The sequence below is a fragment of the Halichoerus grypus genome, chromosome 10 (genome assembly GCF_964656455.1).
Source record: "Halichoerus grypus chromosome 10, mHalGry1.hap1.1, whole genome shotgun sequence".
Lineage (NCBI taxonomy): Eukaryota > Metazoa > Chordata > Mammalia > Carnivora > Phocidae > Halichoerus > Halichoerus grypus.
In genome coordinates, this window is record NC_135721.1 from 83,741,877 (window position 1) to 83,885,015 (window position 143,139).

Genomic DNA, 143,139 nt, shown 5'->3' on the forward strand with positions numbered 1-143,139 from the left:
CCAATAGTAGCAGAACCAGCTTCACAGAAAGATCAAGCCTGTCCAACGTGAAGCAAGGAGCATTGGTGACAATGACTGTGGGCAGCAACAAGAAATGGCATCTACAGTGACCAGGAGGGAAAGATGCTCCAGATTCAAGGTGAGGGATTTAGGCTCACACGATGTGTGAATACTACACATGATAGACTGTAAGCTCCTCGAGGTGAGGCTCTTCTATTTTGTTCAGAGCTGAGGCTCTAGGATCTAGCCACGGGGCTTGGAACATGGAAGAACCTCAGTGAATATTTATTTTAAAAAAAGAGAGAGAGAGAGAATGAATAGTACTGATGGATGAATGAGATTTCATGACCCCAGGGGCAAAAACCCTGTGAGCATGGGCCGGGGAACTGAGATGCTGGCACCGGTGGGGGGCCCTCAACCAGGCTGGGGGCCAGGGACAAGTTCCTAGAATGCTCAGGCCATCTGGGGGTCTCCATCTTCTTGCTATCCTGTGCCTACCAGTTTCTGATTCCTGAGGGGTCGACTCAATGCCTATTTGCTGAATTGAATCAAAATGTTTGTTCCAGACCCATATGTCCTTTGGTTTGGGTCTCTGAGTTTTTGGCAACAGGACCAAGAAGAGAAGAAAGTGCCACATCCACGACAATTCTCCCGGTCACACCTAGTCCTGGCCACAGCCCAGATCCTGGGCCACAGCCCCCAAAGGCAGATGCTGCTCCCACCTACACATGTCTGCTCCTGGGGTGACTCTCAGCAGGCATGGTGCATCATGTCCCACCCCACCCCAAGACTGTGTGCATGCAGTAGGCCCCTCTGAAGGGGTGGGGGTGAGTCAGCATGGAGGAGGGAGAATGTCACACCGGGATGCTTCCAACAGCTCTTCCTGGAGGTCAAGGGAGAACCCCACAGTTGGATGGGCCCATACACCAGCCTTGACAGGCCGCCAGTTATGAGGGCCTCAGTGCCTTGCCTCAGGCCTGGCTTTGTCCAAGAGGAGCCCCTTCAAGCCTCCCCTGCACTGACCTCTTCCCTTGTGTAGGGAGACTATATGCCCCCGCACAGGGGCTGACCTGAGGCCAGAGTCACCCTTCTCACCAGATGTCTGCAGGGCTCAGGCCTGTGAGTAAGCCAGCTGAAATCCGAGGAAGGTGGTTAGAGCTAACACAGACGGGGCTTTAGGGGGATCATCCAGGAAAAGCTCTGGCACCCCAAGTTCCAAAGAACAGTCCAGAGGGTTGCTCAGCCTCTGACTCCAGGCTCTGTCCCTGGGTGGTATCTGATATAAGAGCCTATTCCTGGAACAGCAACTCAACACAAAAGCTATCGACCAGGTCCTAGTCATAGAGGGGACTCCCCTCTAGTGTTTGCATGCAGAAGGGTAGTCATTAGACCATTAGGGTCCTTCTCTACCTCTAACCCTGGGAGCCCAGTGGGAGGGGAACCCCTCTTCCAATTACACGTATCAGTGGTATGTGCTCCCCTATCGCACGCTCAGGGTTAGAGGTCATTTTTTAAGTCAAATATAATCAAAAAGCAAGGCATCTTCAGGATGTACATATTCTTCAAATACACATAGAGCCTTTGTTATGTCCTGGCCAGACCATAAACTGGGACATGTTAGGTCAGATAAAGGTGATCTGGGTGTATGGGTATTTTCTGTCACCTCTATTACTTAAACTTTCTTATTTTCAGACTCCTCTTTCTCTTTGTGCTTTTTTTTCTTTTTTCTTTCTCCTTTTTTTTTTTTTTCCCTCTCTTCTTGACTTACCTTTCTTGATAGGGGCACTCAGGGACTCTATCAGCATTCTACATCATACTGTTGATATTGGCATGAGAAAAAAAAAGTTGCTGACCCCAACATGGGTCTTTCCAAAGCCTGGGGAGACCCCAAGGAATTCTGTAATCCTAAAATAAATTTGGGTTCATTAATGCAGAAACACAGAAAGTTCTCTTCTGATTTTCAGAAACTTGGTTTTTAAATGAAATTAATGTTCTTGTTATAAAAGCAATGCAAGATCATTGCAAACAATTTAGAGATGACATATAAGCCAAAGAAGAAAATAACATCAGCCATAATCCTATCATCCAGGCAGAAGCACATTTCCACACTGAACGCTTATCCTTTCAGAGTGTATGTGTGAGGGAACTGTGTGTACGTCAAGTTTCCCCTAAAGTTGACCTGCCTTTTTACTACCAATATGTCATAACATGGTCTCTGTTATTAAATATCCTTCTATGGCATTTCCAAAGATTGCAGTGTTTCCTTTATGGCAATACTATTCTTCATTTTACCAGTCTCTGTTGTTAGTCATTTTGGTTGTTTTCAACTTTCCCCAATTATTGAAAGAGCTGCAGGAGATGTCCCTGGAGCTGTATCTCTGCCCACACCCCCGATTCTTTCTCAGGATAAATTCCCAGACACGGAACGTCTGTCAGTAACACAGAGAGCAGTTGCCAAACAGCCGACCCTGCTTGGCCTTCCCCCACCTCCAGCCACAGATGCAATGCCTTCCAGAAATAAGAAATTTAAGGGTGAATCAGGTATGGTTGCCCCCCAAAATTAGTCTTCTCTCTCCTAGCATATGGTTTTAAAAAGTTCCATAAGAGTTCTGTGATTTGTAGCCCAAGAATATCCCTGTCATGCGTGAGTGGGGAGGATGGGGAGAGAGAGCTTCTCTAAGTGCACTCCACTCCCAGCTTCCCCAATGTCCAGCATGAAGCCGATCCCTTAGAATCTTCCCTGGAATCTTTTTCACCCAAACAAATGCCCCAAAGCCAGAGTAGAGGGTTGGTGTGCTCCTTCCACGAGGCAGCACTGAAAATCCACACCATGTCACAGAGACACTGTGGTGTGGCCAGTGGGGGTGGGGGAAGTCTCCTCCCCCTTCTGTGCCTCAGTGCCAGCCCCCTAATCTGAGGAAGCCACGGGCAGCCCGCCCAGAGGCTCTGCCATTCGTCTGATCAAGTGAGATACCTTCCCAGCACTGCGGCTTTCTCCTTGCACTGCTCTTTGGGATTGCTGGAGTATGTGCGGGGCCTGGGATGTCCTTGAAGCGGGCAGGCCAAATGGGGAGCTGGCAGCCCCTGCCCATCTGGGGGCCGAGGCTCCTTTAATTTGGATACCTTAAAAGGCTCTCGGGAGCAAGGGGCTGGGTTCTTATCTCCTGAGCTCTGGACAGTGCCTTATTTATAGCCCTGCTGACAAGAGGCGGCAGCCGGCCAGCAGCTGCATACGCAGTTGGGGCCATCCCACAGAGCGCTTGGCCCTGCGCTGCCGCTGTCCCTTTTGGTCAGGCTGGAGGACAGAAGGACAGGACAGGTAAGCTTCCTCTTCTCCCCGGCCACCCTTCCTTCCCTGTGTCTGCACAGGCTTTGCTGCCAGAGGTGCAGCCTTCATGCCCTGGGAGGGAGCTCTCTGGCACTGTGGACCCGCAGACCCCAAGCGCAGACCCAGACAGCCCTGGCAGGGGGCTCCCACCCCGTGGCTGCAGGAAAGAACAGAACCCGCCCTCTCCAATTCTATAGCAGGTGCCTCCGGGAATATAAAGAACATGGAGAGAACCCTTTGCTCATGTGAGTGGGAATCAGGAATTACACTGAGTTTTGAATACCAGAAAGCGCTTTTTTTTTTTTTAAGAGGAAAAAGAAAAAGAAAAAAAATTATAAAATAAACATTGGAATGGGGGGAACCACAGTGTTCGGGAGCTTTTGCTGCCTGACAAAATTTCCGGATGGCCTGGGGGTGAGGAGGCAAATTACTGACGAGTCTGATTACGCTGGGGAAGTATGTTTATACAAGATGACTTGTTAATGGCTGATGGTGCAAAAGGACAGATAGCTGTTGTGTGCTTAAAGGAAATGCACTAATATTTTACTAATTTCTAGAGCAGGATATGAGCAAATGCACAGTACCGAGTAACGCTGGGGCCAATTGCATAATGTTAATACCGATAGGATGACATATTATGATAAGTGTCATACATATAAATGTCCTCTAGTGCTACTCTATGCAAGGCACCTTATCAGGTCCAATCTAATAAAAAACATATATATTATCGGATCAGGTTTTTTAAAATAATTCTGAGGTCAAAAGATAGTATCAACACCTGTGTTATCGGCTGATGTTACTTTATCACATACTTGCTCTATATTGGTTTGTTCTTGTTTTATTTGTTTCTTGAGGAATGTTGTTTGAATTTTGTTTTATTGCTAGGTTTATAACAAGATGTACTGTAATCAAATCTATTCCATTTTGAGATCCATCCAATCTTACGAGAGTTTTTGTTTTTAACGAAGTAGCCAACTACTCAACTCACATGATGACATTTTGGAGGCCTTTTCTAATACTAAGAAAATATTTCAATGTACAGCCTCCATGAAGTGTTGCATAGTCTCCCCTGACTGCTCACTCAGTCTCGCCTGTCCTTGAACACGTTTTGCACATACTAGAATTCATCATCCCATTTAGTGCTTCCAGAGTTCTCCATTGGTTCCAGATCCCTGAGGCTAGGCCACGTCATACTTCTCTCTGTAATCTCATAGCTCTTAACACAGGGACCTACACACTGTCTACTGGTGTCTAAAATATTTCATATTTAAAATAGGTGGCCAAAAAACTGAATTTAAATCATCCTCTCCCCACCATCAAAAAAAACAAAATTCAACTGAGTAAATTGGAAAGATCTTACTGGTTTTATTCAATGATTCATGAATCGGGCAGCATCCCATCCAGCAGAGAGAAAGGAGCTCTGAGGCTCTGTACAAAATGGAAGACTTGTATAGACAGAAGGGAGCAGGAACAAGGAAGTTACACCAGACAAACAGGTGGACTCGTTACTGCAAGGTCATTTTCCTTTAGAGAATGGCAGGGGTCTATCAGGCAGATGACCTAACTAACGCTGATCAGGTGATTCCTGGTTGACTGGTTTAAAATTCCATTTCTGGAAGAGGCCAAAATTGTAATTAAGTTAAGTCTGTTTGGTGACATGGAGTTTAGTATAAGTGACTCCATTTGGGGCCTGTTCTCTTGTTTTTAACACCACGCAAGAAAGAGGTGAAATTTTTCATAATGTTTATATTTTCTTTTGTTTTTTCTTACTGTACAAATACATGTTCACCATAGAAAATACAGACCAGCAGAGAGAAGATGAAAAATTATGTGTAGTCTTACTACATTTATTGTTTATCTTAACTAATTCTTGATCCTAAGAGGTCCTTGATTTTAAGACCAACCATTAATTTAATACTAGCTTTACAAGAGAGGAAAAAAAATTCTCGCTATGTTGTCCAGATTGATGTATTTTAAGATGCATCCGAAAACAGAAAATTACATGGGGGAACTCTAAATTACAATTAAGAAAGAAAAAAATATGTATATAATCAGGTTATTTGGTAATCTACTTTTTGTTCAATTTATGATCAATGTCCTTTTACCATGTATTCAAACTTTAATTCTTTGAAAATTAGTCATCCTTATATGACACTGCAACTTCTTTCATTTAGCCAGAATATTAAAATACCCATAATAGTTGGGAATAATACTAATGGGAAGTTAAAAAACATAAATTGCGCTTTAGATAAGCAATTTTTATCAGAATATAACTAGTTTCAAAGTACAATCTGCTAACTTTTACACTATTAATGCAACCTACTGAATAGTAAAAATGCACAACCATCTCGTGCCTTGATCTACATGACCCCTAAAAACTTATTTTACTGATTTTTTTCATTATCACTGATTCATCACCCTTTTATCATTTAGTCTCCAATGTACCAAAATAAGGTTGAAAAATAGAAAGGAACTAACATAAATTCTGAGCAATTTGATATTTGACAAGATGTATTTCATAAATATCATTAATTATCTTAAGTGTGCTTTAAAAAATTAATTTTAACCTTGAGTACATTTTTATAATTTGGGGCTTTGTTGAATTTAAAGGATAAATTTTAGATAGAAGAGGAATAAAAATTCATTTTAACAGAAGACTTTTGTTACAGTTAAAAAGTAATACTGAAAAGTTACACTGAAGTGAAACCATACCAAGCCAACGACTCATAGAATATAGTCCATGTGTTTTACTAAGAAGGCATGTCTAATTAAATTTTAAGGGGAAAGTGCAAGAATTTCTTTTCGGTTTTTAGGAAGTGAGCCTTCTTTCCCTGTCTGGGACCCATCTAATGAGCATGAAGTGTGTAGAGGAATCTGAAGAGGCAGGAGGAACTGACTATTTTAACGTTAAGCAAAAGGCAACAGAGTGCTTTCTGCCTGGGCTCAGTTTTGTCTGATAAATCTAGACTAATTTCAAAATGTCAGTCATGGTTTAGCATGAACACGAAAAAGAAAAATCCATGATGTAGATTATTCTATTTCTCTTTAATTTATATCCCTTGTATTTTCTCTACATTTTAAATAGCTTACTAAATTCGTACCCAGAGACTAATCATGGAAGTTTTTTTTTTTTTATAGAAGTTTTTTTTAAATTGCAAAATTCCATGCAAAAATAAAGCACTTTAATTATTGCCGACGAGTATAAAAACTATAAATAACCAACCAGAAGGGTCAGCCTTTCAAAAAACAATAGCTACAATTTATTGAATGAGCACTCTCTCTGGGAACTAGTATTAACTCATTTAACATTCCCAGCCACTCTACAGGCATTATTATTATTATTATTATTATTATTATTATTCCTATTTTCAGATAAGGAAACTGGCTTAGAACAGTGTTGTCCACCGCAGAAGGTGCAACCAAGTTTAAGCGAGTCTGGCTTCAAGGACCCTCTAGTTGGCATTAAAATAACAAAAGAGCAATCTTCAGGCCATATGCAATGAACCGTGTTTGAATGGCAGACATGCGCACTGTAGGAATGGTGGCCGATATTCCTATAGGGAAGATATATATGGGTAAAGATTACACCAACAAAGGTATGGAGCCGAAAGGAAGTAAGGAATTATGAAAGCAGAAACAGGTGGGGAAGAATGTGAACAATATGGAGACAGGAATAAATGGGATTTGCCCGCAGACTGAAGGGCGTGTCCTACGGGAACAAGATGAGCTCAGTGAGTGTGTGTTGGGCAGGGAGGGGTAGCAGTAATGATTTAGGGACGATGCTGCTCTTTGTTCTCTTTGAACATTTCTATAAACCCACATTTTGTAAGAGGAAATGAAGAGGTGTCCTGCAGCGCTTGGGTGGCTCAGTTGGTTAAACGTCTGCCTTCAGCTCAGGTCATGATCCCAGAGTCCTGGGATCGAGTCCCGCATCGGGCTCCCTGCTCAGCGGGGAGCCTGCTTCTCCCTCTCCCTCTGCCTGCCGCTCCCCCTGCTTGTGCTCTCTCTGTGTGTCAAATAAATAAATAAAATCTTGAAGAAAAAATAATGAAGAGGTGTACTGGCTCCCCAAAGTAAAAAAAAGAAAAACTTCTCTGCCAAGAACCTGAATTGGGACTAATTTCAATTCCAGACTTAAAACAGAATGAAGCTCTGAGCTAGAGAGGTACTAGTAGCTGACCTTTGAGTGCTTGCCGTGTGCTGGGTGGTTGTGAGGAGAACACGCCTGTGCACACACTCGTGTGATCCGCAGAACCGCTCTGTGAGGAGCGCTTCCGGTCTCCTGGCTTACAGGTGAGGACAGCCCGGCGCTGAGAAGTGAAGGCTCAGAACCAGTAGGTGGGGATGCTGGGATTGGAACCCAGGCGGTACAGCCCCAGGACTGACAGCAGTCCGACCGGAGATTGCTGGGAAAGTCTCCACTATGGAGAAAGAAACTCACCTTAAAAAGGAGTGAGGGAAGCGTGCCCGGGTGGCTCAGTCGGTTAAGCATCTGCCTTCAGCTCAGGTCATGATCCCAGGGTCCCTACATCAGGCTCCCTGCTCGCTGGAGAGTCTGCTTCTTCTTCTGCCCCCCTTCCCCTCCCCCACTCATGCTTCCGTGTTCTCTCTCACAAAAATAAATCAATAAAATCTTTTAAATAAATGAGTGAGGGCTTTCCACTTACCCTTTATTTTTCTTTTTTAAAATTCTTCCTTGAGGCGCGTGGGTGGCTCAGTTGGTTAGGCGTCTGCCTTCGGCTCAGGTCATGATCCCAGGGTCCTGGGATCGAGCCCCGCATCGGGCTTTCTGCTTCTCCCTCTCCTACTCCCCCTGCTTGTGCTCCCTCCCTCGCTGTGTCTCTCTCTGTCAAATGAATAAATAAAATCTTTAAAAAAAATAAAATAAAATAAAATAAAATTCTTCCTTTATTCCCAGCACCTTCTCAAGAGCACGGGAAAGGTGTTAATCTTCTTAGTCAGACCCCTGAAAGTTAGCACGGTGCCTTACACACAGCAGCTGCCCAATAAATATTTGCCGGACTAAATTGTTGTGTTTAATTCAGGCATAAGAAGTGTTAAGATGCATAGGAAGGAGCCAGAAGTTTTCCTTGTTAGCTAGTATTCTTCCCTTCTGTGATACTGGCTTGGAAACAGGTTTGATATTCCTTTTCCATTCTTGATACACAAGGACATAATTAATGATTGCAATAATTCCTCTTTAAATGGGATTTTCATTGGGCAATAAACACTAATATTTGATGATAATATATCCTTAAGGAGTAAATTCTTTGACTTGGGAGTTCTTATTCACCTCAGTCAGTGTGGTATGTGTGTGTGTGTGTGCACGAGAGCACTTGGGAGTTCTTATTCACCTCAGTCAGTGTGGTGTGTGTGTGTGTGTGCACGAGAGCACATGGGTGTGTGTGTTGAGGGAAGGGAAAGAGGATTGGAGATGCTGAATAAATTCTAGACATGAGGTTCCTTCTTCAAAATCTCTCCAACTTTGTTCAGAATCTCTTGATTAATTTATTAGGAAACAACAACATTTCTGCTCTCTTTAAATATAATTCAGTGAACAAAGAAGCCGGTGAGAGAGAACCGTCTCCTTATTTCACAACCCCAACTTTAATGACCCTGAATAAACCAGATATTATGCCCTTCCAATCCCTAAATCAAGACAGAGGTCAACAAGACTTTCCAGTTAGGTACTGTGAAAAAAAAGAGTAATGTGCGCTCAATGTCAAGAAAGCCAAGAGATTTTTGAAAGTGCCTAAGACAAACTCCTTTGAGGCACCCCTCTCTCTATTCCTGCAAATTGAAAATGCAAAAATCTAATGAACAGTTGCAAATGTGTTGTCACTCAAATTAGCCAGCATGGGCAATCATCCAAGTGAGGGGAGAAGTATTCACGACCACAATGCCATGTCTAAAATACTCTCAGGTGGAGAAACTCTGAGGGCAGCAAAGAGGTCCGACTGAGGATCTTCTCAATAAAACAGAATTCTCAGTAAGTCAGAAGGTTTGGAAATTCACAGTGGCATGTTCAACATCAGCTAAAGAATCAAATTTGGATAGAAGTATCGATAAACCCTTCAGACACTATTATTAAGAAGCCGCAGTAGCGAATCCTCCAGTCTGGCTGTGAATTAGCTCTGGCAGGATCCTGGTGCCCCGTCCCAGGGCTGTTTCTACTTTCTCACAGGGCACTTCACTGTTTTCTGGGAAGTGTCTGCAAACCTCTGCCAGCCTCGGGCAGGAGCAGCTAACGCAGCTCCAGAGGCCTACATGAGCTTACTTGAACCACAGGTCTCTTTTTAAAATGTATCGTTTTTGTAACTTAAATTAGACCGCGTCTCTTGCCTGCTCAGAACCCTCCAATGGCTTCCCAAATCACAGTAAAATCCTATTGCTACGTAACCTACAGACTGATAAGATCCAGGCCCTGAAATCTGACCTCATCTCCTCCCTTTCTCGCCTCCTTTCCCCACCTGTGCCAAGCAGCTGCCCCACCCCAGGGCCTTTGCACTTGCTGGTGCCACCAATCTGATCAGGCTCTCGTCCAAGAAAATCACACACCTCCTTCCCACCAATTTTAGCACCACCCTTGAACATCCCATCTAAAATTACACTCTCTAGCTCGTTGCCCTGATTTATTCCTTACCCGGATTTACTTTTTTTCTTTTTCTAAAAAGATTTTATTTATTTGAGAGAAAGAAGGAGTGGGGGAGGGGCAAAGGGAGAGGGAGAAGCAGACTCCCTGCTGAGTGAAGAGCCTGACCCGGGGCTCAATGTGGGGCTCCAGGTGGGGCTCCTTGCGGGCTCAATCCCAGGACCCTGAGATCATGACCTGAGCCAAAGTCAGACGCTTAACCGACTGAGCCACCCAGGCGCCCCTGATTTACTTTCTTTTCAAAGCACTTATCATCTCACACATATACACACCCATAAAGTGCCATGTATATTGGTGTCTGTCTCTCCCCTAATAACATGTGAGCTCCAATGAAAGCTGAGGTTCTCTGTTTTGTTCACTGACGTATCCCCAGCATCTGCAATAGTAGGTGGTGTGTAGTAGGTGCTACGTAAGCATGTGTTGAAGGCTGGAGACTCCATAACCCAATTTTATGTATTTCATTTGAATTCTCTGAAACTCTTCCACTGTAATTCATGCCATCAGCCATCGCAAAGTGTTCATGTTAGGGTCTAAGTCTAGTTCTCCGGGTCCACAGCTTGTATGTCCTTGTGAAAACTCCCAGTATACCTGCAGTTTGTTAAGGGAGGACAGCGGGTTCTGGGGAGTCAGGCTGCCTTTGCTTGGCTTTTAGTCCTGCCCCTTACAAGGAGCTCAGGCAAGATTGCAACTTCCCAGAACCCCATCTGTAAAATGGGGCTAATAACAGTAACTTCTTAAAGTACTTGTAAGGACTGAACAGGGCAATAATAATAGTAACAGCGATCATTAATTGAGCACACACCATGTGCCAGAGAGCCCACTGTGCATTTGACTCGCTTCACATTGTCCTGTCTTCGCAACAACCACGTGGTGTGGGCAGTATTATCAGCCCAGGTTACAGATGAGAAAACAAACTGAAATCCAGAAAAGTGCCTTAGCTGAGGATATAAGAGTTGATGTATGAGTTTCTTCTCGCTGCTGTAACAAATTACCTTAAGTGTATTGTCTGAAAGCAACGCAAATTTAGGATCTCACGGTGCTGGAGGTCAGGAGCCTGACGTGGGTCTCACAGGGCTAAAATCGGGGTTTCTGCAGGGCTCTGCTCCTTCTGGAGGCCCGAGGGGAAGAATCTTTTCCTTTGCCTCTTCCAGCTTCTGGAGGCCGCCTGTATTCATCGGCTCATGGCCCTTTACTCCACCTTCAAAGCCAACAATGTAACATCTTCAATCTCTCTTTGATTCTGACTCTCCTGCTTCCTTATAAGGACCCTTATGATTACACTGGGCCTGCTTGGATAAGCCGGGATAATCTCCCCATCTCAAAACCCTTAACTTAATCACATCTGCAAAATCCCTTCATAAATTCTGGACGTCAGGACGTGAAGAGCTTCAGGAAGCCATTATTCCACCTACGGGTTCCGAAGAGGCAGACCTGGGAGGTGAATCCCAGCGGACTCTTTGACCACTACGCTTCTGTAGTACCCAGCAAGGCCTCTGGTTTGCAGCAAATCTTTGTCCCTTGCTGTAATGAAGGGAAAATGGGAAGCTTGGGGCCCAGGTTCGGGTTTTGGATAGGACATGAAACAGGAAGGTTCACCCCTTCTGCCCTGCTCCCCTGTAATATAGGATGCCAAAGATTCACAGCTCACTCTAAAGGTGACTTTCTCTTAAAAATAATCAGTCTCACCTCGTCCTCAAGCATATTATTGACTTTCAAGAAACTACAGACATATGGTAAAAGTAGGTTGCAAAGTGGAAATGAAAGCCTTGCTTGGAGACAGGCTGCACCTCCCATGGGGGTGAAGGGCCCAGGCAGTCCAGAGTAGACCTGGAGCCAGGACGCCCCACGGTAAGAGAGCAGGTGAGGAAGAGCCTATTGACGCCCCACAGGTGCTGTTCCAGCCTGGGGGGACCTAGCTCAGGGTGCTCCAGTGAGGCACACACAGCCCAGTGACACAGATGACCTGGGACAGGAAGGGAGGTGGCCCGGGTCTTAGCAACAAGGACTGTGGAAATGTCAGCAAGCAGCAGAACACCAGGAGGCAAAGGGACGGGGCCAGTGAGCCACGTGTCAGCCACACGAGGGAATGATGCTCAGGCCCCCAAGTCGGGCTGGCGGCCTCTGATGGTTTCAACCTCTCAGGGTCTGGAAGGAGCTGGGAGGCAGTTCCACGGCCCAGCAAATGAAACAGTTCGGGACAGAACCCTACTCCACCTGGGCGGCAAGGACACAAGGCAGAAGCCTTACGTGGGTACAGAAGAAGAGGGAGGAGACCAGAAGTTGGGAACGGATGGCAGTTTGGGGAAGATGAGGTATCCACAGCTCAGCAAGACTCCCAAATCTGTGGCAGTTGAACTCTGTCCAGACCTCACCTCAAGGGGCACAGGGCTGTCCCTAAATAGACACATATTCCCTCCTTCCACTTGAGGCCGGGTCATGAGCTGCCATGGTAGAAAGGACTCAGTGCCTCCAGGTGAGCAGGGCTGAGGACAAGGCCACAAGCACACTTCCACATGACAGCTCATGACCACCATGACCTTGAATTTTAGAAGGAGGTACCCATTTGCATTATTCTGACACTCACCTTAAAGTATACACCTCTAAAGAAATTAGAGGTAAATAAACATGTGGGCTCTATGTTTTTGTGACCAAGCAATAATAATAATAATAATATAGATAGTGTGCTATAGATGTACTTTCCTTACTTATCCATCTTAGGTGACCATAGAATTTGTGGTCCAAACTGCGGCACTCTGAAGGGGAAAGAGAGTGTTTTTGCTAATATGCCAGGTCAACGGGTATAACAAACAGATATAACCTCTGAGCCCCAAGCTTCAGTCACATGCACCAAGGTCCCTGGGGGAGCTGCCTTTTCTGGAAACACAATAATGTAGAGGGATTATTCAATGTGGATAAGCTTCCTGAAACCTCAGCCATTCTTACTCCTTTTGCCAGGAAGATAAGAAACCTCAAAGTAAGATTCCTTATAAGGATGTGATGCCTACACTCTGGCCACGGAGTTAAATTCACATGTGTTTCTTTCTCCGAGAGATGATTAGCATTTGAGAGCTGCAGGCCCCACCTCGTAGCCTGATTTCCCTTTGTGACGTTTTCCTAAAATGGGTGCCTGTCTTCTCTGTTGTCACTCCCCAAGTTCATATGGGAACCATGAGTTCACAAGAAAATCTCCCTTGCCTGGGTCTGCTCTAAATGCAAGTTGTTCAAACGAGAGTCCATTTCATAATTATAGTGAACCATGATACCTATGTAATGGATTGAGACCTACATATTCCTAACAATAACATAACATTGACTAGATTAAAAAAAAAGAAAAAGAATCGCCTTACATCATAAGGATAAGAATTATTTTATGGCATATTTTGTCAACACTACGTGTGGGGCTATGTGATGTGGTTAGGACTTAAAAATGCACTTCCTAGTGTGGGTTGCTATCAAAGTGTTAGATATTTGCAGATTTCCTTTCTCCTAAACCCTCACAGTGCCCAGGGCACCTCACTTCCTCCTACCAGCCCCTTAGATGTCTTTCTCTCTCTGCAGAAGGCTACTTGATCCCTTAGGCTAGAACCAATGAAACAGTTAACCTACTAGATCAGTTGTACATATGTGAGTCTTTGTGAAAAAAAAAAAAAGAAAAACGAGGGGCACCTGGGTGGCTCAGTAGGTTAAGCATCTTATTCTTGATTTCGGCTCAGGTCATGATCTCAAGGTCAGGAGATTGAGCCCCGCATTGGGCTCCATGCTGAGCGTGGAGCTTGCTTAAGATTCTCTCTCTACCTCTCCCTCTGCCCCTGCCCAAAAGGAAGGAAGGAAGGAAGGAAGGAAGGAAGGAAGGAAGGAAGGAAGGAAGGAAGGAAGGAAGGAAGGAAGGAAGGAAGGAAGGAAGAAAGAGAAAAATGAAAACAGAACCCTGTGCCTTCACCAAAGGGTGAAAGGGACATATGAGTAGAAATCTCTGAGAAGCTAACAAAACAACTTGGCTAATTATCCAGAGCTCCACGCCCTCTCCTGCAGCATCTGCCACCCCAGTCCTATGTGGGTCTAAGTGAGGAAGTGTAGATGGTTCACGTAGTGTGGTCTAATCCACCTCCCTTCTCTGCCACCGACTATGTAAGACAAATCACAGCCTGAGGACCTGGCCCCTTTCTGCCTTCTGGTGTTTTGCTGGCAATCTTTGGTGTTCTGTGATTTGTAGACACATTGCCTTAATCTCTGTCTTCGTGCTCATATGGCATTCTGTGTGTATGTGTTTGTGTGTCTAAATATGCCTTTTTTTTATAAGGACACCAGTCCTATTGGATTAGGGCCCACCCCTCTGCAGCAGGCAGTGGGCTTCCAGCTAGTCTTGTAATTTGGCAGAAGGGCTGGGGAGTGGTTAAGCGGTTAGCCCCACATCAAAGGCTGCTTTTCGTGACTGCTGTCTAAGGAAAGGGGGAAGGGGGGATGTTGGTACAGAGCAGGAGGAAACCACTCTAGGCAGGATGTCTGGAAGGAGAGATAAAGCAAATTGCAAAGGTATTTTAATAGACATGCTGTTTCCATTCTTTACCATGTGTTTTCCATTCTGTTTTCAGTTACTTTTGACTTGAATTATGGGGCTCTGTCTCTTGGTTAAGGTAACTTAGATGCGGTTGCTTTTATACATCAAAATGAATACTGACTTTTTTGGGCGGGGCTAGGGATGATGGTAAGAGGCCAAGACAGAAAACATGTTGCTTTTCAGAAAGCTGGAAATGTTTTCTGTTCCCTCTTCCTTATGGGAGTGGAGAATGTCTGTTTCCAAGAGCCCAGAGCACCTTGCATCTGCTATGAAAAGGCAGCCCCAAGGATAAATGGTGTGGCCATTATACTTCCAAGGAGGGAGGGGACAGAGGGACAGGACGTCAGATAACCAGTCTGCCTGCTACAGAAATGGGGTGGATTCATCTGAGGTCTACAGCAAGGACTTCCTTTCTTTGTACTGCAATCTCTTCTCCTCTAAGATGCAGATAATTATATTGGAAAAAGGCTATTGTTAGAAGTTATGAAAATTGCTTTGGAAATCTTCAGGTGGCTTCTAAATAACTGAAAGTTAGGCTATTTCCAATCATTCAAAAGCTGCCCCCTGTCTTTGCTGGAGCCATGTTGCTCCGTTGACCCTTCTCAACATCTGGGACCACCGGCTACCTCCATGCTGTGGTAAAATACAGAAGAATCCTCCCTCTTCTGTGGGCAGAGATCAGAGTGAGAAGGGGAAGGGAGGTCCCGGGGCCACCTGACACCGCTGCCTGAGTCCGGCCCAGTGCCAAACCTCATCTTGTCCCCAACTTGTGTCAGCCTACAGGGGGGACTCTGTGGGTTTCCCATGTCATCCAAGCTGCAGGAAAAGGCAAAAAGAGAGAGAAAAAGAGAGAGAGAAGGATCAGTGCCCTGACACTGTTGACTGAAATCTTTAATCTTGTTTCCTAGTTGTCTGGGAAGCATGGCATTTATTGAGTGAGAAAAATCAGAATGAAAAAGAGTCCTTTTGCAATTGTTTTCGTATCTTGGCCCTGACAACTGATCTAGACAATTGTTTTCTCAACCTATCAATCAGTCAATCAAGCAAAGAGGACACAAACACCAACCTAAAGATGTAATTTGGTGGAAATATCACACTGCAGTCCATATTTCATTTCATTGAGATTTCTTTCATCTGGGCCATTAGGTTGTCAAAGATAAGTCACATCTGTCAGGACAAAAAAAAAAATTGGCAGAAAAACTTATTTTACTAGTCCTGATGTTTTTAAGTGGCTTGTGGTTCAGTTCGTAGATTCATGTCTAATCTAGAGTTACAATCCTATAATAAAAAAAAGTAAATCAAGCCATGAGGAAACTACAAATCAAAAAAAAAACAAAAAACAAAATCATGCTTGTCCTTGTATGTGACCCATTGTTCCCATAACAATTTTACTTTCTCGGTAGCTTTATCTTATCTGAGAAGCACCAACTCTCCATCTACACTGGGCCCCAGCAATCCCCGACTACATGGCCATATATAACATTCATCTCCACACCTCTCTGGCTACCAACTTGGGGAAGCCAGGAATTAGTTAAGGTTCAGAGGACTCTTTGTTATTCTCACCAGTGACATGGGTGTCTAAAAAACCCAAAGCAAAAAAGCAAACAAGTCACACATGAGCATACCAACACGACTTTAAGCCAAAACAGCCATTTCTTGCTATCGCCCCTCCTTCTTGATCCTCTTCACAGGCCCGGCTCACTGCTGGGCCGGCATGGGGCTGGGGGGCCTGCTCGTGTGCCGGGAAGAACAGCACTGTTGGCCCGCACCGGGGCAGGTCCTCTGGCTGACCCTCGCTCAATGATAGGACTCCAGGAGAAGCAGAAAGCCTATGGGAACAAGAAGATTGAGAACCTAACTCTGGCCCAAATATAAAAATAGTGTGGTGAGGAAATAGAAATGTATTTTCCATTAAATCAAAGAAACAAATCTGGAAAATTAGATCCGAGCCCGTTTGAGTCCCTGATGGCAGGGACTATGATTTATGAGGCCAGCACAGGGCTGTGCCTTCCGCACGGTAGATATGCCTTGATTTAACAGTACCATATCCACATAATGAGGCCTGGAGACATTTGTCCTGCTGCTCAGAAGTATTGGCTTTCTGTGAAGTCACTGTGACTATTCTCACCCAACACCCCACATCCAATGACCAGGCATGCTGGCCTCCTCTTTCTTAAGCCCTCGCCTGTAACCTCAAGGAGAGTAGACCACCACCATAAAGCCCCAGATCACTAGCGCCAAGTCACATTTATGAGGACTCTGTCCTAGGCATTCCATGTGAAGCTGGCCATCGTTCCAGGCTGGTAACAAGCTAGTAACTCTGGGACAGGGACTACATTGATTCTCACTTGAGGGCCTTGCTGATCAACGGAGCCCACCCACATGGATTGTTGTAACCAGAATCAGCAACTCTCCCATGAGTCTGACCTACATATAACACAGGGCCATCAGGCCACTGGGCCACCACTGGCTCTGCACCACCCCCAGGGCCCCATTCTTGGGGACAGATGGAGCCCCTGCAGCTGGATGGCTCCGTAGCTCTGGGAGAAACGTGCCTTCCCTTTTTCTCCCAAACCCTGCCCCTCTAGCTCCTCCTCAGCCATCCCTCTTTCTGCCCATGACCGTCCGATTCTTCCACATGTTACTATTAGTTATGAGCAGTTTGCTTCTATTGTTAGCAAAGGTGTTGGCAGTTGAATTGTGTCCCTCCAGAATTCATATGTTGAAGTTCCAACCCCTGTACCTTAGAATGTGACCTTGTTTGGAAATACATTTGTTGTAGATGTGATTAGATAAATTAGGGGTGGGCCCTAATCCAATAGGACTGGTGTCCTTATAAAAAAAAAAAAAAAAAAGGCATATTTAGACAAACAAACACATACACACAGAATGCCATATGAGCACGAAGACAGAAATTAGGGCAATGTGTCTACAAATCACAGAACACCAAAGATTGCCAGCAAAACACCAGAAGTCAGAGGAGAGACAAGGGATGGATTCTCCTTTGGAGCTCTCAGAAGGACCCCACCCTGCCAGCACCTCGATCCTGGGCTTCCAGTCTCTAGAATAGTGAGACACTAAGTTTCCGTTGTTTAAGCCCCCCCACCCCGCCCCAGTCTGTGACGTGTGACAATTTGTTCCTGCAGTCTTAGCAAAAGGAATTCAGGGTGCATCTCTCTCAGAAGGTAAGGCATGCTCCTCTGGGAACCCAAGCCAGTGCACCCCCGACCCCCTCCACTGGATACTCCCCCCTGGGGACCGTGTGCATCCAGGAAGGTTGGACTATGCGTCCTTCTGCAGGTCTGTGTGTCATACAAAACAACCTACTTTCTAGACATGCATTAAACTAAAGGACAAAATACCCAGAGACATGTACAGCAAGGTACTACTCGTATAAATATTCTTATAGAGAGATGCGTCCTTAAAGAAGACACAGAACTCTGCACATCAACACAAACCTCATCCACAGGGAAAGCCATTAACACGGCCACGCGCACACCTGCAACGTGCTCCCTGCATCATCCTAACTAAAATGAATAGATAACGGGATCTGGTTTTATGGACCCAATTCTGTTGATACCTGCAGCTCTGACCTACCTGATCATCAGATCACCTTGCTCTCTTGTCCCTTGTTGGTGGTGTTTAACACATGGGTCTCTATGGCTTATTTTCCATCTGAAGAAATTAGGTGGCTTCTGTCCAGGGGATGTATCCCTATGGTCCAGGCAGCTCACACAGGTGCTCACCTGCCTGGCTAGCTCACCTTCACACTAGGATGCCAGGGATTCGGGAAGGTCTGCTGGTTCAGCTTGACACCATCTCCATGACGAGCCTTGAGCAGCCTTCCACAGCCACGCGCAGAGTCAAAAATGAGAACCGATGCATGACACAAACTCTACATGATTAAAATTATCCCACCCCCACCTCTATGACAAAACATAAGTGCCAACATATAGTGGCTTAATTCAGTGGTTCTCAATGTGTGGTTCTGGCTCCCTGCGTCCCTTTCAAAGGTTTTGCAAAGTCCAAACTATTTTCTTCACACTTGATTACTGTGTGGACATGTATATTGAGCACAAAAGCAGCGGTGGGGGATCTCCTGTGCCTTAGCAGGAATAGAGGTGGCCGCTCCTGTAGGGAAGACCAAACTTTACCTCTACCTTTGTAGGGTCTCCAGCTGTGCCTGAGAATTAAATTGACATAAGACATTAATAGGAGCAAAGCACCCAGATTCTTACACGTCCGTGGGAGCCTCCATAGAAAAATGGAAGCCCCCAAAGGGTGCTGGGTCTGTGTCTCTATACCAGGTTGAACAAAGAGAGGTAATTGTGGAAAAGGAACAAAATATACGGGGAGCTTAAAGGGAGATAAGAGGTAATTTAACACGGTCTCTTTGAATAGATTTCTCTGGGCCTGGACTCCCCGTCTGGTGATGAGAATGTTTCTTTCCTCCTGGCATAGGGAGAAATCGTTCACATGGGAGCTCATCTCCTGCTTTCAGGAAGAAAACCGATCAGAGCATTCTTCTGCACCTGCTGTTTTTTTAAGTGCCTTTGGCTTAAAATAATCCTTATGCCAGAAGTGGCATTTTTGAGTGATTTTATTCGGCCACCCTTCAGACACTAGGTCTAATCATGAGATGTGCCACCCTTATTCTCACCCTGAAATCTATGTATTTTGGCCAATGGCAAGAAAGCAGCACATACTCAAAGAAAGCTGGTTCGAGCATATACTGTACCCACAGGGCAGCATCGCAGACTTGCAAAGTGTTTTCTCCCACCTGGGGTCAAAATTGAGTCTTTATCCATGAGAAGATGCTCAACATCAATTATCATCAGGGAAATGCAAATCAAACTCACAGTGAGATATCACCTCACACCTGTGAGAATGGCTATTATCAAAAAGATAAGAAATAAGTGTTGGCGGGGATGTGGAGAAAAAGGAACCCTTGCACACTGTTGGTGGGAATGCAGACTGGTGAGGCCACTATGGAAAACAGTATGGAGGTTCCTCAAAAAATTAAAAATAGAGCTACCCTAAGATCCAGTAATTCTACTTCTGGGTATTTATCTGAAGCAAACAAAAACACGAATTCAAAAAGATAGATGCACACCTGTGCTTATTGCAGGATTATTTACAATAGCCAAGATATGGAAACAAACTAAGGGTCCACTGATGGATGAATGGATAAAAAACTATGGTCTATATACACACTAGAATATTATTCAGCCATAGAAAAGAAGGAAACCTTGCCATTTGCAACAACATGGATGGATCTTCAGGGCATTACACTAAGTGAAATAAGTCAGACAGAGAAGGACAAATACCATATGATCTCTCTTATATGTGGAATATAAATATATATATTTATTATTATGTATATTTATATTTTTATATATTATATTATTTATATATTTCTATACATATCTAAATATGTATATATTTACTAAGCTTATAGATACAGAGAACAGACTGGTGGTTGTCAGAGGTAGGGAGTAAGAGAAATAGGTGAATTGCTTTGGGTTTTTTTCTAGTTTAAATAAATAGAATTTAAAAATCTTTGTGCATTTGGCTTTATGTACAACAAATATATGTCAGTCCAGCCTTCAGGTACAAGGTATGTAATATGACATCCCTTAAACTACAGCTGTATCACAGAAAATTATAAGCCATAGGCTACTGAGCACTTAAGAAGCTATGGTCAGCAGCATTTAGCTTAGTTGCTAACTGCTAGAGTATCTCCAGGGAGACATGGTGTTCTTCTTTTCTTTAAAAAGCAAGTGGAAATTTTTTAGAAAGAGTGGAAAGTTTCCTTTTTCTGACAAGGAAAAAAAAGTCAGATTTTATGCTTCTTGATCTTGGAAACTTTCTGTCCATTTTTGTCAAAGGATGAAGCAAAAGGGGGAGCCTGGAGAGAAAGGGGACAATGGAGAGGCTTTGCCTTTCTTTTCGCTTTTGAGAGTTTATTTCTTGTGCTAGTTGAAAAGGAGAGACTCGAAGGAGAGGCAGTGAGTGTTCAGAAACTGGTAACAGCCAAATGACTTGCTCGGGAGCCAGCGGGACGGAAGTCAGAGGAGAGGCAGGACCTCAGTCAAACGTGCTCCTCATCTGAATGGGCCGGCCACACCATTGCCTCCGACTTTGGGCACATTAATTAGCCTCTGGGCCTCAGTTTCCTCGCCTGTGAAACCCACCTATGTTGTTTCCTTTAGTCCCATCAGACTTCTTAACACTGACATTGCCACATTCTCAAAGGCCATGGACTCAACCTACTAAAGCTTGGCTTTCCTGTTGCTCCATGGAAATGGATCTCCAAAGTCACCAACAGCCTCCATATCACTTCGTCCAGTGGACCCCCAGCAGTCCCTAGCTTATTCAACACTACTGGCATTCCTCCTAGAAATACTTCAGTGCTCAGCATACCCATCCTCACACTGCATCTCCCCCCCACTTCCCAGAGAGCCTTTCTCAGTCTTTACGCACCTCCTCCTTTGCCTGCCCCTTAAACCTGAGAGGCTGTGGGAACTTGACCTTTAACCCACTCCCCACAATCCACAAGCCTTCTTGGATGACTTACTCATTCTACTTTGCTTGTTTATTGTTTGTTTTAAATGACCTTTGGCTTGTGGTTCCTATGTCCATATCTCCAGTTCTTACCTTCCTCCTTGAATCTCGTGTCCATACAAGTTTTAAAAAGCTTTTTGTATGGCTGTCCCCAAAGTGCCTCAGTTTTAGTAGGTCAAAACGGAATTCATCAAATTTGACTTTTCTATTTTCCTGAAGATGGTGGTAGCTTACAGTTACCTAAGTCGGGAGGCTGAAATTATCTTAGGCTCATCCTCTGTATCTAATCATCTATAACAATTTCTACTGATTTGACATCTTTAAAATATTCTTGAAACTGACACTACCTCCCCATTCCTACTACTACCACCCTGCCTTCTTTTAACAGGACCAACACAGCAGCCCATGGTCCTAGGTTGGGTTTCCCAGGAGGAGATTCTGGAAGGAAGTGGGAAAATGGGACAGGGAAGAGGAAGAAGGTACAAAGGACATGGTTTCAAGCAAAGTGCCAGCCTCAGCCTGATCCCACAGAGGTGCACTTGAATGTAGACTCTGCCTTGGGTTTGATCCAACTTGAGGAAGGGAGCTGGGCTCTCAACATTCCCACATCAGTCTGTCATTGCCAAGGACACACTGGGAGAAGGAGTAAAGGAGCCCCAGTAGCCCAAGGGCCGTCCACACAGAAACAGTAAAAGGGATCCAAAGGGACCCAACGGGGTCTAGGCAGAACACTGACACCATCTCCTTACACCTCCTAAATGAGCATGTGGTAGATTTCTATACTTCAGCCAAATTTATCTACCAAAATCAAAGAACTGGCCAGGTCAGTCTCCCACTTAAACCCTTTCAGTGACTTCCAACCTCTTAGAAGCACTCTGTGGAAACTGGCTTTCTTCACCATCCTAATAGGTATCAGAATCAGACAGGGGGAGGGTAACTGTGTTAAAATACAGCATGGTCTCCTGAAGATTCACACTGCACACGAGCTCATTAAAGCCTCTGAAAAGTCCTGCAGTAAAGAAACCCATTCACTTATTCAGCCAGGGAATTACTAGCCTTATCTGACCTTAACTTGAGTGCTTGTTTGTGTGTGTCTTGTGGGAGGTACCTCTTAACACACCTCTGTCAGCAGACCTTGGGGGGAAGTGTTGGCCTAGAGGATAAAGTTCCTCAGCATAGCACAGAAGTCTCTCCGTGGGCTGGCCTCACCTCCCCTCAGCCTCATCCCTGACTCTAGTAATGCCGAACTGTGTCCCAACCCGTGACATACACCTTGACGTGTCACAGGGCCCTCTGTGTCCCATTTGTGCTGTACAATTGAGCTTTCTGTCAAATTGACACCCCTTCCAGGAGGCCTTCCTAAGATCCTATATCAGGCAGGATTCTCCAGAGAAACTGCATCAGATTACGGAGACCAAGAAGTCCAAAGATCTGCAGGGTGAGTAGATATGCTAGACCCTTAGGAGAGCTGATGTTTCTGTCTGAGTCCTAAAGCAGGGGAAAAAAACCTGAGGGTCTAGCTTGAAGGTAGTGGGGCAGAAAAATCTCCTTACTCTGCAGAGTCAGGCTTTCTGTTCTATGTAGGCCTTCAAATGATTGGATGGGGTCCACCCCATTAGGGATGACAATCTGCTTTACTCAGCCTACTGACTCGCATGTCAATCTCATCCAAAAACACTCTTACAAAAATGCCCAGAATAATGTTTGACCAACTATCTGGGACCCCTGGCCCAGTCAGCTTGATGCATGAAGTTTACCATCACAGACCTAAGGGCATTTCTTGTGTTCCCATCACTTTTTACACATACAATTTCTATACCTTTTTTTTTTTTACCATCCTCACCATTTTTAAGTGTACAATTCAATAGTGTTAAGTGTGTTCACATTGTTGTGCAACAGATCTCCAGAACATTTTCGTCTTGTAAAACTGAAACTCTGTACCCATTGAACAATAACTCCCCATTCCCTTTTCCATCTGCTCCCAGTCCTGGCAACAACCATTCTATTTTTTTTTCCTCTATGGATTCAATGACTCTAAGAACCTCATGTAAGTGAAATTATTCAGTATTTGTCTGACTTATTTCATGTAGCTTTAATGTCTTCAAAGTTCATCCATGTTGTAGGATGTGTCCTCCTTTCTTTTTAAGGCTGAGTAATAGTCCATTGTGTGCATACACCAGATTTTCTTTATCCTTTCATCCATTGGTGGACACGTGGCAGCTTCTACATTTTGACTGTTGTGAGCCATGCTGCTGTGAACACGCATGAGCAAACATTCCTTCATGATGTAGGTTGCAATACCCAGAATTGGGATACACTTTCCATATCTTCACTCAGACCAGATCATACTGGACTCTCATCTTGATCAAGCTGCCTTCCTCCCTTCCGGTCACACTGGACTTTAAGCTTTGGAAGGAAGGGGCTGAGCTTGATTCATGCTGCCAGCATGAGGGTGAAGCACTCAGCAAATAATAATTTCCTGCCCAGGAGTTTCCTTGTGCCCAACCCCCTCCACCTGATTTCTCTGAGGAGGACATCATGAGCTTTCGATGTCAGAAGAGTCCCACGTTCCAGGATCATTCACAAATTCTCCATTTCAAAGATTAGGATTCTGGGTGAGCTGGGAAAAAGGATTCTAACTAAAACCACGAGGGAGAGACAAGGGCTATTAAGATGTGCTTGGAAAGAATTGAGAAAAAAAAACGTTGCACGTTACACTTTGTTTTCTTTAAAAGATGCTCTAAATGAGACAGAATCAGTCTTTGATAATACTGTTTCTAAAGTTATAACATGTTTTTATTTTTTAAAGTTATGTCTTAAGACTTTAACTCAAAGACAATATTAGGAAATTATGCTGATGGCCTTTAATCTTGTCTACAGTTTAGGACACAGAGGGTGGCAGTCTGCCTTAATTTTAGGATCCGTTGTAGTGAACGAAATGAGAATGAATGAGTCTGAACATCTAAAGTGGTGATGGCAATATGCACACCTGTGCTCACGGGGGTCCATTTGTAATTCTTCCATGGACATTCACACTACTGCCCCTCCCACCGTGCCTTCAATTTCATGAGGATTTCATCATCAAGACACAGGTTCAGGGCCAAAATGGCGGACATGTTGTAAATGATGAAATGGAATTTGGAAACCTGAGAATAAGAGTCTTCTTTGCATGGTCCCGAGACATCTTACCTGAGGTTGACTTAATGTGCAGCGTGCCACTTCCCAAAAGAACGAGGCATGCTTCCACTGTGGAAATTTTTCAAACGCTCGAAGCTGTGACGGCTGCCTCCTGTGTTTGGCTGTGTAGCACGGTGGGTTTCGAGTCCATTGAATGACTCACTTCCCTGCTCCTCTCCTGCATGCTTCAGCATTTCCCTCGTCCTGTGGGGACCCCTCTGGTTGCCAGCATCACAGAAGCACAAGCCGATTCAAGGAGACGCGCATACCGTAAACCTCCCTCTGCTTGTCTGTGCCAAGAAATCCTTCTGGTCTGAGTAAGACAATCCAACGTGTTGGGTTTAGACACCAACATCAGCTAGCAGTGTCATAATAGGTGACACGTTTCCCAGAGATGTGCAGTTAGAAGAGACTTCAAAAGGCATCGCCCTCAGAAATCTTCTGGCAGGTAGCTTACCAGCCTTCAGAGCACTGTCTGTGGAAGGACTAGCCCTACCAGACACACTCACTTCGGCTGTGTGGCCCCAGGTCCAGTTGGGGTTATTTCCCTCGGCGGGGCACATGCCCGTTATTGTCAGGGCTGTGAAAGGAGGCAGACATGCCGGGCTTCTAGAAGGCGGAGGAGTTGCCTGGGTTTAAAACTTCTCAGGTCTCCTTCCAGCTGGCAAGCTGTTTCTGCTTGGGAGACAAAACTCTGATGCTGCCCTCCCACTTTCCTGTGTCCTGACCCTGGTGTGAGCATTCATCTCTGGGCTCTGCCTCCCCCCCAAATCACACACGTGGCTCCCAGACCCTCCGGGGGGGGCATGTGGTCGTTCCAGGATCCCCACCCCAGCCTGGTAGCCAGGCCAGGGACCCTGGCATTCCTCATCCTCTGGAATGTCCCTTCATTCTGGTTAACTTGGCCCCAAGCCCTTGTGGTAGAAATGAGGCAGGAGTCGGCTTGTTCTTCTGGCAAGGACACCAGGGAAGGCTCCTGCCGAGCTCTAGCTTGGTTACCTGCTCCCATGGAAGAGTGAGCCGTGTGCTTTTCCAGTCAGACTCCCCAGGCAGCTCCAGGACACCAGTGGAGTCCACGATGGACCAGAGGCAGCTCCTGGGTGACTCTGCTTATCATCCTTCTGCCTCCTCTTCCTGGGACCAAGAGCCTTGATGGGCATTTAAACCATAACATCACGTTATCTACAGCGCATCATAAATAGGACTCTAGAGTAGCAGACCAAATGGTGACTTTTGCTAGTCCTACACACAAAGACTTGAACAATTCTTGTACGAAATGTGCAATTTACCATTACCTCAGGGGCTGACATAAGAAGCTGCCCTCGGACCTCCCCTGCTTTGCTCCTTGGCCCTCCCCTGCTTTGCTCCCTCATTGGGCTTGTAATGTTGTGGCCTCCCTCGGAATGGCCAAAGCGGAGTGTGCAGCTGGGTCATGGAGAGTTTGGGGGTAACTTCAGTGTCTTCCTCTGAAACCATTCCTGACTTCCAGGGAATAGTAGCCTGAGCCTTATTTGTCCACATGAATTAACCAGCTAAGTGCTGGTGCCTTGCCTATTTCCCAGGTGGAAGGAAGCCTGCTTTTACCATCTCTTTCTTCTTCTCTCCCTCACTTCTCTGTTTTCTTATGCACAGTGTCCTTTTGTTCTCACTGGGACTATTCTTCCCGGCAGGCCTCTGCGGCCCCTTCTCTCTGTCCCAAAGCTTCGTTGCAGAGACATTCTCCTCCTTTGAGCCACAGCCCCCTCTCTGCCTCCTTGGCCCGCAGGGAGGTACCCCGCACTGTTGGGGGCTGCCGCAGGCTCTCCTGGCCTCCCTTGTACCAGTCCTCTGCTCTGCCCCAGTACCATGAGGGGTGCAGAGCCCCCTAAAACCGCATCTCCTCCTAGAGTCTGAGACAGAAAGAAGAAATGAGTCTTCCAAAGACTCTGTGTCTAAATCCACACCCACCTCACTTTCCTACACAAAAAATGCCACCATATCAGCAATCAAAAACAAAAGACAGAAAGAAAAGAAAACATTTGTTATAACAGTGATAATGAACGATAGCTCCTCTGAACTCTGCATTCCAGAATCTGGGATGTCAAGTTTACATTCATTGACTATCAGTCCGATTAGTTCGGCTCAAACAAGGACTCTGCCCTCCCTCTGCTTGTGCATGCCCCTTGCAAGGGAGCAAGAAAGACCCATCCAAAGTCAAGGAGTAAAGCCCACCTGGCCACGTGAAAGGGTGCTTCTCCCAAGTGAAAGCATGGTTCTGCAAGAGCAGGGTGCTGGTCCCCATCTCGGCCAGGGGATGTCCCCTCTTACTGCCTGGTGATGTGCAAGTCAAAATTAGGACCGCATGACTTGGAAAGCTGCATAGTCATCTCTGGGAGTGCGGATGGCCACGGCGAAGGCAAGTACAAGCTTAGGAATCTGGTCTACCTTTGGGAAGGATTATCCATTAACAATATGAGTGAATGAGGGAAATACACCAGTTTTTCTTTCTGAGTGACTCCACCATAAAACAGGTATGGTTTGAAAGGGATGAGCTGTGTGCTCCTACATGGGCTCATCTCTGCAGCCTACTGATCTAAAGCCCGCTTTGGGGGTCAGGATGCCCCTCTCAGAGGCTGGACAGAGCTGTTATCACTAAAGAGGCTCCTGCAATTAGACCTGCTTTGACAAATGGCCCACCAGACACACTCATGCAGGTGCAGAGGACAGACCTTTACCACTTTCCCTGCGAGACAGAATTTTTGTTTTGTATGCTCCCGTTTGGACAGACAGACTGTCTTAAAGTATTTAATAGTGAGTCAGGCATGCCCCAGCCATAATTTTAAGACATGAATTCATTACATTTGGTTGCTAAAAATGGAGGCTGTGGCTTCCGTTGGCATGACCACTTCCAGGTCTTCCCTCAGGGAGCTGCCTTCTGCACCTAGGGCCCAGGCAGGGGGTGGCAGAGGTCCATCTGGGGCAGCCCCCTCCTCAGGAAGAGCTAGACACTCAGAGGCAGAAGTGCGAAGGTCCATGGGTTGACCCCTGCCGGCTGATTTCAGCTGCTCACAGTACCTATGGAAGGTACTCCTGGGGGGACTCCAGCTAATGTGGGAAGAACAGCTCCTGGTTCCCTTCTCCCCCTGCCAGAGAGGACAGGCCCTCCACTTTTCTTTTCTTTTTTTTTTTTTTTTTTAAGATTTTATTTATTTGTCAGAGAGAGAGCAAGAGAGAGAGAGAGCACAAGCAGGGGGAGCGGCAGTCAGAGGGAGAAGCAGGCTTCCCGCTGAGCGGGGAGCCCGATGCGGGGCTCGATCCCAGGACCCTGGGATCATGACCTGAGCCGAAAGCAGATGCTTAACCAACTGAGCCACCCAGGCGCCTCTCCACTGAGCTTTAATGCAAGTGCTTGCAAGTCAGATCTCCGTGCAAAGCCCAGATAATGGAACCGCCCAAATGGGCAATAGGGTTGATTTGTTTGGTTCAAGTAAGCCCATATGAGCCCTTGTATGACAGCCCTATCTTGGTTTAGGCATTTTCAGGATACCCGATTTGAATTCAGACTACTGACCAAGATGCAGAGAATACAGAAATGAATGTGTTTAACCCTGCCCAGAAGGGACTCCCACTCTTTCATTTGTTGTTATAAACAAGGGAAAGATGAGACAGTATGGAATGGTCAAAAACAAGGGATGGGTACTCGAGGTAGCCTTCGCAGGGGAGAAGGAGTTCAGGGGGCTGAACAGAGTGTGGAAAACTCTCTTGGCTCAGGGGCAGAGGTGGAGCATGCAGAAGCCAAGAGACCGGGTGGGAAGGGGTCTCAAGGACCTCCTGACTTACATGGGAAGCCCCTGTTCTCCTGACTTGATGACTTTCCAAACATACTCTTCAAAACAGAAAACCTCCAAGCATTTCCTTCCTTTGCTCTCAGTCTGACCTGGAAACTCAAGGGACCCGTGACGATATAGGGAAATAGGCACGCCACACAGACAGGGTGGGAGACAGAACTGGGTCCCTAAAATGGTAACAAGGTCAAGGAGCCGGGTTGTGGTAAGGCCATCGGCAAGGGGAAAGCATAATTTCAGATTGTTGAACTGAAAGCAGAGAAAGACTACGGGGGGGGGGGGGGGCGGCAGGAGGGAAGAAAGAAAGAAAGAGAGAGAGAATGGGAAGGAGGGAGAGAGAGAGAGGCAGGAAGGCAGGGAAAGGAAGAGGCATTTACTGAGTTTAAGGACGACTAATGAATAATTTGGGTATCTGACAATGATTTGCCCCTGGAGCCCCTCCATCCCTGCAGGAGGCAATGACTAATCTGGAAGAGTTACAGAGTCATTCCTCAGCATCTCTAACTGCGCAGAAGTTTCCAAAAATATGTGTGCGGTTAGGATGGCCCAGAATTTGAAAAGATTCTTTGGGGGGCAAATCATACTGCCAGCATCCTGCAAAGGTCAGACATTTTAGAAAATCTTTTTCTGGTCTCCCCGCCATCAGGGACCATTGCAATGCTGTCCAGCAAAGCCTGGTTGTCCCAGAAGCTCTGCCGTGACTCTCAGGCCCCATGTTAAAGCACCTTCTGAAACAGGTAGAAGACAGCCCTTCACTTGTGTTCTTAACAGAACATAAAGCAACAGAAAGTACAGCTCTTTGTCACATGCACCTCACCTACCACGCTGCACGATCATTTCTATGGTATGAGACATTTTGGAAAATTTTCAGGAGTTGATTAACCATAAAAATAACTTGAAGAAGGACTAAATAATTTCAAATAACCCTTTAAGGTGAGAAGAGAGGCCATCCTTTGTTTCAGAGGTTAAGTAAAGAGGACACACACGTGGGTGGTGCACACACAGCTCCACAGGGCTGCCTGGGCTGGAGCTTGGGGCTCCCCTCCCTCCTGGCAGCCCAGGCTCTTCCTAGCTAGATTTTCTCTTAACGACCCTGATCCAAGTGGAAGTAGTACAGAAAGGACTTGAGGGGCAGGGACGGCGCACTGGGGATTTTAAAGTTGCGGTGCTGACTCATAAAGTCAGTTCACAAAGAATACTTGTGACTTCAGTGTGGTTCAAAATCCACATTCTGAGACCCAAGAGGACATGAGATGCTCCCATTTCAGGGACTCCAGGAAGAACTGGCAGAGGCCACCTGGAAAAGCGCTTCAGGGATTTTAGGGAAGCAAACATGGTTCATTCAGAATAGGATTTTGCTAGGTTTGCGCAGACCTCGGGCGTTTACACTTCTTTTCAATGGGTTTTGGAAAAGCAGACAGAGGGAAAACAGAGTAAAACTGTTGGCAAACAGAGAAGCGACCGGGTTATTGCAGAAAAGGGCTGAAATCGGAGACAAAAAGATCTCAAAGAAGAAGCAAACATTTCCAGGGCCCACTTGAGAAATTGTTTTCATCTGAAATAGTCCAGCAACATTTCCTGATCCACAACTGGCCTCTGAGCCTCACAGAAGTGAACCGCAGTGTGAACGGTTTCATTTTATTGGCCGTGAGGCTGCCAGATAGAACCTTTCTTAAATGACTTATCAAAGCCACAATGGAAACTTGTATGAAATGCTCCAAATCAGCTTTAACCAATGATGGCAAATTCAGAAAATCATGGAGTTGTTCGTGGATTTGGCTCGATGTCAGGCATGTTTTGAGGTTTTGAACGTGGTGACTATTTGCATCCATTAAATCAGTTTGTAAAAAAGAACAAAGAAATGGGATATGGAAACTCTGTGTCTTAAGAAAGAGCCAAGCTTTTCTCCCCTAACCAGAGCAAAAGGGGGTGGGGAGGCAAAGAGTGTGCATCTCCCGGAAGGCTGGGCTTTTCCTGAAAGTCTTAACAGGCACAGGGGCAACATTTGGGCACCTACAAGAACAAAGCTGTAACCAGACCAAGATCCTTCGGTTTGCTCCAGGGGACACCGGCACCGAGCTCAGGGGCACAGGAAGTGAGTGCTCTGTCTGCATGGTCATCTTTGATAGAAATGTTCTCTCTCCACCCAGGCAAATCGTGCTTTTAGAAAAAGTGAGCCCAGGTGTCTGAGCCAGGATACTGGGGTGGTGCTGTGTCATGGGGAGGCGTGCACAGACCTGCCCCCCACCCTGCTCCCTTCCCGGGAACAGAGCAAGAACTCAGGGCTTACCGCCAGCTTTTATGATCTTAGACACTCACCCTCCAAATATCTGAGGCAATTAAGAATGATTACCTCTGAATCAAGGGCAAATCATCCAACAGCTTCCTGCCCGGGGTTTGAGTGGGCAGAGCTGCCTGTGAGAAGTTCTGCTCCTGAAATGGGAGGAGTGCTGTAAAAATCCTCATCAAAATGGTCAGTTAGGGTAGGGGACATAGGGACGTCTGAACTTCCGCCCCTGTTTTCATGGGTTCCCTTTCTTCCCGGTGCTGGTGAGGTCTCCTAGTACCTGCCAGGTGGCCAAGGTCAGGAGGAGACCCCGGCCTGACCGCCCCCTCGCCCACCTTCTCCCCCCACCCCAGGTCTGACCACGCTTCTGAAGCTGTGTCTTCCTCTCTGGGCCTCCGGGAGGAGAGAATTAGGTTTCAGCTTTGGTACCAGTGACACACAGGCTGCAAGAATTTGCCTTGTAAGTTTTGTACTTTGTGTTTCCCTCCCATGAAGTACCAGACAGAGTAATACTTGTGATTGGATTTTCGAGTTCATTTCTACCTGTGCTTCCCTCCCGTGAAGTATCTGGCAGAGTAAGTAATACTTGTAATTGGATTTTAGAGTTCCAGATCCCAGTCTGTATTTAGTGTATCTGTTTCCACGCTCCCCACCCCCACCCCCGGAACTAATGTCTGGGTTTCTGGTAAATTACTGAGTCCAGAGTTGGAATCCCTGGGGAGTATTTTACCTCAAGGCACGATTAGTCATCAGAATTACCTGCAGGGCTTGTTAAAACACAGGGAATGTTTTACTTCTAATCAGTTTCTGGGTGATCCTGATGCAGCTGGTCCAGGACCACATTTTGAGAACCACGACTTATGCCATACGGCCTTCCTTTTCTTTTCCTGCTTCTTAGCTACCGCATCCCTGAAACCTCCCCCCATGAAAGAGGAAGAAGTCAGGGTGATGCTGGCTGGTGCCGGAATTACAGAATTGAAATTAACAAGAGAAGCTTGAATTACTTGAATCACCTGTAAGAGTTGCCTCTATGCCTTTCCCAGGAAATATAATTTCTTAATTTCTTTTCTTCCACGAATTAACCTTTTATCCATAGCAGATAATTTTTCTGTCAAAAAGACAATCTTTTATCTTTAGAATACAATCTCAACTTTAATCCTTCCTTCTGATGAGAATTAAGTCCGTTTCCTTCCCTTTTTTATTGAGATATAATGAACATATAATATTATGTTAGTTTCAGGTGTATACCATGATGATTCGATAATCGTAGATATTGTTAAATGATCACCACAATAAGTCTAGTTAACGTCTATCACAGTTACATTTTTTTTCTTGCGATGAGAGCTTTTACAATCTACTCTCTTAGCAACTTTCAAATCTACGATACAGTGTTATTAGCTATAGTCACCATGCTGTACATTACCTCCCCAGGATTTACTTATTTTATAACTGGAAAATTGTACCTTTTCACCACCTTCACATTTCCCTCTTATTCTGAATTCATCTCCCCTTTACTGTCAAACAAAATACCCATGGAATAAAAGCTCATGTTTACTGAGGGCCTACTATGTGCCAAGAACTTCATTAATACTGTTTAGTGATTTACATGAGCCATCTCGAAGGATCTTCCCAAGAATTTTGCAAACTATATGTCATTCACCCATTTTACATATGAGTAGTTTGAGGGTTAGGGAGATTTTGCGGTTGCCCGAGGCCCCCTCAGTAAGTCCCAGGTAGGACAAGGATTCAAATCCAGACCTGATTCCAGAGATCAAGTTATATTGTCATAGCATTCTATTTTCTATAATATTTATCTGCTATACTGTAATCAACTACAAAGTGAAAGATTTGCCACATATTAAGCAAGTCTTCTGTGATCCACCATTCATTCAGTATCTGTTTTTATTAAGCACATACTATGTGCCATGCGCTATAGTTAGGCCCTGCGAATACAATGGGATAAAAGATAGAACTCTTCAAAATACATTTTACCAGACTATCTTATAAAAATGTATTTTATTTTATTTTAAAGATTTTATGTGTGTATTTATTTATTTGAGATAGAGAACGCATGCATGAGCACGCAGGGGGGAGAAGCAGAGGGAGAAGGACAAGCAGACTTCTGGCTGAGCAGGAACCTATAGTGGGGCTTGATCCCACTACCCAGAGATCAGGACCTGAGCTGAAATGAAGACTGAGCCACCCAGATGCTCCTAAAAATTTATTTTTTTAAAGATTATATTTATTTATTTGAGACAAAAAGAGAGAGCATGAGCAGGGGGAAGGGCAGAGGGAGATGGAAAGAAAGAATCCTCCAGCTGACTCCCCAGTGAGAGAGGAGCCCACATGGGCTCCATCCCAGGACCCTGGGATCATCACCTGAGCCAAAGGCAAATGCTTAACCGACTGAGCCACCCAGGTGCCCCAAATTTTAATTTTAAAATAGTTTGTCCTTTGATTCAAATTGTTCCCAAAAGTACATACCATTCACCTCAGAATTGTATTCCTTCTGCCTCTATTTCTAGCAAACTTCCTTGATGTTCTATAAAGTCAGTTTAACAAACTTTGTTTCCTATTTGTCTTAAAGGAGCATGTGTTGCTTTAATTTTTAAAATATTTTTATTTTTTGAATGAATGATATATTTATATAGCTCAAAATTTAAAAGAAACAAAAGGGTATAGAGTAAAACTTAATCTCCCACGCCTGGCCCCCAGCTCCCCAGATCTCCCCAGAGGCAACCACTAGTATATGTATACATTGTCTTCCTCCCTTCCTTTCTTAACACAACTATTTGGTTACTATCTACTTTTCTTTCCATGGACATAACTTGGAGATGATGCCAAATCAATAAATATAGTTACCTTCTTCTTTTTAACAGTTGCATATAGAAATAACTCTAAAATGTACCATACAATATTTAACTAGTCCCTGTTGATGAACATATAACATGCTCCAATATTTTGCTATTATGAAGAATTCCACAAGGACTACTCTTGTATGTTTATCAATTTACACATGAGCAAGTCTATCTGTAAGATAATTTCCTGTAAGGGGAAGCGCTGGGTCAAAGTCAAATGGTATGTGCATTTGTAATTTAAAAAATGTTCCATTACAGAGTTTTTCAAGCATTACAAAAGGAGAGACTAGTATAATGAACCCCTACACACCTGTCACCCAACTTCCAGTTGTCATTAATCCATGGCTGATATTATTTCATATATAAATATATATATATATGGGCATATATATAGATAGATAGATATATAGATATAGATATATTGGCCCTATTCATTCCCCCCACCTCAAATTATTTTGCAACGATTTCAGACATAATGTTATCTCATTGGTAAATATTTTGGCATTATTTCTGAAAGCTAAGGGTTTTAAGAATGTGTGTGTGTGTGTGTGTGTGTGTGTGTGTGTACCATTTCATTATCACACCTAAAATAAATTCATAATAACTTTTCAATGTCATCCACTATCTTGTTAGTGTCACACTTCCCCAAACTGTCTCATGAAAATTTATTTTTGAAATGGTGTGTTCTTTGTTTCAGAATCTCTTCAAGTCCACCCTATTCATTGCAGCTAGTTAAGCCTTTTGATTCCCCCTCAGCTCTCCCTCTCTCTCTGTCTCTGGAAGATCATTCTGTAACTTGCAATTATACAGACAACAAATCTAGATAACTGTCAGAGGGAAAAGGCTTGTCTACACACATTTTGCTCAAGATACTGGCCTGCTTTGACTATGAGTGGGAGTGCAGGTCTGGAGCCCACACTTCTGTCCTTGGTGAGAACCTGTCAGGTTCAGGGAGGAATGGGGGAAGGAAGACTGGGTTCCCCACATCCAGTTCTGACTGGACTCACTGCTGTGGTCAGCCTCAGCGCTCTGGAGGGCAATGGAGTGACTGGTGGGATGAGGGGCATTTCCTGCCCTGCAAGCTACTCGCATGGCTTTGCCATCTGACAGACTCCAGGTCAAATCCCAGCTGGCATAATTATTCTCAGGAGGCCTTGAGCAAATCTCTCTGAAAAATTTCTAAGGTGAAATTTCCTCACCTTAAGACGGGGGTATTAATCCTTATCTTCAAGGGGTGAGACTCAAAACGATAGAACATGTAGAGTTAGAGCTCAATGAGTGTAGCTAGTATGACTCTCTGTGATTCCATGATGGAGACCCACGGAGAGTCTCAAATACCCCCAGACATTGAGCGTCAACCAAGAGAAAAGAATCAAATAGCTCTTCCTTCTCTGAGGCCCACTGATTGTTAAATATAACATGCCTGCCCACGGTACTCCCGCTCTCCCTCTGCCGTCCTCCCCTCCGCTCATCTTCCCCCGAGTCAGCAGGGCAGGCTGCCGCCCACTCGAGAGCAAATATTTCTATCCTGATGCCCGCTTTCCTGCGGGTTGAGGGGTGCCATCTGTCCCTACTAAGTGTGGGCTTCAGGCCCAGGGGCTGGGCTTTCAGTGCGGGAGGCACTCTCTGCAGCTCACCTTTGTTTTCTCGCCCCGAGGGAACAACAGAACCTCTGAACAGCCCCCTGGCCCCAGCCTAGCGGAACAAAGAACCTGGCATTATCCATTCGCTCTAGCCATCTGCTCGGCTCATTTCGGGACAGAGAGGGGTCTGCGGGGTAAGGCGAAGAAGCCCACGGTGCACATACATCCCAGGCCCTGGCCTCCTGCCCCGGCAAGACCGGATCAGTGGTCCCCGTTCCGCACCCCAGCCCCCCCCCACCCGTTCTCGGGCTTCGGCTGGCATCGCGTTCCCCGGACCCGGGCGGAGAGTGCGAGCGTGGGGAGACCCCTGCCACTCCGCCCCGGCGTGGGGAGATCCTGGGTGGCGGCCGCAGCGACCCGCGCACGGCCCTTGCCCTCAACTCTGTCCTATGAGCCCACGCCAGGCACGGAGCTCCGGTAACCCCCGCGCGTTAGAGACCCAGGGGGATCGGAGCCCAAAGCACACAAAAAGTCGGGGTCCGCTTGCGCCCCGGCCACCGGGAGGCCGACGGGCGCCCCCCCCCCCCCCGCGCCCCCACGCCGCTGCCCGCGCGCAGAGCCCGCGCCGCCGGCGTCTCGGAGGCGTGCGTCTCCTTATATGGTCAAATGACACGGCGGGGGTTCTCTCGGGCGGGAGCCGCGGCGCTCCACCCGGACGGCCGCCCCGCCGCAGCCCCGCGCCGCCGCCGCCTTCGCCCCGGGACGCCCGCCTGGTCCCCAGAGCCCGCCCGCGCCGCGCGGTGAGTGCCGTCCCCCCGCGCCCCCCGCGGGAAGCCGGCGCCTTGGGGACCGGGGGCCTAGCCGCGGGAGAGCCGGGGAGACTGGAGCCGAGACGTGGGGGAGACCCGGGAGAGGGGAGCGGAGATGCGGGGGAGACCCCGGGAAAGGGGGACCGAGCCGAGAGGGCGACCCGGGCGGAGGGGAGCAGAACCGTGGGGACACCTGGGAGGGGGAGCCAGGCCTTGGAGGCGACCCGGAGACCGAGGAGCCGAGGTGCGGGGGAGACCGCGGAGAGGGAAGCTGAGCCTTGGAGAGATCCGGGGAGAGGGGAGCGTAGCTGCGGGGTGACCCTGGGCAGAGGGGAGCAGAACCGTGAGGACACCTGGGAGAGGGGAGCAGATCCGTGGGTTACCCAGGGAGAGGGGAGCGGAGCCGCGCGGGAGACCCCGAGAAAAGCCGGGTAAGGGCAGCAGAACTGTGGGGACATCAAGGAGAGGGGACCCGAGCCTTGGGGGAGACCGGGGCAGAGGGGAGCAGAACCGTGGGGACACCTGGGGGGAGGGGAACGGAGTCGCAGGGGAGACCCGGAGAAAGGCAAGGTAGAAGGGAGCAGAACTGTGAGGACACCTGGGAGTGGGGAGCGAGCCTTGGGGGAGCCCAAGAGAGGGGAGCTGAGCCTTGGGGACACTCGGGGAGAGGGGAGCCGAGCCTTGGGGGAGACCCGGGGGGAAGGGGAGCTGAACCGTGTTGGGGAGAGCCCGGGGGGGCGCTGTAGGCAGGAGGGACCCACCGCCCCATGCCGGGAGGGAAGACCGAAGTCCGAGTCCTGGCCAGGCTGGTTACCGCGGGGTGGGAGCCGGGCCACTGCCACCCACGGGAGAGCCCTGGGCAAAGGCTGGCCGCAGGTCCCAGCGCGGGGAGGTGACAGCCCCTGCCCTTCCAGGGGGCCAGAACTCGGGAGTGTGAGCGAGTTGTCCCGGCGGCGAGCCCCACCGTTGCCATCTGCCTGTGGGGGTGTCCGGCGCATTTCCCTGCGGTCCAAAGGTGTGGAGCTCCCGATGTGGCCTCAGGCATTGACTCGTGTAGAACTTAAAAGACTGAACCATCAGATTTAAAAATGTGGGCTTATTTTAAACAAGAAAAATTCTGATTCTTAAGTGGTGTCCCGGGGTGATATTTTAGCATACCTGAAATTTTGGGAAGAAAGTGTTCAATGTGGTTTCCTATTTAAATTAAGAATCAATCATGCCTCTTTTCAGATCCCAGTTTGGGTTTCCGTTGGAAATAGTCTAACCCAGTGTAAATGAAATGTATACAGCTGCCTTCCATGATGTGCACGTATGGTGTGCACTCCCTTGCACTTATTTTGGGAGGTAACAAATCACAGGTGGGGCTTATAATCAGGAGACCTGTGTTCGAAACACAAAGCCATATACTTCTTGCAGCTCTGGCATCAAGTACTGGGGACATACCTGAATATTTCAAGGAGGCCTTCTGCTGCGTATTTTGACTCACAATTGCTTGTTAAACCACCTCCAATACTGAAAAAAGTCTGAGTTGCAGACAAACAAAGCCCTATAGGATATTGAAAAATAATCAGGCTGGACATCAGGAGGCCTGGGTTCTTCTTTTTTTTTTAAGATTTATTTATTTATTTATTTTATTTGAGAAAGTGAGAACGAGGGGAGGGAGGGGCAGAAGGAAAGGGAAAGAATCTTAAGCAGACTCCCTGCTGAGTGAGGAGCCCAACATGGGGCTGATCTCATGACCCCTGAGATCATGACCTGAGCCGAAATCAAGAGTCAGATGCTTAACTGTCTGAGCCACCCAGGCGCCTGAGGAGGCCTGGGTTCTATCCCTGTTCTGCATCTAAGGATGCATTACCCAGCCTCTGGGCTAGGGCGGCTTCATTTGTCAACAAGGGGGCTGGAGTAAGTAAGCTTCTCTCTGCCTCAGATGCCATGAGATACAAAGTTCCTTGAGCTTGAGTGAACAGAAAGAGATATTGGATACTTGCTGTGTAGTTTTATTATGAGAATTCCATCAAGGCCCATTTATCACGTGGAATTATACTGAGAAGCCACTTCCTCAACATGGTTACCTTGAGCAAAATGACCAGGCTCTTCTCTAGTGACCAAGAGCCTAGTCTTCCAGGAGACCAAGCAGGCATTGTGACTTTGGGGTGAGTCACCAGGTACCTCTGTTGTCTTGAATTGTGGATTTCGACCTTGGCCCCTATGATGGTTAATTTTATGTCAACTTGGCTGGGCCGCAGGATGTCTAGACAATTGTTCAGACATTACTTCTGGGTGTATCTGTGAGGGTTTTTCTAGATGAGACTAACATTTGAATCTGTAGACTGATTGCCCTTCCCAATATGGGTGAGCCTCATCCAGTCTGTTGAAGGCCTGACCATAAAGGCTGAGCAAGTGGGAATTCCTCTTGCCTGGGATATCAGTCTTTTACAGCCTTCAGACTCAGATTGAAGAGAAAACTAAGCAAGAGGGCACTCCACCTGCCTGACTGCAGAGCTGGGACGTTGGTCCTTCCAGCCTTTGGGCTCGAACTGAAACTCAGCTCGTCCTGGGTCTCAGGACTGCTGGCTTTTGAACTGTAAGTTACACCATTGGCTCTTCTGGTTCTCAGGCCTCCTGCAGATCTTGGGACTTATTAGCTTCCATAATAGTGTGAACCAATGCCTTGAAACAAATCTCTTTTTATATATGCGTGTGTGTGTATGTATGTGTGTATATGTATGTATACATATGTATATATCCTATTGGTTCTGTTTCTCTGGAGAACCTAATACAGTTCTCTAGTAACTTTGCTTAAAAATTCTCCTGCCAGCAGGGCACCTGGGTGGCTCAGTCAGTTAAGCATCTGACTCTTGGTTTCATCTCAGGTCATGATCTCAGGGTCGTGAATTCGAGCCCTGTGTCAAGGCTCCGCACTCAGCACGGAGTCTGCTTGAGATTCTCTGCCTCTGCCCCTCCCCCTGCTCCCTCGCTCACTCTTTCTCTCTCTCTCAAATAAATAAAATCTTAAAAAAAAATTCTCCCACCAGCGATCCGTCTTGCTTTTTAAAGACTCGATGAGTACTTGGCCACGGGTGGTGTTGCCTTTCCTCTTGTTGTAAAATAAAGTCCCCCTCCTGGAGATCTAATGAGAAGCCTGGGGCAGCTTCCGGGGTCTCAACCATTAGTTCAGTTGTCCTGAGTGATTCTCACTTGGACATCATGTGTCATCACACTCATCCTTGGCCTTCGTAATCTGTACGTTTCCTGCCCTGAGTCAGTCTGCGGCTTAAGGATCTTTAGGCTCGTGGTACTAAGTGAGGCAGGTGATGTCTGTGCCAGTAAGAGAAGAAGCTGCCCTGTTTTTGTGGGTAAAGAAAACAAATATCCCAGGGCATCCTTGAAGTCTGGAGATATTTAGGTTTCCAGTCAAAAAGAAAATGGTTCTGTCCGTGTTGGACGATACAACTTTTGGAACCAATGAGAATTAGCGAGCCAATGAAGAAGGAAGCCGGAGATGTGCAAGCCTGTCCTGACAGAGTCCCGAAGCAGTATGCTACAGCCGCACCATGAAGGAACAGGACCGGTGGAAGGAAGAGGCCAGCCCATCACGGACGTTGGCCGTCGCCATAGGAAGAGGCCAGTTGGGGCTCAGAGCAGATGGAAGGCCAGGCAGACAGAAAGTAAACAATGAGCTGCCTTTTGGAGACTGGGGGAGACTGATGAGAGAGAGTGAGCAGATTTCATTTTGTTCCTGTGGAAACAAAGCATAAATAATGTGTTCACATGTTCCCAGGAAGGTGGTGGTAGAGCTATAGGGTGGGGCGTCCCCCAAAGCCCCCTCACTGGGGTGATTTATGAGCCTGAGTCAGCCCGCCATTCTAGCGGCATAATTATGCTTGTCTTTCGTTGACTGAACTGACATGTTTTGAGATTAAATGACAAGATGGTATCTTAAAGGTGATTTAAATTCTTTGGGGCTAGAACTATTCTGGAACTCTTTTAGAGATTCTATGTTTTTGTCCAGCCACCCACTACCTAAAACAGTACGTGGAGAATAGTGGTTACTCAATACATTCTTACTGACTGGTTTTAAAAGCTATAGGACATCAAACCAGTATCATCATTCTTGTATTAATGGACTTAAGGTCAGAAACTTTGCATTTATTATTTTCCCATTTCTTTTCATTATTCAGTATTCCAGAGATAATCTGGAAGATAGTGGTTTACCTTAGTCAAGCATTGTCTCTCATACAAAACATTCCCTTTTATTTAAACATTTATTTATTTATTTTAGAAAGGTGGGGAGCCCGAGCAGGGTGGGAGACAGAAGGAGAGGGAGAGAGAGAATCCCTGAGCAGGCTCCCCACTGAGCACAGAGCCCGACGACGCTGGGACTCCATCCCAGGACCCGGAGATCATGACCTTAGCTGAAATCAAGTGCGGGCCGCCCAATCGACCGAGCCGCCCAGGGGCCCCTCAACACAGAATGTTTCATAAAACCATCAGAGACAGATCAAGATGTTTTTTTTTAAGTTTCAGAAAGTTACCTGTTTCTATACCAAATTATAAAACATCGCTGACCCCTGCCCATATACTCTGTAAAGGCTCATTAAATTAATCCAGACGTTTATCACATAGTAGTAGGCCTCGCCAATCTTACATCTTACCAAGCATCTAAAAATCAATTCCAGGGCGCCTGGGTGGCTCAGTCAGTTAAGCGTTTGCCTTAGGCTCAGGTCATGATCTCAGGGTCCTGGGATCATCGAGCCCCGTGTTGGGCTCCTTACTCAGTGGGATCTGCCTCTCCCTCTCCGTCTGCTTCTTCCCCCACTCATGCTCTCTCTCGCGCTCTCTCTCAAATAAATAAATAAAATTTTAAAAAATCAATTTCAAATTGATTCTAAATACATACCTATATTCTTTAAAATAGCAAACTCCTTGAACTTGCACCTCTCTTTCGTTCACTGGAATTTTTATTTAAAAGAAACAGTTTAGCTAGAGTAATAGAGTGTTAGAGGTGAGCCCTGTTTGTGTGTCCACACGTCTATGCACAGGAAAGCAAAGTGTGCGGGCTACTCTCCGGCTACAGTTGTAGGGGTGAGAGCCCAAGCCCTTGGACAGAGGAGGTTGGATTTATAGGCAAGCTGTGTCCCTGCAGAACATCCAGGGCCTTTCCTTGATATCTGGAGTGTGTCAGGGGATCTAGCACATTCTTCGCAGAGATGCTTGGAAGCATCTGGCTGGTTTTTTTTTTTTTTAATTTTTATTGTTATGTTAATCCCCATACATTACATCATTAGTTTTAGATATAGTGTTCCATGATTCGTTGTTTGTGCATAACACCCAGTGCTCCATGCAGAACGTGCCCTCCTCAATACCCATCACCAGGCTAACCCATCCTCCCACCCCCCGCCCCTCTAGAACCCTCAGTTTGTTTTTCAGAGTGCATCTGGCTGGTTTTTGCTCCTTGACCTGACCAGGCCTCTCCTGGAGGTTCAGCTGTGTGTTCACAGGGGTGTAGAGTCCAAACACAATAAGGAAGAGTCTACCCACTGTGGAAGCAGCAGTTTATCTGGAAGGGGGAAAGAGGCCAGAGACACAGGAGAAGGAATGAAGCTCGGGGTCTGTTACATTAGAAATTTTAAGAGCATCGGATGCCAAACCACATTACATTTCAGGTTTGGTATGCAAAGGGGATGGTTCACATAAAACATTCCTCATTTTCATTCTCGATTTTTGCCCACATGTTTGTACTCCCCATCCATTTGTCCATTCATTCCACAAGTATTTATCAAGCGGCTGACCCTGTGTTTATCACCTGATGGCAAGACCCCAGCAATATGCCTACCTTCACGGCGCTTATGGTTCAGTGGGGGACACAGGTGGTCATGGTGTCGCGTGGTGTCATGAAAATATTGCATTTTTAAATACATTCTTTGAAAAGAGCCCACATGCAGCGGGCTGATTTTCTGAATTCTCTCCAAAAAGTCCTGACTGTTGATAAGCAATGGAATTTCCCACCGGGGTCATTTAAAGGTGGATGTGGTTTCAGCAGAGACTGACTTACCGACGCTGTTGCTCATGTTGTGGGAAGGATTTGGGAATATTTGCAGATTTCTTTTTAAGAACTGACTACGTTAAAAACGGCTTGTAAAACAGGGTTGATACAGAGAAATACTTGGGTCTTGAGGAGGAGGAGGAGGAAAATGGCATCTCTGGGGTCAGATCAAAGTCAGTATCTGAACGGAGCTTTGAAGACAATGCTTAAGGGAGACCTCTTCTGCAACTCAGGCCTTTTTAGACAAGCCCCTGGGGCCCACCAGGCCTCCCTCTGGGAAGGACAGGCCAGGTACCTCGCACTTATGGGCTGGCCAGCCTCCTCCCTGTATACCCAAGACATCCGGTAAAAAAAAAAAAAAAAAAAAGGAAAAGAAAATGCATGAGCTTCTGGCTCCTAGCGTTCTCGTGTCTTTCTACCTTCTTTACCCTCCTTTCTTTCTCCTGCCTCTTTCCATCTCTCTACTTCTCCTTCCTCTCTCCTTCCCCCTCCCATTCTCTGTGCTTCTCTTCCGTGTGCCCAGCTCTGACTCTTCCCCACCCCACCCCACCCCCACCCCCGCTTGAACTTTGTTCCACGGTTTTTAAATCTACAGATAAAAATAACCCTCATTTATAAGCCTGGGGACGTAAAATAATAGTAATGTTGTCGGTAGGTGAGCCTATGCGTCACTGCTCCAGGGCCCTGGGAACCTTTCTTTTTCTACCTGCCCCAAAGCCGGGCCCTCCGGAGACCCGACCCTGAGAAAGAGTCCGGTGCCTCCCCGCCTGCAGCCCAGCCCTCGGTGCCCCGGGGCTCACCTCACCCAGAGCAGTTGTGGGGGCCTGGAGCCACCCCTGTCCCCTACTAGCCAGCTTTGTCAAATATCCTACTTGCTCAGAGCCGAAGGGGGAATGACGTCAGAGACTGAGTTAGCCCCGGGCAGGGAGTTCAGGGAGGAGGACTCCAGGACACAGTCATCTGGAGTCGGTTCAAGGAAATAGCAAGTCAGCAGCCACGCCTCGTGCTCAGGTGCCTCCTTGCACACCGCGGCTCGCTTCTCGGAGCACTTCTGGGTCCCACATGATGGACAGGACCCTGGGCTAACCTGTCAGGAGGATGCGGAGCTTCAGACGGGGGAGGCGATAGTACTGGAGCAGGTTGAAAGAGAATCCTTACAGATCCAAGATGTCCTATTTTTCTTTAAAGAAATGACTCAGAAGTAGACCCCGATACCCTGGAAACATGTTTAAAGAGTCATTGCCCTTGAGTTTTGTCTTCCTCACCCCCACGTGGCATCTCAGCTGGGCCTCATGATGATACCCATTGTCTACAGGGCAGAGCCAAGTTCACGGTCAAGAGTACAGGCCCTCCTTTCTTTGACTACCTTCTCAGCTTCCTGTGCTCATCGTCCTCTGCTCCTCATTACGCCTCTGCCATCTGCCCGCCGGCCCACAGTATCACCTGGCTTATCCTTGTCCAGTGCAGGGAGACATCTCTGGGGAGCCTACCCTGCCTTCCCATAGGACCCTCTGTGTCTCTCTGTCAGTGCCCTGAGTGTGGAGCTTTATAGTCTGTTTGACACACCATTGACCCTTGAGCAACAGGGGTTTGAGCCACGCGGGTCCACTTACACACAGATTTCTTTCCCAGTAAACATAGTACACTATAGTAAATGTATTTTCTTTTCCTTGTGGTTTTCTAAATGACATTTTCTTTTCTCTAGCTTACTTTGTTGTAAGAATACAGTGTATAATACATATAATATACAAGTATGTGTTCATCGACTATTTGTATTATTGGCAAGACTTCCGGTCAACAGTAGGCTATTAGTAGTTAGGTTTTGGGGGAGCCAAAAGTTGTATGTGGGTTTTTGATGGCTCAGGTGTTGGTTTTTCAAGGGTCAACTGGATATCGGTTTTCCTCCCAGACTACAAGTCCCTTCAGGGAGGGCCTGTATCGTATTCATCTTTGTATCTCTAGCACTTTGCATACCATCTGACAATTCCAGCTCTGATGCTTCTGGAATGAATAAATAATCAGGGGTTCTGTAGGGTTAAAAAATGCAAAGTCATGGGGACCTTTTAATGTAGGACAATAGATATGTTTTTCCCATTAAAAAGAAGCTTAAGAGTGATAATATAAGTTTAAATACACACTTTTAAAAAAAGAATATTCTATTTGGTAGCATCTACTTAAGAAAGACTTGGTGTTAAATACTTTGTGACAGAAAGGGAAGCCCTTCGTTTTTCATTTTAGCTTTTGGTCTACTTCCTTTGACTCTCAGGGTCTGTGCTTCAGGTAATTCTCTGGGAATCCTGAAGAGGACCTTCTCAGATCAAGCGTTTTTCGGCCGTGTTCCTCCTCAGTGACGGGTGCTCATTTTACACCTGAACACATCTGTTTGACAGAAGTGCTCTCCCAATCCTTAGAATTGCAGTGACTTCTCAGAGAAGATAAGGAACCAGATGGGAGAGAGCTCCACCGACAGGAGAATCTCTCATTCAGCCTCTCTGGGCGGGTGGCCGCCGCCGCACTAGTCCTGCAGGGAGGAGGCGTCAGGGCTGACGACATTTGTCCCCAGAGAGCCTCCGTCATACTTTGACTCGATGCAGGGGCTTCCTTGTTCTCCGAGTTTACTCCCGTAGATTATTTCTGCCCCAGTCCTGTGGAACTAGGAGGTAGAAAGCACATAGATGCCAGGTACACGAGCAACATCGTGATCATTACGTTGATGAAAAACTTCACCTGTTTCACTGGCTCAAGAACATGGAAATGGTCTCTGAAGAGATGACTGGTACAGTCCGTGTCCCTCCCGTAGCAGGATCTGTACTTTGTCTGAGCCCCCACGGAACCACTTTTTGACTTAGATTGCAAAAAAGATGGCTTTTTTTGGGAACGCTCACGTGGGTCTTCTTTTTTCACTAATACTCTTGGGCCCTGGTTTCTCCATCCATAAAACAAGGTAGTTGTAGATAATCTCAGGAATTGTACTTTATAAAGTAATTCTACTTTATAGCTCTGTCTCCTTTTGTTGTTCGTATTTCAAATTCTCAAATCACTATTCTTTTATTTTTGTGAGAAGAACAGGCAATCAGTGTCCGGTTCCCCACAGGTAAATGGCAGCCTTTATTGGAAAAATGTATATGTTGGAAAGACAGCTCTCAATTGTGATGACATAAACAATTGCCACTTTCAAGGACCAATAACTAAGGAATTACAGGAAAACACTGAATCTTCTGCCAACATAACTGCTGCAACCCGAGATGGCCTGAGTACAAAGGATATTTATACAATGGGTTTCAGAAGAATAATTCAAATGCACAAGAGCCTCATCTTGTAATGTTATCACAAGAATGTCCAGACAGTGTTTTCTTTAACTCCAGGAAGAGCAATTTAGAAGGCTAGATCCTGCCACATGGGTCCAGCTGCATGTTTAATACTCTTGGAAAAAATTGTTCTATAAACACAGAAATCACCAAGTACAGAGGCTTGAAGGATATTTCTTTCTTTGCTTACCGTTTTCAGAACCTTGTATACACAAGAGCACAAAATTAATAAACACTATCAAATTTGCTGTTATCATAAACCAGGCAGCAATATTTTATTTACACCACAGGCTATCCTGGAATTTCACTCTTAAATGGTTTGAAAGCACTGAACATCGAACCAAGTGTAATTAGAGTTCGCGAAACATGGCTCAGAGTTACATAGTCAGTCTCCCTAGTGAACAATTTGTAAAACTTTTCACTTTTAGCAAATTAAATATTGCCACTTGAGAACATATTCCTGAAGAAGACCGAGTCCGTGTTTTTAACACCCCGGGGGCACATCTGCCCACCAAGTACGCCCATGGCCTCGTTCTTTCCAGCAGTTCCAGCATGCTTGTATGGGGACAGCACTTGAGGCCGAGAAGCTCCTCCCACCTCCCTCCACACCCTCCTCATTCCCCACCCCCACCCCCATCCCTGCACACTCTATGCGCACCCTGGAAAAAATGCAGGGTGACTGGCACGGAGATGCATTCCTTTTCCTCTCTGAGCGGCTTGAGGTGTTTTCTAGAGGGCCATTGACCATGGTCACTGCGTTCCCCACTGCGTGATAATCTGTTCTCGGGAGCCAGGCTTCCCCTTTATCCTGCTATCTGAATACCTGCGCAGCGGAAGGATAATCTTTTCATAGCGGAGAAGTGATCCGCCCCCGAGGACACAGGGCAGTTTTTCTAGTGCAAGGGCAGATTGTGCTTCCCAATGTCACATCAAAGTCAAGGGGAATGTTCTTTTGGCCTCTCAGGTTTACCAACTCCGACACCCCCTCCCTCTGGTCGCTGTGGTTCCTTACTCTTCAAATTTATGCATCATAAAGGGGAGCTCATGGAAAATCTTTTTACAGAAATGAACATATTGTTTCTATCCCGGCCTGTCTATTTTGGGGGCAGCGAGAAAGGGACGATGTAAGGCAGCATCACGTGTTTGAAGCGGACACACAGCCCTGCCAGGATGAGAGCTCTAATGCCGGCTCACCCTGGATCCAGAGCCCACGTAGCTTTCTGTGACGGGGTCAACAGTGGGGACTTTGAAGGAAGTGAAATGCGTTCAAACAATAAAACTGCCCCCAGGCTAATTTTTTTTTTTTTTTTTTTTTTTGTAAGTATCGCTGAAAATCACAACTGTTGAAAGGGTGAGTTTCAGGGGCACCTGGGTGGCTCAGTCGTTAAGCGTCTGCCTTCGGCTCAGGTCATGATCCCAGCGTCCTGGGATGGAGCCTGGCATTGGGGTCCCTGCTCAGCGGGGAGTCTGCTTCTCTCCCTCTCTCTCCCTCTGCCTCTCCCCCCAGCTCATGTTCTCACTCACTCTGCTCTCTCTCTCAAATAAATAAATAAATAATCTTAAAAAAGGGGGGGGTGAGTTTCAGTTCTTCACCCAGAAGGGATCCCATCCCTTGGCTAAAGGTGACAACAGACAGCAGGACGACATCGCGAGGATGCTCACAGGAACCTGCTCTTTCTCTTCTTGTCGACAGGCTGTTGAAGAGCCAGGCGTCACGATGACTGAGCGCTTTGACTGCCACCATTGTGAAGAATCTCTCTTTGGCAAGAAGTATATCCTGAGGGAGGAGAGCCCCTACTGCGTGGCGTGCTTTGAGGCCCTCTATGCCAACACTTGCGAGGAGTGTGGGAAGCCCATCGGCTGTGACTGCAAGGTACCCCTGGGCCTCCCCCGGGTAGCACCCGCTACTCCAGGATCCCTCAGTGCTCCCCAGAAACCATGGGTTTTTGTGTGGTTTGTGCCGAAGCTCTGACCCTTAGTGCCTATTTAATTCCGTCTCTGATGGGCTTCTCCCCTCCAGCCAAGAAGCCTTTCGGAGCCTCCTCCCTCCACTCCTAATTCCGTAGCACTTGGTAAGTGCATTTCCAGGACGTTCACGCTGTGTCCTGAGCACACCTCTTACGTTCTGGCTATTGGTGTCCTGATCGAACACCCCCCCCACCACCACCACCTCCCCAGTGAAGGTGTGGCTTTCTAGAGGGCAATGCCGTCTCACTTGTGTTTGCCCTGTGCTGACTCAGGAGTAGCAGGTGCCCCTGAGTAAACACTGGGTGAGTGACCCGGAACGGATTCCCCGATAAATGGGCAGGTAAAGCACTGACTTCATTGGAACATTAGGGGCTCTCTTCTTCTCAGTGGGAGAAGATCAGGATTGGTAGCATTTCTTTTTCAAGGGGAAAGGCTCATGCCTAAGGGATGACCAGCTTTCCCTCTGTGGATGGCAACAACAGGTTCAGAGGAGGCTGCAGGCCATTCGTGCTGACTGGCCGGGGTTGAGTGCTGAGGACCCTGGCCCGTGCTTCTCAGCACATCTTAGTCCAACCTGGACCACCCAGAAGTCCCCCGGAGGTCCGCCCCTGTTGCTAAGACCTCTGATATCTTCACCTGCTAACCAGTTGCTAAGACACACTTGATAAGACTTTAAGGGGCTGCCCTCCTCGGAGCCACAGAATTGGTACACACTGGGGTCCCTTGGGGAGCTCCAAAGGAGTCCCCAGCTGAACGGACTTCAAGGCGATTCGGGGCATCGTGGTGTCTCTTTGCTGCTCTCTTCCCTTGCACTCCGCGGGGAGCTTTGCCGCTGTCCTCATGGTGACAAACATCAGTACGCAGCTGCTGCCCGACGGGTCAGGCCGTGCCTGCATCGGCGGCTGTGACCCGGCCAGTGCGCGGGTGTGACGTTTTCTTTCCTCTGTCACGTCATTCCCAGGAAGGGCCAGAAGCGGAGGGCCGCACCATCCGTTTCTGCTGCTGGGTATTTGGTGACAGTTGGGGAATAACTTCCATCCTGTGTGGAGGGCAGCCTTGGCCCCGGGCGGAGACAAAGGCTCTGCAGCCTGGGCCACTTGAAACCAGGCTGCAGCCACGTAACTTCTGGCCACGGAATCAGGGAGGCCTGCCTAAAAGAACCCGAGCAGCTGCAGTCCTGTGTAAACTTCAGAACGTGCGGAGGTGGGGCTGCCCTGAGCAAAAAGTGGCTGATCTGGCTTGTCTAAAAAGCGAGATACTGTCCAGTCTCTAGCGCTGTCTCATGTATGTGTCACTGTCCCTCGTGGGTTCTTGGAAGGCTCTTGGTCCCTGTTCCTTTATTTCTGAGGACAGGCATAAATGCTCCGACCCCAAACTGCCCGGTTCTAGTCCTCGCTCTGTGTCTCACTGGCTGTGTGAGCTTGCGCTGATTACTTGACCCCTCTGTGCCCATCTTCCCCTTTATGAAATGCAGATAAAACAGGTGCCAGCGTGATGAGGTTATTACCGCAGGTGGATCCCAAGCCTCAGCATTCCGCATAGCAGCCAATGGTCTCGTAAACTCCATCTGACTACTTCCCTATTCTTTCTGCAACACGTTCCCTCCACACACCCCCTGGGACCTTCGCCCTCCCTCTAGGTCAGTTTGCATTGTGGGAACATCAATAAAAATGTCTGGTTTGAGGAAGAACCAAGAGACAGAGGGAAAAAAAAATGATCTCTTATAAAAATTTAACCTGGAATGGGCTTAAGTAGGTGAAAGGCTCAGATATTTGGACAAAGAACAACCCTGGTTTAGAGGACACGTTTTGGATATTTGGGGCTAGTCATCCTTGACCGGTGGCTAAAGTAAAAACAAAAGAGCAGTCCCTTCTCATTTCTCCAATACGATTTAGTGCAAAGACCCTTAAAACTAGTTACCCTTCGGCACACACTTGATGAGCAGATAAACAAGAATCCCCCAAACGGGGCCAAAATCAACAAGACTGCTGCAAAGCTAGGCGTTAATCATGCTGAACTTTTCAACCCCGATTCACATGTTACTATACGTGGAGTTATGTCATGTGGCTTTCTGCATTGTGGAAGGAAAAGGGATGCTTCCTTGAAGTTCGCCTTGGCTCTTTGGGGCTCTTGAATATTTGGAATGGTTTGCTCCACTGTCAGAAGTCATTATGTCATTGACTTTGGCGAGGAAGCAATGATAGGAAAAACATTCCTGTTATTTCAGGAAGTAAAGCCCCAAGTCTTGGCAGGTGGGGCACTCAATAGAGCCACTTGAGCTGGCAGATCTGGTGGCCCTTCCCTTGCCTTAAAATAGAGGCACCAGGAGCCCTGCTCAGCTTCTCCTCTGAAGGACACGTGAGTGTGTATAGATTTAAAATCTTGGCACGCCAGTGGGAATCAGGCTCATTTTGCGGGTATTGAGAGACTTTTATGTGATATAGATGGGACTTCAGGACCTGTTTCGATAATTAGCTCACATAGGTTTGAAAACGTTTCTATGCACTTAGTTGTATTTGCCATTTCTGTTTAGTTACTCTGGGGAGATGTTGTGCTCTCAAAGGGGAGAAATTATTCATTTTAGGACCAGTGGAATAGGTGAGAACAGGTAATGCAAATAAACTTTCATGCTCCTCTAACATTACCCTGTTCCTGAAATTTTTCTTGGACCTCTGTGGATACTAGCAAAAAAAATTTTTGGCCCGATGACAGATATTTTCGGATGGTTCTACTTATGTTCTTGGCTTCAAAAAAATCAAGAAACTAAGGAAAATGTAGGCGGGGCCCATAACTCGAGACAGCTGCTAGTACTGTGCACTTCACAAATCAGGGACTTGAACAAACTCTGGGCTGCATGGCTAGCTCAGTGTGTTTCTAGAACATACTTTCCAGCTTCTGAGTAATTAAGTGGGAAACATCGAATTGATAATCAGTTTGGCACAAGCCCACCCACCAAACTGTAAGTTTCTCAGCGAATGTCTGTAAAGTTCTCAAGGATCAGAAAATCTCTGGGGTCCTTGGACTGAAAATAGCCAGGGGACTGAAAGGGGAGGCAGAGGCTCTTACCCCTCCACGTGAAATCCAGCTGTCTCTGCTGTACTTCTAGAGGTCTCCTGACCACGGCCGGTGTAGGAGGCATGAGGTCCGATCAGAAACACCTGTTTGTCCTGCCCTCGAGCAGGACGCAGGCCTCCCCCGCCCCACCTCTGGGCCGTGGTGGGAAAGGCTACTATTCCAGACACATTAGACACGTCCTCACAGTCCAACTCCCGCACCCCGCACTTTTTTATTTGTGGAGGTGATTTTTAAGTGCTTAGTGAGTGAATCGTCTTTTTAGAGTTTCCATGTAATTTGTCTGCAGAGTTTGTAATGAGCACTGAAAATATGTCTATTTATTTGGACATCCTCCCGTAAGAGAAAAATCTGTTTCTAGAGGGAAATGAAGGAAGCAGGATCCTCAGAGCTGGGAACGAGGCTGACCAAGTGGGTCACACAGGAAGGGCTTCTCAGGCCCTGAAAAACCAAAGGGGCACACCACTCAGCAGCCATATCTCCCCCTGCCAACATGGGCCTCGAGCCACACGTGCCTGGGTCCACCTTCTGTCAGCTGAGGCGTGGAGACGTTTATGTCGCCTACAAGCCTCTGTTTCCATGTCTGGAACCGGGGTGGCCTGCCTCGCGACTGTCGCGGTAATTAAGTGTGTTACCACGTTTGGGACACCTGAGACGGGGCTCCACAGAGCGCGTGTTGTCTTTTCTGCCACCATCCGTTCTTCGGGACCTTTGTTCTTAAGTATTTGAAGGAACATGCAGTTGAAAACATGATACCCTGGCAGTCTCAAAGCATTGGGTATCTGTTCAAAGTGCAGAGCGTGAAGGGCTCTGAGCATCTATTTATCAAGTGAAATCGCGGGGATTTGAGGAGGGGTGGGTTTGGGAAATCCGCGTCTGAACTTCCCCCAGCCCAGGAGGGGTGGCCCCAGCACCAGCCTCAGTCCAAGCGACCCTGCTGCCCCCCCCTCGGGGGGCCCATCTTCAGCTAGCCGAGGGCTCGAGGGTCCCGCCAGCCACCTGCTCGTCCCCCTGGCTCAGCTGGAGTCTCAGGGCAAGTTCGGAGCCAGGCAACAAGGGCTTCCCATATTAGGAATGTTTCTGAAGTGGAAAAATAATGAGATCTGAAAGGAAGTGTTCGGGCCTAATCTTACATTGTTTATCAACATTTTACTGCAATTTATGACATTTCCATGAGCACAAAATTAGCCTTGGTATGTTTTCTGGGATGTGTAAAAGATCTATCCTTTCTTTCTCTCTCTCTTTCCTTCTCCTTCACCCTCTCTAGAGGACTTTAAAACCACGATGTTTCAAGGACATTTTGAGGGTCTTCAACGTCAGTGAGTCTATACTTCTTAACCTTATACCTCCAGCATTGAAATTGTGTCCTTGGTGTACTGGATACATAACAGAATTAAGCTAGATGGACTAGTTGGTCCTAAGAACGAAAACTAACCATCTCTCTCGAGCTGTGCACGCAAGAAAGGAGAAGGGCCTCTAGGTACCAAGACTTTAGGAGAAGGATTCTGTGTGACGTGAAGCTCGGGGCCAGGCACGCAGGTGTGGTCTGCTGTAACAGCCCCGGGGCCTTTGGGTGGGTAGTTGCCAGCCCACCTCTCAGCTCCGGGGACTCCTGTGCCTGAAATCCTGCCCCACGCCGAGACGCAGAGGAGAATGTCGTCTTGGCCAGAAGCCTCAGCATGCCCTCAGAAAGCCGAGCTGGCAGGGTTTAGTTGCTGTCCTCTTGCCATAAAGTCTTCTCTCACTTCCTCTCTATTGTGGGCTTTCTTCAGAAGTGAGTCCAAGAGGAAGCTGGGACATGAATTTATTAGCTTAACTCCGACTTCCAAAGAGAGCACGAGCTGGGAGCCCAAGAAAGAGAATTACAGGGAAACCTGCTAGCGGAATGAGTTAGATAAGGCTTTCCATGCAGGATTTCGAAAAAGCTGCTGACACCGGCGCGTGGCCGCGGCGGGCTCGCTGGGGGCAGGCAGGACCCCCCTCCGGCCGGGCAGCTCACAGAGCAGGTGGCATGCGGGCTGGGCCTTACAGCTGGGCGGGGTTCTGCCAGTCGGAGAGCGGGGGACGGGCCTTCCAAGGTGCAGAGGTGTGACGGGCTGGGCGCTGGGCTTCGGAAGGTCCGGAAGGCTCACGTTGGTGCCTGAGGTCTAGTGAGCCACGCGGCTGGTACCCCGAGCAGGGAGGAGCACGTTCTAGTGTCGTGACTGCCAGCACATCAGCTGAACCCGTAGCTGCCGTGCTCTCAGGTTCACTGGAGGAAGAATGGGTGTCTGCAGTGCTTCCAACCCATGGGAACATTGAAACGAGCTTTTCCACGGCTGTCCATGCACGGTGACCACTCTGCCATTCTTTCCTCCCATCTGGGGCCTCGCTAAGCGGGGTGGAGGCCGTGGGGACATCTGGTGGCTTTGCTGTCACGATGTCACCCGTAGAAGTTTCTCCCTCAGTGTTTTGAAGATCAGCCCGGGAAGGCCAGTTTCCTTGAACCCGTATTTCCTTTCCTTCTTGTCTCACTAACACGCTGTGTAGCCTGTCTGTCGATGCCGATGTCCTGGGCAGAGCCCACACGCAGTGCGGGGCCTGAGACGGCCTCCCCTCGGCCCTCAAGCCCTCCCTGGGCTTCTCTTCTCAGCCAGGCGGTGGGCGAGTCACGGAGCACGGAAAACACTTGCAGCTTTTCCACAGGGTCAGTCCTGCTGAGGCGTCTGGTCTGCACAGAGGGCCCCCACCTAACATCTGCAAAGGCTTTTCCACCTGCTGTGTAATAGTCAAAACCTAGTTTTTTAGTTGCGCTGAAATACGCATAAGCTCAAATATACCATCTGTGCCCTTTAGAAGAGTGCAGCTCAGTAGCACCACACGCATTCACATTGCTGTGCGGCCAACCTCCTGGACTCTTCATCTTGCAAAATTTGAAACTCTGTCCCCAGGAAAGACTAGCTCCCCGCCCCCCTCCCCCAGCCTCTGGCTCCCACCACTCTGCTTCCTGTCTCTGCATTGGACTACTAGGTACCTCGTCCAAGTGGACTCATACAGTATTCGTCCTTTTGCATCTGGCTTATTTCACTGAGCGTAATGTCCTCAGGGCTCCTGCACGTTGTGGCATGTGTCAGAATTTCCTTGCCCTTTTGAGGCTGCATAATATTGCCTCGTGTGTACGTACCACATTTTTCTTTCTTTTTTTTTTTTTAATATTTTATTTATTTATTTGACAGAGAGAGAGGGAACACAAGCAGGGGGAGTGGGAGAGGGAGAAGCAGGCTTCCTGCTGAGCAGGGACTCTGACGCGGGACTCAATTCCAGGACCCTGGGATCATGACCTGAGCCGAAGGCAGACGCTTAGTGACTGAGCCATCCAGGCGCCCCATACCACATTTTTCTTATCCGTGCATCCGTTGATGGACACTTGGGTTGCTTCCACTTTTTTTGGTGCCAGTGGATAATGCTGCTATGGATACAGGTGTACAAATTCCTGCTTTCGATTCTTTATGCATATATCCAGATGTGGCATTGCTGGATCATCTGGTAATCCGATTTTTAAGTTTTTGAGGAACTGCCAATACTGTTTTCCGTAACAACAACAAAAAATGTTAAATGCATTTATTCTGATTCCATTATCACACTGATCATGATCAAAAACTCCCAACTCTTCTTAAATGAGGCTGACTCCCGTTCTTATCTGACAGGACTTTAATGGCTTGTTTGACTTTATTCAAAGTCTCAACAAAGACAGTGCTGAGCTGCATTCATTTACATACAAAATGTGGCATTACTTCTGAATGTTTTCAGTGGATATGTACAGATCTTGTCAAGGGTACAGTTTTTGAAAGCAAAGAGTAACGCAGGCTCGACCAGGAGTTTACCTGGAATGGCTCACTGCAGATAGCTTCGGAATCTGAGGGACATGAACTTGAACCTTGCTTGGCTCAGCTACGTGCGTGCCCAGGTGTGACTGTGGGCATGTTACTGAGCTTCCGTAATAATACTTACCTTGCAGGGCTGCGCAGTGCCTGAACTCACAACCTGGCAATGAGTATCATGGTTGGTGTCCCAGAAAGAGAAAAATAATGATTTCTTCCTGAAAAACACGGGCTTCACAGTTTATGATGAGTTTGCCTATATAGTCGCTAACTCAAATTCTAACAGTTTATACTTTGTTTCATTTGTCAAAATAACCAGTCTGGCCAGGTGATTTTTTTCCCCTCCCATTTCAATAGTTCGTCCCCTCTCTGCTGCCTTCAGGATCATCTTAACCTCCTCCCTCCCGCCCCAGCCTGGACTTGGATTCCCCCGCCGGGCCCTGGGCTGTCCCTCCCGCCTGACCACACCTCTGCCAGGGACCCCTCTCTCTCACACCCCTGCTGTGCTCATGCTCTTTCTCTGCCTGAAAAGTCCCTCTCCGGCCCCCTCTGCCCACCTCCCTGCTGTCCAGGGGCCGTCCACACCAGAAGTCTCTCCTGACCCCTTCCCTCCAGCTGAAACCAGAGCCCTGTCCCTGTCCTCTCTGAAATGCCCTGTGCTCTGAGCCCTGTGCTCTGTTTCTCTCTCACCAGTTGCCAACGAGAAGCAGTAACGAGTTGCATGTTCTGTGTTCCTCTTCCTTACAGGTCACACCTAAGGGAAACCCATGTGTTTTCGGAAAACATCTCTTTCTCACACACAGACACACACACACACACCCCTCCCCCCCCCCCCCCATCTAAATGGTCGCTCCGAAATGCAGCCGGAGGAAAGCAGCCCAGCCCTCCTCATTGCACCAGCAAGGTCACGGTCCAGGCACGCCCACAGGCCCTGGCCCGCTCTGCTCCCTGTCTGCCCGGGGTGTGTAGGACTCCCCTGGGCTGTGGGTCAGGCACAGCAGCCGCGACCCCCGCCCTGACCCACTCACTGTGTCACGTGCTCTGAGTCTGCAGGACTTGTCCTACAAGGACCGACACTGGCATGAGGCCTGCTTCCACTGCTCGCGGTGCAAGAGCTCGCTGGTGGACAAGCCCTTCGCTGCCAAGGAGGACCAGCTGCTGTGCACGGGCTGCTACTCCCACGAGTACTCGTCCAAGTGCCAGGAATGCAAGAAGACCATCATGCCAGGTCAGGACGCGCCCTGCCCCCGCGGTGCCGCACAGGGCCGCAGAGCACGCTTGCGCTCTTCTTCCCTTCCACTTGCTGAATCCGTGCTCGATGGGCTATTTCAACAAACGGGCATTGTGCCCGCTGTGCGCCCGGTGCTGGGCTGGGAGCCGGGGGGTTAAGGAGTCGTGAGGGGAGAGCACACCCCGTCCCCTGTCCTCCTGGACTCCGTGGTCTAGACAGACATTCATTCTCAACAGACCCAGACTTGATCACAGCTGGGTCAAGTGTTAAGACGAGTAATAAGGTGACTTGCTAGTATGGGGAGGATGGGACGGTGTCCCTTGTTTCTTGGGCGAAGTTGGCTTGTTCTCTCTTGTGGGAGAGAGGAAGCTCTTATTTTAAAACACTGAGTGAACAAAAGTATATAGACTTTTTAAATACGGCATTCAAAAAAGTCTTGCTAGGCACATCCAGAAATGACGGCAAGGAGAGGAATCACCAGGAGTGAAGCATGAAGCAGTGGCCAGGCCCCTGGCACCCAGTCACGTGGCTGGGACGCAGCCTGCCGTGAGGCCTTGGAGAGACGCGGCCCTGAGGCCCCCGTCGGCGGGTGCTGGCAGAGCTTCTCCCAAATCAGGCTCAGGGTGGCAGGAGGGGCGCCAGTCAGGCCCGCCTTCCAGATGCCGAGAAGCCCCGGCCAGCTGGCCGATGCGCCCCACATCGCCCGGGAGGGTGCCCACCTTCAAAACAACTGCTGAGGAGGCAGCGGGGAAGCATCCTTCATCCCAGGGAGGTTTAGAGTTAAGGGCAGACATAGGAAGAAATCTAACGCACAGTAATAATGTGTTCAATCTGATGAAGTAGCTGTGAAGGTTTAAAAAAAGTGGTCTGAAGAGTAAATTAAAGTGCACATGATTGAGGCTTGTGATTTCAAATGGGAATTTCCTTAATTTATCACCTGTCGTGATGTTCAGGGTATCTTACGATTCGTCATATTCACAAGCTTAATTCGTTTCAACAACAATCACTTAAGGACTTGAGGTTTGGTGTATTGGTTGAGGTTTTTAAAAGGGATATCAAGTATGTGAAGCGTTCAAGTGTAGTTTTAAAGGAGCTGAGGTGTGGGGGCACCTGAGTGGCTCAGTCGGTTGAGCATCTGACTCTGGATTTGGGCTCAGGTCATGATCTCAGGGTGGTGAGATTGAGCCCCATGTGGGGCTCCACACTGGGCATGGAGCCTGCTTGAGATTCTCTGTGTCCCTCGCCCTCCGCCCCTCCCCCACGCGTGCACGTGCACACTCTCTCTCTAAAAAAATAAAATCAGGGGCACCTGGGTGGTGCAGTTGGTTTAGCGTCCGATTCTTGGTTTGGGCTCAGGTCATGGTCTCGGGGTCGTGGGGTTGAGCCCTGCGCCAGGCTCCAAGCTCAACGAAAAATCTGCTGGAGTTTCTCTTTCTCTCTCCCTCTGCCCCTCCCTGTGCACACATGTGTGCTCTCTCTCTGAGATTAATAAAGCTTTAAAAAAATTAAATTAAGGAAAAAAAGGAGTTGAGGTCTGTACTTTAATAAATAGAAGCAAACACAAAGCTCCTGGGTTCACGCTGAAGTGTGACGGGAATTAGGGCTCCCACGGTCATTTAGAGCCAGACCCTTTAGTGGAAGAGTGCTTTGCCGTAGCCCGGAGTTTTCCTTTTATTTTTGGTTTGCTTTGTTTTTGGCAGTGAAGAGATACTGAAGAGTTTTTGAGCGAGAGACTGACGTGTGGGAAGTGTTATTTTAGGGAGCTATATTGGATGAGAAAGAATACGTTTTAAAAAGGCAAGGGCATAATAAGGCCTTCAGGAAGATGACTTCTTACTGCTGCTACATTTCGCTGCTTAATACATCTTGAAGATAGCTGACTCCGCGCTATTACAAGGAACAAAACCCCCAGACCAAGGCCTCTTACAGAGTTGCGTCAGCATTGCAGATGGGGGACAAGGGCCCAGCGTGGGGGCCGTGAAATTAGAACCAAAGCCCACGGAAAGCCGGGCTGACCCCTGGTCCTGTGCCACAGGGAGTCACCCACGGAGACAGAGTGGTCCCGACACAGTGAGAACCACGAAATTAATTAAAAGCAAATTAAATCTTTACTGAGTTTTCATGACAAGAGCCCAAGGGAGTTTCCGTTCTGCCTCATAGCCGACTCTCTCCATCCCCTTCCACACTTCCCTGGGTCCCAGGCTGCCAGAGACCCCTGCTCCCCTACAGCGGGCTCTTGGGGCCCACTTTCTTCTTGCTCACTGCCTTTTGTTTGGTTTTGCTTGCTTGCTCGTTTGCTCCCCCTCAGCAGTGCTCTGACCTTTTGCAAGGAACTCCTGCCGGCCCGTCTGCATCCCCCTGCCCTCCTCAGCAGACCTGGAGGACCAAGTGGGGACAGGCTCCCGCCACGCTAGAGCTCTGGGGTGCAGTGGGAGGTCACGCATATACCTGGCCCCTGCACCTGCGGGCCTGGCTGTGGGCCCTTCAGACAGCTGAGCGAGTTTACTGTTTGGATAGTGCACCGTGTGGGTGCTGAAGAGCGCCCCCACCCCGCACCCCGCCCAGCTCAGGCACTTGTAATGAGAAGCAGCCAAATCACACACCACGAAATTCTAAGAGCATTGACAGTTGTACGCTTAAATGACCTTAAAGTTCACCTGTCTTGTCTCAGCGGCGGAGAGACCAGAAGTGTCGGCGGCGGGCCCCTTGCTGCAGTCAGAGGCCCGGCCGGGCTTAGGACCTTGTCCAGTGCTCTGGTCTCAGAGCTTCGATCCGCCTTCTCAGCTAGGTGAGAGCTGGCGGGTATGGATGGTGGTGAACTCAGAAGGTGGAGTAACGGGACGCACAAGACAAACTTCACGGAATGGGGTGCTACAGCCTCCCTAGAAGGACGACAAAACAGCAGTGTCGGCATCGTGTCCAGTTCAACAGCTTGGTGTAGTCCAAGTGCCTCGGACGCGGGGCCAGCAGGCTGCGCGGGGCGTGGGGGGGGGGGCTCCCTCTTTGCTGCGCAGTAGCCGTGTGAGCATAGCCACTTGCAGCTGGGGGAGCCTTGGCCACCCCGCCCCCGCCCCTGCCAGTCTGAGTCACTTTAAATTCAAAAGCAGCCCTGCAAATGTCATTTTCCCACCGTAGTGTCTGTCCCAGCTTCCCCCTCACTGTGGCGCTCCTTCCCTGAACCAGCAGTTCTCAGGGAAAACCTAGAAACTGACAGGTTGGGGTTTCAGCCTTCCTGTTTTCTGGCTTGGACTTGTCACCGGTCACCGCCCCTCACTGAGCCCTCCCTAGGGAAGCCTGGCTCATACCCGCCGTGATGGAGGCACGGGCCCAGGGCAGCGTCGGGAAGGGACCCTGGGGAGGTCACATTTGAGCAGGCTTGAAGGATGAGCTGGGTTTCACCCGATGCAGAAGTCCCAAAAGGGCACTTCTGGCAGAGGACATGGGCTCAGTGCCCAAGGCAGAGTGTCTAGAAGAAGCCTGGTGAGACAGATTAAGATGGGGGGGGGAAGGGAGGGAGGGGGGAAATGGAGAAGGAAGGGATGGGAAAGAAAAGAATGGAAAGGAAAAGAAAAGAAAAAGAAGTGCTAAATCCTAGCACTACTGCCTTTCTTTGGTCTGATTTTTTTTTTTTTTTTTCCTCATTAAACTTTTGTTTTAATGGGTCTCGAAATTCTGTGACAGATTTTTGGGCAAGCTGTTTCCATTAAAAAGTACTGATTTTAAAAACTAATAACTTAAAACTGCCACACACACACACAAAAGTGCAACCACGAAATCCCGATGAATGGACGAATGGGGGTGCGGGTCATCGGCTTGGCTGTGGCAGTGAACTTAGGTATACAAAACGGGAGGCTTGTGCCAACTGACAAACTCGCCCACTGGCCCCAGACCTGACAAAAGTCCCTGGAAGTAGTCAGGAAACCAGAGCCCGCCACAAGCTACAAGGCTAGGGCCCCTGGCTTCTCAGCTACCACACGCTGAGCCTCTGTTCGCAGAGGCTTCTTGCAGGTGCACTACTTCCTCAGAGCAGGCTCACGGGAACTAACCCTTCACTCCTGTTGCTGCTTCCTCACTTGTCTGTCTGAATCAGAAAAAGACACCCCTTGTCAGGACCCTGTACGCCCAGGCGCGGGAGAAGCTGCGCGCTCTGCTGCCCCCTGCTGGTAGTGTTGTATGATAACCTCTGCAGGCCCTGGAGGCTGCTAGGAGCCGTGCCTCCCAGATGTGCGGTGCCTCCCAGATGTGCGCCCACCACCCCTCAGGGCTGCAAGTGCCCGCCGCCGGGTTCCCGACTAGAGAGGAGACAATTGTCTGGGACTGGTGTTGATAGAAGACCGTATTCCCCACCACGCCGGGAATGCACTCACGCGGTCTTGCTTGACGTCTCTAGTGAGCACACGGCTGCCCCGTGTTCATTGACAAGATCCTTTGGTTTTTGAGCTGCTTTATCAGGGGAAGGTCAGAGATTAAAAGAGCAAGTGGCAAAAATACATGTGGGAAGATAAACCCCTGGAGACAAAGAAAATCATTCCAGATTTAGATCACAATTCTTCCACTGTTTTTACCTGAAATTCCGTTGCTCAGTGTAATTCTCCTTGTATCAGGGTTCATCACCCCACGACTGGACTCCACAGCTTTGAAGATCATTATGTGCCCCACCATGAATGCCCCCCACACATCACCTCCCCAGCTTCCAGCACCGACGCACACCCTGAGTATTGTACATACTCTATGGGAGGTGGTGCCCAAATGTCCTGGCTTGGAAACACAGGAAGCTGCGAAAGTGACCCGAAAGTGACAGCGAATAAAATAATCTTGCGACAATTCTCTGCACATATCCTAATTTCTCGAGAGGTGGACATTTCTTTGTCAACCTTGCAAGCAGCCAAAATGCAGCCCTTAGCCTGTCATGTTGACCCTATGATTTTTTGGACTTAAGCTAAAGGCGAGTTCCTAGACGCCCGCATCTGGCTGTCAGCCGCCACCCTGGTTCCAAGCCGGCGCTCCAGCTCACCGCCTAACTCCCCCTGCCCTCATCCCGCTGGGACATCTAACCGCTGCGTCCGTCAGGCCTCAGTCCCAGACTTTCAGTGAGCCCACAGTTGGCTAACATGGTTCCAGAAAGGACGAGACAAATATTTGGGGACTCGAAGGTCACGGTTTCTGTCTCAACGATTCGTTGCTGCCATTGTAGTGCGAAAGCAGCCGTAGACATTTGAAGTGAGGGAACAGGGGTGGCTATGCTCCAGGAAAACCCCAATTGTAACTCGGGGTAGTGCAGACCGCGAGCAGGTCGCAGGCAGTGTGCCGGCCCGGAGCCAGCTCAAGTATTGGGAGCACTTTCCTTTTATTCACGCCTTACCCTTCTTCCCCCCACCTCCAAACTTACCTTTGGCTGCATGCAAAGGGAGTTTGCATATCCATCTGTCTTGAACCATCTCGTTCTGTAAATACACATACTTTTATTCTCTTGGAAAAGTATGGGAAAACATCAACAAATACTGAATACTGTGACTCCAGCCTGGTGGGGGGGGGGGGGGGCGAACCAGACAGCATTTCCGCTCTCTAGGACTTCTTGATCTACTTGAGGAACATGTGTTTTTTTTTTTTTTTTTTTTTAAAGATTTTATTTATTTGAGAGAGAGAGCACGAGCAGGGGAGAGGGGGAGAGGCGCAGAGGGAAAGGGAGAAGCAGACTGCTGAGCAGGGAGCCCGACCCGGGGCTCGATTTTAGGACCCTGGGATCAGGACCTGAGCTGAAGGCAGATGCTTAACCGACTGAGCCACCCAGGCGCCCCTACATGTAGCTTTTAATGACAGCACTCAGATACCACTTTTAATGGTAGGCCTAAGACACATCACAGCTTGGTTTCCACGGCGGGTCACATAAAGTGAGAGCCGCGGAGGCTCCTCTCAGACTCAGGCTTGAGGCTCTAGGTTCATGGACGCCCCACCGAATTCCATCCCATTGCCAGACAGAAGGGTGTCCGTTGACAGGCCGTTGGTGCTCTGGAGCTCCCACTCCGTCAGGCCTGGTCTGAGCTCTGCCAGGCTTCTCTTTCTGTTTTGCAGTACTGAGAGACAGAGACAAATACTTTTTCCACTTCATGTTCATAGCCACCCTGCCAGACAAATACATACCGAGCACGCACAGAGACTGTCCTGGGAGTGGGTGTGCAGCCGCGAACCCAAAAGGACCGAGTCCCTGCCCTCTCCAAAACGGGCCCGTTCCGAGGCGAGCCTTTGAGGGCTAACATGATTGCTGTAGTGACAAAGCTAGCGGGGGGCAGCTTCCCGACGCGGACTGCGGGGCCTCCAGGCCAGGCTTGTCACCGGCTCTGCCCTTTGCCGCTTCTTGTCGACTCTCGTGACAGGTACCCGCAAGATGGAGTACCAGGACAGCAGCTGGCACGAGACCTGCTTCGTCTGCCGCCGCTGCCGGCAGCCCATCGGCACCAGGAGCTTCATCCCGAAAGACAGCCAGAACTTCTGCGTGCCCTGCTATGAGAAACAGTACGCCCTGCAGTGTGTTCAGTGTCAGAAGGTAGCTCTCATCCCCCCGTGGGCCTTGTCCGGTCCAGTCCGTCTGCCTCCACAGCCCTTGGCTCCAGCCCTCCTTCCCCCAAGGGACGGCACCTGTCATACCTGAAGGGCACAGGAGTCTGCCGGGCTGGCCCTCCACCCCCAAATTCTCACGTGCGTGTGCGCATTTATCCACTGGACAGACCCCCCGCTCCAAGCCTTCCTCCCACAACACGAGCGCCCCTGTGACCAGACATAAAATCCTGTGTCCCTCCCTCCTTCTAGAACATGGCCAAATATTTGCTCCTGTTTATGACGTAACGTTAAAGGGGAGGAAAACTTATACCCCAAAGCGGTCCTGTTACACTGCACTCCATCTTTGAACAGGAAACCTCACGGGAGGGAGGGAGGGGTGAGGGAGGTGAGAAGCGAAGGCAAGTTGTGCCCCGTGGACAGGGCCCAGGTCGCTAGCTGCGCACTTGCCCACTGGGTCCGGGGCTGTCCTGTCTCGGCCGTTGGGTTAAAGAGGGAAAAGGAGTCCGTTGTAGAGCGACTGCGCACCCTGTTTGGCTCGGACCCTATTAGGGACTCCGCTGCTGGGTCTGTGGGGGCCAGCAGGGCCTCCAGTGCCCATCCTGCCAGCACCGCTTCAAAAGGCAGAGTAGTACTAACTAGGATTTAAATTCCACTTCTCCCAATCCCCGCTTGTAAGATTATACTGTTTATCTACTGTGTATCCCTGCCTCCTTGGATGAACCGCTCATTCCTGCGTTCCTATCAGGAAGCCTCTTCTCTGCTCACTCCCTCTCTGTTTGGTTTGCTCCTTCTCGAGATCCAAGAAAAGTTCACGTCATTTGCTTTTCTTCCACTGTGTTCCTCCCTACCTTATCACCACTCTGTTTGCTTGCGGGTGAAGGTAACGCATCCTCTGGGAAGCCCTTGTGCGTGTTCATCAGACACATGAAAGCATTCATGCCAGAAACATCCATTCCCCCCCGCCACATTGAAGGAGGCCCTCAGGGCTACTAGGGTCTGGGGGGAAACGCACTCCAATGGCAACATTCAAGTGCTTATCGACAGTGTGCTTTGGAGGAGAACAGAGCCTTAGCAGAGTGTATACGGGGATGATCTGAACCAACCTGAGGAGTGGGAGCCAGGCTGGTGTTTAGGGAGGGATGCTCTGAGAAAGTACCACCCAGGAGCAGGTCTGAGGTAGCCGGGTGATGGGGGTGGGGGTGGGGGACATGGAGTCCAGATGCAGGGAGGACAAGGGAGTGCATGCCAGGCAGAGCAAAGCTCTTACTACACACGCCTTCTGTATCCACACAGATGGCTTGCGACCGAATATATGTCGCATGCGTTCTGTTCCAAGGGGGAAATTTATAGGACGATCATTAATGCTTTATAGTTTAGTGAAAAGAATATACAATAGAAAGAGTCCTGAACCCCGGCACCTGCTTTGCTTTTAGCTATGAATTCTTAGGCGAGTCCCTTCATTTCTCTGGGTCTCAGTTCACTCACCTGTAAAATGGAAATAAGGTCTATATTATCTAAGGGCCTTTACACAGTTGACCCTTGAACAACACGGGGGCTAGAGGGTACTAACCCCACTGCGCAGCTGAAAATCCACGTGGAACTTTTGACTCCCCAAAAACGTACCCACTAAGAGCCGCCTGTTGAGCAGAAGCCTCGCTGATGGCATAAATAATCGATGCGCACGTACGTGGTAGGTTCTCTGTATCCTGTGCTGCCTTCTTACAATAAAGGAAGCTAGAGCAGAGAAAACGCGAGCCAGGAGATCCTAAGAGAAAACGCACTGACCGTACCAGGCTGTGTTTATGGGAAGCAGTGCGCGCAGACGCGGACCCGCGCCCTGCAAACCTGCGCCGCTGGTGGCCGGGCGCGCTGCCCTCTGTGAGGACCAGAGGCGCCCAGGCCCTTCCTCCGAGCCTTTTCCACACACGGCGGCGGGGGGCCGGAGGGGGTCTCGCGCCATGCAGAGCCCGCCGCGCCTCGGGATGCTCACCGCGGCCCCCTTGCCTCCTGCAGCCCATCACCACCGGCGGTGTCACGTACCGCGAGCAGCCGTGGCACCGGGAGTGCTTCGTGTGCACCGCCTGCAAGAAGCCGCTGTCGGGCCAGCGCTTCACGTCCCGGGAGGAGTTCGCCTACTGCCTGAGCTGCTTCTGCGACCTGTATGCCAAGAAGTGTGCCGGCTGCACCAACCCCATCAGCGGTGAGCGTGCCCATGGTTCCCGGCTCTTGCTTTTGGCTCTTTGGTTTGGGGGTCTCATGGTGGTGAGATCCAGCCCCGTGTGGGACGCCACCCTCAGTGTGGAGCCAGCTTGAGAGTCCCTCTCTCTCTCTCAAAATGAACATATCTTTAAAAAAAAGAATAATAAAGGTGCTCCCTAGCATCTTAGAGGGACTTGCCGACCACAAGGCCATAGCTACACGAGGGCGGAGGGCAACATTCTAGGTGGTTCTTTCTTATCCCCCAAAGGCGCGGGCAGAGTGACAGCCCAAAGTCTGGTTGGCTGCAGACCGGCATTGTACGAAACTATTAGACATGCCAAGAAACGGAGTGTGGAGGACAGATGGCTGCTCAGACTCCAGGCCTGTAAACGTGCAGCACGCATCACCACACAAATCCGTGACTGGGCCGGAGGGAAAGAGAGTTCCGTAAGGACACAGGCAAAGTAGCGGGACGTGGGATTCCCAGCTCTGCCACATTCAGGTGACTGGCTGATCCCTGTCAATGGCAGATGGCGGACCCATGTAATAGCCAAATGGCGTCCCCATGCAGCACTGTAGTGTAAGTGCACACGCATTCTACAACCGCTGTGTGCTTGCCCTGACTCGCTTTTTCCTCGGGTCTAGAACTGGGTGCACCTCCCTCAGCCAACTCGCCCCATGTAGGAAGCCCCAGGTCACCAAAATCATCCTTTCATGTGTAATCCAGAGCTCATAATTCCATATGAAATTAAAATATAAAGAAAAGAAGCACAGCATTTAAATTTTTCTGTTAACCCGATTCCAGCCATTTATATACCAGATTGGAATCATTCGGAGGGAAGAAATGCAGTCTTTTCCCCTAACATATCAATCTTGAATGCTGTTTTCACGGTAACGTCTATGGAAGTAAATGTTTATAATGTTAAACTTTATAAAGCAATATAATCTAGATAAAAGCACTTTTAAATGTAAAGTATCAGAAATGTGTTGTTATTCCCATGGTAGCACTAAAAAAAAGAACACAACATGAGGAAAACAGTGGACACTTTCCTCCAAAAGAGGAGAGTTACTTCTCTGAAACACAGAGACTAATGTTCTGGAACTTACAGAGGAATTTTGAAATTGCAGCTAAAATGTACTTGTAGCCAAATCCCCAAACAATTACATGAGATTGTGACTTTAGATTGGATTTTTAATAGATCCTTACTTAGCACTTTCTCTTTAGCAAAATTTAAATGATTTTTGTAAATGAATCTGAAGTTCTACTTCCCAGCATTCTGTGTGCAGTGATGCAAAATTCACACATAAATACAGTCAGTCCTCCGTACTCAAGAGTTCAGATCTGCAAATCCGCCCACTCATTAACATTTATTTGTAACTCCAAAATCAACACTCGAGTTACTTTCATGGTCATTCCCAGACACCCACAGATTGGTGAAACATTTGAGTCATCTGATGTGTGTGCTCCCAGCGGAGGTGAGGCAGGGGGACCCTCTGCCTCCTCATTTCAGTTCTCATCTTATAACCAAGGGTCCTCTTCATGGTCTGTTTAGCGCCATGTTGTTTGCATTTTTGTGCTTTTTGTTGGCAGTTTTGCTGCTGAAAATGGCTCCCAAGGGGCAGTACGGACATGCTGTCTGTGTTCCTAAGCAGAGGCAGGCTGTGAGGTGCCTCCCGGAGTAAATGCACCTGTTAGATGAGCTCTGTTCAGGCTGGAGTTCTGGGGCTGTTGGCTGTAAACCTCAAATAACAATAGTTGACTGTGTATGCCTCTCACCTTTGGGAGGATTTGTCCTCCTTGGGCTGTTTTTGGCTCTCATTTCTGTGACTTGCCCCGTTGGTTGGCATTTCAAGGAAACAGTGAGTGTCTAAAAGGAGGCGGTCCCCTGGGACGGCACCCGACACAGCACCTCCCACTAACATCCTTCTTCATCCTCTCCCGGCCCCAGGTCTCCAATGTAGCAGGACTTATCAGAGGTGAGAGAAAGGAGAAACATGGAATGGCAGAAATGCTGGGGCAGCCCAGCCGCTTCTCGGCTTTTCAGTTTGCTCAGTACTGAGAAGAAAAACAACTACCTTTTTTGCAGTCCCTGCCCCTAAATCAAGTGTTGCCTAAACCTCTGGTTTTCAAACTTGGCTACATATTCAAAACACCTAGGAAGCTTAAAAAATTACTGCTGCCTGGGTCATGATTTAATTGGTAGGGGCTACGACCTGGGTGACTGATGAAGCTTGAAAAGCTTCCCAGGTGATTCAAGTCTGCAGGGAAGTTTGAGACCCACGGGCCTAAATCATTGGCTTGGTGCTGCCTCACGGCCAGCGCAGGAGCTATGTGATCACAGCCCTTAGGAGTCCGGGATGTGTAAAGACAGTGTTTTAGTAGCGTTGCACATTCGGTGTAGCTCTGCTTTTAAAGCTGTGGGATATTGAGGAAAAGAGAGCCGAAAAGCTCTGCCAGTGCGTTCCCCACCTGCCACAGGGCTGAGGTGGCACTGGAAGGAGCACTGAACTTGCGCTGCTCCAGTCTCTAACTAGCTGAGGGGGACTAGCTCGCAGGTCTCCCCCAGGTGAAAGACAAGGCCCCACGTCAGCCTAGCCAATTCCGTTACACAAGGATCTAGCTATTTGGTGCGTTCCAGACTACTCAGGCTAGCCTGAGACTTCAAGCCGTTATAAATGGAGCGGTCAGTATGGTTGCTTTCTTTTTACTGTGGTAGATTGAACCATTATTTCTGGAAAGAACTCTTTGTAATTGGAATTCATGATCCAGATTTCACCAGAATCGATCACAACTCTGAACAACCCTGTGTATTCGGTTCCAATTGATTTCTGGTGGCTCAGTGGCAGGACCAAGCAACCATATTGTTATAGGAGGCCAGTGTACCTTAAACATTTGATGAGAATTAGTCATCAGGCAAGAGTCAAGCACCGAACTGAGTTACTACTTTTCTTGTTTAAAATCTGAGATGGTCTTCTCTACTGCCCACACACCGTCATTCGCTCCCACCCACCTTAGCAGCCCACCTTCCCCCTCTCACACCTAAGTCCATGCTTCTATAGCTTATCACGTGATATTCTTTCTGCAAGAACGTCCATGCCCCACATCCACAGGCCATTTCGTTTGTGAGGCCTTTCCTGGCCATTCCAGAGCAAATTAGTATTTTCCTCTTCCCTCCCTTCAGCACCTCATTGATTAAGTCACAAAACACTTGAGCAGCAGACATGAGGCAGCCAGTGAAGGAATGAGAAGTCAGCTCCATATCTCCTGGAGTTTCATTCTCGTGGAACAGACAAAGAGACACCATCACCCCTCCATAATTATAGCACTGATCATGTCGTTTCGGACCCAGTTTATATAGCTGTCCCTGCTGACCCTGACGAGCTCTTCAAGGGTGTGCAGGGTGTCTGATTTACGGGTGGATCGCCAGCACCCAGCCATTAGAAACTCACGCTCTCCAGACTACACAATCCAGCTTTGAAGTGGCTCAAAGCAGAATTCCTTCGCTGGTCCTGGGGGCCTGGTTCTACCCAGCAATGTTGCCTTTCTCTCTCCACCCCGGTGTTCTTTCTTCTCTGTTAACAGGACTTGGTGGCACGAAGTACATCTCCTTTGAGGAACGGCAGTGGCACAACGACTGTTTTAACTGTAAGAAGTGCTCCCTCTCACTGGTGGGGCGAGGCTTCCTCACAGAGAGAGACGACATCCTGTGCCCTGACTGCGGGAAGGACATCTGAAGCCCGCACAGCTGCTTGCGACGCGCACGCATTTGGACACACTCGTCCTCCACCAGGCAGTACTGTGTCTGGTCTCCACCCGCCGCGCTGAGACTTTCCTCTTGTGCTTCTCAGTGATAGTCACGTTTGTTTAAAACCTTTAATCCTTTGTACTAGCTCAGTCCCAGGGAAGGAGGAAACCCTTCTGTAAACCCTTCCTCGGTAGGAAGATGGTGTTGAATTTTTGTAATCAAGCAAGGCAAATCCAAGTGTAAAAATCCTTTTGAATGACATCTTTATACATGTATCTTTCTTTCACTGCGTATTTAATTTTTAAGTGCAATTAACATGTCACGAACTTGAGTTTTCCAAACTACATGAGATAATGAAGAGTGGGCATTTACAACTGTGTAGCTTCCTGTCATGTAAGACCTAGAGCAAGATCATATAGCTTACAATAAAGTTATCCAGAACAAAATCCTTGGCCACACACAGCGTGTGAAATAATGATTAAACATTGAAATTCTGAGCATGGTGGTATAAAGCACTTTATTGTATGTTCCACTGATCACTGTATGAAGTGCAAGTTCAGACGGACTGGGGCAGCGTTCATGGAGATCCATCACACCTTTCATTTCAAAGAAAGCCTTCAGTCAGCACCACAACCTCTTCCTGGCTCCCTTCTCTTTGTTCCTCTCTCCCAAACTCTCTTTCTCTCAGAATTTAATGCTCTGCATTGGATGCAGTAACAGAAACTCTAGAGTAAGAGCAGCAGAATATGAACTAATGACAGTGAAAGCAGTTTGGGGGTCACTTTTCTTAACAGAGCTTGGTGCTTTCCCATTGCCACGGGTCCCTATCCTACCCTGACCTGCTTTCTCATCCATAAAGTGAAGGATCACAAAAGGATACAAGCACCTCGAGCCTAGAGATGACCTCTTGCTCATCTGCGTATTCCTGATACCCTAGCAATTTAGGGCATGCTTTGGAAGCCTTCAGTGTTTGTTTCTGAAAGGAGAGGAGAGAGAGAGAGACTCCCAGCTATAAAGATCTGAGCTCCTAGTTTGGCATTTGTCTGTAAAACCATCTGTGAAAGCACGGTATACAATTGGAAAGCACTGCCCAATTTATGAGCTAGGGCATTGCATATTTCCCTTTTAAGAATGCTAACAGTAGTGACTTTTGTCCTTAGTTTTCTAAGACAGTGCAGTACCATAAAACAATAGGCCGTGCAACAGAAAAATCTGGTGGAAATCAGGTCCCAGCCATGCTGAGCATGTGTGAAGGCAGTTTCCTCATCTGAGTGCTGGACCATGTGAGAAGTGTCTGACGATGTCTGAGACAGGCCTTCAGAGAACTCCATGGCTCAGTAGTTGTCTTGCCTTCTCCTACGTCATGTTTTAGTGAAAGCATTCTTGCAGGTGTGCTTTTTAAAGGAAAAATAACAAAATTCAAAACAAAAAGGTAAAAGCTTTGGAAATGTCATTGTGGAACACCTTACCTGTTCCTTATTAGAACCACAGACACACCGGACGCACCTGACCTTAAATTAATGGAAGGGGGGAGTTCCACTTCTAGTAAGTAGCTCCTATTGGACTCCAGTAATCTTCTGGACAAAATATTTTTAAGACTTGAAAACACTGGGGCATGATCCAAGGCAGGAATAATTGGGAGGGGAGTGGACACTTGAAGAAGAAAATGGCAATGGGTAGGTTTCCCATTTTTATGGCTTTTACCCAAGGCCAGGCCCAAAAGGGGAGCTAAAACTCCATTAGAAAACCTGCAGTCTTAAATGGCTTGAAGAGCCAGAGGCCAGAGCTTGGGACAAACAACATCTGGAAAGTTAAGAGGGAAAATGGAATGAAAAAGAACTCCAAGTTCTTTGTATGAAGACCCTATCCATCTCTGGCTGACAAGTGAACCACACATGCAGAGGCTAGACCCCAAGCAGCCCAGCCAAGGCTCAAAGAACAAAGTGTGGCGGGGGTCGGGGGGGGGGGGCAACTGCAGGATGGTGGTGTGCAGAGCTCAGTGACTGTCTTCCCAGTGTGACAACCATTTAACTGGGAAAATGGTGTGTGTGTGCATGTGTAAAACATACCAAATAAATACCTTCAAATCTTAGAAAATTATCCTAAAGGTGTGCGGCAAATGGAGAAACATTCAGGAAAATCGACATGTTAATAAGAAGAGTGAGAGTCTATGGCACTTGAGCCATGGACTGATCCATCCCACCCCCACCCCCAGTTTCACGTGACAGAAGCTCTACTCTAAGAAGGTAAGGGCTCCTACTGGTCTAGGGCTGTGCCTCAGGCATGACAGTCTGAAAATCCTGGGGCTCTGATCACTCCTGTTGCACCCTGCCCATAGGGTGGAGGCTCCACATTAAAAGGGGAAATCTGAAAAGACCAGAGGCTACCATGCTCCTAGGAATAGGACTGTGTGAAGACATTTATTAGGATGATGTTGGCACATTCTGCTAAGAAGAATACCAGCCTTCCCTATCCAGCACTTACTCGTAGAGAAGTGTTGCTCCAGGAGAAGCAAGACGCTGTCCAGACCCAAGGTGTGGGTGGGAGTGGCAGCTCCGTGAACTAGTAGCTCAGCAGCTCTGCAGGAAGGGACTATTTGGTACCAAGAATGGAGGAATCTGTGCCTAGGCAGATTATCAAAAACAATGGAGATTTTGGTGGCAAGCAGTTGAGAGGGGGCTGCTAGCTATGTGATACGTGCAGCAAAAGGCAAAAATGGCACACCAGCCAGAAGTTTAACAGAGAGCCAGGGAAAGAGACAGCTAGGAAGAGCCCTCTTGGGATCCCATTTATCACTGGGTGTCCAGGAGACTGTGGGCATGGACTGGGTCACACCCACTCAGGAGCAAAGAGAGTGGGACATGGAGTGGATTCGAAAGCATTCTCTACGCCACACACAGATCATCAGCAAAGAGCAGAAGTCTCGTTAGCTCAAAGTGCTTAAGCAGACCCTCTAACCAAACACTGGCCAAACATATAAACATGTTCAAAGAATTAGAGGAACATGTATGATAGCAATGCTCACCAAACAGAGAACACCAATAAAGAGATAAGTGCTATAAAAATATCAAATGGAAATTGTGGAACTGAAAAGTATAATCACCAAAATGGAAAATTCACTGGAGGGGATCATACATTTGAGTTGAGAGAAGAAAAAAAAAAAAAAAAAAAATCCGTGAACTTGAATATAGACCAACAGAAATTATGAAATTTGAAAAATGGGAAAAATGAAGAAAAATTAACCTCAGAGCAATGTGAGATAGCCTTAAGTGAACCAACATATGTATAATGAATAGGAGCATCAGGAGGAGAGAGAAAAGGGACAGAAAAAATACTTGAAGAATGGCTGAAAACTTCCCCAAATTTGATGAAAAATTTTAATCTAAAAACACATCCAAGGGGCACCTGGATGGCTCAGTCAGTTAAGCAACTGCCTTCAGCTCGGGTCATGATCCCAGGGTCCTGGGATTGAGGCCCGCTCAACAGAACCCGCTTTTCCCTCTCCCTTTGCCCAGCCCCCGCTCGTGCCCACTCGCACTCTCTAATAAATAAATAAAATCTTAAAAAAAAAAACAAAAAACAAAAAAACACATCCAAGAACCTGGACAGACTTGGAGGAGAGAGTTTGAAGTTTGAGTCCAACCACACACAAAATCTGGGTCTGTCTCCAGCCCCACCCTACTCAGCTATCAGTTGGGAATCATGACACTGCAGGTATTTCTGACTGGCTCTATAATCCCTTTTATTAAGCAAGACTTGATATTAAATTGTGAAATAAAACGTTCATAGAGGTGCATAATACAGGTGTTAGCAGGTAAAACCAAACTACAGAGACAGAAGTCAGAATAGTGGTAACCTCTGACTGGGAAGGGACATGAGAGAAGCTTCTGGAATGCTGGAAATGTTCTGTATTATGGTTGGCAAACTATGGTCCATGGCTAAATTCTGCCCACCGCCTGTTTTCTTAAACAATGTTTTATTGGAACACAGCCATGCCTATTCATTTATACATCATGTGGTTTTTCCAGCAGAATTGTTCCTTACATTTTAAAAAGGCAGAGCCAGCTTTTTTCTCTAACTATAAACATTGTTAATTCCTCTTTTGTCACATAGTCTACAAAATCTAGATTTATGTTGATTTTACCTCCGATTTTAGTACCTTGGAGCTTTGATTTAAAAATGCATAACCACCTTGAAGAACAAATTATATATTTATTAGAATTATATACTTAAACTTCACAGTAATATTTAATAGTTAGCATACTGTAAAACTCTTAATAAACTAGTCTACCTTCAGCCCAAACCATAAAAATCCAGTCACTGAAGTAATTGAAAGCAAAAAGTTTTCCTTATGAGGCAGTCACCTGTTGGGGAAAATCGTCAGAAAGAAGTGACTGCCAGTTGACGCATGAGCCGGACCCAGGCGCTCGGTGGCTCCTCACCCCCTCCCCTGTCCACAGCATGTGGGAATGTAGCTTGCCTTCCTGCTCCTGGAGGCTGCTCCAAGGACACAGCCTTGAGACAGTGATGTGGTGTTGAGAACACCTGCACAGTATACGTGAATGAACCCAGTTAAGGCCGCTTTATGAACTTTTAAGATTTAGAGGGCGGGTACGGGGATCCATTCGTCTTGCTGCCGCCCAAGATAAGCCTCATGTGTAAGCTCCCTCTGCTTATTAAAACTGCCACCTACCCACCTCGAGGGGCCTGTCTCTCTCTTTTCAGTCTGCCCCAGCCCTCCTAAGGGGTAAGGTTTCAGATGACACCTGGGAAGCTCCCACTCGCATCGCCTTGCATGGACCTGGAACATAGCAAACAGCTCAGTAAATGTACCTGCTCTGATACCAGGAGCCCCGGAACTAGGCCGATGACTACGGTCTCAATACTGTCCTTAGTGTCAGCTTTATCTCTGTCAAAACTTCAAAGAAGTGTCCGCAAAAGATCTCAGCGCTGTTGGTGAAGCAGAGCCCTAGAGACTGGGGAGCAGAGAAAGCGATGTCATCAACACAGGTGAAGCTAGAGTATATTTAGAACATATCACTGGCCACAAATGGACACAACTCAATCTGCCAGCAGACCGCCGTCCTCACGTCATAAATCAGCCTAAAAAATAAGTCCTAATTCCTTTTTTTTTTTAAGATTTTTATTTATTTATTTGACACAGAGAGAGAGAGGCAGTGAGAGAGGGAACAGAAGCAGGGGGAGTGGGAGAGGGAGAAGCAGGCTTCCCGCCGAGCAGGGAGCCCAATGCGGGGCTCGATCCCAGGACCCTGGGATCATGACCTGAGCCGAAGGCAGACGCTTAACGACTGAGCCACCCAGGCGCCCCAGTCCTAATTCCCTTTGAGAAGATTTTTTAAAAATTAGCTGTACTAAAGCAGAATAGAAGTGAAATTAACTTGTGTCTCAGTTCATCATATTCCTTTGGGAACTTAAAATACATAAAACATAAAATCAATTTTCAATCATTATTAGTGATGCCCATTCAGACCCGAGGGCCCCTCTCATACACTGACAAGAGGAAATGGGAGTGCAGAAAGAATCAAGCTTACTCAAGACTACACAGAGGCCTACAGGCTAGAACCCGGGTCTCTTGACTCCTAGCTCACCGTGCATTCTGAGAATTTTCTGATGGCGGTAAAAAACCAGCTGTTATACATTTTTATAGTATATCTCTTCTCTCCAGCAGCCAAGTTGACTGTCCTTCTGAATAATTGCTTTTCTAAAAGCTGGCACCATTGTGCACTTGATTCCCTGGGCAGGGTAGGGGGTGGCTTCTAGAAAGGGACTTATCTCTGGTTTCATACAGAAGAGCAAGAGATCTAGGTTTTAGTCACTGTTCTGCCACCAACAAACTGCATGCCTTTAGAGAAGTCACTCTTCCTCCAGGCCGCAGCTTCCTCTTTTGTAAAATCAGAATGTTGGATTAGATTATATGTACAGTCTAAATAACCTCCACTGGAGAAGAATTAGAAAAATCCATAATGTGACTTGATAAATTTCAGGAAGGGTATTATATCTAAAATAAAACACAGATTATTTTCTTACATGTAGAGAAGATTACGGGGGGAAATGCCATCTCTGAATACATAGGAGTTTTTCTGAAATACTGAGGCAATGTCCAGGAATGCATAAGCCGAAATGTACATAAACTAAGAAACTGACCCTTTTAAGATTGGCAAAGAAACAAAGTAACAAATAAAACCCTGTTACAAAAATAAGAGCAGTGTAACTTCATCCCCAGACACCTATTAGCAGTTACACAATTAGAAGCCTGCGAATAAAAAAAATCTCCCAGGACCAAAACAAACGGACAAACAGCAACAAAAAACAGAAACGGACTCAGAGATACCAATGGGTAGTTGCCAGTGGGGAGATGGGGAAAGGGACTAAGAGGTACAAACTTATAAAGTCAGTCAGTCATGGGGATGTAATTACAGCACAGGGAATATGGTCAATAATAATGTAATAACTTTGTATGGGGACTATACTTATTGTGAGCGTTTTATAATATACGTAATTGTCTATCACTATGTTGTACACCTGAAACTAATATAGGTCAGCTATCAAGAAACCACATACAAAACCTGAGCCTCTCTTGCTTCTGCCCTACTTTTTCTCCTCCCCATCAGAGAGGTGGCAGGGAGGTCAGAGAACAGGAGAGGCTCCTGCTCAGGGCTCCCGCCTCCGCACCCCGTCCGCGCCCATGCAAGGCCACACCTGCACATGTGGGGCCTTTAACTACCCAATCCAACACTCTCCTATGTTTTTATTTGTTTCAAATAAACAGAGGTCATGTAAATTTATCTTTTTAAAAAATCCCCCAGGTTCTGAGGGGATCTTCTAAAAGAAAAATCCATTCTGTTTTGGGCTGGCTTCCTCAGGTTTCAAGGAATTAAAAACGTAACAAGCAAATTAGTACACAGAATACTGTTGACTTAAATTATTAAACGTTCTTCAGATTCCTTCTCAAATTATTTGAATATTTAAACTCAAACAATTGAGATTAATAAAAGGATAAAGCCCCTTGAGAGCAGGGACCATGTCTTATTCCAACTCCTTATTAAGAGTGTGAAAATACCATAAACACCTATTGAATGAATGATATGTTTTTCCAGGGAGCTTATTTTGTTTGTGATTAAGAAAATAGAGAAAAGCTATCATGACATTCTCTTTTTCATTAAAATGGTAAAACTGCAAACATTTTTTAAGCCATATGACTTAAATGACACTAGAAGTGAGAGGAATGCGTAAAAATAAAGGCAAAAGGAATTATACATAAGCACTGTACTCCAGTTGATAAAGTTTTTTGTACATGGGTCCAGGTTAACAGTTCTAAAGTTGCTGTACTTGTGTACTGGAATTGAACAATGAAGTAAGTGGATGGTGGATTGTTGGGGTGGGAAGTTACAGACAAGAAAGGGAAGTCTAGAATGATCCACATGGTAATGGATTTGACTTGGAGACGCCAACATGAACTCACGTTTAGCTCACTGTAGATAGTTATGTACAGAAATATTTACAGATGTGTATATATAGGGTTAGTATACACACATATATATTTCCTTGCTCTGTCAGTTGAGATCTAGAAGCAATGACACCCCCACTCCTAGCTTCCAGATCTTGCTTTCTAATACCATTCTTCAATAAAAGGAACCAAGGCTCTGTGGAGAAGTGGCTGGGTTTAGGACTGGGGCAGGAAATATATAAGATGAACCTGGAGCATCTGAAGTGCTAGAAAGTAGAGAAGTGCTCCAAAGAAACCACAATGATGAGGTAAGTCAAAGGGACACAGGAGCCAACTGAAAGAGTTTCCAATGGCCAAAGCTGGAACAATTTGAGAAAAAGGCATCAGATTATAACCCGAAGAATAAGATTCTGAGTCCACACTAATATAAATTATTAAATAAATAAAATAAAGGAAAATAGATAAATCTGCACAGAATTACAAGTAATTTAGGTAGATACTTGGCCCATAAGGTGGAGCGTAATTCCCTACTCAAGTCTTCCTTCCAAAGAACACAGTGGGAAGAGGAGGAAAAAGAGTAGCTCTATATGAACCTGACTGACATACAGTACCTCAGCCAGGTGACCAAGATTAACCTCAAAAGCAGTAAGTCACGTTGATAGTATATACCTTTAATATAGGATGAAAGTCGCATTTTACCTCTGCGATGTTCCCTCCAAATTCCATAACCCCGGTCTAATCATGAAAAAAACATAAGACAAATTCAAACTGAGGGGACATTCCACACGTATCTAATCAGGATGCCTCAAAATGGTCAAGGTCATCAAAAATTCAAGGAGAGTCTGGGAAACCGTCACAGCCAAGAGGAGTCTAAGGAATTATGACTAAATATAAGGTGGTGTCCTGGATGGGATCCTGGGATGGCAAAACAACATTAGGTAAAAACTAAGGAAATACGAGTGAAGTTACGGACTTTGGCTAACAATAATGTACCAGTATTGATTCACTTCCATTGAACGTACCATACTAATGTGTATCAGTAACGGGGGAAACTCGGTGTGCTGTATATGGGAACTCTCTGTACTATCTTGGTGATTTTTCTACAAATCTCAAACTTCCCCTAAAATAAAAGGTTTATTTTTTTAAAGCTTATTTTAAAAAATTATATAGCAGGACAGATTAACAAAAAGCTTAGCTAGATGTAGTGTTTCTATAGTTATGAAAAATATCTTTTGGCATAACTGGTGTTTTAGTCTCCTAACATTTGTCGAAGAAATATAAATATTTTAGTTCAAATAAACTGAAAAAGAAGATGAAAAAACTTGGATAATTTTACTAGAGAAAAAAGTTCAGGGCTATTATATACTTACTTAGCTAGTCTTATTTCTGTCCTATGGTTAAACTAAATGCTTGGTTAAGTCTGAACATAGTTAACAGCTTCCAACTGCTTGTAGGATCAAATCAAAGTCCTTACCATGGCCTAGGTAAGATCCTAAATAATCCAGCTCCTGCCTCCCTGCTTTGGCTTCATTTTATATATTGTCCCTGCTCTTTTCACTGATTGTGGAGCCACACACTCTTTCTGTTCTCAAATCCTATTAAGCCTCAGGGCTTTCACTCTGTTCTTGTCTGGTATCTGTTATCTAATGCTGGGTAGGGTAGCAAACCATCCCCAACACTTAGTGTGGCTTAATACAACCCCTATTCTGTTCACTCAGGATGTTCTGAGTCAGATATTTGGCCTGGCCTCACCTGGGACACTCACGGAGCTGTGGTCAGCTGGCAGTTAGCGTGGGGATGGGGGGCTAAGTCACATCTGGTGGTTAGTGCTGTTTGCTGATGTTTTTCTAGCAGGCTTTTTCAGGTGGCTGCAGGAAGGGTTCCAGAGTGAAAGAAGCATTTGTTTGATGAAAGCAAATTACAAGGCCAATCCATATTCAAGCAGTGGGAAACAGACTCCATATCTGATGGAAGGAGCAACAAATTATGTAAACGTTTAAAATCTACCGTATATATGATGCTTTTCCTCAAAGCTTTCCAAAACTGTCTCCCCTTAAAAATAACCTCTTCAAAGAGGCCTATCCTAACCACTACATTTAAAGTAGCTCTTCACCTTCCCTTCCCCATCTCTCACTATTTCATTTCTTGGTTTGATTTTCTGTCATTACAATTATCCATTATTTCACTGAGCAGGAAAGTAATTAACTCACATCTTTATTTTTCCTGCCACAACAGGATAGACAACTAGGCTTAACAAACACTGGAAGAGCAAAGCACTTCAAGTAAAAAGTGCTTTAGTAAAAATAATGAAAATAAATTTTGTCCAGACAGAAAAAAAATGACCTATTTTTTTTTTAAATTCAAGGTAGAAAGTAAGCTGCAATGTTTCCAAGTCAGTAAATTTAGGGCTTCAGTCTCCAACATTAACATACCAGTTTAGAAGTATACTTTTTAAAGACCACCCCAGACACAAATAAGTAATCCTTCAACTGAACCTCTGGTTTGCTCCAGTGTGTAAGAGAGCTCACTCGGGATAAGGTTCGAGGGACTTGTTTCCATCCATCAAAGCACAGTGGCAGTCGCTGTGGCAGTTGGTTGTGGCAGCCCCTGTGGCCTCAGGCTATCCAAACCCCGGGCCACTCTAGCCCATCACCGCCTCACAGCTGGGGCCCTGAGACGTGGCCAGACGACTGGCATCATGCCTGACCCCAATCAATCCTGGTACAGAAGGTTGTACTATAAAGCGTTAACACTTTCCCACCATATAGTCTGCTCAAATAAAAAGAGATCCAGTCGTTACAGAATGTTTTTCCATTTTATTTTTTTTATGAATGACAGACCTACTCAATAATTTTATTCAGTTTATTTAAATAAGGATAAGGCTACTTAAAAGACCTTTTACATACAAAAATGTACATTACAAGGTTAAACTTTCTGTACTGAATTACAAAACCTGCACAAGCATTTAATAAAAGAGCACACTTAAAAACATTTTGACCATTTTGTAGCCTCTAAAAATTACTGAAGTGGCACAGTAGTAAATAGAGGAAGCTCTTAGATACATATGATTTAATCTACTGGCAGTTTTACTTAATGTAAGTTTTTAAAAAGGTCATTGCTATTGAGTGAGTCTCTAGACCAGTTTTAGAATCCTCTCTCAAAACTTTAGTCAACCAAAATATTATTTCAAATAATAATTACAATTCGGAAGAATTTTAATAATAGCAAAAATATTATGGCCCCATAGTAGTAGTTGAACCAACTTTCCAAAGTGCCTGGTAGCTGTCGAGATTAATAAAGCTATTTTGGTAAACTGTACTGCCTTTACAGCCACTGGGAAGCAATTTAGGGCCCCTGGTGCTGTAGGGGCTTGAGATTCCAGAATTCACGCAGCAGTCTATGATCCCTCAAATGTAAGAGGACCCGGGGTCATCCTATCTTCACTCCTCAATGAACGCGTAGGGCCAAGCATTAGGATGTACAAACCTAAGCCTGATGCTTAGGGTCTGCAGAAAGGAGGATGGAGAATGGAAGCAAAGAAAGTCAAAATATGGGTGAGGAGAGTAAGAAAAAAGAAAACGGGGGACAAAGAAGAAGGGGAAGAAAAGAACAAGACCACCTGCCAATGGCAGGAAGTGGTAAAGTGCCTGTAACTACACCTCAGAAGCCACTCACTGACTTGACCATTCAGTTGCCTACTGAGATAATAAAAAAAGGTGGCTCTGTTGGAATATGAAATCAATAGCAACAACACTAACCCATGTTAGTGAGCTGAGGGTATTCCAAAGCTGTTTGCCATTCAAACCAAGTCCTTCTAAACTTTAAAGCACACCACAGCAACCCTTCAAAACCTAAGATTCCCGACACTTCTGCTTCAGAGTCCCATCATTCGGGAGGCTTCATAAAGTGGAGGAAGACATTTCAAGACAAGCTGTATCTATACACCTGGAGAAGGCACAGCGCTCTAAGATGTCGGTATTACACACTACACAGTACGTGGTTTAGCACTTCTCCACATTTCAAACGCAAAATAGCTCAAGAATATGCTGCTATATGAGCATTGATTCTGAATGTTCATAATATAAACTTCAATTTGAAGCAACAATGTTACACAGTTCAGCTGTTATTACCAACCTACTCTGTAAGTTAAATATACAAATTAAAAATTAATTTTATTGAGTAACTAAAAATAAGTTTCCACTGACGTAAAACTGTCAAATGGCTAACTCTCTCTTAACTAAGAGAGAAATGCAGATGAAAGCAGAAGGGACAACCGAATTATCAAATATAATTTGTCATCCTACCCTAAAATCTGTACTTTTAAAATCTTCCTTAATATACAGTTATGTAGAGGGTTACAGTTGTCCTTCAGTAATATCACACATATCAGCCCTGCATATAACTATATATTCACTCATCTGACATAACATCAGTAATTTATGCAACACATAGTATGTATCAATTTTGTCTTATCTGTACAGATTTATAGTCTGGATAAAGGCAGAATGGGTAAAAACTGTAGGGTTCAAGTTTTAGTACAGTACTTACCTGACAGGCTGAAAAAATTTTTTGTAAGGCTATTTAATAGCTGAACTAAAATACTTGTTTTAACAAATCAAAAGAAGGATGAGACTGCCGTAAAGTTAATGAAAAGGCAAACCCCAATTTGAAGATCAGTCATATAAGGAAAAAAGTATAAAGTATCCTTTGCACTTGGTTAGAAATACAAGGCAAAAAAGTAGACAGGAGGACGTGTGGCTATAAGATATATCCTATGTTCCCACTGACTTCCATCATACGACTGGGATGATAACACTGCTTTAACACAACACAAGACCTCAGTGGGTAATGTGTGTGGCAGCCCTGTGGGAAGCTGCCTGTTACCCCAGCAGGGAGCCCCGTCCGGCTGGTACTCGTCTCCTACGCGGTCATTCTGCGGTGACTGCTGGCTTCAGCCATCTTCTCTTCTGCCTACTCCAGATCATGCTAAGCTTCCCCCCCTCCCCACCGCTATCCCTCCTGGACTCTCTGAAGTGTTGGAATTCCATCCCCCTCCTCCTATTCTCTAAACCTTCTGCCATCAGGTACCACCTCAGACATGACTACCTCACCTGAAGATTTTAAAGTTGGCTTCTTTTTGAAAGGATGAAGCTCCTAGGAAGGAGTGACACCTGAGCTCCCAGAGTGGGATCACAGACTGCTCATGAAAAGAGCAGTGAGGACTGCTGCATGACAAGGACATCTTAAAGGCTGGACCAGCTGTGAGACTGACCAGTCAATTCCTAATAGACCAATTCTATGACTTCAAGGGAAGGAGCAACAGCAAAGCATTGATTTCCCTTTTGATTTTTATGGGAAAAAGCAATGTAAGCACTTAAAGAACAGCAATTTCATCTGTATATTCTGAATAGTTTATTGGCAGCACTACAAATATGCTTTTCTTGGTGAACCTTGAGGAGTTTGGCAGTATTTACTAAAATATTGGGATAAACTGTTAAATTCTTTTGCTAGGGAAAAGAAATAAAAATTGTGAACTTCTAAAATTTTTTGAGTTTAAACAAAATCTCAAATTTCCCCAAACACTGAAACAGAGTAATGAAAATATAATTCCTAAAATTCATCAGATGCTTTATATCAGACTTGCAGCTAATGATTGACTAGGATCAATATAAATGACTTACACTAAGTCATCTGTTTAAAAAGAAATCCTTTCCTAATAAGGGCACAAAAGGCAAAAATTAAAAAAAAACAAAAAGAGGAAGGGAGGAAGGGGAAAGGAAAGACTATTTTTTCAAACCTAATTTTAAACCTCTTAAGAAAATTCCACAATAATCAGGATCTCTGTAAATACTGTCAATATATGTGAACTTGCTTGAAAAACTACAGTTACAGTTATATTTACATTTTTGGAAACTTTCCTTCAGGGCCATGTAACATGTTGTATCTTCCTCTTTGCTTCTGGGGGCTTCAAGTTATTCTGAAAAGACATGAACAGAAACCAGTTTATACTTGCAGAAATGTCAGAGGATAGCTTGAAATGAGCACTTTAAACCACCAAAGTTTACTACTAATAAACGAATGGTAGATCACTGCTGCCATCTGGTGGGAGAAGATTTTAGGAGATTAGGGGAAAAAGCAAGTCTCCCCTGCTATCCATTTTTTCCAGCTGTGGTTCTCAAATGTTTGCATATTAGAATCACCCACAGCACTTATAAACATGCCCAGACCTGAGCCTTATCCCAGAACTAATTAAGTCAGAATCCACAACAAGGTGGCAGGGTTGAGGCTCTGACTTCTGTCTGGGTTTTCTGGAAGCTCCCCCAGGTAATCGTAAAGTGCATTCAGAACTGAAAACCACTGAGGACTCCAGACCTGCTTCTTCCCTGCCTACCCCACCGCCTTCCTCAACCTCACACTCCAAGATCTTACAACTAGTAGGGAAAAAATAAAATCACACCTCTGGAAGAGTAAAATGTTTCTGAGTAGAAACATGTGTTTTAAGAGACCAAAAAAAAGATCCTCCAGGCTAACTCTTTTATTATAATATTTGAGGTCTAGGTTATTCTTCCTACTTTTTTTCCCCTTCCACTCTTATTTGACACCCTCCTCCTCCTTCCCACAAAAGTGACTGAAGTAAGTAGAGAGGCAGCTTGGTGTCATTAGAAGTTCATGCACTGAGGTCAAACAGGTCTGTATTCAAATTGCAGCCTGGCCACTTACTAACTCTGAAACCCTGGACAAGTTTACTTAAACTCTCTGAGCTTCTATTTCCTTATCTGTGAAATAAGAAAAAGGACTGTGCCATGTCACAGGGTAGCTGAAAAGATGAACTAATGGAAGAACTAAGCGCTGGCCAGATTTACAGTAGTCTTCTTTCTACTATTTTAGAATGTTTGAACTACTCTGAGTTTTGATCCCTTTGACACACAATTCTAAGAGGATAATAAAGTCAAAGTATTCCATAGAAATACTATAGACTGAATGCGTGTGTCCCCTCAAAATTCGTATGTTGAAACCTAATCCCCAACATGACGGTATTAGGGGGTAGGGTCTTTGGGAGGTGCTTAAATCACAAGGGAGGTGCTCTCATGAACAGGCCCTTAGAAAAGAGACCTCAGAGAGTTTCCTTGCCCCTTCTACCACGTGAGAACACAGTGGGAAGCAGCCAAGTATGAACCAGGAAGTGAGCCCTCACCAGACACCGAACATGCCAGCACCTTGATTCTGGACTTCTCAGCCTCCAGAACTGCGTGAAATGCATGTCTGTTATGCAGGTCATCTAGTCAGTATTATTTTTTGTTATAGCAGCCTAAACAGACTAAGACAAGGAATAAAACCTATAAAACTGCTGGATGTTTAAAAGTAAAATCATTTTCTGAGGAGCATAGGGAAGAATCAAGTTATGTATATGTGTGTGTATGTATATACATATAAATATATATATATACATGTATGTATGTATAAACACACACACATATATATACATAAACATATATATACCATCTCATAAATTAAACTCTAAATATATTGCCTATCTGTACCAAATTTGCCAGTATATGAAATCCAAGCATCCAAATGCTTAACTATAATACAGTCTAACACAGTACATCTCCCAAACTTCCCCTATCCCTCTAAGGACAGGTAAATTTGAGGGGAAGGGGAGGTCCGTGGTAAATCCTGAACACTCTAAGTGTGGTTTTAAGGTAAGTGTGAAACAGACAGACTGAAGGTCAAGCTCTCAAATGCTACTTAATAAATATGTGACTCGACAAATTGCTTAACCTTCTGAGCGTTACTAACAAAAGAATATTTTTCTCTTTTAGTTCCAAAAATGGTTAAAGGATCGAAATGAGAAAGTCTAGGAAAAGTGCCTAGACATTTTAAACAGAAATAAATTGAGTGGACTTGAAAAAACATTAACTTATCATCACGGATTTTATAATTGCAGAAGTCAACACGAGAAAGGACACGAAAGAGTCAGAAGAAAGGACACGAAAGAGTCAGAAAGGACATGAAAGAGTCAGACCATTTAAAAGTTCAATACCTGCCTGTGGCCCGGCTCGCCCACCCCGGCTCCACTACCCACTCAGAGACTCCATCCCTCTCTCTTCCTAGCACAGAAGCCGCCCCGCACTTACCACAGCCTCAGCTTCTTCTTTAGGGGCCGCTCGCTTTAACTTCACGGGAGTAGCTCCAACAGGGGACAAAGGTGGGGACTTCACAGGACCCAAAGGACTTTTCCTATGCGTTAAGTCATGGTTCTGTTTAGTGTCATTATTATTGTGTTCCATTTTATTGTTCATAGGCAAATTGGAAGACAAAATTAGGGGTGAAACACTTGAAGAGGAATTTGACAATTTTCGAAAGGCATTACTGGTAAAGCTTGCCTGAGGGGGAGGCCTGAGTCGGTCATTATCTCCATTCTCTGTCTTTCTCACTTTGATGCTTGTACTTGTTGAACTTCCATCAAACACAATGAGGGGTCTTTTTCTTAACCCATCTACAGTGCTAGTCCTGAAATCAAAGAGATGCATTCTTGAAAAATACCATCTGCAATGAATGGCAAACCGTCTGCAGGAACTCAAAGCTAAAACAATGACCAGAAAACATTTATTGGTAAGACTGATCTGTTTTTTTTTTTTTTTTTAAAGATTTTATTTATTTATTTGAGAGAGAGAATGAGAGAGCGAGAGAGAGCACATGAGAGGGGGGAGGGTCAGAGGGAGAAGCAGACTCCCTGCTGAGCAGGGAGCCCGATGCGGGACTCGATCCGGAGACTCCAGGATCATGACCTAAGCCGAAGGCAGTCGCTTAACCAACTGAGCCACCCAGGCGCCCAAGACTGATCTGTTTTAAGTAGGACTACTGGGAATGAAATATTCTATGTTCACCCTAAATGAAATGATGATTTCCTGATGCTTCAAAGTATAAGATACTTATTGACAAGAAACTTAGGTTAGCTTTAACGTACACACAAGATAGATTATTTTTAAAACATCTATCAACCAATTAACCCTAGAACTTAAAATAAGATTTCCTAGTAACTAAAAAAAATTTTAGGTTTTAAAAACCACCCCATCTAATTGATAGGATTATCTTGACTATGTATCAGTTATTATTTAAAAAGGATAATGAACTATAAAACTATAGCAAGACTACCACAGTCACAGTCTACAATGAGAACATTCTATTCTATTCTATTTACCAATGGTCTCTAAAGCCAAGGCACTCTCTAAATTCTAACTATGACATTTGTGAATGTTAATTTTAAAATTTGGCAAGTCTTCATTTTAGCTTCTGAAAACCTAATTTCCACTCTGAATCAGAAAGATAAATAATAAAAGCATTCATTTGTCCACTTTCATTATACCTCAAGTGAAACAACAGATTTATGGGGGGGGGGGGACCTTTTAATTAAACATGTAACAAGAACTTGAGCAGTCAGTTATTAGGAAGAACACTTCAGCCTTGCTACTCAAAGTGTGGTTGAGGGACCAGCAGCATAATCATCACCTTGGGAGCCTGATAAGAAATGCAGAATCTGGGGCTTCAACCTCTACTGATTCAGAATCTGCATTTTAACCAGATCCTGGGTGACTGGCCAAACTCACCAATTCTTAGGTCACCACTGAACATCATCTGGTAGAAGATATAAAATGAGTTCCCTATATACACACTGCTGCTACGGAAGGGAAACAAAGGGCTCATCAGAGAGAGCAGGGCTCATCAGCTTGTGAGAATTCAACCTAAGATCCCAGAGGCACACTGAAGTTTGAGAAGCACTGCACTGTTGATCTGGGCCTAGCTCTATGTGACCTGGGGCACATCACAACCCTTCTCTAATTCAACAATACCTGACGATCTCTTAGATCCTTCCAGCTTTAATGTTTTGAGTCAAGAGTCAAATTTGTGATTTTTTTCAAAAAGTCACAAATCCGGGGCGCCTCGGTGTATCGGACGGTTAAGCCTCTGCCTTCAGCTTGGGTCATGATCCCAGGGTGCTGGGATCAAGCCCCACATTGGGCTCTCTGCTCAGCGGGGAGTCTGCTTCTCCCTCTCCCTGCTGCTCCCCTGCTTGTGCTCTCTCTCTGTCAAATAAATATGTAAAATCTTAAAAAAAGTGTCACAAATCCTTTCCAAAAGGATACTGAGGAGCTTAAAGGGACTGTCATATGAAGTAACAGATTTGAAGCTTTGCTTAGGACAATGTGCCTGAATGTGCAGATCAAGAAGAAAATATTAAGAATCAACAAAAGTAAGAGGTGCCTGGGGGGCACAGCCGGTTAAACGGCCAACTCTTGGTTCCAGCTCAGGTCATGATCTCAGGGTCCTGAAATGGAGCCCATCGGGCCCTGGGCTCCGTGTTCAGCTCAGGGTCTGCTTCAGGATTCTCTCTCTCCCTCTGCCCCTCCCCCCCCACTCACGCGCTCTCTCTAAAATAAATCTTAAAAAAAAAAAATGAATCAACAAAAGTAAAATGAAGATGTATTTGGCATAATCCATAGATTTACAAAAGCAAACACTAATACGTAGCCTGTACCAATATATAACCATCAAGCTAAAATGATGCCCAATCTGAATTGAATGTGCTCCTGATCAAAAGAAAGACACTTTCTTTTCCAAAAACCTATGAGCATACATGTTATATTCTTCAACTGTTTTCATACTTGGGGAACACTCTCCCTATCAATAATGGGTTCTTCTTTGTAACTAGAGATTAACACCCCTCATCAACTCAGAACCAGCATTCTCCCTCACCCTCAGCCCTCACTCCACCTTCTCCCACAATCACTGGTGCGCTGCCAATGACACTACCTTACGAACAGAAGGCTCTAAAAATAAATTCAGTAATTAATCAATAGCACCCACTTGTGATAAAACAGACACAGGAAAAGCAGTAACTAGCCCACCCAGAGATCTTAGGACACTTTATCCTCATTAAACCATCTATCACTGTTAAAGAAACATAACCTTCTTTTAAAAAGGAAATTCATTTGCTTGTGGTTTTATGAAAAATTTTCTGAAATTTAAAAATCTTAGTGTCCCTGAAGCTATATGACAGTTCCTTCATTTATTAGTCAAAGACCTTTAAGTCTTGACTACACTTTTTTCTCACAATTCAGCAAATCTTGTTGGTTCTACCTCCAAAATACATCCAGACTCCAACCACTTCTTACCAAGTTCACTACTTCGGTCAAAGTCCCCACCATCTATCACCTGGATCACAGTACAGCCTCCTGATTGATTTCCCTGTTCCCCTCACCCCACCTTAAATCACTTCCCAGTACAGCAGCCAGAGTGATGCTGTTAAAATGTACATCAGATGATGTCATCACTCCCTCAAAATCTTCCAATGGCTTCTTATCTCAGAGCAAAGCCGAAGTTCTTACAATGACTAACAAAGCTTTACGTGATCCAACCAACAATCTCCCCCACTCACCTCCAATAAACCTCTTTTCTCTACTTTCCCCTTGATTCTCTCCACTTTGGCCTTGATGGCCTCTTATTGTTCTTAGTTTATGATGGGCACATTCCTGACCCAGGCTCTTGTATTCTGTCTGGAATGCTAGCTTGCTTTCCACCATCTACAGGTTTCTCTACTGAACTGTTATTTCTCAGTGAGGTTGTTCCTGACCACTTTACCTAAAATGGCAATCTGTATCCGTTTTACTTTTCTCCTTAGCATTTATGTTTATCACTATGTAATATACCATATATTTTACCTAATTTTTTAAATTATGTTTCTCCCAATTAGAGTATGAGCAGGGAATTCTGTCAGTTTTATTCATGCTATAAGCACAGTGCCTGGTGCTCAATAAATAGTTATTGAGTAATTGAATTTTTCTTACCTAAGTTTACCTGGAGAAAAAAAAAAGAAAAGCAAAATTGTTAAGTCATATAAGATAAAAACCGCTAAAAATTACCTTTTAGTCTCATTTTTCATCTCATGTTGCTCTCTTTTCTTTTCCATCATTTTCCCCCACCTATTCTTTGGCAAATCTCTTTGAGGCAACGGTATTGCGTGCTGAACATAAAGATCAGTGAGATTGTCTTTGTTTATTCTTATGTCATTTTCAACAGCTATGTTCTTCTGTGGAAAAGGAAACAAAAGTAATTTCAAAATAACAAACTTCATGATAATTACTACCTACCTAACAGGGTAGAACATTCCTGCTCAAGTAACAAATTTTATAATTATAAAGTTTAATAATTATGTATTTTATAATTTGCCACTATACATTTTAATAATTATATGACTTACTTTATTTACTTATAATTTATAATATTTAAAACTTAATATAACAACTCATAATTTACACTTATAACTCTATAATTATACAATTATTATGTATTTGCTATAATTATAGAATATGTTATTTAAGTCTGAGTTTGTTATTTAAGTTGTACAGGGACTTAGAGGGACTTCAAGTACACGGCAGTCCTACATAGTCCTATAAGAAGTAGTATCACAGAGGTTAACCTCTGCAAATATCAGGTTCAGCCTCATCTTAAAAGACAATGTCATATGTTCTCAGCATGACAAGGACTGCAGTCCACAACTGGTCAGCCAGTAATCAGGCATGGAGACCATTTCCAGTAGCATCATCTTAATCCATGAAGTAAACTGAAAATGGGAGACTGCCTGGGGAAACCAGACCAAAAAAAAAAAAAAAAAAAGCCAACAACGATAACAATTACTACATGCTGTCAAAAAGTTACCCAGAGTGTGACTATCATGATCAAAGTAGTGGGCTGGGGGTCTCACCCTATATATTGTTCCCCATGTCTCCCTAATAATGCTTCTTAAATTGAAGTCAACTACCAAGATTTCAAATGGCCCTACAGATGGACACTGCAGTCCTCTTACTGATGACCGTACTGATAACAGTGCATCATTACAACCTGCCCCTCATGTTTTCACCAGTCCTTTCAAGTAGCTTCCAGTCACTGTCCAACCATCCCTGTCTAAATTACCTCATTCTCCCTCACTTTCCAATTTGCTCTCAACATCATGAAAAACACGTGGCATAAGGAAAAGGAGTAGTTACGGATAAAGAGTTTGGATTTAGGAAGGAAAATGAGGATGGAAATAAGATCATGGACTCTTCATCTGCAATTCAGAAAGGCTTGGAAACATTTGTGTTCAGTTTAACCAGCAAATCAAGCCCATCTACGTCCTCTGATAAACTTATCCCGATTACTTTCTTCTTCAAAATTTAAAAGTACAAATATGACTTTTCTCTCTTATACTTGACCACCGCTTGTTATCAGTTTTCACCCTCTATTCACTCAGAGATATGGAAAAACCCTGGAGAGTCCGCTGGATAACACTCCCAGAGAATTCATAGGCACCTTAGTTTGGGAAGCACTGCTCCAGGGTGGTGCTTCTCAAGCTATGGTCCCTGGGCTAGCAGCAAGAACGTTGAAAATGCCAATTTTCAGGCCACACCCTGGACCTACTGAATCCGACACTCTGGGGATGGAACCCAGTAATCTGTGTTTTTGTTTTTTTTTTTAAATATTTAATTTATTTATTTGAGAGAGAGAATGAGATAGAGAGAGAGAGCATGGGGGGGGGGAGGGTCAGAGGGAGGAGCAGACTCCCTGCTGAGCAGGGAGCCCGATGCGGGACTCGATCCCGGGACTCCAGGATCATGACCTGAGCCGAAGGCAGTCGCTCAACCAACTGAGCCACCCAGGCGCCCCTCAGTAATCTGTGTTTTAACAAGCCCTGGGGGTGATTCTGACGTACTGCAGGTGAAAGGTAACAGACCTCAACAAATTCTACTTAGTAGGGCTTAAGGAAATTAGAGAAAGAGTACTTAGGGGTAAACACAAGGAAAGCAACAAAACATGCGATTTAAAATCACAAGGAGGGGCGCCTGGGTGGCTCAGTCGTTAAGCGGCTGCCTTCGGCTCAGGTCATGATCCCAGGGTCCTGGGATCGAGCCCCACATCGGGCTCCCTGCTCGACAGGAAGCCTGCTTCTCCCTCTCCCACTCCCCCTGCTTGTGTTCCTGCTCTCGCTATCTCTGTCAAATAAATAAATAAATAAATAAATAATTTTAAAAAAATCACAAGGAAACTTTCAGTAATTCTCTACCACTTTAAACCAATTTCATCCTTCTTTTGTCTTACTTTTGTTGATTATCTGAGGCCACATTAGCTCGAAAAGAGGAAATGCTGCATCGAGAGCCGGGAGTCCGGAATTCTCCTCCTGCCTGCACCATTTAGCGATGGTGTCACCTTAAATAAGTCACTTTATTTCTCTGAGACGCAGTTTCATCTTTAAACGAGGTGAGGATATGAACAAAGGGCGATTTCTCCGATGCTTTCCAGCCCTGACAGTCCCTGATTACTATCCTTCATTTCTACTACGATTTTTCCCCCGGCCCTTGTTCACATATAGGCCCCGGGGGTCGCCTAGGACTCCTCTGTCGGAGCCATCAAAGACCCAAAAGGATAAGTCCTAATTCCCAGGAATTCCTGATATCCTAAGCACGTCTCTTTCCCGGATAGGGGCGTGGGGAGACCTAGTCGGTCCGCGTGGAGTGAAGAGTGACACAAACCGGGCGGGAGGGGCGACGGCGGCGGGTGTGTCCACTTGCCACTGAGGATTACTTGGGGCCAACTCAAGTCCGAACCCCTCTCCCAAAAAGGCCCACCCGCCCCGGCGCGCCCGACCTGCTCCAAGGTGAGGAGAAGGAACTCCTGGGACAGCAGCTCCGGGTGCAGCAGCAGCTCCGAATCCGTGCAGCTGCGACCGCCCACATCCCCCGCCATCGTCGTCGCCAGGAGACCCCGGCCGGCTACCCACAAGGCTCCACGAAGGAAGCGTCCCGGAAGTGACGTGCGGGCGGAGCCTTGAGTGTGACGGCACTCCTGTGGCGCCGCGCGTCCCGTTCCGGCTCTGGTGGCGTGCCGGGATGCTGGAATAGATCTTGCTGAGGGGAGACTCCCGTGGCCGAAAGAAGTGGAAGGGACGTCTGCAGAAAAAACGATTGGCATTTGACGTCTTGCAAAAAGAGACAAGAAAAACGAAGTTCCCGAAGCGGGCCACGATTGGTCGCGCTTCCTGTGACGTCCGGTGGCAGAGGCCAAAGGGAATTCCTAGGGCAGTCTCGCGGGAAAGAGGCGGGGCAGCCAGATGTCCGTTACCCTATGTATGGCACTGGTAGCTTCTGAAATTGTCTTGGTTTTCTTTTTTCAACCTGCTTCTTTGTCTTCTAATCCTCCTTCAAGACGATGATGATCTTAGGCCAGAGACTTTAATTCCTTGTAACCCCATGGCCTCACACATAGTAGGCGCTCACGTATTCCCTGAAAGAATACTCCGAATTTACCTGCTCACGTATGAAAATAGTAACAAAACCGCCCGTGAAACAGCCAGACATTGGTTGGACATTAACGATGTGCCACGTACTGGATTTAATATGGATAATCTTGCTCCTCAGAACAGCGCTCTGAGATATATGTTACGAGAATGCTAATTTTCCAGGTGAGGAACCTGAGGCATAGGGTAATTTGCTGAAGATCACAGAATGAGGAAGTAAAAGACTGGCGCTCAAGTGCATTTTCTCTGCACTTGTAACTACTGTGAAGTAACAGTTTTAAACAAATTCTTGTAGGTTTCAATGATGATCTAATCCCTGGTAATTCACCAAGAAATCTCTTCTACTTCTCTTTCATCTTTTGTGGAAGAGATATACATCCCAAAATATTAGGCACATTAAAAACTTGCAGGCATGTTCTAAGTGCTTACTGTTTGCAAACTCTATGATGTATCATCTTACTGGAAATTACTGCAATAAAACGTGAACAACTCTGAGGATGCTAAAAGATAAATCTTGAAGAAGCATTGGAAAATAAGTGAGATGCTAAATCAAACAGATAAGGTAAAGCTGAGAGGTGTTTTGCAATTTTTCTTAATCATTTATGTATATGATACTTTATCTAGAAATTGAATTTCAGAACTGGGCAGAAACTTCAGTTAGTCAAGTTCTTTCATTTTAGTGTTGAGGAAGTTGACCTGAAAGACATTTAAATGACTTGCCCAAAATAGAACAGTCTTAGACCTGAGGTGAGGCAGGTATTTGGATGTTCTAATTTGGAGTTAAGTGCATTAACTTCATGGTATTAGGATCATGGTATTTTATATCCAAAATCTGATTACATTTTCATAAGAATAGTGAAATTAGTGTGACTGGTATTATCCTCATTTCCTTCTCCAGAAGGCACGTTGTTTTATTGGCAAAAGCAGTTGTTTCAGAAGGAGTCTGGGCTTGAATACTACACCTTAGTTCAAATTTTTTTCTGCTGCAAAAGGAGACCATGGGTGAGTAACTTAAGTCTCTCAGCCTCAATCTTATCAGAAAAAAATTGCTATGCTAACATCTGTGAAGAATTATCAAAGGAGTACAGATTATATAACACACTTGGCACAGAGCAGGTGCTTATTAACTGGTAGGTGGTTTTTAGAAAGTATTCAACCATAATAATGAGGCAGTTTAGAAAACTGGAGAAAGGGCAGGCTTTGGAGTGGCCTGGACTTGGATTCTAACCCTGGCTCCAGCACTCACCTAGGACAAATATTTCATGTCTCCCCACTGCAGTGTCCTCACCTGTGAAATGGACATTGTAAGGCTACCCCACAATGTTGTGAGGTTGGAGCTAGAGTATGTAAAGTGCCTCCTCTGTTTGGAGATTTGTTGTAGCCTATTGACTGTCATCAAAGGAAGCAAGTGGTAGGATGGTGGTGTAGGTGGGGAAAAAATTGAGTTTAAGAGTCTGAAAATATGATTATACATCCTTGCTGGGCTCTTTTACCCTGTGGTTTTCTAGACTAATCACTTAACCTAAAGCCTCAAGCAAAAATGTTTTGTGGCAGGTAGAACTGTTCTTTCTCTTCTGTTTTTCTTAATTTCCCAGAAATACTACTCTGCTTTAAAACTGAATCCATTAAGATCATTCCAGTTGCCTCTGAACCAAAAATCTCTAGAGGGAGTGTCCCCTCTGGCAGGAAAAAACATCAAGATTCAGAGAGGAGGAAGTAGAATGAGAGTCTAACACTCCCCAAAGGAAAGAGACTATTTGGTAAAGCCTGCTCCTACTCCATCCTGGGCAGAGCCTGGGAGAGTGGAGCCTCAGAGAATTTGTGGTCAGGTGACTGTGCTTTCATCAGAGTTCTGATGTAGGAAGTTGGAGTGGGGGAGAATTTACATTTCTAACAAGTTCCGAGGTAATGTTTCAAATATGTCTAGGGAGAAGGGCCACCTCACAGAGATTTCTGCCACATGACAGGGCAAGGAAGCCACAGACATTCCCCGATCCTCAAGCTAGGCAGTTGCCTGGATTGGAAGGACCAGGCCCGTCAGCACCGAAACAATGAGACTGAAAACCAAACACTAGAGTGGACAAAGAACATCTCAGAATCCCTGTGGGGACCAGTGATGCTAGGACCTGACATCTCCTGCTTCCTGTCTTGGCACTTTAGAAATTCCCCAACCTGATGAACACAGCCCAGGGAAAGAGAGAGGGCCTCTGTTGATAAGACTATTGTCACTGCAGCTGAGTGGGGGCTTGAAAAAGAAATAAAGCTCAGTTACAGAAAAAAATTCTATTTGTTACACATTTGAGTTTGTATACTGAAGTTCATTCCTGCTACCCTGTTATCTGTGAGTATTCTATCATAACCAACAGTTTTTATGTTCAGTATTATAAGAATTTTCCCTTTACTCGAAGATCATGAGGTCTCATTCTTTAACATTTTTATTTGGTGCCTATAGTTGACAAAAACAAACTGAGGGACACCAATAAACACTACCATGCCTGGCATCATCGCCTCACTGGTTTATGAGTTCCTGTAGGAAAGGGTCCATACATTTCCTTGGAATCTCTCACCTGGTCAGTAGTACACACAATGCTTGTACTTAGTAGATACTCAATAAACGTTGAATGAATGAGTCATGAACAAAATATGTACTGAAAACTTTGGGTGTTGATTCTTCTTGTTGGTATTGTAATATTCAAGATACTTATGTTACAAATATTTTAGCATTAGTTGTCAAAAATATATTTGAGCATAAATAAAATTAAGGAGCTTCAAAGTGAATATAACAGTTTAAAGAGTACTTCACATTTTGACCTGTGTTTTTAGGTGTTTAGAACCACAGTTCTGCTTTGAGTTTCAAATAACTACTTTTGGTACCACAATAATAATTAATGGTTATATTTTTTATCGTCATTTCTTATTCCTTTTACAATCAGATCATAATAAGGATGCATTCGCTGACTTCAGCTACTCATCCCATAGGTCACCCCTTCATGAGCTCCTTGAAATGGTGTTTTGTCTTTGAGTTCTCGGTACCCAGCACAGTGCCTGGCACACTGTGTAAGACCAATAGCATGTGCTGAATGAATATGAGCAAACCTTTCCTGATTCCCAGGCACTTCCTAAGTGAGCTCTTCTGTGACCAAACTTCTAGAGCACATTATTTTTTGCCTTAGGATCTGATTAGGTGGGTCTTTCTTCCACATATTCCACTAAATCAGGGGTTCTCAAAATTGAGTATTAGAGTCACCTGGAGAGCTTATGAAAAACTGTTTGCTGGGCGCTACCCTGCAGTTTCTGATTTAGGAAGTTTGGAGTAGGGACATGGGAATTTGCATTTGCAGTTCTGAGGTGATGTTGATACTGTTGATTATCAACCGTACTTTATAAACCACTGCACAAAATTAAGTTGCTTGGGGGGGGGGGGGCTGTGCATTCCTCATTTCAGGATCCCCAGCAGCCTCTGCCATAGTACCTGGGACATGGGAGTAGCTCAAGAAATAGTTGACTTGAATAATAGTTCAAAAAGTTTATTTTACTGAATCTAGATTACAGGTATATGGATATATGTACATATATCCTTAAATGAGCTAATACACGTAAAAGCTCTTAAAACATGGCATGTAGTGAGCTAAGTTTGCTTAAAAAATAATAAATGTTAACCTTTCTTTGCTTAACTTCATCTTCTAAAATGATACCCAAACATTCAAAAGATGTACTCTTAACAAGACTGCTTATAAATGAGAGTAGCAGAATGTTAGCATTAAAAGCCTCTTTTAAAGATAACCTGGTTTATTAATATTGAGCATCAGGAATTTTCAAAATTGGTTACATGCTTCCTACATGCAGATAGACACAGCAAGAACATGGTAGACACACACTTTGCCCTCAGGAGCTTATAGCCAGTGAGGAAGTGAGGAACCCAGAGGAAGTATGAGGAGGTCTAAGTAGAGGATATTAAGTTTGGGGAATGGCTAGCAACTATGGAAGTATTCACTTGTATCTATTCAACTCCTAATCATCATTAATCTGTTAGAACTCATCTTTTGCACATTCTATAAAATACTCTTAACATGTTCAGTATGGGCCCAAGGGATATTTACTAAATATTAATAAATGAAGTTGAAAATTCCTTTGAAAAACATATGACTTTGATTATTTCTTCTTCAGTGTAACCAATCAAAACAGCATGAGGAATTTAGAATTAGCCTGATGCAGATATTTGCACGTTTTTGGAATAGTTATTTACATCCAGGTGTCTGTCATATGTGAAACAGACTTCTCAGAAAGTTCCAGGAAGAACAAATGTTTCTAGGTGGAATCATGTGCACATGTGGAACTTGCCATTTTAAGAATCCTATGGGAAATCCTTTCACAAAGGAAATAATTATTTCCGAATTATCTTTTTTCCCCTTTTTTGTTAATACACATTTTGACTTCTAGATTGTTTAAAGCAGAACACAAATGCTCCATCAACTACTCAATAGAACGTAACTTTATAAAAAAATTCACTGTGGTGTTGAATTCTGGATTCTTTTTCCTGCTCTATTCTTACCACCATGGAATTTGGGACAAGTCTTTGGGACTTTGCCTCAGTCAACTCACCTATAAAATGGAGACATTACTAGTGCCTACTTCATAAGGATATGGCAAGGCTTAAATGAGATCATTGCTATAAGACCAACGTCCGGCATTCAGGAAGTGGTCACCTCTGTAACCAGTTTTGCGCAGCTCTCCGTGTGATGTATAGGGCACTAAAATGGAAAAGCACAAATTCTAGGCCCAGCTGGGTCAGTGATTAGCTGATGACCACTCACATATTCTCCCAAGGCCTGGGCAAAATGAGGAGACTGGGCTGGATTTGCTCTGATATTTTTCTGCTCCCTGTCTCCGCTGGCCGCTGGCCTCCTTAGATTTGAGTCCATTCACTACTGCTTGTCCTTGAAGGGCAACTGCTGGTCATAGCTCTACACTTCTGGGAAACCCATTCCCCATCTCGAGGCTAAGCTGGTTTCACTGGGCAGAACTGAAGCACTGTTTCAGGGTGGGGCATGTGTGTGGCCATGAACTCACAAGGGAGGTGGGGTAAAGGACAGGCCACAGAAGATTGCTTCTTGATGGTTCTTTATTTCCTTCATTTAACTTTATTGGGGTGGGGGTGGGGGTCATTTGTTCTTCTCCCTTTGAAACAGAAGACCACAGAGTAGAATCCAGTATTTGCCTCCAGATTCAGGATAACGTCTTTGTTTTACAATCCCTTGGTCGGGAGGGGGCAGAAGAAAGCTGAGGCCACAGGTCACGGTGGGTTCTAAAGTCTGGGAAAATCATTTAGAACATTTGCTGTTTATATGCTAATAATTGAACGCTGACAACCCTGGAGGGAGCTTCCTAATGGTTTTATCTTAAAATTGGATTTTGAGTATATATTGAAGAGAGAGGTTCATGGATTCATATAGTACCCCAGGATTCTTCACTGTGGCTGGTGACGCAAAGGAATAGCTACTGATGGACTTTTACTAAAAATGGTGGGTAAAATAGACCCAGGACTCCCTTTTAAAATAAATACGTCATGCAAATATACAACTCTCTCTAGGGATTCCTTTCCGCCCTGGGGGCTCTGGATTAACCTTGGGCCTGGCGGTGGTGGGCAGCGCCCGCCCAACGGGATATTTCAGCCCCACAGCGACCACCACCAGCTAGTCAACTCCCGGAGCCCAACTTTGTCAGATGGCAGCATGGTCAAGCCTTCCCAGGACTCATTGATTGGTTGGGTCATTCATTCACTCAGCAGGTATTCCCGAGAGCCTACACTCTGCCCAGCGCCGCGTCGGTGTTAGAAATTGAGAGGTGAGCAAATCAGGCAAGGCCCGTGTTTTCCTGAGGCTCTGCGTGCCAGTGGGGGAGGAGAGAATACATTAACTACAACAGTCCCCGCCAGCATTTCTGGAGCACCCACCCGGTGCCAGGCGGTGTTCTAAGTGCTTCACATGAATTAACTCATCTGACCCTGCGCACCGCCCCGAGGCTGGCGCTGTAGTGATCCCGGCAGGCGGGAGGAAACTGAGGCCGAGGGGCGGCCCATGAGGGCGCCGCCCGCAGATCAGCGTCGCCCCGGGCCCACGGGCTGCTGGGTGGCGGGGCGGCGGGGGCCGCAGGCCGGGCTGGACGGCGCGGGGACGGCCGCGCTCCCGCCCTCTGCCGGCGCCGGGTGCCGCCCCACGTGACGGGAAGCAGCGGCGGCGGCGGCGGCGGGGCCGGGCCAGCCCAGGAGCGGCGGCCCGGGAGCCGGCGGCGGGCGGCGCGGGGCCCCAGGCCGCAGGGCCGGCGCGGGACGGCGGAGGCCGGCGGGCGCCGCGCTGGTGAGTGCCGAGGGCTGTGGCCCGGCCCGGCCGGGCGCGGGGCGCTGGGGGCAGCACGCGGAGGGGGTGAGCCGGAGGGCGGGGGCCGTGCGGGGTACGGCCGGGGGGGGGGGGGAGGTGCCTGGGGGTGGGGGCGGGGCGCGAGCCGGCAGGTGTGTGTGCGCGGGGAGGGGGACTGTTGTGTAGGCATGGGGGGGATCGGGGGCTTGTTGGGCTGAGCAAGTGTGCACGTGCGTGTGGGCTGGGGCAGGTGTGCCCCGGCGTGGGGTCAGCGGGTGTGGATGGTGTGGGTTGTGTGTGTGTCTTTAGGTGGGTTAAGATCCAAGAAGACCCAGTCCCGGGTTTGGGGTAGGCTTTCGGTTTTCTGGGGGGAGGATCCCAGGACTCCACCCCTGCGCCGCTAGACCTGCCCCCGTGTAAGGAATGGTTTTGTTGCTGTAATTGATGTTTCCTGGAGCTTTTGGGATTTCAGAGTTCAAATTCCGGGTCACGTTCGGGCCTGAATTGTTGCCCCTGAACTGGGAGACTGGGCAGGGGTGTGCCCGGGAGAAGGGAAGAGACCTCAAGGGCTGGAAGCTGCCACCCCTATGGGATTTTTCCTTTCCATTGCCTTCTGGAGGTGCGGATGGAAGTTGGGTTCTACGCTTGCCTCCTGTGGGTTATATGGGTACGACTTCAAAGACAGAAGCTGTGGTCTCCACTTGTCTGCACCTGTCATTGCTTCTGCCCAGGGGCTGTTGGGTGATCCTTAGAAAATGCCCCCCTCCCCGGGCTGGTGGTCCTGGGGAGTCTGTGTGGCTGCTGGAAATTGGGGTTCACACAGCTTCTTATTGCTAATGGACTGTATCGGGCAGGCGCTGGGTCAAAACCTGTCGGAGCAGGGTTTAATCCTTGATGGAGTGCTTGTGGGTAGGCGCCTGTCCATCCGGAGTGAGGGCAGGAGGCTGCCGGGGTGATTTTAGTGACACGTTAAGGAACTGACACAAGTGTGTGAGGAGGGTCCTAGGGCAGTGTGAACGGGCGGACCTGAGTCAGAACTGAGGTCGTGGGTGGGCCTGCCTGTGCCCACTGCTCCCTCCTGGTGGACTTGCTTCTCTCTGTTGGTCAGCAGGAAGCTCCCAGCGCTAAGGTCAGATAGGAAGGAACTTCTGGTTGGCTGCTTCCTTTGCTTTTTCCTTCTATTTCTGCTAGCCAGGCAGATTCAGCAGTCACCGAAGTGGCTTCTTTGATGTGTGGCACCAGAAGGAGTACTGACCAGAATCCCTTGGAACTGTTTGCAACGAGCCTTCCCGGTCTCCAGTTCCTGTATAAGACCGGACGGTGCTGCTCCATGGTGGTGGTGAGCATTGAGCTGTGGGCTCCTACCCTGCCCCTGTCGCTTCTTAACTGGGAGCCTTGGGCAATTTACTGAAAGTTCTGCGTCTCGATTTCCTCAAAGTAGTGGTCATATTAGAAATATTCTAAAATATTCTAAAAATTTGTAATAAGAAAATGTGCATTTGGCACAGGGCCTGGCACTTAGTAGGTGCTCGATAAATTATTAATAAATGTAAATGAGGCTATAGAGCTGTATCTCAGCTCTGAAAATCAGTAGTTTTATGCTCTGAGAAGTTGTTTGTTTTTTTTTTTAAGATTTTATTTATTTATTTGTCAGAGAGAGAGCGAGCGAGCGAGCGGGCACAGGCAGGGGGAGCGGAAGGCAGAGGGAGAAGCAGACGCCCTGCTGAGCAGGGAGCCCGATGCGGGGCTCGATCCCAGGACTCTGGGATCATGACCCAAGCCGAAGGCAGATGCTTAACCGACTGAACCACCCAAGTGCCCCTGCTGAGAAATTGTTAACCCAGTGAATATTTTAATCTGGAGTTAGACTTCTAGTGGGTTCTGAATTCCAATTTGCTGTACACATTCACAGTATACATTTTACAAAGATTTCGCGTGAGAGGTGTGGCAGTGCGCCTCGCTTTCAGCTTCTCTGCCTTTCCTCCTGCGCTCATGATGGGGAACAACAGCCCTTGGTCCGGAGAGCCGGCAGAGAGCTTGTCCACCACCGAGGCCCCGGGCTGCTTCAGTGTCACCCAACCGTCCAGCGACAGTGATTTGTAAGAAGGCATCGTCCTCTAGTTGATGAGTTTTAAAAGCACAGAGCTCCCTATTTTAAAAATGCTAAGTTTTCTAGGCCTGATTTGCAGCTAGCATTTCTGTTCAGGGAGGAAGAAAAAAAGTAGTTATTATGGTTTCCTCCTTCACACTGATATTAAACAATGTGTGATCCTTTAAGAAAGAGTGAGGAAATTTTTTCTTACTGGGTTAAGCCTCTTTATCTTGGTCTGAATCCAGTCCTCATTAGATATACATTAATCATTCGTGGCAGCCAGGTGTTTGGATACTGCTGGAATAATTTGGCCAGGACTCTACAACTCATCTCCTCTGTGGCAGACCGGACCCGTTTTTCTTTATTAAAAAATATGTAACTCCTAAATGAACGTAGAAGTAACAAGTTAATTTGGGGCCACCCCAAATGAGCTTGAGTGTTTTATGCAAAAGAACAGGAGCACTGATTGAGCATGTTGTGAAATCTTGCAGATGATTTGAGCGCAAGATCTTTTCTCAATAGTCAAGCAACTGCTACTGAGTAAATCAAAGACTCAAGAAAATCCTGAATGTAAAAGAGGACAACGGCCTAGCTTCCAGCAGGCACTTGGCAATTCTTTGTGGCTCTTTGAAGATCCAGTATTAAGGAGATGCTCTAAAGGAGATGCCCTTGAGACCTAATCCCCCCTCTGCTCCTCTTCCGCCCCCTCCTTCCCTTCCCAAATCCCTTCAGTTATAACTGCCAGCAGTACTATTATAGGATGTATATGATATATACATATATAGACATACTATGTATATGCATATGGTGTGTGTGTATGTAACTGTATACATACATAGTATATACATGCTTGTAGACATCTGCATATCGTACATATGCATATGGTGTGTGTGTATGTAACTGTATACATACATAGTATATACATGCTTGTAGACATCTGCATATCGTACATATGCATATGGTGTGTGTGTATATTATATATGTAGTATGTGTAAGTAGTGTATGCATATGTATGTGTACACTTACATATGTATATTTAAATGTATTTGCCAAGGGAAAGGATACCAACTATGAATAGTTACATACAGGTATGCGCCAGGCTAATGTCAAGATGACAAAGGAGACGTTAGACATTATAGCTGTGTTTTTTCTTCTTTTTTAAGATGCACATTTGGGTCACTGGAGCAGATTTACTGTGCTATAGCTAGTCTTAACACTATTTCTGTCACATGAGAGCAAAGATAACATGAAGTGCTTGTCAGGTAGTGTCCTGATCAAAAGAGGGAAATGTTGTCCATGGTGCAAGTCAATACATTTGCTGTTGATTCCTGGCAAATTTCAAGATTGAGTCATGAAACAGATGGCTGTGAGAAGTGAAGAACACCGGGGACCAGCATGGGGTACCGTTTCGTAAGAATTTAAGTCACGTAAGCGTATATTCTGTTTTGATAAAATTACTAGGTTAGTGGGGCAAAGTGTGAACATATATATCATTTCTATGTCTGAAATTTAGTAAGGTGGTGCTGACAGTGAACCCCATTTGGTCAGAGGCATGTATTTGTGACTAAAGTTGTTTAGGGGGCCGCTGTGCCGGGGGTAAGCTGTTTGGCAGCAAGGGGTAAGCTGAAGGATGATAACAGCGTTCCTCTTCTGGACTCAGGAGGGGAAAGCGAGGGCCCTGCTGGGAACAAGCGTTCCTGAGCTGGAGCTACAGCAGGGCATCGTCTGAAGGCCTCGTACCGTGGTGGCCTCGTGTTTGGAGTTGTCGCTTCCTTCAGGAGGACTGAATTCTAAGAGAGGATCTGAAATCAACTTGCCCCCTTCCATCCTTAGAGTGGAAAGAATATGGCCATGGAGTCAGAAACAGGAACTGGGGTTGAAACCGGTTTCATCACCTTATAGCTGTGTAACCTTGAACAAGCCACTGAAAAATGTCTTCACGTCCATAATAGTATCCACCTCTCAGAGAACTATGGGAGTGGAAGAAAATCATTTACATCAAGTATGTGTTATCCAAAGCCAGTGCTTAGGACTTTCAAGGGGTGGCCATCAAGGCATCTGCCAGGGCTGTCTTTGGTGCCCATCCTCAGTCCATGCTTGGAGCAGTCTTTACCCCTGGGCAGGCTGTGTGTGCAGTGCTTAAGGGTGTGGGTGCTTGAGTCAAGCTACCTGGGTTGGAATCAGCTCTCCATGGTCATTTAACCTTTCTAAACCTGTTTCCTCCCTTACAGAATGGGATAATGATAGTACTCACCTATAGGCTCCTTGTGAGCCTGGAGATAGCGCTTAATACAGAGTCTGGCACACAGTGAGTGTTCTAGCAGTCATCGCTCTCCTATGGTACTGTTATAACTACCCTTCCTCCAGAGGAGCTAGAGAGTAGTACAGGGGAGGCTCGTAGTCCAGTCCAAATATCTATTTTACAAGGAGGCAACAGGTGCAGAGGCTTTAAGTGACTTGCCCAAGTTCATAAGCAGGTGTCCAAGCTGTGAGAGCTCAGGATCCCGATTAATATTGAGAATGCCTGCTTTGGACCATTCCTGCTTTACCATGGTTCACCCGGTTAGCTCTGGGGCCTGAATTCTTACATTGGAAGCCTTCATCTCTGCTCTTTCCCAGCTCTGCTGACCCAAAGCCCTACTGTTCTCCATCAGAGCCCTTTGCCTGCCTGCTTCTCCTGAAGCTTATAGTATATCAGATTTTGTCCTAGCGGGAATCAGCTCACATTTACCCCAATTCATTCTGAAGTTGTCTATGGGAAGAAACACCTCAAATGAGCAAAAGTCCCAAACTCCCCTCTTTGAAATGCATTCTCAGGAGGAAAAAAAAAACCAAAACAACAAACTTAATTTGTAGGTATTATTCATACCTGTCATTTTAAGCTAGGACACCAAACTTGAGGAAAAATCACCTGCTAAAGTAACTCAATAAAGCAGCTAGTAAAATCGCCCCAGTGTAGCCTGAGGCTCTAGGGACGTTCTGCTGGACTGCTGGTCATTGCGTGCCCCCTCCATCCTTCTCGGTGAGTGACACCCAGATCATTCTGAGCATCTCCTTCCCTGCTAGCAAAGGAGATTCTTGGAGCTCCCTCTTCTCTTTTCGATTACTTGAAGGCAAGATCATAAACCAATAAACTGTGATTACATTTGTCTTTTTAACTTTCTGTTTTGAAGTGGCTGTGGGCTTACTAAAGAGTCGGAAAAGAGTACAGAGCTCACAGACCCTTCCCCAGCTTCCCCTTTTGTGAACACCTTGTGTGACCATGGTACAGTGATCAGAACTAATACGTTAGCATCAGTACTGTTAACCAAGCTACACGCTGTATTCATTTTCAGTGGTTTTTCCACTGACATCTGTTTTCTGTTCCATGATCCTGTTTCTGATCCAGTTTCCCCACATGTAGTTGTTACATCTCCTTGGCCTCTGATCTGTGACACTTCTCAGTCTTCGTTTTGACCTTAGTAACTCGTGAAGAGAGTCAGGGATTTTGTAGACTGTCCCTCAGCCGGGGCTTGGCTGGTGTTTTCTCATGATTAGGTTGCAGTGATAGATCTTTGTCTAGAATACCATAGTGGTGACATGCCTCAATTACATTTTAATTTAATGTTGGGATGCATTCCATATCCCTGCCTCCCACCCCCGAAACAGCAGGGGAAACTGTGCTGAAACTTTGCCGGGTCCCTAGTGCTCTGCCCGAGCCCCTGCTGAGCCAGGACAGAAATGTCCTCTTCTTCCCCATCACTTCTCTTCTTGCTTCCTTGTGCCCAGTCCCTTAAGTACCCCATTACATTCCCTCGAGGATTTAGGGGAGATTTTTCAGAGGACCCAGTGGCAGTTTAAGAAACAAAAATGTCAAGCTTTCTTATCATTAAAAAATATTGTCTGTGACCACTGAGCCTTTAAGTCCTATCAAATCTCATCTGACTTTCCAGTGGTTGCTAAGATAAGTTAATTTTTTTTTTCTTGATCTCGAGATTATGTCAATGATAGTTACAGAATTTATATTCCTAAGAAGAGAGCTGATTGGCTTACAAGGCTCCCAGAATTCATCTTCAAGGTGTGAACTAAAGTTTTGAGATGCTAATGTCATTAAATGTGTTATTTCTGCAGACTGAAGGCGATTGTCAGCGCCCAAAGGAATTGGGGATGTTTAGCACTTTGTTTTTAGTAGAGGACTTTGATTAACATTTTATTTTGCTAATTTAGCACAACGAAAGCATCTGAAGGTAGCTTGCAGTGGAAGAATTTTTGCTAGCAAGATTTGCCTCTTTACCCAAGAGCGAGGTTTGAGTCTGTGACTTGGCTATTCATTCAGTCAGGAACATAACATAGGAAATAGAGGTTTCCAGACCAAAGGAAAAATGGGTGTCCAGTTCCACCTACCTGTCCTGCTTGATGCCCACAATGAGCATGTGGTGGGAGGGAGGAGGATGGGCAGGTCATAGTGGTGCTCATACCAGGTACAAAGACAGGCTGGAGACCAGGCAGCAGGTCCCAAGCCACTGCCCACACTGTTTCTGCTTTCTGTAGTAAGCTGGCCCGAGCTGGGCTGATACCACCTAGCCAAGTCCATCTCCTGACATTTCTGGCCAGCCCAGTGCAGGCATCGGTCAGCCTCCATGACTGGGACCACAGAAAATGGGCCTCCTCACTGTCTTCTAACTTTTCCCACCTGAAATGTCCCTTGGGACCAGCCTGAACCAGCATGGCAGTCCACAGAATGTTGTGCTTGCTGCGGAGCCCTCCCTTCTGGATCATTCTTCCCCACAGTGATGTGCTGTCAGCTCTGCCCTCTGCGTTTCGACTGCCCCACCTGATCACAGGGGACCATGTAATAACCCGTTGATGTGGAGCCCAGGAGGCTCTGTGTTCCCTCCTACCCCTTGCCAAGAGTGTGAGGATGGATGACGGCTTTGCTTAACTCCCTTCTAGGTTTGGTTTTTAGAGCTGGTGTTTTCAGTTTTCCACAAAGATTTTCCCCTGTAATGGGTATTGGTATCTGCTTATGGCTTCATAGTCTCGATAAGTATGTTTACCCAGGGTAAGTGAGAAACTTCTTAAGAAACATTTTTTTTTCCATAAAAGTCCTTTATTAAAATGGCAAAAGACAAACTTTTTAAAAGTCCTTGTTTTGTATAGAAATACTGTGGGTCATAGGAAGATTCAGGAACAGGAACACTTCCCCTAATGCCCCAATTCCTGTGATCAACCAGTGTTGGGGTTATGGGTAAGTCTACAGTGTCCCCCCCCCCCCATGCCCACCTTCAACCCCAGCTTTGACCCTCACACATTACTTCTTTCCACATGTACAAGTGACTAGGGTTGGCAGATGGGCATGAGGCGGTGTTTTTTTACTTTAGGGATTGTTATGTTGTTAAATTCAAACAAACCATTGTAGTTAATGGTAACTATTTCCTGACTCATGGTTTCAGACCCTTGAAAAGGTGCTCAGAGAGTAGCTTTGGCTTAGGATCCCTCTTCACAACTGGTTGGTTTGTAGGGTTCTTAGACACTCGCAGACTTAGATCCTGGCACTTTCAAACTCAAGCAGCTAGCGGACTCAAGAATTTGGAACTGAATGTAGCCGAATAATAATGAAACGAGGGACTGTCAGGGACTGATGTGAGTAGGTCAATAGCTGTAACTGTCTTCATACATAGGAGTGGAAAGGTTGGCGGGGTTGGATTTTTAAGGGCTGCCTGTCTTATGCTGAGTTTGGAGTTTATCCGTGAGGCAGTAGCATGCTTTCCAAAGCCTTTTAAGGACGGTGATAACATGATGGCGTTTCAGGCATGAGGCCCACGTCCCTGCCCATCCTTGTGTACGGCTTTGAACGTGGCTGCCTTTGGCCCAAACATTAGGATGACCGTTTGATCCCTGTTCGCTTATAATTATCAGAAACTCAAAAGAAATTAATGTAAATTGAGAAAAACAGCAAATCTGACTTTCGGTAGAGTGTCCTTTTTAAAATGTAGATGAAGAATTATGGGGCGCCTGGGTGGCTCAGTTGGTTAAGCGACTGCCTTCGGCTCAGGTCGTGATCCTGGAGTCCCTGGATCGAGTCCCGCATCGGGCTCCCTGCTCGGCGGGGAGTCTGCTTCTTCCTCTCCCGCTCCCGCTCCCCCCTCTTGTGCTCTCTCTCTCTCTCACTCTCTCTCTCAAATGAATAAAATCTTTAAAAAAAATAAATAAATAAAATGTAGATGAAGAATTAATCCTCAGCTTGTCTTGGGAAGGCACCTCCGGTTAACCCTCTGATGTGACGGATCTCTGGCGCACGTGTAGCTGAGAGGGCTCTGAAGAGTTTGTTTCATTTTAAAGTGTTGCTGTAATTCTCCGGTGTGAGATTTTTTGCAGATGCGTAGGACACCGTGTCCATCTTGAAGTTGCTCTCATATTCTCTGCACATTCTGTGACAGCAGCTAACAGAGCGTCATTCTTTTGGTTCAAGAATAATAATTAGCGGTAAAGATCTCATCTTAATCAATGTCACTTTGTCATAGCATTCTTATAGCAGAATGTATTTATTTCTGTCTCAGATCAGGGGTCCATATATATGTTTTTTACATTGTATATACACACACACACATCTGTATGTTTTTTTCTTTAATCTTGTAATGTTGGATCTACAAGCCTCTTTCTACATCAAGATAATCTCTTTCAAACATTGTCTTAGTCCATGTTTATTCTTTCTGTATGACTTTTTAAAATGAGGCCTGGCCTTGGTGGGATTTGGTACAGAGAAAATGAAGAGGGGAACAAGGCACTTAGTAATACCAACCTCGAACTGGTTGAAAAATAAGAGTGGAGATACAGATGACTTGAAAAACACGGGTTTGAACTGCGTGGGTCCATTTACACTCGGATTTTTTTCTATAAACACAGTACAGTACTGTGAATGTATTTCCTCTTCCTTACGATTTTCTTAATCATATTTTGTTTTCTCTAGCCTACTTCATTGTGAGAATACAATATATAATACATGTAACATACAAATGTGTGTTAATCCACTGCTTATATTATTAGTAAGGCTTCTGTTTAACAGTAGGCTACTAGTAAGTTAAGCTTTCGGGGGGAGTCAAAAGCTATACATGGATTTTGGATTGTGTTGGGGGTTGCTCAAGGGTCACCTGTGCTTGTGTGGAAGGTGAAGCTGGGGAGAGGTCCAGGAGGGAAGAGGCTGGCCTCCTGAGAGCTGGGACCCCAGAAGATGCAAATGCCCACCCTGTGCAGGACGTTTACCTTCTTGGGCATCCCATCACATTTAGTATTTTCCTCTGTCTTCCAAGAATCTAGGGGGATTTGTGGAAATCACTGATAGGCTGCCCTATATTGGACTTTGTATATATGGGTACAATGTAAAGTAAGCACTGGATTTAGAAGAACTGAGAAAATAGAAGTAAACCACTTACATCTATGATATGTTTTCATTAAATGAAATTTTAGACAAGGAACGTGCATTTTGTGAATCTTACCAAGTTTATTAGGCTGAGGTTCTGTGTCTATTTCCACAGTAAGCTGGTTTGGGGAAATGAGTAGATTTTTAGTGTGTGTGTATGTACACATATAACTTAATTACTATTCAGTACACTTAAAGGAATATCCTGATATAAGATATAAGGAATAATAAAAGCAACCTCAGTTTGGGGCTCCTGGGTGGCTCAGTTGGTTAAGCGTCCGACTCTTGATTTCAGCTCAGGTCATGATCTCAGGGTCCTGGGATTGAGCCCTGCATCAGGCTCTGTGGTCAATGGGGAGTCTGCTTCAGGATTCTTTCTCTCCCTCTGCCCCTCCCCCCCAATAAATAAATAAATCTTTTTTTTAGAAAAAGCAAAGAAACAGAGCATAAGAAACAGAACATTACTGGGCACCTGGGTGGCTCAGTCATTAAGGTCTGCCTTCGGCTCAGGTCATGATCCCAGAGTCCTGGGACCGAGCTCCGCATCGGGCTCCCTGCTCAGCAGGAAGCCTGCTTCTCCCTCTCCCACTCCCCCTGGTTGTGTTCCTTCTCCCGCTATGTCTCTCTCTGTCAAATAAATAAATAAAATCTTAAAAAAAAAAAAAAAGAAAAGAAACAGAACATTACTAATACCTTTGAAATCTAGCCTATCCTTATTCTCTATCCTGTCTCTGTGTTTATCATTCCCTTACTTTGCTTTATGATCTTAGTATGTATGGCTAAAACCCTAAACATTATATTAGATGGATTGTTATGTTTTTGAGTCTTACAGAGCCTTGTATATCATTCAGTGTAGAGTGCTCTGCGATTTACCCTTAGCTTGAGATCCGTTCTTGTTGGTAGCTGCAGCTTTTCTCTCTTGCTGTTTAGTGCTGCATCCTGTCCAGTGATCGTGAGCTGCTCTCAGTTTCCCCGTCTCAAACAAGATTGCAGCCAATGACGTTCTTGCTTATGGCCTGGTGAACATAAATTCCGTAGGGCATGTGCCTAGAAGTAGGATCGCTGGCTTACTCCTAATGTCGAGGGCTTCTCCATAGCGCCAGAATGGTCTTGCCAGTTTAGAAGCTTCCACCAGCATTGTAGAGAGCTCTCATTGCTCCCATGTTCTTGCAAGCAGCTGATGTCATCGGACTTCAAATGTCTTGTCAGTTTCGTGGTATAAAATGAAGTCTCATTGTAGTATAATTTGCAATTGCAGATGATGAATCAGGTTGAGCATTCTTTCATGTCTATTGGCCGTTCATGCTTCTGAGAAACACCTGCTCACGTATTTTGCCATTCGTCTATGAGATCATTGTTATTTTCTTTCTGCAGGAGTTCCTGTCAGATATGTGATGTCAGTGTCCTTTCCCATCTTAACTTGTCACTTTCTTCACAATGTCTTTTGAAGAACAGAGGTTTTACATTTTTAACGTGAACAAAGTTGTCTTTTTTCCTGGCATTTGTACTTTTTCTTGCACCTTATTTTAGAAATTCTTCCCTACCCGAAGGTCATAAATGTATTTTTTCCATATTTTCCTCTCAAAGTTTTAAAGTTATGCCTTCCATTTTTAAGGATCTTAATCCATCTGGAATAATTTTGATACATGGTATAAGGCAGGAATTGAGTTTCTTTTTTTCTTCTACGTGAGTATCCAGTTGTCCTGCACTGATTATTGAACATGTGCACCCCATGGTGTACAGAGCCGCTCTTGCATAGTTCGAGGTTCCAGATGTGCACCTCTGTTTCTGGGGGACCGGACATGTTCTCCTGGGTTCGCCTTGTACCAGCACCTCGTTATCTTAATAACCGTGGCTTTATGTTACGTTTTATCTGTTGAGTCAGGTCTCCTTACCTTATCTTTTCCAGAAGTGTCTTGCTTTCTTTGGCCCTTCTCTGCCACATGAATTTCATAATCTGCAAGTTGAGTTACACACACATGTCTACCTGTGACAATTTTCACTGGAATTGCGTATATAGACCCTAAGTGCACAGCCCAGTGAATTTTGACAAATCTATACACCTGTGTAACCAATACCCCAAACAAGATCTAGAATATTTCTGTCACCCCAGAAAGTTTCCTTGTGTCCCTTTCCATTTGGTTCCCCTTTCTCTCCAAGGTAAACACTGTTCTGATTTCTGTTGCTGGAGATGAGTGTTGCCTACTTTTGAACTTCATATAAATGAACGTATACCATATGTACCTCATTTCTTTCATCCAGTGTGTTTTATTTCGTTCATATTGTTGCCTAGCAGTAGTTTATTCCTTTTTACTTCCAAGTTGTGTGAACACCCCCCCCCCCCCCCGCACTGAAATGGATACAAACGAGTAAAACTGAGCTGTTTCCTATTTGGGGCTATTACGAATAAGACTGCTGTGCAAGTTCCGGTAAAAGTCTTTCTGCAGATACTGATATATACTCAAGAGAACTGGAAACATTCAGAATGGAATTATGGAGTAACAGGATAAATGCATGTTTAACTTCATAAAAAACCACCAGATTTCCACAGTGATGGCACCATTTTTTTTTTTAATTGAAATGTACTTGACATACAGTGTTATTAGTTTTAGGTGTATAACGTTAATGATTTCACAATTTTATACATTACTCAGTGCTCACCACAAGTGTAGTCACCATCTTTCACCATACAATGTTATTACGATATTATTTTTTTTAAAAGATTTTATTTATTTATTTGAGAGAGAGAGAGGAGAAGCAGAAGGGGAAGGAGAGGGACAAGCAGACTCCATGCCGACTAGGGAGCCCGATGTGGGGCTCGATCCCAGGACCCTGAGATCATGACCTGAGCTGAAGGCAGATGCTTAACTGACTGAGCCACCCAGGCACCCCTACAATATTACTGACTGTATTCCCTACGTTGTACTTTTCATCCCTGTGACTAATTTACTTTATAACTGTAGATTTGTACCTCTTAATCCCCTTCACCTATTTGTCCCCTCACTCCAGTCCCCTCCCCTCACTCCAATCCCCTCCCCTCAGGCAACCACCAGTTTGTTTTATGGTTCTGTCTATTTTTTGTGTTTTGGGGGGGCGTGTTTTTTTGTTCTTGTGTTTTGTAGTTTAGATTCCACATGTAAGGGAAATCGTACGGTATTTGTCTTTCTCTGACTTATTTCACTTAGCATTATACTCTCTAGATCCATCCATGTTGTCATAAGATATCATTTTTTATGCTGAGTAATATTGCAATATGTATATTTTATATAGATATATACACATCTATATGTAACATATATACGTATCATGTCTTCTTCATCCATTCATCTATCAGTGGGTGCTTGATTGCTTCCATATCTTGGCTATTGTACATAATGCTGCAGTAAACATAAGGGTGCATATATCTTTTTGAATTAGTGTTTTCATTTTCTTTGGGTAAATACCCAGTAATGGAATTACTAGATTGTGTGGTATTTTTATTTTTAATTTTTTGAGGAACCTCCATGCTATTTTCCATAGTAGTTGCATCAGCGTATGTTCCCACCAACAATCCATGAAGGTTCCCTTTTCTGTACATCCTCACCAGCATTTGTTATTTCTTGTTTTGATACTAGCCATTCTGACAAGTGTAAGGTGACATCTCATCATGCCATGATTAGTGATGTTGAGCATCTTATCATGTGTCCATTGGCCATCTGTATGTCTGCTTTGGAAAAATGGCTGTTCAGGTCCTCTGCTCATTTTTTAATCATATTATTTGTTATTTTGGTGTTGAATTGTATAAGTTCTTTATGTATTTTGGATATTTGCCCTTTACTGGATATATCATTACAAATATCTTCTCCCATTCCTTTTCATTTTGTTGATGGTTTCCTTCACTGTAAAAGTTTTTTATTTGGCATAGTCCCAGTAGCTTATTTTTGCTTTTGTTTCTCTTGCCTGAGAAGACCTATCTAGAAAAATGTTGCTAAGGCTGATGTCCAAGAGATTACTGTCTGTGTTTTCTTCTAGGAGTTTTATGGTTTCAGGTCTCACATTTAGGTCCTTAATCCATTTTGAGTTAATTTTTGTGTTTGGTGTAAGAAAGTGGTCCAGTTTCATTCTCTTGCATGTAGCTGTCCAGTTTTCCCAGCACCATTTATGGAAGAGACTATCTTTTCCTCAGTGTGTATTCTTGCCTCTTTTGTCATAGATTAATTGCCCATGTAAGTGTGGTTTTATTTCTGGGTTCTCTGTCCTATTCTGTTGATCTGTGTGTCTTTTTTGTGCCCGTGTCATACTGTTTTGATTACTACAGCTTTGTGGTATATCTTGGAATCTGGGATTGTGATGCCTCCAGCTTTGCTCTTCTTTCTCAGGATTGCTTTGGCTGTTCAAGGTCTTTTGTGGTTCCATACAAATTTTAGGATTATTTAGGATTATAAATAAATAATAGTATCTTCCACATAGTTCTGTGGAAAATACTGTTGGTATTTTGATAGGGATTGCAGTGAATCTGTAGATTGCTTTGGGAAATATGGACATTTTAACAATATTAATTATTCCAACCCATGAGCATGGTATATCTCTCCATTTGTGTTATCTTCAGTGTTTTCCATCAGTGTTTATAGTTTTCAGAGTACAGGTCTTTTACCTCCTTGGTTAAATTTATGTTTCGGTATTTTATTTATGATGCAATTGTAAATGATACACTTTTTAAAATTTCTCTTTCTGCTACTTCATTATTAATGTATAGAATACAACAGATTCCTGTGTGTTAATTTTGTGCCCTGTGGCTTTACAGAATTCGTTTTATCCTAATGGTTTGTTTTGGTGGAGTCTTTAGGGTTTTCTGTATGTAGTGTCGTGTCATCTGCAAACACTGACAGTGTGACTTCTTCTTTACCAATCTGGATGATTTGTATTTCTTTTTCCTGTCTGATTGCTGCAGCTAGGTCTTCCAGTACTGTGTTGAATAAAAGTGGCAAGAGTGGACACCCTTGTTTTGCTCCTGGTCTTAGAGGAAAAGCTTTCAGTTTTTCACCATTGAATATGTCAGCTGTGGGGATGGTACCATTTATACATTTGTCAACAGGGTATGAGATTTTTAGTTGTTCTGCATCCTCATTAACATGTAATGTTGCCAGTCTTTTTAATTGTAACCAATCTAATAGGTGTGAAATGTTATTTTATTATGGCCTAAAATAAATTTTTCTGATGACTAATGATGGTGGACATCTTTTCATGTTTTTATTGGTCACTCATATACCCTATTTATTTATTTATTTATTTTTAAGATTTTATTTATTTGACAGAGAGAGACACAGCGAGAGAGGGAACACAAGCAGGGGGAGTGGGAGAGGGAGAAGCAGGCTTCCCGCGGAGCAGGGAGCCCGAGGCAAGGCTCGATCCCAGGACCCCGGGATCATGACCTGAGCCGAAGGCAGACGCTTAACAATTGAGCCACCCAGGCGCCCCTACCCTCTTTTTTTAAAATTTATTTTAAGTTTATTTATTTTAAGTAATCTCTACACCCAACATGGGGCTTGAGCTCATAAGATCAAGAGTCACATGCTCCTCTGACTGAGCCAGCCAGGAGCCCCTCGTATACCTTCTTTTTTGAATTAAAAAAAAAAAAAAAAGTTTGTCTTTTTTGTTATTGGTTTGTAGAAGTTTTTATATATTCTAGATATGAGCCCTTTGCTATATATATATTGCAAGTTTTTCTCCCAGTCTGGGATTTGCCTGTTCATTTCCCTGATGGTGTCTTTCAATGGACACAAGTTGTTAATTTTTATGAAATCCAGTTTATCAACTTTTTTTTTATGGTTAGTGCTTTTTGTATGCTAAGAAATCTTTATGTATGCCAAGGTCTCAAAGGTATTCCTTTGTGTTTTCTTATAGAAGCCTATAGTTTTAGCTTTTACTTGTAAAATAATTTGAGACACCTCAAATTAATTTCTGTATATGGTGTGAGGTAGGAATATTTAAGGTAAATTTCTTTCTTCTCATAAGGTTATCCAGTTGTTCCAGCACCATCTATCAGAATGACTTTTGGTGTTTGATAATGGTGCCTTTGTCAGTAGCCGACTGAACGTGTATGTGTAGGTCTAACTTTGGGCTTGGTCTTCTGTTCCATTGACCTGTTTGTCTTTCCTGATATCTTGATTACCGCAATTTTATAGCAGTTTCTGAAATCAGTTAATGTAGGTCTTCCAAGTTTGTTCTTCATTTTCAAGATTGTTTTGACAATATAGGTACTTTAATTGCCATTTCAATTTTAAAACCAGCTTGTCAATTTTTGCAGGAAAGTCTGCTGGGGTTGTTATTTAGTTGGGCAATAAGATTTTATGTATTTCAACATAAAGATCTTTTACATCTTTGTTAGATAATTCCCTCATATTTAATTTTTTAATACTATTGTAAATATCTTTTTTGAAAATTAAAATGTCTATGGTTGGAAATGCAGATTACTTTGATAGGTTGATTTTTTAAATTAAACAGTATTTCTAAAATTTTAGTAATTCTAATAGATTGAGTTTCCATGTAAACAATAGTAGCATCTGTAAATAATTACAGTTTTATGTCTTTGTTTTCAGGTTTTTATAAATGTTCCTTAACTGGCAGAAACTCCCAATACAGTGTTGAAGAGAGATGGTACATGAGTGTGCTAGGGCTGCCATAACAGAGTACCATAAACTGGGTGGCTTAAACAACATAAATTTAAAAAAATAAATAAATGAACAACATAAGTTCATTGCCTCACAGTTCTGGAGGGTAGAAGTCTGAGGTCAGAGTGTCAGCAGAGTTAGCTCCTTCTGAGGGCTCTGAGGGATGCTTTGTTGTGTAGCCCTCTTGGCCAGCCTTCTGGGAGCCTCAGGCGTTCCTTGGCTTGTCGATGGCCATCTCCCTGTGTTTTCATGTCTTTCTGCTATATGTGTCTGTCTTGTATCCAAATTTCCCCTGTTTTATAGTGACACCTGTCATATTGGATTAGGGCTCACCCCAGTGACCGCATCTTAACATATCATCGTCAGTGACCCTGTTCCCTATAAGGTCCTATTCACAAGTAGGGAGAATTAGGACCTTAATGTATTTGGGGGGATATAATCTACCCATAACAGATGGTAATAGTCTTGTTCCTTGTTTTGTGCTTTTTCTCTTTTATTTTGTAAATGTGGTGAGTTAAACCAACAGATTTTATTACCCTAAGCCAATATCACATGCCAACTTATTCATACTGTGTGTGTTCAGTGTGCTAATATTTAATACTTTTGCATGTTGATTTATAAGTAAGAATGATTAGGATTTTCTTTTTTCCTACACCCTTATCAGGTTTGGATAGTAAAGTTGTACTTTATACTGGCTTTATAAAATGAAGTGGGACATGTGCCTGCCTCCTTTTTTTTTTTTTTTTTTTTTTCTTCTCTGGAAGATTTATTATTTAGAGTTGGTATTATCTGATTCCTAAATGTTTGGTAGAACTCGCTAGGAGAGCCGTGTGGACGTGGTGCTTGCTTTCTGGGACAGGCAGTGCCCACAAAAACAGAATATAGCTGGTACTCTTGCATTGCTTACAAACTCATCCGAGTCAGCTTTCCTGGGCCTCTAGAAGCCTCTATAACTATCGTAACTGATCTTAAGAACACAGAAAAACATTTCTGAACCTTATGGTTAACCTCAGAATCACTGCTGCCCAGCTCGGTGTGTAGCAGAAAGAATGGAACTGTCGTTTTTTGATCCAAGGTTTAAGAAACGTAAAGAATCTGAGGGAAGATGCCAAAGCAGCAAGAACTTTTCACAGTGGCCACAGCCGTGAACCAAAGATAATGTTTCTGTGCACGCCTGCAAAAGAAAATTCGTATTTTTCCATTAGCATTTTCAAAGACACTCACTTAGATTCTAATGTCACCAATGGGGGTGTGTAGGCTCTCAAGGTGCTGGAAAGTCATTACTAATGTTTTAACTTTGGTCCTTAGTACATACTGCTTTACACTGTCACTTGCTTATTTTTCTAGTCCTTTTTCCTTAATGAGATTGGGATACTCTTGGGAAATGGAACAGTGCCTTTTTTTTTTTTTTTTTTGCACCCTTAGAAGTGCTTGTTGCATATGTAATGTTATCCTTATTTAAACTGTTGTCTGTGAGTGTACTAATATTTTTCAGTTTCTTTCCCTCACTAGGTCTGTATTTTGCAGTTTTGAGAAAAATATTAAAATGTTGCCCTTTCAAATGATAACCATGCTTTTAAGGTAACGTTCTATCAAAATGTGTAAATTTCAGATCCGTTTGAGATCACATAATAGAGTATGAATTGTACATCTTGGAGAAATTTTCGATTTTATTACCATGTTAAAACCTCTCTGACTTCAGACCCCACTAAGTTGGACTTAATGATAATACAGAGAGAGGCATGGCCTACAGTTTATCTTTTTATGATTCATATTGTCTCTAAGTGAGTTTATCCTATGAATTAGATCATGGAGAAAATTTCCCTGCTGCTTAAAGCTTAAAGGAATAAACCACTTTTAAGTACCAGAATGTTATTTTGTCAGCTTTCAGTTACCCCCGTGTGATTCTGTTTTAGCAACTGTGAAGTTTATAATATATTGCTGATGATCGGGAGGCTGTGCATTAGCTCTCCAGGAGTTATTTATCCCCTAGTTCCAAATTGGTGCCCTAGACAACATCTCCCCAGTTACCGCCCCCACCCCCCCGCCTCTGCTAAGCACTGTTGAACTCTATTTTTATGAGTTTGGCTTTTTAAGGTGCCACATATAAGTGAGATCATGCAGTATTTGTCTTCCTATGTCTGTCTGACTTATCTCACTAACATAATGCTCTCTAGACCCATCCATGTTGTTGCAAATGGCAGCATTCCTTTCTTTTTCATGGCTGAATAATATTCCATTGTATATATGCACCACACCTTCTTTATCCATTCCTCAGTGGAAAGACTCTCCTGGCCTGTGAGGGAAAAATGCAAAATCCCTGGATAGCCTAATAGGGTTTCTTTGAAAGTTACAATGTACCCCCCCCCCCCCGGCTGCTTTTAGAATTCTTTCTTTATCTTTGATTTCTGATAGTTTCATTATAATGTGTATTTTTGCATTGAGATAATAGGGTGATCTGTTAGCTCTGTGAACTTGGATGTCCAATTCTCTCCCCAGGTTTGGGAAGCTCTCAGCTGTTATTTCTTTAAATAATTTTCTGCCCCCTTCTCTCTCTGCTTCTGAAACTCCAGGTATTCCAGTATTTGTTCTTTTGATGGAATCCTATTGATCGCTTTGGCTTTCTTCACTCTTCATTCTCTTCTCTCTGTCCTCCCCAAACTGGGTGGTTTCAAAATCCCCATCCTCTAACCACTCATTCTGTCCTCCGAACACTTTACTCTACTGCAGATGCTCTATTGCATTTTTCATTTTACTCCTTGAGTTCTTCAGCCTCAGAATTTCTGTTGGGTTTTTGTGTTTTTTTTATGATTTCTTTCTCTTTGGTAAAAATCTCATTTTGATCATGTATTTTTTTTCAAGGTTTCATTGAATTGGCTGAGTCTTCTTGTAGCTCACAGAGTTTCTTCAGAGCAGCTAGTTGGAATTTTTTATCAGCTAGATCACAGATTTAATGCCTTTAAACTCAATTTGGGGGGAGTTTTCAACTCTTTGTGATGGCCCGTTTTCTTGGTTTGTCACGTTCCTTGTAGCTTTGCGTTGCTGCATTCACATCTGTGGTAGCGGACAGCTCCTTAAATCTGTGCGAGTTGCCTTGAGATGGGGTGTTGTGTGCTATGGTGGGGCTATGTGGGTTTTCGCTCCCTCTACCTGGACGCGTCGGCTGTGCTCCCTTGCTCCCTCTTGTGGCGGGAGTCTTAAGCTTTTGTGTCTTTGGTTCTTAGAACTCACCAGCTGGCTACTGGAAACCTTCCTTTGTTTTCCTGAAGGTGGCGCTGTGGCTCGCTTGTGGTTTCTCCCGGGCCCACAGACCTAGGCCTGTTGTCTGAGTGGCTCACTGTCTGCTGAACTCTCTCCAGTGCTGCACTTCGGGGCAGGGACAGGAGCTGCTGCACGGTGGGAGGAGGTGTGGGTCTAGTGCTCGGGCACTGGGGCTGCCTGGAGACACACTGGTGAGATCCCCGGGTGTGGTGCTCCCACAGGCTCCTGGTGGACTTTCTGCTGCACACCATCCCCCTAAGGCCCCCTTGAAATTCTCATTGGCCTCTCTCCCAGTCTCCTTCCTTCCCGCAGTCACGGACTTCCAGCCTCATTACCGTGGGTCCTGCCAAGAGCAGTGGGGTCTGCAGCCGCATCCCACACCACTGGGGTAGCCGCACTCCCGCACCGCTGTCCTCCCCCCAGTCTGACAGATCAGTCCTCTGCAGTGTTTCCTTGCGGAGCACAGCCCTGGGAAGGTTTCTCTTAAGGCCAGCTCTGCTGCGATTGGCCAGTCTGCTCAGATTGTTTTTTGTGTGTGTGCTTTGTTGGCCCCAATGGTGTGCTGGAAGCCCCCCTTGGGAAGACTGGACTTGTGCACATTCTGTCGCTTGTGTGCATATCCCCGCAGGTCAGCACTCTGCAGGTCTCTCCCCGGCCGCAGCGAGAGGGGTCCGGGCAGGTTTGGTGGTGGTTTGGTGGCTGCGCTGGTCCCACAGCCCACGCTGAGTCCTGTCTGCCTGTTGCTGGATGTGCGAGGGGGTGAGGCTCCCCTGGGCCCCTTGGTGTATGTGCTAGGTCCCAGCAGCCAGCATGGGGCTCTGGTCTGTGGATGGATGTCTGATTCGTTGTGAAAAAGGGGGATAAAAAGGAGGAACATCTTAGCCACCATGATGCTGACATAGTCTCCTTCTGCTTCTCATAAACATTCATTTATTTTTTTAAAGGCCTATAGTAGGGAACTTTAGCAAGACTTGAGTAGTTGTAGTTACCACATAGTGAAACAGTATTGCATTCCTTCTTAAATACTAGTAAGTATTGCATTTCTTCTTAAATACTCATACTGTAAAGCTTTTTAATAAACCAGATGCTTTTCTTACAGCTCTACTTCTCCTCTCCCTCCTTCTCTGTCCACCCAGCCCTTAGACTAAATATGAGGTGTTTGCATATATTCGTCAGCACAAACATGTCTAGTTTATCTCTTGTGCTTGCGAAGGCACCATACCTTGGGAGAGTTAGGTAGGAATTTGCTTATGAGTCCCTAAAGCCTGTTTCTCTGTTCCTTCTGCAAAGGGAGGGGTACAGTTCACACTTGGAACAGTAGTCACTCTATCATGTGATTCTAAAAGATAGCCTTTATTGATCAATCAATGAAGGCAGAAGTATTTCATAAAACCTTACTTTCACAGACTTAGGATGTCTCAAAGCCTACATTTCAATACCTGTGTTTTATTCTTGGGCACTTAAATGGGGAAAAAAAATATCGTCTAGGTTGGGTTTTGTGGTTCTGTTCAGTCATGACAAATAGATGGTAGTGTTTAAAAAGATTGGCATCAGACATTGAAGCTTACTTTTCCCTCAACCCTGGGCTTTCCCCAGGACCCTGCAAGTTCCCGAGGCCCCAGATAGATGGACAGGATTCCTTCTCTGTGATGCCTTCAAGCCTCACACCCCACTTTCTTGCCTCTCTTCCACAGTCTGTGAGGACAGCTCATGTAAATGAGTATGACAGTGGCTGGGGCTGGGGAGGTTGTGTGTGAGTGCATGTCTGGCTTATGTTTCAGTCTGTCCTTCAGTGTCAACAAGGTGGACACAGGTTACCTAGCTAAGGGCCGAAGACAGCATTATTTCATCTCTCGGTACCCAGCTTGGGAAATAAAGACCGAAAGTAGGCTGGGGCTTTGAGAGGGATGTATTGAAGATTAGATCAAAAACTTTTATCGGGTACTTGCTATGTCCCAGATACTAAGTATCTTACATGAGCAGACTTACTTAACCCTCATCTAAGTATCGTTATGAAGTAGGTGCCATGACGCTCATCTTACAAATGAGGGAACTGAGGCACAGAGAAGCCAAGTGACTTTCCCAAGGTCACATAGCCAGTAAGTGACAGGAAGGAAGTCCGATGGTGTCCAGCAGAAATACCTCATCCCCAGACCTGAGATACTTTCCTTCCTGGGGATTTTATTGACTCAGGGAAGGAGACTGGAGTTCTCCTTGTGAAGCTGTTGCTGCCCCAATATACAGGGAGATATAAAAAATGATAGCATTCTACATTCTTTCTTGAATATTTCCAAGAAGTCTTCCAGCCTTGGCTAGAATGCCTCAAAGGATTGAGGAATTTAGTCTCTCTAGAGGCGACCCTACTTCTGGACAGCTCAAAGTGATGGAAAAGTCCAGCTGGCCTCCCCTAACTTCCATCAGTCTTCTGCAGACCTCTTTGGAGCTACATTTCTCCCTCCTGCTTGAGTGGATCGGGGAGCCTGTGTGATTGCCTTCCTGCGGGCTGAGAAATCAGGGAAAGGCCATCCTGCTCATTTCTGCTGCCTTTAACTTTGTGGTGTGTGAAACCAGAGTCCTCTTCAGAGGTTGGGGCAGTCGGTCTTCTAGCGGGAATAGTCCATTAACTGACGTGTCCGTGACCTTCTCACAAGTCCACTAGATATCTCCTCCCCTGGCAGACGTAGAGATCTGAGGCACGTCTTTACCACTCTGCATGAACACATTTACTCGGAGAGCCAAATATGGTGCTGGGAAGAACACAGTGTTCAAGCTGTGGCCCCTGCCTCAGTGTTTCTGACAAGATCTGAGGGGCAGGATTTAACCCCCTGAGGCAGTTGTGTCCCACTGTTCTCTTAAATGCCAGAGACGCTCAGGGGATGATCAGTGAGGATCATTTTTGCCTTTTTCCCAAATGTTTCTATTATGTTGTCTCTGGGTGGATATGTGGGATTGTCTTCTGCGTCCCCGTACATCTCCCAAGAACAACATGAGGAAACTCCGTGTACATCTCGGCGCTGTTGAGAATGGGCAGGATGGCCTTCATCAAAAGCCCAGCGTGTGCTCTCCTGCTGGGGTCTCCCATTTGCCTGGTGGAAGGAGACCCAGAGGGAGAGCTTTTCTTCCTGGTACTGTTTCCTAACAGCGTCGGATGGTGTCCTTTCCCCGAAATCGTAACTGGGGAACGAGGTGTATTCGTGGTGACCTGACATGGTTCTGCTTGTTGTTCATTGCCCTGACTTAACTTCCCTGTCCCTCTCCCCGCAGAGCAGCGGCAGACATGATGAGCACCAAGGCCTTCACCTTGGTCTCTGCCGTGGGCTGGGAGCTGCTAGCAGGCGACAAGGAGCGTGTGCATGTAGAATGCGTGGAGTGCTGCGGGAAGAACCTCTACGTGGGCACCAGGGACTGCGTCGTTCACCACTTCCTGTTGGAGGAGCGGGCGCTGCCCACCGGGACGGCCACCTTCTCTGCCGCCAAGCAGCTGCACCGACACCTGGGCTTCCGGAAGCCAGTGAATGAGCTGCGAGCGGCCTCGGCCCTCAACAGGCTGCTGGTGCTCTGTGACAACTCCATCACCCTGGTCAACATGATGAGCCTGGAGCCCGTCCCCTCGGGGGCGCGCATCAAAGGGGCCGCGGCGCTGGCCTTGAACGAGAACCCTGTGAACGGAGACCCGTTCTGCGTGGAAGTCTGCATCATCTCGGTCAAGCGCAGGACCATCCAGCTGTTCCTGGTATACGAGGACCGGGTTCAGATCGTCAGGGAGGTGTCCACGCCGGAGCAGCCCCTGGCTGTGGCCGTGGACGGCCACTTCCTGTGCTTGGCTCTGACCACACAGTACATCATCCTGAACTACAACACAGGCTTCTCCCAGGACCTGTTTCCTTACTGCAGCGAGGAGAAGCGCCCCATTGTCAAGAGGATCGGGAGACAGGAGTTCCTCCTGGCGGGTCCCGGAGGACTGGGTGAGCCTCCACCAACCTCCGCCTCCCATCTGTCCATTCCCTTTGCCTTCCCTCCGTGAACCCATGCCCAGATCTGGAAGGGAGAATTTAGCTGTGAAGATAGATACTCGTGAAGAGTATTCGCCAACACCGAGGATGTGTGGCAAGGTGTAAACAGAATGCAGAACCAGTGTGTGCTAACGTTCCCTTAGATTGTCCAGTGAATGTAGGGTCAGTGGAACAAAAATAGGCCAGTCATAAAGGAAAGCCAGCTTTATTCCGTGCTAAAGAGGAGCCTCGAGATAGCTCTGCGGAGAAAATTCCTTTAAGTAAATAACTACAAAATAAAAATCCGTAAGACTTCCTTGTAAGATGTTCTCACGTGTGGGTGGATTTGTCAGTTGGTTGTTTTTACTCTTCGTTACGAAAAGGAGTGGAGCTCACTTAGGCATAGTTTCAAGTGTGGAGACTTCAGCGTTGCGTCCGTTATTTATTTAATTGACTGCAGTTTCATCCCACCACACTGTCGTCTCTAGCCCCCTGAAAGGGCTTTGGCTCTGTCGTACGGCCCTGTGAATTCCCTCTGCTGCCTTCTTGAAATGAAGACTCAGAGCTGTTCATGGCGTGGGTGACTCGTACTCTCTTTCAGTCGTGGATGGCTCACTTTCGGGTTCGTGTGTGTCTGTGACACACGGCGGGTGCTGGGGAGGGTGAGCCTACCTCACCCCCGGTATTTGTTAACCACAGTCTGCGTGCAGGCATCTCATCTCAGAGTGAGGGGTACAAACATATTTTCCGCTAATAACAAAAGTTGAGGTCATGAACTCTAGTTAGTGAACACTTACTGATTTTTACTTTTTAAAATCATTTTTGTTTTTCAGAGCAATTTTGGGCTCACAGCACAATTGAACAGGAAGTACAGAGTTCCCACATACCCACTACCCCCAAACACGCACATCCTCCTGCACTGTCCACATCCCCCCGACAGAGTGGTACATTTATGATAATGGATGTGTCTACAGGGATACGTTGTAATCTCCCAAAGTCTGTAGTTTACATCAGGGTTCGCTCTTGGAGTTGTACATGCTTTGGGTTTGGACGAATGTATAATGACACGGATCCATCATTATGGTACCAGAGAGAATATGTTCACTGCCTTCAAAATTCTCGGTGTTCTACCTGTTCATCCCCTACACCCCCAACCTCTGGCAACCGCTGATCTTTCCAGAGTGTCATGTAGTTGAAATCATACAGTATGTTACCTTTTCACATTGGTGTCTTTCACTTAGTAATATGCCTTTAAGGTTCACCCATGTCTCTTCATGGCTCGATAGCTCTGATTTTTACTTTCTGGACAAAAATTCTTTACCCCAACCACCTTTTTCTTTAACAGAAATTCCCGGTTTTAATAAAGATTGGTATTATGGAAAATACAGAGAGAGTAAAGAGAACATTATAATGACATCAGATGTACTCAGCTCCAGCTGTTACGAATTCCCCCCCGCCAATGGTTTGATTTATATACCTAACCATTTCCCCTGCTCGATTAGCACAGCATCGTGAGCACCATAGCACTTCTCTTATAAACCGTTCAGTATGTAGTTCTAAGTTCCTTAAAAAAAAGAAAGGAAGAGAAAGATGAAAACCACAATACTATTGCATACCTAAAAAAAATTTAACAGTAATTCCTTAATATCACCAAATATCAAGGCATGCCATATTTCTCCTGTTATCACGCATAAAAGATGTAAATACCTATCTACATAAATTTATGTTTAAGGATATGTATATTTTTCAGTTTTAATCAGATCCCACATGAGGCGTGTACATTGCAATTGATTGATCTGTTAAGCTTCTCTGGGTCTGTAAGTTCTCCTAAGGTTCCTTCTCCTTCTCTTTTTATTTTCCCCTAACCTTTTGTTGAAGAGGTTGGATCATTTCACCTGTAGCATCCCACAGTCTGAATTTTGATGATTTTTATCCCCTTATATTGTTTACTATGTCAGGTTGACCTTCGTGTTTCCTGCCAACTGATAATTAGGATGCCAGCTCTTATCAGATTCAAGTGTGGGGTGTGTTTTTTGGTTTTTTTGGGGTTTTTTGCTTGTTTTGGGGAGAGGCAAGACTTCCTCGTCGGCGGTGGAGGACTTCCGTCAGGGTTGTGTAATTTCTTTTTCTCTCTCTGTGATGTCAGGAGCTATTGATGAGTGGTGTGTAGAGCCTTTAAATCATGGTGGGCTGCCAAATGGCAGCGTTCTGTTTCTGTCCCTTCCTCCTTCATAACTGGACTACTTCAGTGAAGAGAAACTTACTGTATTTGGCTGCCCCCAGGTCCATTGTCTAAGAAAGGCAGCATGGGACAGTTCTCACTAAGGTGATCCCTTCTGTCTCCGGAAGCGACTTTTTAAAAGATACCGTGATGCATCATGGATTCAAACACATATGGTGCGTTTCCATCTATTTGTGTTTGGGGGGGCAGGGGTTGTCCAGCTTGACTGCCACACCCCTTTCACATGACCCTAGAACTTGCACGACTTCCTCGCCTTCTGGTGTGGAAAGTGTTCCAGGTTCATTTTGTGCCTTTCCTGCCCTAGATCTGGTTTCAGCCATTTCTCCAAGGACCCCTGATGTTTAGAGACCACGGGCTGGGTGCTAGAGCTGCTTGTTGCCCATAGTGTTCAGGACTCTTCAGTGGACAGAGTTGGGAAGGATGTGTTTCTATAAAGGTAAAATCCATTGTGAGACCATACTGATAGAACCAGTTCACGACTGCAGGGCATTGACCTCATCTGTCTTTATGTTCCTGTCTGCCTTAAACCACACCCAGAGTCTTAGTAAAACACTGCCCGACATAATTGTTCCTTTGACTAATCCTGCAGTATGCAGAACAATACTGACACCACTGTTGCCACAATGCAATGACTGAAAATAGTTTGACTGTTTATGGTTCTTTTTGTCTTGAGGGTAGGGTGTACATAAAACCCATCAGGAATGTATGGTCACATTACTGTGTTTTTTAAAGTCACTTGCAAGAGTCCCCCTCTGTTTTGTTATGCCACCACCTGGATATACAGTTAATTTGTCTTATTTTACTTTTGATTTTTAGGAATTGCTTTATTTCATTTTATATTTTTACTACATGAATATGTGCAAGGTTCCAAGTCAGGTGGGCTACAGCAAGGTATTCTCAGAGAGCTGATATCCTGTCGTCTTCACTTATTTTCTTCTTCCCCCTTAGGCAACCTTTATTTTTATGGTATTTTTATGGTTTATCCTTTCATTTTTTAATAAAAAATATAAATAATATGTAAATATTTGTATCTCTCAGCGCCTTTTTTTTTTTTTACTTAATGTATTATGGAGACCCCTTTGTAATATAATTCAGAGATATTCCTCATTTCATAGCTGCATGCTACTCCATCGTGTGGAGGTACCATGGTTTTTTTAAAAAATCAGCCCTATTGGTGGGCATGTGCGTTTTTTCCAGTTTTACGGTTTTACTAGGGACTTATTTTTTTGTATTTTCCTGGTGGATCTATGGAAAAGCCTTTTATAGGTGGGCTTGTTGAGTCAAAGTACAAATGCATGTGAGTTTTGCTAGGTATAGCCATATTCCTTTGATAAAGGTTGTACATTTTCTGTTCTCCCCAGCAACATATGACAATGGCTGTTCCCTGTGTCGTCGAACTTCCGTGTTGTCCGCAATCCCGTACATGAGAAGTGGTATCTCAGCGTAGCTAATTGCATTTCTCCTGTGATGAGCAAGAGGGGACATTTTTTTAAAAGATTTATTTATTTATTTCGGGAGTGGGGGGAGGGGCAGAAGGAGAGGGAGAGAGAGTCTTTTTTTTGCGGGGGGGGAGAGTCTTAAGCAGACTCCTCTTGGAGCCCGACGTGGGGCTCGATCTCATGACCCTGAGATCATGACTTGAGCCAAAACCAAGAGTTGGATGCTTAACTGACTACGCCACGCAGGCGCCCCAAGAGTGAACATTTTTTCGTACATTTAGGAGCCATTTGCATTTCTTTTGATAGGGATTATCTGTTCTTTTCTCTTGCCATTTCTTTTAGTGTTCTCTATGTGTTTGAGATACCAACTTGTTGCCTGGTGTAGGTTTCAAATATTTGTTTCCAGTTTTGACCATGCAAAAGCTTTTCTTCAACATTCCTATATAATCAGATGTATTAACCTTTTTACTTTATTGTGTCTTGATTTTGAGTCATAATTAGGTGAGAATTCTACCACTGAACCACCCGTGCACGTGATTTCAAGTCATAATTAGGGACGCTTCCCTCTCTTCTGGTTATAGACAAATTCACCCATGTTTTCTGCTGGTACTTTTATGGCTTCATTTTTTATAGTTTCACTTTTTATAGTGCAGGGTATAAGGAACGGATTTGGTTTATCCTTTTCTCTATGGCTGTCCATTATCCCAGTCAACCGACTGCAGAGCCCACCTTCTGTGACTGATGTAGGCGGCTGCCTTTAACGCACACCGAATTCCCTTATGCCATTGGGTCTATCTCTGGATTTTCTGTTCTGTTCTGTCAGTGTATTTGCCTGCTTATGAGCCAGTACCTTACTGTTTTGGCTTTATAGGGAAAACGTTTGACTCCAATATCACTTGTAAGCTCTCTTATACATTACCTATGTATAAGAGTACATATGTACTCTGTATGCAGCATAGCAATCACCAGCTTTATTACATGGCTTCAGAATGAAGTTCAAATATGGGCGCCTGGGTGCCTCAGTCGGTTAAGCATCTGCCTTCAGCTCAGGTTGTGATCCTGGGGTCCTGGGATCGAGCCCCCTACCCCATGTCGCTCAGCGGGGAGTCTGCTTCTCCTTCTGCCCCTATCCCTCCCCCTACTCGTGCTCTCTCTCTCTCTTTCTATCCCCCCCTCAAATAAATAAAATCTTTTATTAAAAAAAGAATTAGGTTCAAATAAATTGCTGTAATGAATGCAAATGCACCTTTAAACGTATGAAAGCTATATATTTTCGTTTTGCTTTTGTTTCTCCCTGAAGATTATATGTGCTCACTCCTGTGTCATGAGGAACCACTCTCAGCTTTTTGCCTTAGCTTAGATTTTCCTATTCTCAGCAATACTTTGTTGAAATTTTCATAATGTGATTGAGTCTTGTGACTTTAAACTCTGTCCTTTGATAATACTTCTTGAAAAAGGCAGATAATTAAGCTCCTCCTGACTCCACACGGCCCCCTGGCCTCCTGGCCCTCTCCCCTCCTCCCTGCTCAGATAAGGGGACCTCTGATATTTAAAGGGTGCACAATTGAAAATAATGCTTTTTAAAGATGTACCATTTACACATTTGTTACATTTGCACATTAACAGCACTTGACTCTGACAATTCAGAAACAATAGAGTTTGTCACCTGCTCCGCAGGCATATAATTAATTGGTGGGTGTTAATAACAGTACCTTCATTCCTAAGTTGTTCTGTGGCACCTTCTACTGCCTGACCTGGGCCCATCAGCTGCCAGTTACTGCTTTGCCCTTTTATCCCAGTGTCATCTGCTTTTTGGGTGAATAGAAGCCTTTGTTCTTGACCTCTGGGTTCTGCCCATTTCATTACAAGAACATTCATGTCAGGGCCTCTGCATTGCACACCTCCTGGGCCGGGTGATACCCAGCCTTATGTAGGGAAATGCATTCCACCTAAATTTAATTCCAGGAAGAGGCTGGACAACGTCTTACTGTCCATGTTCCCGGGAGAGTGTGCTATACGTGGTTATTTGACCCAAAATTTAGCAGCATCCTCGGGCTTACAGTTTACGATTGCCAGGCACCCAGGGGAGGGGCATGCAGGCGCCGTGCCTTCGGGTTCTTTTCAGCTGGCTGGCTCTAAATGCACAGAAGAGTCAAGATAGTGCTAACCGAATTTCTTCCTCCAAAGCTCAGTCCTCATTCCAGATTCTTAATGCTGCCCAAAGCTTTGCCCCTCGGTTTTTCTCGAGCAGTTTTTAATGCTATCTGAATTCTTAGTGATGCAGTTGGTAGGCTAGTTCCGATTGTAATTACGTCCTCTCTGTTACGGTAAAACACCGGCAATGCCAAACCCGGGGCCTTCGGTCCCATGCATTGTCTGACCGCGGCGACAGAACCAGACTGCCCTCATTGTTCAGTCCTGCCTTCCAGCTCTGAGTCATCTTGGTGGAGTTTTCCGCGTTTTCATTGATTTCTTACCTACTTTGGAAAGAGGTGAGAACGAAAAGCCCCCACCAGCCTCAGGCGCAGTCCTGGGTTGCACTCTGCGGAGACCATTCCTCTCGGGTCATCCTGTACTCCACGGTGGCTTTTGGTGTGCTCTGTGGAAGCGTGGTGTCCCCTTCAGGAAGCATGCTACTACCACCCCCTGAGAAAGTCTGTGACCTCCAGTTCCGGGAAATGCAAACACTGCCTCCCAACCAGCCCTGCATCCTAATCCCTGTTTCGTTTCAGACTCCGTGCAGTGCTGCTCCATCCTGAGGCTGGCAGCCGCATGGTGGCCCTTGACTCACCTTCTCTCGCTCCCACTGAGTCAGCGGCCAGGTTCCCCCATTCACCCCTGGAAGTGGCTGCCCCCATCTGTTGTGCCCCAGTTCGGGCCTAGCCAAGGCCGCCTCCTTGGTGGCAGGCAGCTGGCTGGCCCTCCCCTGTGTGGCTCCTTGCACACAGCCTCCACACTTCTGCCCGACTGGCCTTCGAAAGCCCCCGTGACCTGTAACAAGGGCAGGCCACACTCCTCAGCCTGACTAGAGGCCAGTGCTGCCCGTTCCACCGCCAGCTTGACTTCCGAACAGGGTGTGCCCTGTTCCGGGGACACGCGCCCTCCCCGCTGCTGCCCTCTGTGTGCGTCCTCTTCCCTGTGCAGGCTGGGGTCTGATCACTCAGCTCCGCCTGGACTTGACCTCCATCAGCACTCCATTCGCTCGCTTGGAAAGCGTTTTACACCTTTCTATGCCCTGGGCTTTATCTCTTGTGTGGTCATTGTTTACATATTTCCCTTAACCCCTTCACCACCTGTGAACCCTTGAATCCATTGTCCGTCTCTTGGTAGCGAACTCCGTGCTCCACACAGCGAATGTTCAAACTGAAATCACTGCTCAACATGCTAAATTTATAGTAGTTCTTTTCGTCTGTACTCATTTAATAGAAGAGCCTTCTTTTCTGTTCGTGGTGCGTTCACCCAGAGCCACATCATCTTTTCATGTATTCTCAATTTTACACTGTTACTAAAAATATCGCAGAGACCACCCTTACACTTATGAGTTGGCAATAGATTCGAAAGTAGAATCAACTAAAGAGGGTAAGTGTATATTCAGTTTTGGTAGATAATACCCAAATCATTCTCCAAAAGGTGTTTCCTTATACCATACCAATACTCGGTATTATCGGTCTATAACCTTTGCCAATTTGATGAGTAAAAGTTGTGTTTTTACTGTTTTTCATTTAAACTTGTGCCCTTGGTTATTGATGAATATGAGAATCTCTTCATGAATTTATTAGCCATTTGCATTTTGTCTTTTGTGAATTACTAATTTATAGCCTCTCTTTCTGTACTGAGTTGTTAGTCTTTTTCCTAATGAGTTTTGGAGACTTTGAAGGGCCAAAGGGAATAGTCAAGATCACAATGGTTTACATTAGGCAATTGTGACTCCTTAATAGAGGGGACACACACACACACGCTCGGCTTACTGTTTCGTCGTCTTTTTTTTTTTTTTTTAATTCAAGTTAGCTACCGTATAGTGTAGTTAGGTTTCAGGAGTAGAATTCAGTGATTGATCAGTTGCATATAACACCCAGTGCTCATCACAACACGTGCCCTCCTTAATGCCCGTCCCCCATCCAGCCCGACCCCTATCCACCTCCCCTCTGGCAACCCTCAGTTTGAGAGTTCCAGTTGTTGCTACCACATGCTGAGAACCCACATGTAAAGTGTTAAGCAGGGCCTAACAGTGCTCTGAGCACAGTGTTGTTTGAGGGAGAGCCTTGCATGTGTTAGGTAAGAGCAGGGTGTGTACACATGCGTGAGGTTCCACATGATATCCAGTTTCAGGAACAGCCTAATTTAGAGGCTGTTGTAATTGATTAACTGCAGTATCTTTCAGTCTTTGTAACTACAGAAAATTTAGGTGGGTTGATGATTTCACAGGTTTAGGAATTTTGCTCGAATGATATAGTTGAGATCTTTTCCCTTGTTTTAATCTTGAAGTCTCTGCACATCTCTGTGTCTCTCTCCCCGTTCTCCATCCTGTACAGCAGAAACCAGTTGTTGCAACAGCAGCTGATGGTTTGCAGGCAACAGCACGCTGGGTTTTTTTGGGGGGTGGGACATCAAGCAATTTTTTTTTATTAACATATAATGTATTATTTGTTTCAGAGGTACAGATCTGTGATTCATCAGTCTTACACAATTCACAGTGCTCACCATAGCACATACCTCCCCAATGCCCATCACCCAGTCACCCCATCCCTCCCACCGCCCTCCACTCCAGCAACCCTCAGTTTGTTTCCTGAGATTAAGAGTCTCTTATGGTTTGTCTCCCTCTCTGGTTTCATCTTGTTTATTTTTCCCTCCCTTCCCCTATGATCCTCTGTCTTGTTTCTCAAATTCCTCATATCAGTGAGATCATATGATAATTGTCTTTCTCTGATTGACTTATTTCGCTTAGCATAATACCCTCTAGTTCCATCCACATCGTTGCAAATGGCAAGATTTCATTTTTTTGATGGCTGCATAATATTCCATTGTGTATATATACCACATCTTCTTTATCCATTCATCTGTTGATGGACACCTAGGCTCTTTCCATAGTTTGGCTATTGTAGACATTGCTGCTATAAACATTGGGATGCACATGCCCCTTCAGATCACTACATATGTATCTTTGGGGTAAATACCCAGTAGACAGCATGCTGTTTTTAAAGGTGTTTGACATCAGCTAGTTTGAAAACTAAGTTACAATGGATTGACTTTGCAAATGTATTAATTTTGGTAAACCCCAATATCTGCGGACTATATATAGCTTGTTGAGAAATGGCTAGTTTGGTACTTTATGCACAAGACAGATAAGCCGTCACTTGGTGTGGAAGAGATTGGCAAACACTCAACAGCAGTGTGTCTTGAAGTGCAAAATTGGTTCTGTCCCTGCATTAGAGGGTGCGTGTGTCCAATATTAGACTTCAGCTCTGAGCAGGGACAGTTCCTGATAGGACGCCTTGTGCAGTGCCTGGCGCATAGTAGGAGCTCAGTAAATGTTTGAGGGGATGTATTCAATATTCATTCAACAAGGAAGGGCTGTAACTTAGAGACGCTAACCAGTTGAAGGATTGGATGTGAGAGAGAGCTTGCAAAGCTGCTTAAATTGCTGGGAAGTAACTTTTTCCACACAGGTGAGGACGTGTGCTTTATAAACTTTCAGGGGGGTACATGTAAACTTTTTTTTAAGCTCATCTTTAATTGGAAGCAAATGAAAGGTACACATTCAGTGCAAGGTAGTTCTCTTCCTAATAAAGTCATGTAGGCTTCTTCACACCTGCAGCATATTATATTATCTTTACGATCTTGAAATATAAGGCAGGAGGGGATGGTATTCTGCGCCCAGACACATCTACAGAAAGGAAAAATGCCACAGTTCTTTGGAGGTCCACCTGACTCTTCCTGTTTTTACAGGCATGTTTGCCACAGTTGCTGGTATATCTCAGCGAGCCCCTGTGCACTGGTCGGAGAATGTGATCGGGGCGGCCATTTGCTTCCCATATGTCATAGCGCTCGATGATGAATTCATCACGGTGCACAGCATGTTGGACCAGCAGCAAAAGCAGACCCTGCCCTTTAAGGAAGGCCACATTCTACAGGATTTTGAAGGTACTACTTTGCACAGAAATCTTAATGAAATTTATTTATCAACCCATTTGTGATATTTCTTCAGTAAACATTAGTAAGGGTCCATTCGAAGCTGGACCTCATGCTAAACTTTGAAGCTACACAGTTAATGGTATGCAGTTTTGGGACTCCAGGGGCTCCAAGGGTAAAGGGGAGATAGACATTTGGACAGATAGTTGTAGCAGTTGAAGATCTTGATAGGCATGAAACAAGGCCAATCAGGAGAGCAGAGGATGAAATGTTTCCTGGAATTATCAGGGAGGGCTTCCTGAAGGAGATGGTATTTGAGCCAAACCTTTAAGGATGAGTAAGAGTCAGCCAAGCAGATTTGGTGTGAAAGGACCTCAGGTAGAGAGAAAGGTGCCTGCAGATCTGCGCAAGAGGGAGCCCTGGTCTTCAGGCCATGCAAGCAATTCAGGGTGACTGTAGTACGTCATGCGTGAGGAGGGCTGGCCTGAGGTGAGGCTGCAGCAGACCAGGGCTGTCAGGAGGGACTTCCCCTTGTGTGCAGCAGTGAGCCAGGCGAGGGATTTCTTTTACTTTTCCTAAATTTTATTATGAATATTTTCAAACGTACTGAAAAGTCGAAAGGAAAACAAAGTGAAGTACCATATACCATTCAGCTAGACTCAACACTTGCAAACATTTTGCCAAGCCATTCAAAAGTAAGTAAAAGACATCATGACATTTAATCCGATATACTTCAACACACATCTCCTAAGAATTAGAGCATTTTCCTACATAACTGCAAAGCCCTTTCGCCCCTTAGAAAATGAGCTGACCATGTTCAGATTTCCCCAGTTGTCCTAAGAAGGTCTTTTATGATATTTTCTTCAAACCGAGAACTGATCTAGATTTATACATTGCATTTGCCATTTAAGGATTTGAGCTCACCAAACATTGCCCTTCCTGTTCTAGATGTGAGGGAGATAAACTTACTAAGACTCTCGGCCCCCACATTAAGGGTGTCACATTCCAGTTGGGGGCCCCGACACACACATCAGAAGAGCGTGTCTCGTAACAATGTCACAGTGCTGCGGACGAGTGGTAGAGGTGGGCACAGTCTGCCTGTGTAACCCCCCACCCCTCCCCCAATGCAAACAAGGGGAGGCTTCCCAGGAAAAGGGACACCCATGTAGAGAAAGGACAGAATCTCAGTATGAGAAAAATGACTTCGCTTGTGATATAGAAGGCAGATAATCTAGGCAAGAGAGCAGAGCAGGAAGACTAAAAGGGAGATGTCCAGGCAAGGAAAGATGAGGCCTTCTGTGACACCGGACAGTGGGGCTGGAGGTCCACCTGACTCACCAAACATTGCCCTTCCTGTTCTAGATGTGAGGGAGATAAACTTAGGAAGGGCAATGTTTGGAGTGGAATGATGGGATCCCAGGAGAGAAGAGCAGGGGAGCCCGGAAGGCTTGGCTGATACTGAGTCATCCTTCAGACAGGAAGGAAAGATCATCCCATTGCTTTCTGCATACAGGTGATAGTTTGCTTAAAGAGTGTCTCCAGAAGGGAGCAGAACTCAAAACTTTGTAGCAGGAGCGTGCGTTGGAGTACAGCTCCAGTTCTGTGTACTGTCTGCACAGGGTCTCACAAGTACCACGAGGGTGATGGCCATGGGTCAGGTGAAGTCATGGGGCTGTGGGGAAATGAATAAGGTCAGGCTGAGACTTGGGTGTTTGGATGGTAGGTGAGAATGAAATATCTCATGGTTCATAATACAGTATTATAATCTTAGTTTCCTATAAACTAATGTGGAAAGAAAAGAATTCTTAAAAAATTTTATAGGAAGTATATCGTAATTCTCATAGATCGTTTGCCATAATCGATCTCTACAACTTCTTTGGACTATATATTATGTATCTACTCAACTGTTTTATTTTATTTATTTTATTTTATTTTAGATTTTATTTATTTGAGAGAGAGACAGAGAGAGCATGAGCAGGGGGAGAGGGAGAGGGAGAAGCAGACTCCCCGCTGAGGGTGGAGCCTGACATGGGGCTCGATCCCAGGACCCCGGGATCATGACCCGAGCTGAAGTCGGATGCTTAACCGGCTGTGCCATCCAGGCACCCCACTACTCAACTGATTTTAAATTTATCAGCACTTTCAAATAAACGGCAAAAAAAGCATATATTGTACTTTGGAAATGTGGTATTAGCGTCCACACTTTTTCTGACAGTTGACAATATGGGAAGAAGAAAAGAAAAGCATTGTAATTTATAATTTCTGTAGGAATTTTGTGTTGGGAGAACTACGATGAAATCAGCCATCAGATCGGATGACAAGCCCGTTTCGGGGAAGCAGCGTGTGTCTGTGCAATATGTTCTTTCCCTTTCCAACACTGTTGAATTTTTTCCCAGGAAGAGTGATTGTCGCCACAAGTAAAGGAGTTTACATCTTGGTTCCCTTACCCCTGGAAAAGCAAATACAGGATCTTCTAGCAAGCCATAGAGTGGAAGAGGCTTTGGTTTTAGCAAAAGGAGCCCGGAGGAACATTCCAAAAGAAAAATTTCAGGTTTGTAATTAAGTTGGTCACAAGAAAGCATGCCGCCAAGCCACCAGCTAGAAAACATTCAGATTTCACTAACATACGTCAGCCCTCCCTGTGCGCCACGATCTTGCAGATTGCTTTTGGATCTGTTGTCTCATTTCCACAGCCCATCCACATCACACAGATACGGAGGCAGGTTGCAGAGCAGTCCAGGACAGCTGGCCTGAGGTCTCACTGCCAGCCGAGGCCAAGTCAGACTGTGAACCTCTGGCTTGATTCCTGAGTCTGACATATATACCAAGTGGTGTTTCTTATCAACTCTCTTCTTCAGTGGGCCTCCAGGGAAGTCAGGAGCATAGTTCTCATAAACCAACAGAGTAACAATAGCAGCTTAATTTGTCTCCTAATTTGGAATTTGTTAAAAGTTTAGACTTCTAGTATCTGTAGGAAAAGCTTGTTAGCCATACTGGTAAATGGCCTAACACTGCAGGAATCCATCTAATTATTTCTGGAGGAGAAAACTTTTAATGCACTTGAGACAGCGACTTTAATATAGTTGGGGTGATAAATAAAACTGATCCAACAATCACAAGTTATTCTTATGTCCAGTGAAATTAGGTTCCCTAAAAATTGCTGCTTGATCGGTTGTTAGGTTAGTTTGTGTTACTCTACGTATTTGAAAGTAATGAAACATCCCATGGGTGTGTGTATGCTTCACTGAATATCGAAACTGATCATGAAAAGTTCTGTGACTTAATCATGATCCCTTGATGGTTACCAATTAGTCAGATTTCCACACGACTCAGTGATTGTTGTGGAATGAAATAATGCCTTCTGGCCTCAGTTGCTTTATGCTGCCAAGTGAAAGAAGACCAGACATGTAATTTATGGTTATGGATATGAAAGTAGGCATCTTTTTTTGTAATTTTTTTTTGAGTATAGTTGACACACGATGTTACATTAATTTCAGGTGTACAGCATAGGGATTCAACTTCTCTATACGTTATACTATGCTCACCACAAGTGAAGAGGGTGTCCCTTCTGTATTTTAAGATTGATAAAGTGTTCCTCTTTGTTCCTGATTTTTTAAAGTGAGACTGATCTATTCGCGTTCAGCAGGGGGCAGCAGAGGCAAAAAGAAGAGCTGTTCAGGAGCTGTGCTATGCTGAGCACACTTTTTCTGCAGCCTGTAGGTCAAATCCGGGTGGGGTGGCCGTGCCTCCCATTGGGTCTGAGGCCTGTCCTTGCCCTGCTTGCTCTCCACCCCATAAGCTGCCTCCTGTGGATGTGTTGGATGTCTAGGTGCGCCACACATTGGGGTGCCCCCTCCTTGCACACACACATGTGCATATGCTTTAAGTGTGTAACATTTTCTTACAGAAACGTCCAATGTTCGTTGTTTGATCTTAGCCCCCTCCCATCCTTTGGCTGAGTAGTGAGTAGGGATATGCAGTCGATATTGGACCATATTAGTCCTCATCTTGCTCAGACGTCATCTGAGTGTCATCTTGATATCTTAGTCGGAGTCTTTTCCTTTCTCGCATGCTCCCTGCCTTCTCCCAGTTGCTGCAAACTCCTATATCCAGACCTGGAAATACACCCTCAGAATGATCTTGAATTCAGCCTTCATTCCCAGTGGCCATTGCTATTGCTGTGCAGACCTTCTGTTCTGCCTGAGTTGTTACTTTAACAACCTCCGTGTGTGTGTGTGTGTGTGTGTGTGTGTGTGTGTGTGTGTGTGTGTGTGTGTGTAGTCCAGCCTCCATGCCACTGTGGGAATGTAGACGGACTCCTTTGCTCAGGGTCCTTCGGCGGCCGCCTCACACGCGCTCTCGAAGCGCTTCGTGGTCTGGCCCCGCCCACTTCCATGACCCACGTTCCGCCTCAAAGGCTGGAGGGCAAAGGAGCCGGCGACTCCCGAGCCCTGCAGCGTGGAAGCGCTGTGCGAGGCATTTCAAAACTTGTTTAATCCTCAAAATGATTGAGAAATAGCCAGCACCACTGTCCGAAGACGGGAAGGCAGGACAGCTGCGCTGGTTTCGCGCACGCACGCCTGGCCCGTTGCATCGGTGCCAGCCCTCGGAAGCGGCGCGTCCCCCGCATGACTTGCCTCCCCTTAGCGGAAGGTGCCCTGTGCTTTCACGCGCCTCTCCGCCCTCCTCCTTTGCCCGACTTGTGATTTAGGCTGGTTCCCGTTACTGGGGTGTGCTTCCAGACTCCACAGTATGGTTTCCGTACTTTGCCTACCCCTCCCTCTGCTCTGAGTCCTCCCCGTGCCCCCCAGGCAGAACCGATCCCTCCCCTGCGTTTCTGCAGTGTGTGTGTCAACGCTCAACACATCAGTTTGCACCTCCCTCAGGCTTTGCTCTCTCAAGTTCCTAGGTAGACTCTGCCCTCTTTCTGTCCCTTGGCACCCTGATCCCGCCTGGGCCGAAACTTACTGATCTTCAAACAGAGCTGGTACATAATGGACTGCAGAGCAGAGGGTTTGTGTTAAAAAGAGTGGTAAGGGAAAAATAATATTGACAAAAGATTTAGAGAGAACTTTTCCTGAATGTGTATGTGTTTTTAAGGATGAGATGTGATACTTGTGATGATGAGGTACATTACTTATTTTAACTTTCGGGTGCTTGCGACCAAATGCTGGACCCTAGGCTTAGAGAAGCCAGAAAAGGAGAGGAAAAGGGACCACAGTCCAGAGGACAGGCTTGTCACTGTCTCCCAACCCCCTTTTTTAATTTAAAGCAAGTATTGATTTTGTGCCACTGACTTCTGAACTAGGGAGGGGTTTATCATGAAGTTAATTCTGGGACCGGGATTAAAAGACTAGTGCTTCTAGAGATTCCAAAGGGCCAGAGAGTTTAGATCTTTAAGAAAGGTGCGCTTCCATTGTATTAAGATGTAAGATGTTACAGAGAAAGCGGCAGTAAGGAGATCTCTTGCATTAACAAAGGCTTGTGTCAGAAAGTTCTCCTGATTTATGTCGTGTACTGTAGGTAGTATTCATATTTAAGCTTGAACTCCGATACTTGTGGGGTGTTTTTTCTATTTCACCTAAAACTATTTGAGTATGTATCTTTAAAAGGCAAGATGTCCCCTGTTCAATGTAACCACAGTGCGGTCTGTGGAACTCCCCAAAGTCATCCCAGAGTCCTTCGAAGAACAGAGTCCCATCAGTGTTCACATTTCCCAGTTGTCCCGTGAGTGCTGCCTCTTGCCGTTCTCTCTGTCCTCCCAGGAAGTCCCAGGCGGGCCGTGCAGTCAGGTGACTGTGTGCCCGAGCCGCTGGAGAACGTCCTCTGTGCAAACCTGCCACCACTTCTTTCATTTATGTAGTTAGGTCCTTTGTTTGACTTTTGTTTTCTAGGGATCACTCTTTGGAATTTAATTTTGTTTTATGATTATGTAAAATATTTACAAAGTTTATTCAAAGGAGTCTTTCCTCCCTTCACCTGTCTTCCCCCCGCCCCCTGGGTCTTCTTTTGGCATGAAACTTGTGATTTTTGTTCTAATGGTTACCCTGATGGTTTTAACTTTATAAAAGTCCTTTGGTTTTCTCTTTTTCTTGCTGGGGGAGAGCTCCTGTTGTCTGTTGGTGCCCCCCTTTGAGCAGCATTTGAAATTAGCTGGTGAGCTCTTAGCACCTTCCCCTCCTTTTTCCCAGCGTCCGTGTGAAAGTCACATCCCTTTATCCCCAGCATGTCCGTGAGCATATTGTACTTCTGTGTCACTTGCCCATGGCCCCCTGGTTTTTGATGGTCACATTGTCTCTACTGTTTGCACACACAGCCACCTCCTGTCTCCCTTATATTTATCCATCTTTGTTCAGGGCAGAGGTGTACTGAATGCTCAGGGGAACATTTTATGCTGCTGACTCTCCAGTCCTCTGGTTTTCGGCAGCAATCGTTCCTCCAGCAGATGTCCCAGCATGGGCGTATGGGAACACTGTCCCCGCACGTCGATAACAGTTCCTCTGCAGCCTTTATACTTGAAGGCCAGTGTGGCTGGCTCTAAAGTCTTTGACTTGCATTATCTTTCAATGAGAAACTTAAATAAGTTCCACGATTATGTTTTGCCATCAAGGGTCAATAAATATTGGAGGACAGTCTGAATTCCTTGCCCTTCTAGTGTCTTGGCCTTTTACCTTGAATGCCCAAAGGAGTTTTTCCTTGTCTTTCAAGCTCAGTTTCTCATTGTTACCACTTACTGGCCAATTGGAGCAGGCAAAGGCCCCTTCCCCTGCCATCTGTAAACGGCCTGCCAGGCTTTCCAGTGGTTCCTGATAGTGGTTTGGGAACTCTGGTTTTTGTGGCCTCATATCCCCCTTTTCCTCTGTCCACTTCTCCCCCCCCAGTTTCTAACACCACCTGGTTCCTGTAGTTGGTGGTCGTGTGTCCCCAGTGGCTTGCGCTTTTGGGTTTGTGGGCATGCCGAGTCACTTCATGCTGTTATAAATATGTCGGCAGCGAGTTTTTGGTTTTGTTACCCCAATTGGTTTGTCTGTTTGACCTGTGGTAAAATACACATTAACATAAAACTCACCATCCTAACCATTTTAAGTCTACAGTTCAGTGGCATTGAGTGCATTCACTTTGTTGGTCAACCATCACCACCATGCATTTCCAGAACTTCTTCTCATCTCGCAAAACTGAAACTCTGTCCTCATTAAGCACTAACTCCCCATCCCCCTCCCCGTGGCATCGTCATACTTTCTGTGTCTGATTTTGACTATTCCAGGAACCTCATGTAAGTGGACTCATGCAGGATTTGTCCTTTTATTCCACGGCTTACTTTACTTAGCATAATGTCATCAAGGCTCATCCATACTATAGTACCTGTATGTCAGAATGTCCTTCCTCTCTAAGGCTGAATAGTATATTCCATTGTATGGATGTACCCCATTTTCTTTATCCATTCATCCACTGATGGACACTTAGATTGCTTCTACCCTTTGGCTGTTGTGAACTGCTATGAACTAATTGTTCTGTTTTTATGAGGAAGCTGCAAGATTAAAAAGTCTGCATTGCGACTCTCTTCCCAGATACCTTGGTTTTGAAACATTTTAAAGTAATTTTTAAAATTTTAATAAATTTACACACATACACAAACACATTCTACATGGCAAAACCCACTATAAGTAAATTAAAAACATAAATAGCAAAAAGTACTTGCAGTTTAAAGCACAGAAGGTAGGCTGATTTCTCTAAAATGTCAGGACCTCCTTCAAATAAATAAGAAAAAAAATGAATGGCCCAATAGAAAAATGAATATGAACAGATTTTTTTTTTTTTTTTAAGGTTTTATTTATTTGATAGAGAAAGACACAGCGAGAGAGGGAACACAAGCAGGGGGAGTGGGAGAGGGAGAAGCAGGCTCCCCACTGAGCAGGGAGCCCGATGTGGGGCTCGATCCCAGGACCCTGGGATCATGACCTGAGCTGAAGGCAGACGCTTAACTGACTGAGCCACCCAGGCGCCCCATGAACAGATATTTAATAGAAGGTGAAATCACCTGTCTTAATGTGTTTGAAAAGATATTTTGTCTCATTCATACAGAGATGTGCAAATTACAAGTTCACTAAGTTATTTTCCATTCAGATTGTTAAAGATCAGAGCGTTTGAGGATACTCTCTGAGGGTGTGGGGAAATGGACACTCTCAGATATCACTTCTAAGGATGTAAATTGCCTGCAGGAGGGCAAACTGAGAATCTCTCTCCAAGTTACACGGTACAGTTCTGCTCCTAGAGGGGTATTCTACAGGTCTAAGCACAAAAATGCAAAATAACCAATGGAGAAGACTCTTCACGATCAAATTGTTTGTTTAAAGAGAAAAACAACGACCCAGATGCTGCCGGTGGAGGAGTGGTTGAATGCGCTGTGGTCTAGAGGGCTGTTGGGACACTGTGGAGACAGGAACGAGAACCAAGGACTTTGTGTGTCGAGGCAGAAGGATCTGTGAAAGACGATGAATTAAAAATGTAGAGAGTGCAGACAGTGGGTGTAGTGCTACCAAAATTAGGGAAAGAGTTGGCTTATAAATACATCATGTATTTCTGCAGCTGCCAAGAAATTCATAGCATCGATTACCTCTGGAGTACCACTGGCTGGGAACTGCCATGGGAGGGAGACTCTTCATTAAATCCCTTTGAATGTTTTGAAATTCGAGCTATATGAATGCATCACTTCCATTATAAACCTTAAAAAATACAGGAGGAAAAAATACATGCATGTGTATAAAGAAAAAAATCGAAGAGCAAGGGGGCTCTTGCCCTTAGAATGTCATTTTTCTTCCTAAACAGCTATGTGTTCCTATTTCTTAGTGTATCCTTTGCAAGAGTTTGGACCTGTGCTTTGGGTAGGTTTCCTTATGCATGCTGAGTTCCTCAGGCCTCTTCTCTGGCCCCCGCGCCCGCTGGCCCCCACCATCCCCACCTGTGGAACTGACCACTTTTCCTGCTTTGCATGCATGTCCATCACATGGCTGATTCCTGAGCAGGGCTTCTAGTTTGCATGTCACCAGACCCTGGCTCTGGGATGGGGATGGGCACACAGTGGAAAGGTTCTGTTTTACACGGTTGCATTAACTGGGTTTCTTAACTGGAGGATTTCTCAGAGCTTTTAATACACTAATACCTATTGTGATCCCTGAGAGGCCACATATCATGTATTATATTTTTATTACTATCTTTCTGTGAATTCCCAAGAAGGGGTATATATAAAATACATTATTTTATACATTATGGATTTGTATTATATATGTAGGTGTGTGTATATACGTGTGTGTGTGTATGTATATGGCATGTAAATACTTTTTATGTATATATTTTATATATCAATATTTACAATAAACACACACACATGTATATAGACATACACATCTGTTTACAAACTTAATCAGGATAGAGAATGTCATGGCCGCTTAGGTGGGACAACTGTTTCACCCAGTGTATTTTCAGAAAGGTGTTTTTATTTAGGCAATAACTAAGTGAGAAGAGTCTTAAATAAGTTTTTAAGACACCTAAAACCCACCACTTAAGTATGTATTACAGGAAGAGGTATAAATACAGTTAAAAGTCTAACATTCGTTATCAATTTTTGTTTAAAGTTTGGTTGTACTCATTTTACAGAAATGATATGTATATACCATATATCCCAAGTCTTCTTGGGCTTACAGGGCATTATAACCTGAATCTTATTCATAGTCTCATGTCAAGAGTTGGCTGTCCTCTGGATTTATAATGGTTTGTATCTGGTTTGTAATGACTGCACCTGGTGGTTTGTCTGCAACAGATCTGCATCATTCTTGGTAGGAAGGGGGGTGTGCCCATCGGCCCTGCTCTCCTGGAGATGAGCCCACTGACAAAGCCAAAGTGCTGAACCCTTGAGGTGGGAGGGGGATCCAGGCCTGACCCTAGAAGTGGGCTTTTCTGCCCTTAAAAAAGCCTCTTTCTAAATCAAATAGAATAGAATCTTCTGCTTCACAAAATTTCTAGTTACCCAAAGCATGACAGTTCAGAAATCTCAATTCAGAAACAGAATAGTAGTAACAGAGGGTTTGACTTCACTTTCACCTTGCTCTCAGAGTACACGTGACCTCTTACACCTGGCTGGTGGGGACCCTCCGCCTCTGCACAGAGCCCATACTGAGTGGCACTACTTAGAGCTCAGTTTTGCTAATTTACATACTTGGCCTGGGACTTCTGATAGCTGCCTCACGCCAGGGGACAAATCAGTTAAGTTGAAAAGACAGCTGAAGACTCCATTGCGTTAGCTCTGATGCTGGGGAGATAAACAGATGTGCTTGTTCTCTCTCCTCTCATGGCCATCCTTCTTGTCCTTCTGCTGGCCAGCCTGGCTCCAGGTCTGCAGTTCCGCATCACCTAAGTGGAGTGCCAGGGGAGCTGTCGGTCAGAGCGGACGGTCTGGGAAGGAGGTGGTCACTTTCAGAGCACCAGGAATTGGCTGTGCTTGCCAAAGTTTCTGATCAGGTGTTTGTAGGTCTCAGTCAGTGGTGTGTTGTGTATCATCCGTGGTTTCGCATCTGGGTGCTTATATTCAGGATGACGGGATCTCTTTGCATGCTTCTTCTAAGTCTGCCTGTAGTGTTTGCGGACTAGAATACAGAAAATAACCCCATATTCTTGGAGATTGGGAGTGTTCGCAAAAGTGGTTTTTATTTCCTTTTAGGAAGGGAAAGAGTAGAAGGCGTTTGAATCCTGCAACCATGAGGAGTAAATTGTGATTCGGCTGATTTCGCATCAGCAGGCCAGGGCGTGAGCAAGAATTCTTCTACTGCAGCTGATGGATCCTTTTGATCTTTTTTGCTAAGTGGATGGTCTTCATCATGTCTGCTTCTAGAAATGGAGCTGGCATTCCTGTACAACAGAACCTTGACCCACTCCTGTGTCTGCTTATTGTTGGGGCCAGTTTTTAAGCCACAAATAGCTGCTATCAGGGAAGAAAGGTAAAGGCAGGTGGTAAAGACATGAAAAAGCAACCTGCCTTTTCTGACTTCTTTCAAGGAATTTCTATGGGGATAGGGAGGAAATGCTGTACTTTTGAGAACTCTTCAAAACTACAGCGAAAGGCCCTTTAAAAGCTGATGTGAGGGAACAGGATTGATAGCCTCTAGGTGCCGACTGTCTCCACTTTCCTCACTTCTTCAATGGGTAACAGCCTGCTGTGTACCTGGGCGACTCAGCGAGTGGAAAGAATTTAGAATCCGAAAGGTCTGCTTTTTAAATCCCAGCTCAACCACTTACGACTTCACTAACTTTGGGCTAAGATCTTAACATCTCTGAGCAGACTGTCCCTCTGTCTGGGTTCACGAATACTGAGGAGATAGCTCTTCAGATCCAGGAGCCCTTCCTGAATGGCAGGTGTTATGCCGGGGTGTGGGGTTACAAAGAGGAATAACATGCACTGTGCCGCCAAGGAACTCATGGCTCACACGAGAGCACAGTGGTTGGAAGGTGGAGGAATTGAACTCACAGGGTCTGAAATGTGATTGGAGCCTTTGATCGTGAGGGGGTGACGGCCTGACTGGGATGGCACCAGAATGAACAGAGCGAAGAGGCATGTACAAGGGCTACTGCAAGCAAAGGAGGCTTGGACTCCAGCACTGACGAAGTTGGACAGCGACAGGGAAGGGTGGAATTAAGACACCACAGGAGAGCTTTCTATAGTGTGCTTTGCTCTTGCTGGGTGTCACGAGGAAAAAGTTCTGTGGTCAGGGAAGTCTGCATGAAGCAAAGATCACCCGGCACCTTGACGGCAGGGATTGTGAGTGGAGTGTGGCTATGGGCCATGCAGCTCCAGGAGAAGGAATGCACTGCATTTCCCCAGCTTGGGCTAGGAAAGCATGTGGCTTTATCTATTGATTGATTAAATGGCATTGGTCCTGTGTTCTGAGGGATACTCAGAAGTGAAGTGTCAATTCCGGAGGAGTGGAAGCAGGGTGAGCAGCTTCTGGGCCTCCAGAGACACTGGAGCTGTTGCTCTCCATCTGAACCACCAGAAGTGGAAGCCATCACCGCAGCCCTGCGAGTTAAGGAGGAGGAGGAGGACAGAAGATAAAAGAACACATTGGGGAAGGAAATGAGATTTATGGGGAAGATCTGTGAAGAAGGTGAGGGAAGAATAGTCAAGTAGAGGACAACTTTATTTCAGGAATGAGGAGTGGATTGACACACAGACGCACATAAATATATTTGTATTGAAAATAATTTCATATATGCCATGTTTTTTTCTTTAGCTTGTAACTTCCAATTTCTATGTAATCACGAACATTTGACTTGGGTTCTGATCAGAAGGTTTCTCCCCATTGTGTTGGTTTTACGGTGTCTCTCAGAGATGAACTAAACCTGTCTTTCCTTGCAGGTAATGTACAGAAGGATTCTGCAGCAGGCCGGGTTTATACAGTTTGCACAACTTCAGTTCCTGGAAGCTAAAGAGCTCTTCAGGTAATTTGAGGTGTTGGTAGCGAGCCTTCCCAGGTGTCCCCCTGTGGTCAAAGCCTTCATCTCGACCGTGAGGCCGTGAAGGGAAATGTTGCCATGCTTAGATTGTGCTTCAGGGAGAAGTGGGGAGACTTGTTGACAATAGCACCCACCACCGGTGCTCATTCCTCGCTCCCACCCCTTAGCCTCAGTTTACCTGCCCTGTGTCTCAAAGAGGGCGGAGGCTGAGGAGGAGGAGGCGCCCATAACGATCCCATTAAGAGAGGAGAAGGAAATCCTAGAGGGAACTCGATAACGCGGAGGATTCCTAGGAAAATGCTATTCTTGCTCACTTTTCCTTCTCTTCAGAGATTTTTGCAGGAAATTAGAAGTTTAGGACTAGAACAGGTGCCCCTGGGAAGACTGGTGGAAACTGTGCTCTTTCCAAAGACTTCACAAGGAAACGTTCATAAGGACAACTTAGGACCTAAGTTTTCATACCATCTAACTAGACTAGATCCTGCACATTTTGGAGCCATCTCAAGGATAAAGGGTATATAAAGCATCCGAACAGATCCTTCACATCCAAGTAGCGGCCGGAGCAGAGCACGGCTCTGTAGCACGCTGTCTGCCGCCTGTTCTCTAGGCCGTAGGGCTCACCCCTGCTCCGGCCTCCTGCTCTGT

At 45.6% G+C, this 143,139-nt stretch overlaps 3 protein-coding genes and 1 long non-coding RNA gene across 17 annotated transcripts in view; 2 read left to right on the forward strand and 2 right to left on the reverse strand.

Annotated features, from left to right (window-relative positions):
- Nucleotides 1-3,254: 3,254 nt before the first annotated feature.
- On the forward strand, nucleotides 3,255-68,125 carry FHL2 (four and a half LIM domains 2). 5 transcript variants are annotated; one of them, XM_036096565.2, is made up of 6 exons: nucleotides 3,255-3,319; nucleotides 46,688-46,867; nucleotides 54,948-55,122; nucleotides 61,500-61,669; nucleotides 63,697-63,883; nucleotides 67,466-68,125. In XM_036096565.2, the coding sequence occupies exons 2-6, from the start codon at nucleotides 46,712-46,714 to the stop codon at nucleotides 67,615-67,617; spliced, it is 840 nt and encodes a 279-aa protein (XP_035952458.1). In that variant the 5' UTR covers nucleotides 3,255-3,319; nucleotides 46,688-46,711; the 3' UTR covers nucleotides 67,618-68,125. The 5 variants fall into 5 exon arrangements, with proteins under 5 accessions (XP_035952458.1, XP_035952463.1, XP_077912839.1 ...); XM_036096570.2 differs by lacking the exon at nucleotides 3,255-3,319 and adding an exon at nucleotides 35,494-35,631; XM_078056713.1 differs by lacking the exon at nucleotides 3,255-3,319 and adding an exon at nucleotides 36,051-36,071.
- LOC144379242 (uncharacterized) lies at nucleotides 68,120-71,722 on the reverse strand. Its single transcript, XR_013441889.1, has 2 exons — nucleotides 70,113-71,722; nucleotides 68,120-69,022 (listed from the first exon to the last, which is right to left on the reverse strand). It is a non-coding gene; the product is annotated as an uncharacterized LOC144379242 (long non-coding RNA).
- Nucleotides 71,723-77,897: 6,175 nt separating this feature from the next.
- Nucleotides 77,898-89,954, reverse strand: C10H2orf49 (chromosome 10 C2orf49 homolog). Of its 3 annotated transcripts, XM_036096564.2 has the most exons (5): nucleotides 89,782-89,952; nucleotides 87,021-87,187; nucleotides 83,484-83,610; nucleotides 83,235-83,357; nucleotides 77,898-81,073 (listed from the first exon to the last, which is right to left on the reverse strand). In XM_036096564.2, exons 1-5 carry the CDS (start codon nucleotides 89,878-89,880, stop codon nucleotides 81,017-81,019), a joined length of 573 nt encoding a protein of 190 aa, XP_035952457.1. In that variant the 5' UTR covers nucleotides 89,881-89,952; the 3' UTR covers nucleotides 77,898-81,016. The 3 variants fall into 3 exon arrangements, with proteins under 3 accessions (XP_035952457.1, XP_035952456.1, XP_077912840.1); XM_036096563.2 differs by having other exon boundaries at nucleotides 83,235-83,610; XM_078056714.1 differs by lacking the exon at nucleotides 77,898-81,073 and having other exon boundaries at nucleotides 83,235-83,337; nucleotides 89,782-89,954.
- Nucleotides 89,955-96,673: 6,719 nt separating this feature from the next.
- The window catches only part of TGFBRAP1 (transforming growth factor beta receptor associated protein 1), a 64,326-nt gene continuing 17,860 nt past the window's right edge, over nucleotides 96,674-143,139 (forward strand). For 7 of the 8 annotated variants that reach the window (XR_013441890.1, XR_013441892.1, XR_013441891.1 and 4 more), the window contains exons 1-5: nucleotides 96,674-96,786; nucleotides 119,453-120,153; nucleotides 129,808-130,002; nucleotides 132,387-132,541; nucleotides 142,397-142,479. Coding sequence is in view for 4 of the 8 variants with exons in the window: in XM_036096561.2 (XP_035952454.1) it covers nucleotides 119,466-120,153; nucleotides 129,808-130,002; nucleotides 132,387-132,541; nucleotides 142,397-142,479 (1,121 nt within the window). In the remaining 4 variants the exon portion in view is untranslated. The remainder of the gene's footprint in view (nucleotides 96,787-119,452; nucleotides 120,154-129,807; nucleotides 130,003-132,386; nucleotides 132,542-142,396; nucleotides 142,480-143,139) is intronic. The other variant, XM_078056715.1, reaches the window with a different exon arrangement.

What these genes read in the sequence shown, in the direction of transcription:
- FHL2 (XM_036096565.2), top strand. Translation starts at nt 46,712, where the DNA reads ATGACTGAGCGCTTTGACTGCCACCATTGTGAAGAATCTCTCTTTGGC. An exon ending in CCATCGGCTGTGACTGCAAG is followed by an intron (nt 46,868 to 54,947) that starts GTACCCCTGGGC and finishes CTGAGTCTGCAG; the next exon opens with GACTTGTCCTACAAGGACCG. An exon ending in CTGCACCAACCCCATCAGCG is followed by an intron (nt 63,884 to 67,465) that starts GTGAGCGTGCCC and finishes CTCTGTTAACAG; the next exon opens with GACTTGGTGGCACGAAGTAC.
- C10H2orf49 (XM_036096563.2), bottom strand. Translation starts at nt 89,880, where the DNA reads ATGGCGGGGGATGTGGGCGGTCGCAGCTGCACGGATTCGGAGCTGCTG. An exon ending in ATGAAAAATGAGACTAAAAG is followed by an intron (nt 83,611 to 87,020) that starts GTAATTTTTAGC and finishes CTTTGATTTCAG; the next exon opens with GACTAGCACTGTAGATGGGT. An exon ending in AAGAAGAAGCTGAGGCTGTG is followed by an intron (nt 81,074 to 83,234) that starts GTAAGTGCGGGG and finishes ATGTCTTTTCAG; the next exon opens with AATAACTTGAAGCCCCCAGA.